Here is a 123,957-nt window from a genome sequence, read left to right as displayed (position 1 = left end):
TCCCCATATCGGAGGGCCTCTTCCCGACAAATCTGGGGGGTGGTTTTTGGGGTCTGTGGGTGGGGGCTTATCGCCCCCCCTATGTGAATGAGTAAGGGGTATCCCTACCCATTCACCTCTACCCATTCACCCAAAAAAGTGTCAAAGATAAAAACAGTACACAGGTTTCTGACAAAGTAATTTATTACATTTTTTACCCCAGGTCTCATATTTAAGAGGTCCTGTCATGCTTTTTTTCTATTACAATGGATGTTTACATTCCTTGTAATGGGAATAAAAGTGACCAAAAATAAAAAAAATGTAAAGACAGTGTCAAAATAAAAAATAAAAAGTAAAGTAAATAAGATTTTTCTTTAAAACGCTCCGTCCCAACAAGCTTGCTCACAGAAGCGAATGCATATGTGAGTGGTGCCACATATGAAAATGGTGTTCAAACCACGCATGTGAGGTATCGCCGCAATCGCAGCCACAAGAGCAATAATTCTAGCTCTAGACCTCCTCAGTAAGGCCGCGTACACACGGGCGGACTATCCGTCCAACTAAGTCCGTCAGACAATCCGACAGACAGTCCGTCCTACTTTTGAATGAACGGACTTGACCACACACGACGAACAGACAGTCCGCTGAAAGCTTGCGCGATGACGTGTACAGCACGTACGACGGGACTAGAAATTCGACGTCCAATACACTGCAATGCAACCTTCGGCCGTGTAAATCCTTTCTGAGCATGCGCCATACTTAGTCCAACTAGCCTACTCACGAGCGGACTGTCTGCTGAAACCAAGTTTGGGCGGACAATATTACGGAAATTCCGAAAGACTTAGTCCGCCAGACTGTCCGCTGAAGCCCACACACGAGCGGATTGTCCGCTGAAACACGTTTCAGCGGACCAAGTCCGTCAGACAGTCCGCCCGTGTGTACGCGGCCTTACTCAAAACTGGTAACCTGTAGAACTTTTTAAACATTGCCTATGGAGGACACACATGTAGGTCAGCAAGTGGTTAACCACCCCAATACAGGGCACATACACCCCCTTCCTGCCCAGGCCATTTTTCAGCTTTCAGCGCTGTCATAGTTTGATTGACAATTGCACGGTCATGCTACACTGTAACCATGTGAAATTGTTATAATTTTCTTCACACAAATAGAGCTTTCTTTTGGTGGTATTTAATCACCATCTTACAGATTACAGTACTTTATAAAAAAATTACACACCCCCTTTGTCCCTAGTGGTCTGTGCAGTGCCCCGCATGCACTTTTATATTATAAATACTGTTTTTTATGGCTGGAATTTGGAGATTGTCCATAGCAACCAAAAACTGTCCCTTTTTCAGTGTTTTAGGATTTGATTACATTATTTAATAATTTGTATTATTATTTATTATATTATAAACTTTATCATACTTGGGATGTCTGCTAGACTCTGGTTTGAACAGATTTAAGAGAGTTATTCCTAAGAATTACAGGACTACAATATAAAAACGCCAAATTTCCATGCAAAATAATTGTACCGCTTTCAGCACCTAAAACCAGAACGAATCATACCGCCAGGGAGGTTAATAACATAAACAAAAAATATTTTACACACACTTTAAATACAGTAAAAAATTATACTTTGCAGTGGCAGCCAACATATTTTGCCACAGTTTTGAAATTGTGGGATACAAAATTTCATAAAAATATTCTTAGTTTGAAGGCACCTGGCACCAGTAAAAAAATTGCTCCCATGGATTGGAGTATTTATAAAAGATCACTTTTTTAATATGTAAAAAAAAAGGAAAGAACAAGCTTGTAAAATATGAAAGCAAAGATTATTATTATAATAAACTGCAATAATAGCTCAACTAAATACGCCATACTTTATATTTCATAGTTTCATAGTTTCATAGTTAGTAAGGTTGAATAAAGACACCAGTCCAACCTGAGTGAGTGTCTACAATTGTCCCTATCCCTGTACATTAAACACTCACATTGGTCCCTACCCTCAATCCAAGATCCCCATTCATATACTAGGGCCAATTTTGGACAGAAGCCAATTAACCTACCTGCATGTCTTTGGAATTGTGGGAGGAAACCGGAATACCCGGAGGAAACCCACGCAGGCACAGGGAGAACATGCAAACTCCAGGCAGGTAGTGTCATGGTTGGGATACGAACCAGTGACCCTTCTTACTGCTAGGTGAGAGTGCTAACCACTACACCACTGTGCCGCCCTCGCACATATTTTCAAGCAAAACAAACGTTTGTTAACTACAGGTCTATCTCAACCGATTTTCAAAGTAGTTATGGACAATGTATTTTTATGTCAACAGGTATACATAGATAACACACCTGTGCAGACTGTGAAGAGCCATCCCATAAATACGCAGTGGACAATCCAGGCAGGTACCATTTTTTGAAGTTCTCATTAAATGGTTCTCACAAAAATTGGATTTTTGGATTTTCTTGGTAAAAATAAATCTCCTTTACGCCTTCTTCCGAGTTAATTAAAAGTTTGAAGATGTAGTTAATCATCCACACACTTCACACCAATTCTCGTCAGAATCAATTATCTGGTATGGTCTTTTTTCCATTATGCTGAGGCATCGATTTGGTATATAGGTTATCTATGGATGTTATGTGTCCTTCATCCCTTCTTCTGCAGTATTGCACAAGGTCTTCCTCTTTTCAAATTAGCTGCATCCCTTTCTTGTTTCTGTATGCATTAGCTTTCTTCTATATAAACCTGTCATGCAGTAAACTCCTCTTTGTGATGTCACCCTCAAATGTTAGAGAACAGACAAGGCCCCTGACTCCTCCTAGTTCCATTTAGAATAATCTAATAATCTAATTCATAGTTAAGCTATTCTGCAAAATACCAATCATAATACTTTAATCATAAGTACTCTTACAATTTTTTTCTTTTAAAATATGTCCCCCCCCCCCCCCCCATTATGCACGTAAAGCAAAAAAAGGCAACATTTTTACCAAAAAAAAAAAAAAAAACAGGCTTACAGGGCTAAACATAAAATTGCCTATCTTGAAATGCATTAAGCATTAATCAATTTAAAAGAGCTTTAAATCCATCTTAAACTTTGTATGCCATGACATAGTAAATCTTACATGTACTGTATGTGTTTAGTGTACCATATTTTATTTTATAGTTTGTTTCACTTATTTTTTAAATAGAAAAAAATAAATAAATAGGTGCAGACTGCGAACTAAAGATCATAATACCTATGTTTTAATACATTTCCATATTTATCATTATATTTTTACATGATGTACTTTTGTCCAAAACAACAGCAAATGTGAATACATTCTTTGAAATAGGTAGTTACAAATAAATTAGAATACTGTGCATTTCATAAACAATTAAGGATTGCATACGCTATGTAATCCATAACAAAATCTTATACAATACATGCACACATTCTGTTACACCATAGTAAGCCATGTATACATATATTTCTTTTTGAAAATGTATGTTTTTCATTTTTCACTCATATACACACACCAAAGTTTCATTATACAGTGAAAAAAATAGGTACATTGATATAGTGAGTTATCAATATAATCAAGGTATGACAATGTAATACAGCTGTAATCATATATAGCCTTGATACTTCGTGAAGCTTTCATATTTGTATTTTAATTTGAAAATAATTTGTAATGTGCAGGTCTTTTCTATCTACCTAACTACCTATCTATCTTATATACAAATCAGCAGGGGAACAATTAAGAAGTTTAAAAAAAAAATTGGTGGTGTTTTTGATAGTGTAAAGCCTTGTACACACGGTCAGAAAATTGTACAAGAAATACCGCTTTCCCAGCGATTGTACAATAATCTGATCGTTAGTACACAGCTTTTGAAAACCAACCAGGACAGGTTGTGTAAAATTATCCAAAGGGACAAGCACAAAAATAGTTTTTGCACGATACCAGATTGTACAATTTTCGTTTAAGTGGTACACTTTTCATCCAGAAATACAATACAAATACAATACAGTACATTACATCACAACATTTGTATTCTGTCATACGAGAATTTTCATAACTTTAGTAACCTCTTCATTTTTTGATATCGGGACTAGCATTAAAAAAAAAAGAAAGAAAATGGACGATCATTCGTCCGATAATCTCATGGTATGTACCAGGCTTAGGATTGGGCAGCACTATGGATATATGTTTCTAAAGCCCCATACACACTATCAGTTTTTCTGCTGACTTTTTCCTTCAGATTTACCAAAACCATATAATATGAGGTTAAACCTTAGGAGTTTCAATTTGTATGCAATCAGGCAGGCCCTTCTACTACATGGTTTTGGTAAATCTGAAGGAAAAACTCAGAAGAAAAACTGATAGTGTGTATGGGGCTTTATTGTTGTCTGTATCCTGATTTGGGTCACAGAGGGCAAAAAAAAAGAAATATTATACCCTATAAAAATGTTTTTTTATAGCTGTCTGTGTTCATTTCCACTGTAGCTCCAAAGACATGCAGGTAGGTTAATTGGCTTCTGTCCAAAATTGACCCCAGTATATGAATGGGGACCTTAGATTTTGGGCTCCTTGAGGGTAGGGACTGATGTAAGTGTGCAATGTACAGGGATAGGGACAATTGTAGACACTCGCTCAGGTTGAACTGGATGGACTGGTGTCTTTATTCAACCTTACTAACTATGTAACTATGTAACTCTTCTCCGGGTGGTACCAGACACCAAAACAGGAACTAAAAAGAACTTCCTCCAACAGGGATTCAACAATACGGATAAGAAAATCTGTTTGGGTTTGATTTGCGAACAGTTTCCCTAATCTTGTTCAAAGTTCACAACGTTTATAGTGAATTTCTTTGAAGCCTACAGAGCAGTGATGGCAAACCTTGGCACCCCAGATGTTTTGGAACTACATTTTCCACGATGCTCATACACTCTGAAGTGTAGTTGAGCATCATGGGAAATGTAGTTCCAAAACATCCGGGGTGCCAAGGTTCCCCATCACTATAGAGTGAGCGGATATTGTTATTCAATTTTTAGCCATTTGTAGGGCTAATAAGCAAGTTCCTGTCTGATAAAAAAGCACAAGAAGCTGGGAACTGCCATTGGGAACACATGTCAATGGAAAAAAAATCATAAAAATACAAATAAAACAGTATCTCTCCCTAAACAGAATTATCAGTTCTCCCTAAAAGGTCCAACACAAGACTATAAGCATGCAAGACTTTCATAGGGAGGGGACTGGGTTATCTATTTTTTCAAATTATAAACTCTTTTGCTTCAGCTGACTGGGCAGAAGGCACGGTATTATTTTTTTTGGTGGGGAATCTGTAAAGTTATCCTGCAGTCTTTAAAAATTCGCAATTCGCAATCTTAGCAAATCCATGATAGTGGAAAATCCAAACGTAATTTTGAAAAAAAAAAAATACAGACAGTGGTTCTGTTTTTGTTTTTTGTTTTTTTATCCAAAACTTAGAAAAAATTTGGTAGAATTCTGCAGTGCAGTCGCTGTAGATCCAAGAGGGACATGCAAGGAAAATAAAAAACAGCATTTTAGCTTGCACATGATTGGATGATAAAATCAGCAGAGCTTCCACTCATTTCAGATCTACCCCTCAGATTTAGAGCGACTGCACTTCCAAGTGCCCTTGCAGTGCAAAGTGGATTTGCCATTTGTAAATAACCCCCATTGTGTAGATTTTGACCCCCATTGTGTAGATTTTGTTGCACTTTGGGGGTTATTTACGAAAGGCAAATCCACTTTGCACTACAAGTGCAAAGTGCACTTGAAATTTCACTGGAAGTGCACTTGGAAGTGCAGTCGCTGTAAATCTGAGGGGTAGATCTGAAATGAGGGGAAGCTCTGCTGATTTTATTATCCAATCATGCACAAGCTAAAATGATGGTTTTTATTTTCCTTACATGTCCCCCTCGGATCTACAGCAACTTGTAGTGCAAAGTGGATTTGCCTTACATAAATAACCACTATATACATTTTCTAAATTAGTAGGTACATTCGTTTTGTGGGTAGCAGGAAAAATTGCCTTTTCAAAGACATCCTAACAAAAACTAACATTGGAGAGCACCTGACCCCATACTTTTGTTGCATCTTAAAAAAGGATAATATAAATACTCTGATTAAAATTAATAATGGTTTGGGGACAGTTTTTATTTTAATATTTGTTTTTAATGTTGTTACAACTGGTTCTAATACTCCAAACATTTCCAAATTGTCATCACAAAGTTTTATCTATATGTGGACTTTAGGCTGAGGTGAGTCTTTATTGAAACCTGTTAATGAAAATGTCTGAAAGCAGAACTTGATGGCGTTTTTTTATGCCACCAATGGGATGCTTACAGAAAAATGATCTGCCGAGATATTATATTTGAGATATTAAAAATGTTGATTCTCTGCTAAACACAATTTAGTTGACTAATTTAACTAATAAAATAATTTGAAAAAGTAATGCAGTGTCCATGTTTAAAACCGAGATGTTTCCTTTTCATGAAACATCTGCAAAAATCAAGATATTTTGGCAAATTTTCACAATTTTGGTAGAATGCTTTAAAATAAATAGGGAAGGTAAAACTAAGGTGGTTTTGGTGCTATAATAAGGGTACAATGGACTTTAAAAGGTTTCTAAAAGTTAGAGAAGTTCCTTTCAATGGTCTTGTATAAAAACTTTTAGCCTCAAGGTCTTACTTTTTTTACAAAAAGGAAAAAAAGGTAAAACAAAAAAGCATAGTCAAAATTGGTAATTATGTAAAGAAATCAATTTAGCTGAAAGTACCATGCTCGCCCCTACCCATAAATCAAAATATATACATAGATGTACTACTCTGACTTCCATGGTCTAAACCAATGGTTCTCAACCCTGTCCTCAAGTAAACCCCAACAGGCCATGTTTGCAGGTTTCCCTTTATCATGCACAGGTATTTTAAATCAATGGCTTGGTATTTTGGACAGCTTTTTTATCTAAAGCCCCATACACACTATCAGATTTTCTGCTGATTTTTTCCTTCAGATTTACCAAAACCATATAATATGAGGTCAAACCTTAGGAGTTTCAATGTGTTTGCAATCAGGGAGGCCCTTGCACTACATGGTTTTGGTAAATCTGAAGGAAAAAATCAGCAGAAAATCTGATAGTGTGTATGGGGCTTAAGAGAAATTCTCAAAACATGGCCTGTTGGGGGTATTTCAGGACAGGGTTGAGAACCACTGGTCTAAACTACTGTATGTTTTAGAAACTTTGCTATGTGTACTCCTTATTGAAAAACTAGTTTTAGTCCTCGTTTTAATACAAGCTTATCAGGCGTAAAACCTTCTCCATGGATCCAATAAAATTCAAATACCATGCCAGCGCGCCCAGATACATCCGATAGAAAAACCACATACCAGTAATAATATGAGATACATTCGAAAAAGTAATTTGTCAATAATGTAGCTAATTTGAAGCCACTCCTGGATAACGTATTGTGGGTCACTTTTTTTCAGATGTTCTCGAATGGATCCAACTTCTTTTAGTATGTTAAGAAGCAATTCTGAATCCTGTCCCACGTGCAGATGCCTGGTGTCATCCAATACATTTTCATTATTGTAAATTGTCAGTTTCTCTGCAGACAAAAAGACAAGATTTTCCACAAAACATATTTAATAATGACATAGTATTTACTTAGCAACTGTAAAATGTATAATGTCTACTCAAGACTAAAGCTGGCCATACGCTGTTTGAATTTTGGCCGATTCCTGTTGAATCAGCTGAAATTCCAGCTGTGGGTGGCCCTGCCAGTGCCACCCAGCTTGACAAATTATTCAATAGAAAAATTGAAGTAGGGGGGTGAAATGTTTAGGCTGGGTTCACACTATTGCGAATTGGATGTGGGTTTCACCGCATCCAATATGCATGTCAGGAGATTTTGGCTCGATATCTGGGGAGCCGGTTCACACATCTCTACAGCAGTGAATTGCACAGGAGCCCTGTATGTCTTTTGGTCCATTTCAGGTCCGAATTCAGCAAAAACAATTTGGGCTGAAATCTGACCTGATATGGTGAATGGAGACGCACCTGACTCCTGCTGTGACCCGTTGCGTTCTATAATGTGAACCCAGCCGGCTTTACACCAACTGCATCCTTTTCAGATGCAGTAACTATTATGCCGCTTACAAACGACCAGACTTTTTGACGGACTTGGTCTGGCGGACTGGACAATTCGATCGTTTGTGGGCTCCAGGGGACTTTTTCTTCCCAAAAGTCAGGCGGACCTAGAAATAAAACGTGCTTCAAATCTGTCCGTCAGACTCGAGTCCGGTCGAAAAATCCGGTCATCTGTGTGCTAGTCTGATGGACTAAAACCGACGTTACAGGCAGCTATTGGCTACTGGCTATGAACTTCCTTATTCTATGTCATCTCGTTCGAATCCGTCTGACTTTTGGAGTGATCGTGTGTGGCCAAGTCCATTCATTTTAAAAGTCCGGCGGATCTGAGCTGCAAATTCCATTGGATTGTCCGCCAGACCAAGTCCGTCGAAAAAAGTCTGGTCGTGTGTACGCGGCATTAGGGTATTCATTCAGCCACAGGTGTCATGGCTGCCTAAATACAATAGCTAGCAGCAGATTCCATCATTCAAGTTATTTAGCATGGATAGAGGAATCTGCATTCAGCCTGCATGTATGGCTAGCCTATGATGTAAGTAGGCACAGAGGAAAGATCACTAGAAACAAACTGTAAAGTTAATTGAAATTAAATTTTTACATTCTAAACAAACTGCATTAAACTGCAAGCGCCTCCCCCCCCCCCCCCCGAGCCAATGGAAGTGCCTGGCAGTCACGATCACCACAGGGCTCCCGCAATCGCCGCTGACACACGGAGAACTGGGATCCGTGTGTGTAAACACACCGTTTCCGGTTCTCTGAGGGGAGAACAGACAGATCGTCTGTTCATACAGAGCATGAACAGTGATCTGTCATCTCCTCTGCCCAGTCCCCTTCCCCCATCAGTTAGAACATGTACTAGGGAACACATTAACCCCTTGATCGCCCCCTAGTGTTAACCGCTTCACTGCCAGTGACATTTTTACAGTAATCAATGCATTTTTATAGCATTATAGCAGGAATTAATGCTAATGGCCCCAAAAATGTGTCAAAATTGTCCGACGTGTCTGCCATAATGTCGCAGTCCCAATAAAAATAGCAGATTACCTCCATTACTAGTAAAAAAATATATAATAAAAAGGCCATAACACTATCCCCTATTTTGTAGACGCTATAACTTTTGCGCAAACCAATCAATATACACTTATTGTGATTTTTATTACCAAAAATATGTAGAAGAATACATATTCGTCTAAACTAGGAAAAAAATAGTTTTTTTTATATATTTGGGGGGGGGGGGGGATATTTATTATAGCAGAAAGTAAAAAAATTATGAGTTTTTTTTAAAACTGTCGCTCTTTTTTTGTTCTTTTATAGCGCAAAAAAATAAAAACCACAAGGTGATCAAATACCACCAAAAGAAAGCTCTATTTGTGGGGAAAAAAGGACGTCAATTTTGTTTGAGTGCCACGTCGCTTGACCGTGCAATTGTCAGTTAAACCAATGCAGTGCCGAATCGCAAAAAGTACTCTGGTCAGAAAGGGGGTAAAATCTTATGCCTCGCACACACGATCAAACAATCCAGTGGAAAAGTCCGGCGGACACAAGTCCGCCAGACAATCCGCCCATGTGTAGGCTCCAGTGGACTTTTTTTACCCAAAAGTCCGGCGGACTAAGAAAGTATTTTTGCACTCGCATTTCGGCAGACAGTACGGCCGTGTGTGTGCCAGTCCTCTGTACTTTTGAAATGAATGTACTTTTCTCGCCCGGAGAAAAGTCCGCTAATTTTGAGCGCGTCTCCAGGTAGCCGGGACCAGCGAAGAAGGCGTTGCTGGCCCCGTCACCTGGTATGGACTTAAAGGGGAATCCCTACGCTGAAAAATCAGCGTGGGGCTCCCCCCCAGGTCCATATCAGACCCTTATCCGAGCACGCTACCCGGCCAGCCAGGAAAGGGGGTGGGGATGAGCATGCGGCCCCCCTCCTGAGCTGTACCAGGCCGTGTGCCCTCAACATGGGGGGGTGCCTTGGGGAAGGGGGGGCCGCGCGGCCAAACCACCCCAAAGCACCTTGTCCCCATGTTGATGAGGACAAGGGCCTCTTCCCGACAACCCTGGCCATTGGTTGTCAGGTCTGCAGGCGGGGGGCTTATCGGAATCCGTGAGCCCCCTTTAATAAGGGGGCCCCCGGATCCCGGTCCCCCACCCTATGTGAATTTTCTGCCCGCCCACCCCCCCCCCCCAGGAAAGGCTTGACCAACTAATAAAAATATGCATTTCACCGAAATTTTTAACAAAATGGGCCACTTAAGCGACATAGTAACTTGTCGCAGGTCACAATGAAATAAAATCCACACAATTATGAGGATCCACCTTCAGAACCCCTGTTTGGATGCCACTAGATGTAATCCACCCAGCTAAAGGCTCCTCTTCCCGTGCCTGTGTGTTAGGAAAGAAAGAGAAGAGCGGTGAGCCAGCCGCAATAGCAGCTTGTGTACGAGAGCCGCTGCCATTATTGAGGACATGCAATCATTTAGTAGAGTGGTGGGCATCCCAAGGGGGCTGTGCTATATCAGTTATCACCAGGCTGTCACGCCATTAATGATGGGGAACTATTCAGAGTGGTTTCATGTGACCTGACCACTATGTCACCTTATTATCCGCATTACTTCTATATTTGGCAAGCAGTGTAGGTTTTAAGGCCATGAAGGGAAATGTTCACTTCAATGCACACTTCAACAAAAGTCTGCTCAGCTGTCAGGAGTGAAAGCAAAACCCATTACGAGCTACAAGTTTCTTGAATCAAAGCGTACAAAAGTCTATGGTCTGCCCATTTCACAGTGCTGACTGGCCCAGAATAGAGTGGGTATAAGTCCCATGTTCCTCCATACCCAGAAGTACTTGGTATTTCCATTGATTCCCAGCACTGAATGAGGTGGCAGGGAAATGAAGGAAAGGCAAATATAGCCTGCAGTGGATAAGGGAAATTAAGCAAACCTGTTGCTTTGTTTTTGGATTTTTTAATTGAGAGCTGGAGGAGGGACTTGCTGGTTAAAAAGTGTTCATATATTTTAATTCCCCCTCCCTTAAAGCCTTACCAGTGCTTTTCTCTGTTTGTTCAGTTGACGATGAACTCTCTTCCTCGGGTGTAGTAAACTGTACCCATTCTTTCAAGCAAACCAGGGGAGCCACTACTACCAAGATAAATTTCTTTAGCCACTTAGGAACCTCTGGGTGTAGGCTCTCCTTGTGGATTATTCGAACTAGCAGTATGCTCTCCATCAAACTGACAACAAGCATTATCATGCACAGCACAAAGTACACACCTATACAAATAGAAAAAAAAAATCATTATAGCTGCTCACCACTGTAATATACTGTATTTTAATTTTGGCACATGGGGGAAAACTATTCTGAACCCCACACTAATTCCAGCCCCCCCCCCCCCCCCCCCTGGTCAGCTAAATACTCTGGATCAAACTATTGATATATTAGTCTTCAGTAATAATAACTCAGAATATTATTAGTTGCAAGAAAATCATCTGGTCCCTTTTTTTTAATTCCCTGATTGTTTTTGCCCTAACTTACCTTGGGCACTGCTTAGCCACTTTTACTGTAAGGAACCTTTTCCTAAACTAAAGCTAAATATTTTCTATTCTACATGCAACTGATTTCCTCTTGTAGCTGGGATAGAAAAAAAAGGTACCGTATTTGTCGGCATATAACATGCACCTTTTCCCCTTAAAATCAGGGGGAAATCATGGGTGCGTGTTATACGCCGATCCCACCGATCTCCACTTGTGAGCGGAGCTGAGCAATCGCCGACGAGATACACATAGCCGAGTGTACTCGGCTAGGCTTGACTCCACTCACAGTCATGGCCAGTCCCACCATTGGACCTGTGTTATGCCGATCATAGGGCAGGGGTGGGCGTGACTGTGAGCGGAGCCGAGAGGAGCCGAGTGTATCTCGGTGGCGATCGCTCTGCTCTGCCCAGTCCCTGCGATCTCGGTGGCGATTGCTCCGCTCGGCCAAGTCCCTGCAATCTCGGCGGTGCCAATTTTAAATCCATCCAGTAACAATGACAAGGCTGCAATAGACACTGGGGCAAGGCTGCACTGGGGCAAGGCTGCACTGACAAGGCTGCAATGGACACTGGGGCAAGGCTCCACTGGGGCAAGGTTGCACTGACAAGGCTGCAATGGACACTGGGTCAAGGCTGCACTGGGGCAAGGCTGGACTGACAAGGCTGCAATGGACACTGGGGCAAGGCTGGAATGACAAGGCTGCAATGGACACTGGGGCAAGGCTGCACTGGGGCAAGGCTGGACTGACAAGACTGCAATGGACACTGGGTCAAGGCTGCACTGGGGCAAGGCTGGACTGACAAGACTGCAATGGACACTGGGTCAAGGCTGCACTGGGGCAAGGCTGGACTGATAAGGCTGCAATGGACACTGGGGCAAGGCTGCACTGACAAGGCTGCAATGACAACACTGACAAGGCTGCAATGGACACTGGGCAAGGCTGCACTGACAAGGCTGCACTGACACTGATAAGGCTGCATTGATGGGCATTTAAATGTAAGTTTTTTTTTCCTTAAACTTCCTTCCTAAAAGTTTTTTTCTTTACAATTCCCTCCTAAACTTAGGGTGCGTGTTATACGCCGGTGCGTGTTATACGCCGATAAATATGGTAATTTTCAAAAGTAATATGTAAGAAAGTTTGGTTTCACCTACCTATAACAGGCATCCCAGTTGCTGGTAATTGTTCTGAAACGACGATAAGGAAAACTGAGTAGCCTAGAAGTAGAGTAACCTTGAAAGAAACTCTCTCCCCACCCTCAGGAGGAAGGTAAAATCCAACAATATCCATGATCATGAGCAACATACTTGGAAAAATCAGATTAACGATGTAGAACAGAGGCCTCCTTCTGATAATAATCTATTAAAAAAATCAGAGGATATATGGATATTAAAATCATTTGTTTGATGATGGATTACTTGTAAGGCCATGCAATATTAACTAAAGCTCAACTCCAGGTAGATATGAACCAGCACTATTTAATGCATTTATGTATTCTATCAAATGAATTAAATGTACGCTATTTTAACATACAACTTGACTTCGATTGAGTACCAGGTTCTTTCAAACTCAGCACAGCAGCACTCAGACTGGGGGAGGGAGGGGCTGTACTAGAATCCCACGAGACCTTGCTGCATGCAAAGGAGTACCGATTTACACTGATGCAATACAGGAAACACACAGGAATTGCTGCGATTCCCACATGGCACCAGCATAGCAATCGCACTGTATTCATGCGATCTGCTGCGGGTGTCAATTAAAAGTTGATGACACCCTAAAAGCAGGTAGAATGCAGTACATTTGCTAGAATCAGATCACATGAGTATGAACAAATACCTGCACTTTTTTTGTATGGATGCAGTGTAAATTTTAGCCACACAAAATGATGGGCTCAAATTGCACAGCACAGAATCGCATGTGATTTGCACAGAAATGTGGTGCAATTCCTATGCGAATCACATGCAATGTGCCGCGTAGTATTAGTGTGAGCCTAAGCGGAATCATGCTAATGAAAGAAGAGAGGATGGTGACCTATCTGTGTTTTGCTAATACTTTGCTGTCCAATCAGCAAGCTGGGGGCGGGAAGGTAAGACCATTGTTTTCTTTTATCTACCAGAGAAAGTCAATCTACTTACTGTACTGTCTGGCTAAGTTGTATGAATCACAAATGTGGCTGAACAGAGTTACAGATCCTTTGGCACATGAGAACAGATCATATATGTGTGTATATCAACATTGCATTCAACTGTATGCATAGAATTCAACTTTAAAGTAGAAGTAAAGGCAACAGCTATACTATACTATAATAAAAAAATACTATATACTTACAAAATAGAGGACTTCTCCATAGCTTAAACCATTATCTTTGTGATGTATGTGTTTGGGAATAACATCCCTAACATCCCACTCCCCCTCATTCTTAAGGTTGTCTGGGAAATATGCTGATCCAATCTTCAAAAAGGCAAAATCAATATCCTCAACTAGAAAAGAGAAACACACAATACATAAATCTACAAATAATACTTTTTGTAATAAAAAATAATGTTACAGTGGGGAAAATAATTATTTGATCCCCTGCAGATTTTGTAAGATTTCCCACTTATAAAGAAATGAAGGGTCTATAATTTTTTTATCATTTTATCATAGGTGTATTTTAAGTGATAGAGACAGAAAATCAAGCAAAAATCTAGAAAAAACACATAAAACAAATGCTATACATTAAGTTGCAGTTCAGTGAGTAAAATTAGTATTTGATCCCCAAGCAAAACATGACTTAGTATTTGCTGGAGAAACCCTTGTTGGCAAGCACAGAGGTCAGATGTTTTTTGTAGTTGGTGACCAGGTTTTCACACATCTCAGGGGGGATTTTGGTCCACTCTTCTTTACAGATCTTCTCTAAATCCTTCAGGTTTCTTGGCTGTCGCTTGGCAACTTGAAGTTTCAGCTCCCTCCATAAATTTCTATAGGATTAAGGTATGGAGACTGACTAAGCCACTCCATGACCTTAATGTGCTTCTTCTTGAGCCACTCCTTTGTTGCCTTGGTGGTATGTTTTGGGTCATTATCATGCTGGAAGACCTATTCACAACCCACCTTCAGTGTTTTGACTGAGGGAAGAAGCATGGTCCCATTCATTGACCCCTCAATGCGGCAAAGTCGGCCTTTACTTTTAGCAGAGAGACAATCCCAAAGCATAATGTTTCCACCTCTGTGTTTGACTGTAGTAATGGTGTTCTTAGGGTCATAGTCAGCATTTTTCTTCCTCCAAACACAGCGGGTCGAGTTAATGCCAAGCTAAATTTTTGTCTCACCTGACCACAGCATTTTCTCCCAATCCTTCAATTAATTATTTAGATGTTCATTGGCATGAATGTACATGTGCTTTCTTGAGGAAGGGGACTCGCTGTGTTTGGAGGAGGAAAAATTCTGACTACGACCCCAAGAACACCATCCCTACAGTCAAGCACTATAAGGGGGAAACATTATACTTTGGGCTGTTTCTCTGCTAAATGTACAGACCGACTTTGCCACATTGAGGGGCCAATGGAAGGGGCTACGTATTGTCAATTCTTGAATTTTAACCTTCTCTCAGCCGAAACACTGAAGGTGAGTCACAGATGGGTCTTTCAATGACCCAAACATAATCCTATAGAAAATTTAAGGAGGGAGTTGAAACTTCGAGTTGCCAAGCAACAGGCAAGAATCCTTAAGGATTTAGAGAAGATCTGTAAAAGAGAGTGGACCAAAATCCCTCCTGAGATGTGTACAAACCTGGTCACCAACTACAAGAAACATCTGACCTCTGTACTTACCAACAAGGGTTTCTCCACCACGTACTAAATCATGTTTTTCTTGTGGATCAAATAATTATTTTACTCACTGAACTGAAACTCAATTTATAACATTTGTATCATGTGTTTTTTCTGGATTTTTGGTTGATTATCTGTCTGTATAATGTAAAATACACCTGTGATAAAAAAATTTTTAGACCCCTCATTTCTTTTTAAGTCTGCAAACTTACAAAATCTGCAGGATCAAATAATTATGTTCCCCACTGTAGACCGTGGGTACACACAGTAAGGGAATATCCAACAAGTAAACATGAAGTTCAGGACACTAACAGGTAAATGAAAGAGCATAAATAATCTAAGGCTTTATTAATTATTCATCACTCCCCCTCCCCCATTATTGACAGTATCACCTGCATTAACACTTTAACAACTTGACCTCTGATAGGTTTTAACCCCTTCATGACCAGGGCATTTTTTGATATTCAGCACTTTCCTACTTTTAGCCCCTGTACACACGGTCGGAGATTTCGACAACCAAATCCGTCGGATCTTGTCCGAAACTGTTGCATACACACGGTCGGACTAAGTTGTCGAAAAATCCGATCTTTCAGAACGTGATGACGTAATTTCGTTACGATGGGACTACGTTCAGGCTAGTAGCTAATAGCTTTGATGTAGGAAATTGATCTGAGCATGCGTGGCACTTGGTCCGATCAAAATTCTCTACACATGATCGGAGTATGTCCGATCGAACCAGTTGGTTGGGAAATATTTCCAACATGTTGGAAAATTGGGTCCGACGGAATCAGTCCGATGCATACCACACACAGTCGGATTATCCGACAACACGGTCCGATAGGACACATTCCGACGGATTCTCCGACCGTGTGTACAAGGGCTAACTGGCAATGCCACATTGTACAGAGATAAAAAAAGTTATTGTTTTTTTTGCACACACAGAGCTTTCTTTTGGTTGAATTTAATTTCCACTGGGTTTTTTAGTTTGTTTTGCTTTTAACCACTTGAGATCCGCGCTATAGTCAAATGACGGCTACAGCGCGGATCTCAATTTCCGGGACTACGTCTATTGACGTCGTCCCCTTTAAGAGTTCCCTGCGCGCTCCCGGGAGCACGCATCGGGGAAAATCTGTGTAAATCGCTGTAAACGGCCAATCACAGCGGCCGTTTACAGCGCGATCGCCTCCTCCAATGGGTGATGATCTCAAATGTAAACAAATGAGATCATCACCCATTGCCGAATGTGTCTCCTCACACAGCGATAGCGTGTGAGGAGACAGCGAACAGTGAGTGAGCGTTCTCTGTGCCAGTCATACATAAAACGTGCCAGTCATACTAATAAACCCTGCCAGTGCCCAGATCTACCCTGCCAGTGCCCAGATATACCCTGCCAGTGCCCAGATATACCCCACCTGTGCCCACCTGTGCCCACCTGTGCCCACCTGTGCACCGCCAGTGCCCACCTGTGCACCGCCAGTGCTCCATCTGTGCACCACCAGTGCCCGCCAGTGCCCGCCAGTGCCCATCTGTGCACCGCCAGTGCCCGCCAGTGCCCGCCAGTGCCAATCGGTGCCCATCTGTACCAATCGGTGCCCATCTGTGCCTCAGCAGTGCCCATCTGTGCCGCCTAAGCAGTGCCCATCTGTGCCGCCTCAGCAGTGCCCATCTGTGCCGCCTCAGCAGTGCCCATCTGTGCCCATCTGCTGCCTTATCAGTGCACATCCGTGCAATAAATCAGTGCACATCTGTGCCGACCTATCAGTGCCCATCTGCCGACCTATCAGTGCCCATCTGCCGACTCAGCAGTGCCCATCTGCCGACTCAACAGTGCCCATCTGTGCCGACTCAGCAGTGCCCATCTGTGCCGACTCAGCAGTGCCCATCTGTCGCCTCAGCAGTGCTCATCTGCCGCCTCAGCAGTGCCCATCTGCCGCCTCATCAGTGCACATCCCTGCAATAAATCAGTGCACATCTGTGCCGACCCATCAGTGCCCATCTGCCGCCTCAGCAGTGCCCATCTGTGCCGCCTCAGCAGTGCCCATCTGCTGCCTCAGCAGTGCCCATCTGCCGCCTCAGCAGTGACCATCTGCCGCCTCATCAGTGCACATCCGTGCAATAAATCTGCACATCTGTGCAATAAATCAGTGCACATCTGTGCCGACCCATCAGTGCCCATTTGTGCCACCTCAAAAGCGCCCATCTGTGCCACCTCAAAAGCGCCCATCTGTGCCACCTCATCAGTGCCCATCAGTGCTACCATGGCTAAACGTGTCTTTTCCGCTGAGGAGGCGTACCAAATTATTTCCACGGCCGACGAGAGCAACGGGGAGCTCTCCTCTTCAGATTCCTTTTCGGATTCGGATTCTGAAGCCGACGTAAATTATGAGCCAGTCCTCAGCAGTGAAACACTGACTGATGAATCCGAGGAGGAAGATATCCGGCCCATCAAGCGAAGGCGTTCTAGTGAGGCAGTGCCGTCCACCAGCACCGCAGTGCCGTCCACCAGCACCGCAGTGCCGTCCACCAGCACCGCAGTGCCCCAGCAAGAAAGGCCAAGTACCAGTGGGGTGTCATCTCAGCCCCAAAGGGTTAGGAGCCATGCTGGCCTTCCCTATGCCCTTCAGAACCCCTTGTGGCTTCCTCCTAATTCAGGAGAGGCCAATGTTCCCCCTTTCACCACCCAGCCAGGAGTCCAGGTGGACACGGAGAATTTTAGCCCTATCGATTTTTTTAATTTAATTTTTACGGAGGACATGTTGGCGTCAATTGTGGCCCAGTGCAACCTGTATGCACAACAATTTATTTTTCAAAATCCGACCTCCTATTATGCCCGTCCCTACGAATGGAGAGACCTAACGGTGGAGGAGTTCAAGCTTTTTTTACGCCTCACATTTAATATGGGACTTAACAAAAAAAATCAATTACGTACCTACTGGTCAACCCACCCCCTCCACCACTCACCGCTCTTCTCCGTGGTAATGCCCAGAACCAGATATCAGATGATCCTGAGGTTCTTACATTTCAGTGACAATTCCCAGTGCCTTCCACGAAATGATCCAAATTATGACCGCCTTTACAAAATTCGACCAATACTAAATTATTTTTCATAAATATTCCCCAAATTGTTTACCCCGGACCAACACATATGTGTGGATGAGTCCCTTATTAAATTTAGTGGCAGGCTTAGAATGAAGCAATTTATGCCCAGCAAAAGGGCCCGCTATGGGGTGAAGGTCTACAAATTATGTGACCGAGCCACAGGGTACACATATTCCTTCAAGGTGTACGAAGGGAAGGACACCCAGCTACAGCCCCCTAATTGTCCGAACTATTTGGGATCCAGCGGAAAAATTGTTTGGGACCTCATATACCCCCTACTGGATAAAGGCTACCACCTCTATGTAGATAACTTCTACACATCTCTGCCCCTGTTCCACAACCTTCACCGGAAGAAGACGCCAGCATGTGGCACTGTAAAAAAGAATCGGAAGGGCTTTCCTCAAAGTCTGGTGAACAAGAAGCTGCGGAAAGGAGAAACCGCAAGTCTAAGAAACAAGGAGGTTCTGGCAGTGAAGTGGAGGGACAGAAGGGATGTGTATATGTTGTCTTCTATCCACAACGATACCTTCGTGGAAATCCCCAGAAGGAATGGCCCCGTAAAGAAACCCCAATGCATTTCCGAGTATAATTTGTTCATGGGAGGAGTCGACTTCAACGACCAAATGATGGAACCATATCTGGTCACAAGACGGACATATCATTGGTACAAAAAAGTAACAATTTATTTTTTTCAATTGGCCATTTATAATTCATATGTCATTTACCGCAACGCCACCCAAAACCCCAAACGTTTCTTTGGCTACCAGGAGGAAGTTTTCACAGCCCTAACGTTGTTAGTCGACTCTCCGAGCGCCACTTTCCGGATAAAATCCCCCCCACACCAACAGGCAAAAGACGCCAAAAAATATGTAAGGTGTGTACCAAAGCAGGAGTCAGAAGAGACACATCTTATTATTGTGCACAATGTCCTTCCCAACCAGGCCTCTGTATAGGCGACTGTTTTTGGCGTTACCATACTTCAATAAATTTTTAGTGAAGTATGGTAAACATAATCCTCAGTTCCTGCCTTCATACACCTTCACACCCCTTATGCCACTGCCTGCTCTGTAACGGACCCTGGCTTGTTATTTGACCACTCTTATGCCTGCCGATTCTGTACATACCGCTGCCTGATCTGGAACTGACCCTGGACTGTTATTCGACCATGCTTCTGCCTAACGATTCTGTACATACCTCTGCCTGATCTGGAACTGACCTTGGACTGTTTGACCACGATATTTGCCTGCCTCTTGGACTGATCTTGTATTCTGCAACTGGACTAGTGGGATTCAACACAGGGTCTCACATATGTGAGGGGCTCCAGTATAGTTTTTCTGGAAGAAGAAAACAATTTTCTTTGTTTTCTTATTCCTAGATTAGGGTCTGGAGACTCGTAGGCTTCAAAGAGATTTGGGAGGGAGAAGCCTCTACCCCTATCCCCATTCTGTCCTGAACGAGGCTCTACTTCTGTCTGCTGCCTGTAGGACTTACTGCCATCATGCCGCACTGACCACACCACAAGGACCTGCCTACTACCAGGACCAATATTTTTGGCACTGCTGACATCTCTGCACTAACCCTGGACTGTAATATGGACAGTATCCCTGCCTGCTGCCTAAAAAACTGTGTTCGCTGTTGCTGACCAAGTCCCTGCCTGCTGCCTGGACCAGTGATATCCTCCTGTGGACAACTGCGCTTCTAAAACCACAGGTAATCTTTTCTTTACCCTTTGCTCAGCATAATGTATTTGGGGGTGTAATTCTTGGTATGTGCAGGCTATGTGTCCCTGGAACGCCGACGGTGTTTCTTGCATGTTGCGCCTCTGTATGTGGCCAGGCTGTGTAAACGTTTCACACATGTGGTATCGTTATACTCAGGAGGAGTAGTAGAATGTATTTTGGGGTGTTATTTTTGCTATGTAAATGCTATGTGTTGGAAATATCTTATAAACGGACAACTTTGTGTAAAAAAAAATGCGTTTTCATTTTTTTCCACATTTTCCAAAAACTTCTGGAAAAAAATGAACCATTGAAAAGACTCATTATGCCTCATAGATTATACGTTGGGGTGTTAGCTTTCCAAAATGGGGTCATTTTCTGGACGTTTCCAGTGCTCTGGTGTTCCAGGGCCTTCAAAACTGTAATAGGTGGTTGAGAAATGAAATGTGTAATTTATGCTCCTAGAATGCCTGAAGGTGCTACTTCAAAATTAGGCCTCTGTATTTGGTCAGGCTGTGTAAAAGTCTCACACATGTGGTATCGTTATACTCAGGAGGAGTAGTAGAACGTATTTTGGGGTGTTATTTTTGCTATGTAAATGCTATGCATTGGAAATATCTTATAAACGGACAACTTTGTGTAAAAAAAAATGCGTTTTCATTTTTTTCCACATTTTCCGAAAACTTCTGGAAAAAAATGAACCATTGAAAAGACTCATTATGCCTCATAGATTATACGTTGGGGTGTTAGCTTTCCAAAATGGGGTCATTTTCTGGACGTTTCCATTGCCCTGGTGTTCCAGGGCCTTCAAAACTGTAATAGGTGGTTGAGAAATGAAATGTGTAATTTATGCTCCTAGAATGCCTGAAGGTGCTACTTCAAAATTAGGCCTCTGTATGTGGTCAGGCTGTGTAAAAGTCTCACACATGTGGTATCGTTATACTCAGGAGGAGTAGTAGAATGTATTTTGGGGTGTTATTTTTGCTATGTAAATGCTATGCGTTGGAAATATCTTATAAACGGACAACTTTGTGTAAAAAAAAATGCGTTTTCATTTTTTTCCACATTTTCCGAAAACTTCTGGAAAAAAATGAACCATTGAAAAGACTCATTATGCCTCATAGATTATACGTTGGGGTGTTAGCTTTCCAAAATGGGGTCATTTTCTGGACGTTTCCATTGCCCTGGTGTTCCAGGGCCTTCAAAACTGTAATAGGTGGTTGAGAAATGAAATGTGTAATTTATGCTCCTAGAATGCCTGAAGGTGCTACTTCAAAATTAGGCCTCTGTATGTGGTCAGGCTGTGTAAAAGTCTCACACATGTGGTATCGTTATACTCAGAAGGAGTAGTAGAACGTATTTTGGGGTGTTATTTGTGGTATGCACATTCCGTGTGGGAGAAATAAGCTATTACAATGAAAATTTTGTGTGAAAAAAAAAAAAAAAAATCGTAATTTTGCAAAGAATTGTGGGAAAAAATGACAACTTAAAATAACTAACCATGCCTCTTACTAAATACATTGGAATGTCTACTTTCCAAAAAGGGGTCATTTGGGGGGCATTTGTACTTTTCTGGCTTGTTAGGGTCTCAAGAATGGAGATAGGCCTTAGTACATCAGATGTGATCTTTTTTTGCAAATCTTTATGATGATATATATACCATTGTAGACTCTAGAAATTTCACACAGATCATATAATATGCAAAAATTTGGGTTATTTTTACCAAAGATGTGTAGTAGTATAAATTGTGGCCAAAATTCATGAAGAAAAATGGCTAATTTGCTAAATTTTGTCACAGAAACGAAGAAAAATTCATTTTTTTTCAAAATTTTTGGTCTTTTTTCATCTATAGCGCAGAAAATAAAAAACCGAGAGGTGATCAAATACCACCAAAAGAAAGCTCTATTGGTATGAAGAAAAGGACAAAAAAATCATTTGATTACAGTGTTGCATGACTGAGTAATTGTCATTCAAAATGTGAGAGCACTGAAAGCTGAAAATTGGTCTGGGACTTAGGGGGGTTTAAGTGCCCAGTAAGCAAGTGGTTAAATAAAATAATAACAAACATTTTGGAAAAATATTATATATTATTATATATAAAATTATAAAATTTTACAAACAATTTTTTCATAAATTGAACCCAAAATGTAGTCTGCTACATTTCTTTGGTAAACATAACACAGATCAGTGTATATTATTTAGTCTGTGTGAAAGTATGGTATTTCCCCCGCTGTAGCAAATTGGAGCATGCTTTGCTGGGGTTTTTTGCCTTCCTCTGGATCAACTGTGGGTGAAGGATTGTGTATATGGGATTGTATTTTATTTATTTTTTTGGTTGAACTAAATGGACTTGTGTCTTTTTTCAACCTAACTATGTATACACTGTATATTTAAAAATGTATCAATCCTGATGTTATGACTTCCGCTCTCATTTCTTGAGGCCCTAAAATGCCAGAACAGTGCAAATAGCGCCCAAATGACCCTTATATGGAAAGTAGACAGAACACGAACCGCGATTGCGGCCAAAAGTTCACGAACCACAAAGTTTGCGGCGGACCCCATTCACTTTAATGGCAGGCGAATCTTAAAAACCTACAGGTCATATTTTCAGCCACAAAATACTAGCTGTGCACACATAGTCCCACCACATGGACACTGACATAACAAAAGTATTAAGTGAATCTGGGATCGACAACGACAAGCATTCTTTTTTTATCTGTGAAATTTTGACAATTCAGGAGCGCATGAAGGCCATGGAGGAGAGGCAAGGTCAGGGCAGGCTATGAAGGGGGTGCAGGAGATGATCAGTGCTACAGTCAGGGCAACGCAGTCCTGTGCCAGTGTCCCAGTGTGCCAAACTGTGCTTGAGCCCCTCCCTCTGCCTGGCCCTTACCCCCACCTATGCAAGGCTCCACTGCGGTGGTCCGGAGGTGCCAGTCCAGAGCTGATCCTCAGCCATGGTGCTGGCACTGCCTGCTGATTGGCTTCTCCGCTGCTATCTCCCTCACTGTCTGAAACCAGCACCACGATAGAGACTGAGCACTGACACCAGCACCATGATAGAATGCACTGACACCAGCACCGAGATAGAGAGCACTGACACCAGCACCGAGATAGAGAGCACTGACACCAACACTGAGATAGAGAGCACTGACACCACACCAGCACCATGATAGAGAGCACTGACACCAGAACCGTGATAGAGAGCATTGACACCAGCACCGAGATAGAGAGCACTGACACCAGCACCATGATAGAGAGCACTGACACCAGCACCGAGATAGAGAGCACTGACACCACACCAGCACCGTGATAGAGAACACTGAAACCAGCACCATGATATAGAGTACTGTTGGTGGTAGTGTCTTTGGGGGTGCACACAGCAGAGAGTGAAGAAGAGGGTGCAGATCGAGAGGATGAGGAGGGTGCAGAAGAGTAAGGCTGAGTGAGCCACTCAACCAAGTCTGGTGCATCCTTTGACGTAAACGCACGCACCTTCTGCAATTTGCCACTTTGGCTCAAGTCTGTTGCTCCTGCCCTACCCCTACCACCCCTGCGGAAGGGCCTGCCTCTTCCTCTGCCTGTCATTTTTTAAACAACCCTGTGACAAAAGTCTCTTGAGAAGTGCAGGATGTATGTGGAAGAAGGTATATAACACCCCGCTTCAATCTGTTGTTTTTGGGGGCCACTGGTTTATCACACCAGTTATAATACTTTTTTTTTAATTGCGTTTGTCACTCTTTGTAGTATCGCTGCAGAACCGCTCAGCAGTCACAATGCTGCACAGTGGAAATGCACTATACTATGCTTTCTATATGTGCAAGTATTTTATACATGTATTACACCCCTATATACTGCACACCAAATAGTACACCTATACCAGTCCTTAAAAGGACCTTTGTGGACCTAGTAGCTAGTGATTTGCAGACTTTCCCTCAGTCCCTACACTGTTAAAAGACAGCTGCAGAATCGGTCAGCAGTCAAGTATAATAGGCTTTCCATATTTGAAAGACAGTATATTATACGTGTACAACCTTATATACTGTACACCTATACCAGTCCATAAAAGGACCTTTGTGGACCTAACAGTAATAGTTAGTGATTAAACTGACTGTCCCTGCTCCACACAGCGTCCTGTCCCTACACTGACAAAAGACAGCTGCAGAATCGGTCAGCAGTGCACTCAGCAATCAGCAGCACAGCAGTCAGCAGCAGTGCACCAGAACCCTATATACTGTACACCTATACCAGTCCTTAAAAGGACTTTTGTGGACCTAATAGCTAGTGATTTGTGTCACTACAGTCTGTCCCTGCTCCACACAGCAACCTCTCCCTACACTGACAAAAGACAAAATGTAAAATGGCCGCCAGATCAGGTCTATTTATATGGTAAGGGGAATGTCCAATTGTCCATGTGCTGAAATGTCTCAATTGGCTGTCCTGTACCCCATGATGGATGTGTCATCATGGGTCAAAGTTCTTTCACAATGTAAACGCATATGTCCACTGCGCGAACAGCTCCAGAAGTCCGCCGGTTTGGCGAATCGCGAACACGTAAGATTTGCCGCGAACCGACCGCTGGCGAACTGCAAGGCCATCCCTATCTGTGACCACCTTCCTGTCTTTTGGGACACCAGCGACCCAATACATGTATTATGTATATGCTCTATATTGGTTTTAATTGAAATGTTTCGCTCTTTCTTCTTAGTTTCAATCGTTTTATAGTTTTTCATAGAAAATACAGAGTCATTGATACATTCTTTTACATAGTGGAATAATAAATCCATAGTAATGCAACGAATAAGAGAACAAATTTAAAATAGATAGATTTAGAAACAACTGGAGGTTAGTGGGCGCAGGTACATCAAATATAAGGGGGAAAGCCGCCCCTCTCCAGACACCCCCAATGGGTACAAGCTGTGTCATGGAAAGGGGAGCGGCACATCCAACCCACAGATCAAATGCTATTTAAACTAGCGGGGATGTTACCTTCTAAAGCCTGCTACCCACCTAACCAGGTGATATTTTATTAACGGTGGTATTAAGGAATAAAAAATAAAGAGAGAGAGAGAAAGGAAAAAGGGGATAGCAAAGAAAGAAGATGTATAGAAGGAGGAATGAGATGTCCTTCCGGAATGTTCTACCAAGATTGTTTTATCCAATTCCTACGAAGATGTTAAGGGTATGCGCATGTAATCTGCCCAAGGTTCCCAAATGGCCTCAAATTTTTTAACAGTATCTTGTAGGATACTAATCATTTTTTCCTGAGCCATGATCCAAGATATTTTTCATTTGGCCTGGTCACTGGAAACTGTGGACTGCTTCCATGCTTTTGCTATCATAATTTTAGGTCCTAGAAGGATAAAGTGAACGAGGCTCCTTTTACTTTTACAGGTTTTTTCTATTTTTAAATTCAGCAATGCTATGTGGGGGGACATAGGGACAGACAAATCCGTTGTCTTTCCGATGATTGCAAAGATCCTATTCCAGAACCCTCTTAGTTTTGGACATTCCCACCACACATGAATCATGGTGCCCGTGTGATTGCATCCTCTAAAACAAAGGGGGGAAGTTGAAGGATATAATTTTGCCAGTCTAGCGGGAACCAAGTTCCATCTAGTTAGAACTTTTAGGTCTGCCTCCATCAGAGATACGTTGCGTATACCTCGATTCGACCATGTGATCACTCTGTGCCATTCCTCCAGCTCCCATTCCTGTTTGAGCTCACTTTCCCAGGCCAACATACAGGTTGTTTTAGAGTGCTCTACAGATAGTGACTCGTATATCACGAGATCCCCCCCCCCCTCTGCTCTGTAAGCTTGCTCTTTCTTCTTATGTATTTTTGTATCAATAAACAAATTATATTTTTTTTATTTAACTTTTCATGTATTACTTATTAGTAGCACCGCAATAATCCCAATCCTCCTCTTTTTTTGATTTTCACTAAATGGGATGAGGTTCGTAATACTATAGAGCCACTCATCTCCTATTGTCTTTAACTGACAATTGCCTGGTTGTGCAAAGCTGTTCCCAAAAAAAAATTGACGTACTTTTTTTCCCACAAATAGAGCTTTCTTTTGGTGATTTTGATCACCTCTGTGGTTTTTATATTTTGCGCTATAAACAAACAAATAGCGACAATTTTGAAAAAAAAAAGACATTTTTATTTTACTTTTTGCTATAATACATATCCCACAAAAATATAAAAAAAACACATTTATTCATCAGTTTAGACCAATATATATGCAATAGGTGTATATTGATTGGTTTGCGCAAAAGTGATAGCGCCTACAAACTATGGCAGTGTTTCTCAACTCCAGTCCTTAAGGTGCCCCAACAGGTCATATTTTCAGGCTTACCAGGTGATTTGATCAGTTTCACTGCCTTAGTAATTACCACAGCTGTTTCATCCTGAAATCCTTAAAACATGACCTGTTGGGGCGCCTTGAGGACTGGAGTTGGGATAGATTTAGGGACTTTTATTGTTTTTACTAGTAATGGCGGTGATCTGCAATTTATAGTGGGACTGCGACATTGTGGCTGACATATCTGACCCCAAATTACTTTTGGGGACCAGTGACATTATTACATTGATCAGTGCTATAAAAATGCACTGATCAATGTAAAAATGACACTGGTACGGAAGGGGTTAACACTAGGGGTGATCAAGGGGTTAACTGTGTTCCCTGGATGTGTTCTAACTTTAGGGGGGATGGGCTCACTGGGACATGACAGAGATCACTGTTCCTGATCACGGGGATCTGCTTGTTTACATAGGCAGTTCCCTGTTCTGCCTCTCTATACAATGATCACGGGTTGCCGGCAGACATCGAGTCCGCCCGACCAGTGCGCATGCTCCCGCAGCATGCAGTGGGAGCCCCCGTACAGGTATGGTGATTCACGCACCGCTGCCAACCTGCCACAGTATATCTGCGTGAGCTGGTCGGCAAGTGGTTAAAATACATAGGTGGCACCATTTACCTGTACATATAACGGAGTATTTAGTTGTTTGGTGTTTATGTTACTTGCTTTGATAAAGGTGGGCTGTGACACACGGAAACATTGGTGAATGAAACCTTGGATCATTTATGCACTTTCAAAAGCCTGTAGATGCCCCAAACTTCATGTTTACTTGATACTGTATATATACAGATAGATAGATAGATAGATAGATAGATAGATAGATAGATAGATAGATAGATAGATAGATAGATAGATAGATAGATAGATAGAAACAAAATTTTAATTGCAACACTCATGAGCTGAACTGAAAGATCTACATTTTTTTCTATGTGCACAAAGGCCTATTTCTCTCAAATATTGTTCACAAATCTGTCTAAATCTGTGTTAGTGAGCACTTCTCCTTTGCCGAAATAATTCATCCACCTCACAGGTGGGGCATATCAAGATGCTGATTAGAAGCATGTTTATTGCACAAGTGGGCCTTAGGCTGGCCACAAAAAAAGGCCACTCTAAAATGTGCAGTTTTATCACACAGCACAATGCCACAGATGGCATGCTGACTGCAGGAATGTCCACCAGAGCTGTTGCCTGTGAATCAAAAGTTAATTTCTCTACCATAAGCTGTCTCCAAAGGCATTTCAGAGAATTTGGCAGTACATCCAACCAGCTTCACAACCACAGACCACGTGTAACCACACCAGCCCAGGACCTCCACATGCAGCATTTTCACCTCCAAGATCATCTGAGACCAGCCACCCGGACAGCTGCTGCAACTTTTGGCTTGCTTAATCAAAGAATTTCTGCACAAACTGTAAGAAACCATCTCAGGGAAGCTCATCTGCATGCTCATCGTCCTCATTGGGGTCTCGACCTGAATGCAGTTCGTCGGCGTGACCGCCTTGAGTGGGCAAATGCTCACATTCGATGGCATCTGGCACTTTGGAGAGGTGTTCTCTTCACGGATGAATTCCGGTTTTCACTGTACAGAGCAGATGGCAGACAGCTTGTATGGCGTCGTGTGGGTGAGTGGTTTGCTGATGTCAATGTTGTGGATCGAGTGGCCAATGGTGGCGTTGGAGTTATGATATGGGCAGGCGTATGCTATGGACAACGAACACAGGTGCATTTTATTGATGGCATTTTGAATGCACAGAGATACCATGACAAGATCCTGAGGCCCATTGTTGTGCCATTCATCCACAACCATCATATTGCAGTATGATAATGCACGACCCATGTTGCAAGGATCTGTACACAATTCCTGGAAGCTGAAGACATCCCAGTTCTTGCATGGCCAGCATACTCACCGGACATGTCACCCATTGAGCATGTTTGGGATGCTCTGGATCGGCGTATACAACAGCGTGTTCCAGTTATTGCCAATATCCAGCAACTTCGCACAGCCATTGAAGAGGAATAGGCCAACATTCCACAGGCCGCAATCAACAACCTGATCAACTCTATGTGAAGGAGATGTGATGCACTGCGTGAGAAAAATGGTGGACAAAACCCCAAATACAATAAAACTGCACATTTTAGAGTGGTCTTTTATTGTGGCCAGCCTAAGGCACACTTGTGCAATAATCATGCTGTCTAATCAGCATCTTGATGTGCCAAACCTGTGAGGGGGATGGATTATCTCGGCAAAGGAGAGGTGCTCACTAACACAGATTTAGACAGATTTGAGAACAATATTTGAGAGAAATAGGCCTTTTGTGTACATAGAAAAAGTAGTAGATCTTTACGTTCAGCTCATGATAAATAGGAGCAAACACAAAAGTGTTGTGTTTATAATTTTGCTCGGTGTATATATATATATATATATATATATATATATATATATGTATATATATATATATATATATATATATATATATATATATATATATATATATGTATGTGTGTGTGTGTGTGTATATGTGTGTTTTTGTTAATAGAAAGTTGGTAAATCAATTAGTGATCAAAATTCTGCATCCCAGTTTAAAGATCCGAATTGTCCCTTGCAAACAACTAATAATTAGAAACGTTTAGTAAAGAGGGAACTGCTGCATATACCCTCCCTGGCATGTAGTGCAGGATCTTGCAGTTAAGACCCACCCCCCATACATTCCTATTGGCCCATCACTTTGATGACCAGTCTTATTGGTCAACAGGAATGTGTAGGAGATGGGAAGGCACAGGCAAGCTTTGACACTTTGACATCAGAGAGTGCCAAAGTTCTGTTTGCTGGAAAGGCTTGGGATTCTTCAATGAGGGAAAGCTGCTACAGATATGTTCACACACCTCCAGGTGCCTACACTTTATACCAACAGAAGATTGTGTTTTTTTATGAAAGCAGCAGCTTTATTTTATTTTTTATGGTTGATTCTGTTTAAATTTACACAGCAGGATAATGTAGCGCAGAGGAAAACAAGAGCAAGAATGGAATTTGGAAAGCAACCGTTAGTTGCTTTACTCAGTTTACAAGTTACCATAAGGATGGACTGGCATGTTCAACAGCAAGGCATTGAAATCATATTGGCTGATTAAGTTCAGTAGGGTTTATTTACTAAAGGAATGGAGAGTATTTACTTAACAAAAATTATTCTTATTTCGTATATGGTGGGGATGCATTTTTTTCAATCATTCAATTTTGTGCCACGAAAAACAAAAAAAGTTTACAGATGATTTAGCATATAAAGCAATATAAGTAAGCATTTAACCCCAATGTGTATTGTTTTCTTAATGTACTGCATCACAGACATCAGTGGAGTCAATTCACTTATTTTTTTTTTTAAATAAAGTCCTTTGAGCTTTATGCATCAGAATTGCAGTCTCACCACGTTAGAATTATTGTAAATTTTAGACCACTTAGGACATCAACAACAGACATACGTGTGTAAGCCCAGCTTGAGAATGTGAGGGAGCAGTTCTGGTAATCAAACGGAAAACTGTGGATGTTGAGGACGCAAGCGGAATCTACGTGCATTGGTTTGTACTGGAAAACTCTGCCATTGTTGTGTATAGTGACATAACTGATCTCACGGGCCTTTTCCTCATTTACTCTAAAATAAAAAAAAACAATATGCAAGTCACTGGATATGTCTATAGAAAAGCAAATACATCAATAGTGATTAATTAATCAGTTTGCAAATCAGGTGAATCATCAAAGTATATTCATTGAAATTTGTTCTAAAATTCATGAAATACAATTGTCTGGATTCCTAAATAGCTTGATTGTCTGTAAATCAGGCAGAGCTGCAGGCAAACCAAAGTGTGTGAATGTGTAACTGTCCTAATGAGATCATGAGTATACATCAACAAATAATTATACCTTTTCACTTAGAAATAATTCAATATTCTAAAGGATGCACATTCGTAACTCATACATTTATATAGTGCTGAAATATTAAGTAAATGTATCAAATAAATAGTAGGCTTGTGCAATTCGTTTCATAATTCGGCCGAATTTTGCTTCTGAATGTCTGAATAAAATAATAACGAATTACAACGAATACGAAAGAAATTATAGCAGATATAACAAATGAATTTGACATGATTCGGTAATTCTTTAAAGATCTAATGAAACAAAGGGTCAGCTCAAAGTAAATCTTACAGTCCTATAAGCTAATTCATTCTGTGCTGGAGGTTGGATTACTGGCAAAGTGAGTGAGAAGGGTGTTGTATTGTATTTGAGTAGAGGAGAAGAGATATTGTCATTGTGTGTGTTAAAAGATTCAATAAACAAATGACTTTCCAAACTAAGAATTATTATCACGAATATACATACATAAATATCAAATTTCAACAAATACGAACACCACTCCCGATTACAGGGAGCTGTGATCAGTGTCCTGTCACCAGGAAGAATGGGGAAATGCTTGTTTACATCAGCATTTCCCCGTTCTTACTCTCCGTGAGATGATCGCGGGTATCCGCGGACATCGCGGACATCGAGTCTGCGGGAACCCCAATTACACTCACGTAGCTCGCGGCGGGTGCGCCCACGCGCCCACAATGCCGCGTCTTTAAGGGAAACGCACAGGTACATTAATATGTCTCTATGTGCCCTTCTGCCGGCGTATATTGGCGTGAGCCGGTCGGCAAGGGGCTAACTAATTTTTCAAAATATCCGTAAATTCGAAAATGAGAAAATTCTGAAATTTTTTAATTCTGAAACTCCAAAATTCGAAAATCCAAAAATCTGAAATACAGGGAGTCCCCAAGTTACGATCATCCGACTTGCAAATGACTCCTAATTATAACGGCAGGTGGCGCCGGCGGGTACATCGGAATACATCGGAAATAAATCGGAAAATGACTTTGGAAAACCTCGGAAAACGACGTGGGAAAACAGAGGAAAACATCTGAAACGCCATTCTGCACATGCAGGTCCGGATTATGAATCCGACTTCAGAACAAACAGGCAGTCCCTAACCACTTCGTAACTCGGAGACTGCCTGTAATAACTAACTATAAAATTATAGGTATTGGAATTTCCTTTCAAATTTGGCTGCTAGTGAAGGTAACAAAATAAATTTATCCGAAGTTATGAATTATCTGAAATAATGAATACTGTATCTAAACAAATGGAATGTAACAAATAATAAATAACAATAATTATAATAATACCTTATTATTATTTATTATTAATTTGTTCCATTCTATTGGTTTACATGCGGTATTCGTTATTTCAGATAATTCGTAACTTCGGATAAATTCGTATTAATTCGTTCACTAACAGCCAAATTTGAAAGGAAATTCCAATACCCATAACTTAATAGTTAGTTAATATTTCAAATTTTCTGATTTTCTTTCTCATTTTTGGATTTTCGAATTTATGAATTTAAGAAATTACAAAATTTCGAATTTACGAATTGCGATCATAACGAATGACCTGAAAAAAAAAAAAAAATGGAATGAAAACAAACAAATTTTTCGGCAGTGCAAATGTTTAATCTGGAATTCTCTTCCACAAGCAATGGTATCAGTCACATGTATGTAGACTATGTATGTAGACTAGAGAAGGGTTAAATCCCTTGCCTTTTTTTTTTTCTGCTGTCTTTGTACTATTGGGAAAAGATTCTTTCACTTCCTCTCCTAGAAATTAACAAGAAGTTAGAGGAAATCTGAACTGAAGTGGATTCCAATCTTAATCGTCCCCATAACAAGTGTCCTCATTGGTAGGGTTTCCCTTATCTCTTGCTCTAAGCCCTTGTACACACGGTCGGAAATTCCGACAGAAAATGTCCTCCGATCGGACCGTGTTGTCGGATAATCCGACCGTGTGTGGGCTCCATCGGACTTTTTCCGTCGGAATGTCCAACCAACAAAGTTTGAGAGCTGGATATAAAATTTTCCGACAACATGATCCGATGGGACTTTGTCCGATCGTTTGTAGAGAATTCCGATCAGACAAAGTGCCACGCATGCTCAGATCAAATTCCTAGAACAAAGCTATTGGCTACTAGCCTGAACGTAGTCCCATCGTAATGAAATAACGTCATCACGTTCCGAACAATCGGATTTTCCGACAACTTTGTCCGACCGTGTGTAGGCAACACAAGTTTCGGACAAAATCCATCAGAAAAAATCCATCGGATTTTGTTGTCGGAATGTCCGACCGTGTGTACAAGGGCTAAGAGGTAACATTTTGCATTTCCACTGACTTTCCTAATTTGGTGGCAATGGTCACCTCACCGGTAGCGATGGACGAACTTCCGACGGGACGTTTCGCGAACGCCGACCACGAACGCGGGCGATAGTTCGCGAACTGGAACGTTCGCGGCGGGCCCCATTGATTTCAATGGGAGGCGAACTTCGCAAACCTATAGGTCAAATTTGCAGCCACAAAATAATTATTAGCTGTGCAAACATAGTCCCACCACATGGCCAATGACATAACACATGTATGAGGTGAATCTTGGGATCGACAACTACAAGCATTCTTTTTTTATATGGGAAATTGTTGTGACAATTCAGGACTGTGGAGCGCATGAAGGCAATGGAGGAGAGGGAAGGTCAGGGACCAGGGTAGGCAAAGAAGAGGGTGCAGGAGATGATCACCAGCAGCGTGACATAGAGCAATGACACCTGCACCGTGATAGAGTCATCTGACAGCAGCACCGTGATACAGAGCACTGACATCAGCAGCGTGACATACAGCAATGACACCTGCACCGTGATAGAGTCATCTGACAGCAGCACCGTGATACAGAGAACTGACATCAGCAGCGTGACATACAGCAATGACACCTGCACCGTGATAGAGTCATCTGACAACAGCACCGTGATAGAGAGCACTGACATCAGCAGCGTGACATAAAGCACTCACACCAGCACCGTGATATTAGCACTGACATCAGCACCGTGATAGAGAGCACTGACATCAGCAGCGTGACATAAAGCACTCACACCAGCACCGTGGTATACAGCACTGACAGCAGCACCGTGATAGAGAGCACTGACATCAGCAGCGTGACATAAAGCACTCACACCAGCACCATGATATACAGCACTGACAGCAGCACCGTGACAGAGAGCACTGACATCAGCACCGTGATATACAGCACTGACAGCAGCACCGTGACAGAGAGCACTGACATCGGCACCGTGATATACAGCACTGACACCTGCACCGTAAGCAGCCCCAGGAGGAAGTCAGCATAGCACAGGGATGGTGGGAGCCAATCATAATAAGCAGCCCCAGGAGGATGTCAGCATAGCACAGGGATGGTGTGAGCCCCTCATAATAAGCAGCCCCAGGAGGATGTCAGCATAGCACAGGGATGGTGTGAGCCCCTCATAATAAGCAGCCCCAGGAGGATGTCAGCATAGCACAGGGATGGTGTGAGCCCCTCATAATAAGCAGCCCCAGGAGGATGTCAGCATAGCACAGGGATGGTGTGAGCCCCTCATAATAAGCAGCCCTAGGAGGATGTCAGCATAGCACAGGGATGGTGTGAGCCCCTCATAATAAGCAGCCCCAGGAGGATGTCAGCATAGCACAGGGATGGTGTGAGCCCCTCATAATAAGCAGCCCCAGGAGGATGTCAGCATAGCACAGGGATGGTGTGAGCCCCTCATAATAAGCAGCCCCAGTAGAAATATGACCCACCCCTGTATAGCACCCCTGCGGAAGGGCCTGCCTCTTCCTCTGCCTGTCATTTTTTAAATGACCCTGTGACAAAACTCTCAGTCCCTATACCGATGAAGGACTGCTGCAGTATAGGGCAGCGGTCAGCAGTAGTGCACCTCAACCCTATGTATTGTGGACCGATAACAGTCCTTATAGAATAGCAGACTGTACCTCACTCAACCCTATGTACTGTAGCACCCTAGACCAAGTTACCAGTCCTTATAAGGACTTTTGTGGACCAAGTAGGTTGTGTGTGAGTGATTAGCAGACTGTACGTCAGTCCCTATACCGATGAAAGACTGCTGCAGTATAGGGCAGCGGTATGCAGTAGTGCACCTCAACCCTATGTATTGTGGACCGATACCAGTCCTTATAGAATAGCAGACTGTACCTTGCTCAACCCTATGTACTGTAGCACCCTAGACAGACCAAGTTACCAGTCCTGATAAAGAGCTTTGTGGACCAAGTAGGTTGTGTGTGAGTGATTAGCAGACTGTACGTCAGTCCCTATACCAATGAAGGACTGCTGCAGTATAGGGCAGCGGTCAGCAGTAGTGCACCTCAACCCTATGTATTGTGGACCGATAACAGTCCTTATAGAATAGCAGACTGTACCTCACTCAACCCTATGTACTGTAGCACCCTAGACCAAGTTAGCAGTCCTTATAAGGACTTTTGTGGACCAAGTAGGTTGTGTGTGAGTGATTAGCAGACTGTACGTCAGTCCCTATACCGATGAAGGACTGCTGCAGTATAGGGAAGCGGTCAGCAGTAGTGCACCTCAACCCTATGTATTGTGGACCGATACCAGTCCTTATAGAATAGCAGACTGTACCTCACTCAACCCTATGTACTGTAGCACCCTAGACAGACCAAGTTACCAGTCCTGATAAAGAGCTTTGTGGAACAAGTGAGTTGTGAATGATTAGCAGACTGCAGCAGAAGGGCAGCAGTCAAGTATAATATTCTTTCTATATTTGGAAGAAAGAATATTATACGTGTACAAGCCTATTACCATACCACTGATACCAGTCCTGAAAAGAACCTTTGTGGAACTAATAGTAACAGCTACTGTTTAAACTGACCCTCACTGCCTGACACACTGCTTCCTGCCTGTCCCTATATAAACTGGCAAAACAGAGGCTGCTGGAACAATAACTGGTTACTGGAATAGCACTTTTGTGGACCTGATAGTAACAGCTAATGATGATGACTAATCTGGCTGTCCCTACAGCAGCAGCACACAGCGCCCTGTCCCTTTCTCTAAACTGACAAAAGACACTCAGGCTGCTGCAACAATCAGTAGCACAGCAAACCTATATACACCTAACACCTATACCAGTCCTGAAAAGAACTTTTGTGTACCAAATAGCTAGCGATTTATCTCTCCCTGCTCCACACAGCAACCTTTCCCTATAGTGACAGAAGAAAGAATGTAAAATGGCCGCCGGATCGGGTGTATTTATAGGTTAGGGGGAATGTCCAAGTGTCCATGTGCTGTAATGTCTCAATTGGCTGTCCTGTACCCCATGATGGATGTGTCATCAGGTCAAAGTTCTTTTACACAGTAAAAACACGGAAGTCCGCCGGGCGAACGGCGCCAATAGTCCGCCGAACGGGCGGACCGCGAACAGCCGAAATTCGCCGCGAAACAACCACCGGGCGAACTGTTCGGCCATCACTACTCACCGGTACAAATAGAGTCATGAATCAGACAGCAATAAAAACTTAACAGAGAGTTTAATCCTCCTCCGCTCTATCCAAACCCGACAAAAGTTTTTTGCCTAGAAATACACTTTAAACAAAAAATATATACTTACGATTCAGTAACTGTAGTATCTGGCTGCCAGACGTGGTGTGCAGGAATGGAAATTTTAGTCACATTGTCAAATTGCATAGGATCCCATGAGAGGAATTCATCCACCCAGCTCTAGCAGGCATAAACGGAGACATTGTAAAATAAAGTGATGTAAACTATAATCTTATTTCTTATATGTATGCAGAAGTAAATTGATTAGAATGATGTTCAAAATAACTGCATTGCTTCTGTTTACAAAAATGTAAGCTCAAAATGCATTATCCCCATAACTCTTCACAAGACTTTCTATTTAGAGAATGTGTTCTGAGATCTCCGATCCCTTAACATATGCTATATTGCCAAAAGTATTGGGGCACCTGCCTTTGCACGCACGTGAACTTTAAGGGCATCCCAGTCTTTATCTATAGGGTTCAATATTGAGTTGGCCCACCCTTTGCAGCTATAACCGCTTCAACTCTTCTGGGAAGGCCGTCCACAAGGTTTAGGAGTGTGTCTATGGGAATGTTTGCACTTTCTTGTGAGGTCAGGCACTCATGTTTCACAAGAAGACCTGGCTCACAGTCTCCGCTCCAATTTATCCCAAAGATGTTCTATTGGGTTGAAGTCAGGACTCTGTGCAGGCCAGTCAAGTTACTCCACCCCAAACTCCCTCATTCATGTCTTTATGGACCTTGCTTTGTGCACTGGTGCGCAGTCATCTTGGAACAGGAAGGGGCTCTCCCCAAACTGTTCCCACAAAGTTAGGAGCATGAAATTGTCCAAAATGTCTTGGTATGCTGATGCCTTAAAAGTTACCTTCACTGGAACTAAGAGACCAAGCCCAACCCCTGAAAAACAACTCCACACCATAATCCCCCCTTCACCAAACTTTACACTTGGCACAATGCAGGCAGGCAAATACCATTCTCCTGGCAATCCAAGCCCAGACACATCCATTGGATTGCCAGACAGAGTGTGATTGGTCACTCCAGAGAACATGTCTCCACTGCTCTAGAGTCCAGTGGTGGCATGCTTTACACCACTGCATCCAACGGTTTGCATTGCACTTGGTGATGTAAGGCTTGGATGCCGCTGCTCGCCCATGTAAACCCATTCCATGAAGCTCTCTATCCACTGTTGTTGTGTTAATCTGAAGGCCACGTAAAGTTTGGAGGTCTGTAGCTATTACCTCTGCAGACAGTTGATGACTTCTGTGCACTGTGAGCTTCAGAATGTGCTGACCCTGCTCTATCTTTTTTGTGGCTGAGTTGGTGTTGTTCCCAGTTGCTTCCACTTTGTTATAATATCACTAACAGTTGACCGTGGAATATTTAGTAGCACAGGTGGCAACCTATCGTGGTACCATGCTTAAATTCACTGAGCTCCTGAGAGTGAACCATTCTTCCACAAATGTTTGTATAAGTAGTCTGCATGCCTAGCTGCTTGATTGTATACACCTGTGGCCATGGAGGTGATTGGAAAACCTGAATCCAATGATTTGGAGCAGTGTCCCAGTACTTTTGACAATATAGTGTAGCTCCACCCACTGGAATACCCTATTTAACCACTTCAATACAGGACACTTTCCTCTCTTCCTGCCCAAGCCAATTTTCAGCTCTGTTGCTGTTTAAATGACAATTGCGTGGTCATGCTATGCTGTACTCAGACAAAATTTGTATAACTTCCTTCCCACAAATAGAGCTTTCTTTTGGTGGTATTTGATCCCCTCTGCAGTTATTATTTTTTGCTAAACAAATCAAAAAACAACAAAAAATCTACTTCACTGATGGGCACTGATGAGGCTGCACTGCTGGACACTGATAAGGTGGCACTGATTGGCACGGATAGGTGGCACTGATATGCAGCACTGATGGGAACTCATAGGCAGCACAGATGGGCACTAAAAGGTGGCACTGATGGACACTTATGGGTGGCACTGATGGTCACTGATAGGCGGCACTGATGGGCATGGATGGGCACTGATAGGTGGCACTGATGGACACTGATAAGTGGCACCAATTGGCATCACTGATTAGGAGGCACTGGCAGGTATTGCTGATGGGCACTGATTGGCATCTTGTGTGGGCACACATTGGCATTATGTGAGAGCACATGATGGCCATCAGGGATGCCACCCCGTGGTCCTGGTGGCATCCCTGGTGGTCCTGGGTGGGCATCTGAGGGGGGGTTGCACTGATAAACAATCAGAGCAGACCCCCATGTCAGAGGAGCAGCCGATCAGCTCTCCTCTACTTGCGTCTGTCAGACGAGAGTGAGGAAAAGCTGATAAATGGCTCTTACTGTTTACATCGTGATCAGCCGTGATTGGACATGGCTGATCATGTGGTAAAGACTGACACGCCGCAACAACGATTGCCACGATGCACGCCCCCCAGCGGAGCGCAGTGGATTGTTATCTTAGCCACGTCATATGATGTCCAGTCAGGATATATCAACTACTTTGCCAACGTCATTTTGCTATATGGCAGGTGGCAAGTGGTTAGATATGCTACCAGACCACTGAAAGAGTTCAGAAAAAACTTTATACCCAAAACTGGCAGAAAATGGTTTTCTACAAGGGACTTACCAAAAGGCTACAACCTGACACAGAATTAGTGACCACACAGACTCAAAACTTTATCACCACACCAAGCCACTCTTTCGATGTGCAGCAGTGCACCTCCCGGAATGCCAGAAGACTGTCGCCATCACTTTGCCTGTTGATGGAACACTCCCATCTTTCTTCTTCCACTTTTCCATTTTCAATTCGACTATGGGGGGTGCCAACTGTTTGCAAGGAGCACACGAAAACCGTATAGCCAGTTCCGCTCCAGAGCAATTTTTTTCTTTGTTGCATACATGTAAAAATTGTAATTTGTGGCAATAGAATTACATAAACCCCCATAACATTATAAATTTTTTGAAAGCAGAGGCCCTGTAGAAAAAAAAGGTGATAGGTACAAATTTTTTTTTACGTGATATTTGCACAACTGTTTATTAAACGCATTTTTTTGAAAAAATATACTAAAATGAGTTTTAGTGCAAAACCACATCATATAATACCTATGTTTGGTTAAAATATAAAGGATGAGGTTGCATCGAGTAAATAGATACCTAACATTCCATTTTCAAACTTGTTAATAAACCCTTATGTGATAGTATTGGGCTGGTGACAGGTACTTCTTTTGGAGACATTAGGGGTTTAGTAGACCCCAATTTCTCCCCTGCCCTTCACACCATCTAACCAAGCACAGATCAGCTTGGTTAAATGTGTTTCCTGGCTATACTGGCCAGGAAATAGTGCATATGAAACCAGAAGTGACAACACTTCCGGTTTCATTGTTTGCATGCGAGACCGTGGCATGGATTTGCCTCAGTCTCACTGCAGTCTCTCTTCCTCCATTGGCAGATGAGCACTGGACAGCCCAGGAACCACAGGAGGATGGCGGGACAGGGAGGGAGGGACCGAGTGGACAGCTGTGTGAAAAGGATTGGCAGTTATGGAGCTGCCGCATCACTTTCCCTTTGAAGCCAGTCGCTGGTTCTACGAAACCCACACCGCCTGATGGTTGCTACTGCAACCATCAACTTGTGATCAAAGGTTCACATTTTAGACGTACTTAGTATGCCCAAACAGCTGAGCTGGATAGGGCATGTGGGCCATTTTCAGCGTTGAACACCTGGAAGAGTGGCTTGGTGCGGTGATAAAGTTTGATGTCTATTTCAAGTCATTCCTTCCATGAACTTTTGGGATGCCCCTCGCACAGCAGTACATTTTGACAAGGTAAATCTCAAAAATTCATATTTAGTAGTGAATTCTTACATGTGGGAAATTATTATTCCGAATCTAGTTGTTTTATTTATTCTACCTGAAAAAGCATCCTAAATTCTCAGAAAATTCAAAACATTCAGCTCACCATAGATCCATATTATATTTCATAAGGAAATTGTACCAAATGAGATGTTTTCTGACAAAATTAATTCTCTTGTCCTACAGAAGGAGATTGGATCACCCTATCAAATTCTCAGTCTGCAAATTTGTTTAATGCTAATTACTCAAACTGTAAGGGGCGTACTGTGAACACATTTAACTACTTGCCGACCACTCGCCACAGATTTACTGCGGCAAGGTGGCGCGGCTGCACGAAACAACGTACCTGTATGTCGCTTCATGCACTAGCCCATGTGGGTGCGTATGTGCCGATTGGCCAAAGGGGGATGCGATGCCCACCGGCCACCTGGGATTATTCCCCACAGAGGCAGAATGACGATTTGCCTATGTAAAAAAAGCAGATTGTCATTCTGACGGGAGGACATAGAGCTCTTGTGTTCCTGCTAAGCAAGAACAAGGATCTCTGTGTTGTCCCAGTCAGTCTATCCCCTACACAGTTAGAAAAGTTAGAAAAGTTAGAAAACACACCAAGGTAAGACACTTAACCCCTTGATCGCCCCTGGTGTAATCTCTTCCCTGCCAATGTCATTAGTACAGTAACAGTGCATATTTTTAGGACTGACCACTGTAATAATGTCACTGGTTCTGAAAAAAGTGTCACTTAGTGTCATATTTGTCTACCGCAATGTCGCAGTCCCGCTAAAAATCGCTGATCGCTGCCATTACTAGTATAAAAATATCCAATAGTTTGTAGACGCTATAACGTTTTTGCTCAAACCAATCGATATACATTTATTGGGATTTACCAAAAATATGTAGCAGAAGACATATTTGCCTAAATTGATGAATAAATCTGATTTATTTTTTTTATTTTGTTTTATAGCAGAAAGTAAAAAATATTGTTTTTTTTTCAAAATTGGCCCAAAATTGTTTAAAGAGCAACAAATAAAAAACGCAGAGATGATCAAATACCACCAAATAAAAGTTATATTTGTGGGGAAAAAAAAGACATCCATTTTATTTGGGTACAGTGTCACACAACCGTTTAATTATCAGTTAAAATAACGCAGTGTCGTATCGCAAAAAATGGAAGTGGGTAGAACTTTCCGGTCCTTAAAGCTTTTGTTAACCTAAAAAAAAATATAGATATATATTGATCCTGTTACCTTAAAGCATGTTATACAGCACAGTGCTTGTGCTGTGTAGTTTGGCCCCCCGTAACAACAGCCTGACATTGCACCTGCAATCCACTGTTCACAGGTGCAATGCTTTGCAGCCTCCTGTAGGAAAATAATACATTTACATTTTTTTTAACCTGCATAAATATGCCCATTTATAAATTTTTCCTAAAAAGTGAACTTTACTGTTTAGGGAATCCAATTTGCCATTTACATTTTATATTTAAAAAATATATTATAATATTTTATATTTCATTTCCCAGTTGATTTTGAGTATAATTGGTTATATGCACTGACAAGGATGGTATACAGTCATGTGAGAAAGTAAGTAGGCTCCATGGAAGGTGTCACCTTTTTTAACATATTTGACCAAGCAAACATTAGATCATAGTTCAATTGGTTCCTACAGATAAAGGTGATATATTTGAATAAAAACAGAAGGAAAATTGCCCTTTCAATCATTTATTCAACAAAAATATTAACAGTTAATAGTAACTAATAGTAAAAACAATAATAGTGAACCATGAAAAACATAAGTACATCCTTGGCCTCCCCTGTAGCAGAACTATTTCTAACAGGAATTTGCTTTTTGCATGACTGAATAATTGAAGTGAATATTCACACCATCTATTGAGTGAAGATTATTTTAGTATACCAACCTCTATATTATTATTAATTATTATTAATATATTAACAGAAGCACTATGACATTACTGATGTTTTTACATCCCCAGAAAGTTAAAGTTAAGAAGATAAATGGCCTTACCTGATTAAACCAGAGGTAAGTGGAGAGCAACTGATTTTTTTCATCCTAGTAAAATAATTATTATTGATGACAAAGATAATAACATAACACCACATTTTACAAAGCAGAAAAAAGGAAATGCAGGTAAGTTGATTAAAAGCATGTATAGTTTATTGTCCAGGTCTTTAATTCAAATCTATTTGCAATGCATATAAAATTTATAATTTTAAAATAGAACATTTCCTTTAACCTAAAAAAGGTAAAAGATAACTGTTACAAATGAGTGCTTTTTTAACTTTTCAGTTTCAATGTATTTATTGGTTTAAGCCACAATGGAAGCAAGTGTTAAGGTTGCCCTCACAGGGGCTAAGGAATGATCAGGAATTACAGAGGAATCCAAAAGAAGTACAAACATAACAATCATAGTTAAACCTTCTTGCGATTAGAATGATATTGAAGGATAATTAAGGTGAAATGGAAAGGGAAGGCAAAAAGGCCATACACCACAACCTACTCGCAGTCCTCCCAGGGGTAATCCCATTTCCGAGACCAACCCCAAAGGATGGAGTCTGTAAGAACAAGAAGAAAGAAGAACCAGAAAGAAGGTAAGAAAAGTCTAGAGAAGGAAGGAGAAAAAGGAAGGAAAAAGAACTCAGACTCAGATACGCCGCCGGAAGCAGTCAGAGAAGGCCCGAACAAGTTGGTTGGAGTAAGAGAAACTCATAGGATTCTCAGATACAGCTTCATTTACCACAAGGAGAATAGTAAGCAGAGCAGTAGAGACATCACCAACTGTAACTCACATCTTTCAACACAAATCTTTAGGGATGGGCGAACGGTTCGGTCCGAGCATAAGTTCAGGCCGAACTTTGGTTGTTCGGGTGTTCTGCAGAACACCGAACAATATGCGGTGCTCGGGGCAAATTCAAAAGCCACCGGAACACCATTAAAGTCGATGGGACATTGACAGGAAAAATCAAAAGTGTTAATTTTAAAGGCTTATATGCAAGTTATTGTCATAAAAAATGTTTGGGGACCTGGGTCCTGCCCCAGGAGACATGTATCAATGCAAAAAAGTTTTAAAAATGTCAGTTTTTTGGGGAGCAGTGATTTTAATAATGCTTAAAGTGAAATAATAAAAGTTAAATATTCCTTTAAATTTTGTACCTGGGGGGTGTCTATAGTATGCCTGTAAAGTGGAACATTTTGACGTGTTTAGAACAGTCCCTGCACAAAATTACATTTGATTTAAAAGTACTCGTGGCTATAATGAATTGTTGGTCCCAGCAATAAAGATAAAAGTAATTTAAAAAAATGCTATGGGATTCCCCCAGTCTATCACCAGGCCCTTTGGGTCTGGTATGAATATTAAGGGGAACCCTGAACCAAAATGTAAAAAATGGTGTGGGGTCCCCCCAAAAATCCATACCAGACCCTTATCAGAGAATGCAACCTGTCAGGCCGCAGGAAAAGACGGGGGACGAGAGAGCGGCCCTCCCTCCTGAACTGTACCAGGCCACATGCCCTCAACATGGGGAGGGTGATTTGGTGTAGCCCCCCAAAGCACCTCGTCCCCATGTTGATGGGGACAAGGGCCTCATCCCCACAACCCTTGCCCAGTGGTTGTGGGGGTCTGTGGGTGGGGGGCTTATCAGAATCTGGAAGTCCCCTTTAACAAGGGGACCCCCAGATCCCAGCCTTCCCCTGTGTGAAATTGTAACAGGGTACAAATGTACCCCTACCATTTAACAAAAAATGTCAAAATGGTACAAAAGACAAGACACAACTTGGGAAAAGTCCTTTATTAAAAAATAAAAAAATAAAAATGTCCCACAAAGTCCATTCATCTTCTTCTCTCGCTCTGCCGACGGACCAAAAAAGGAAAAAAAATGAAACTGCGACCCACCCGCCTCCATGGGAGGCACCCGCTGTATGAGGCATCCTCGCAGGTGACAGTTCTTTTGTAACTAAGGAGGGGGCCACGCGGTGACATTCCCAGGTGACCCTGTCCCCCTCTAATGCACGGGGGCTTCCCTATGGCTTTCCCGATCATCAGAGGGGTGTGGGGCCACCCATTTACATAACCGTGGGTCACTTGTCATGCGATTTGGAACTGTTAAATTGCATGACAGGTCGCACCAGTGTAAACGGGGGTTAGTGTCACTTAAACATATGCTTTACTGTGTGAACTTTATTCTATGTGAAACCTTCCTGCAATCTCTACCTCTGTAACACTGTACACTAAATTAACCTTTGCTTTATTGGTTGTCTGTATGAAATGATCCCTGTGTTAAACTTTTGCAATTCTCTGTAACATGATACACTTAAAAAAACTCTGCTTTACTGGCTGTCTGTATTGAATTCATTCTGTGTAACACTTTCCTACAATCATCTAGAATGTGGTAAACTGAATTAACCCACAACTCTTTAAATTTCATCTACAATATATTATATCATCTAAATTATATCTATATTAAGATAGATTTAGCTTCCTGCGTAGTTCTGATTAGAAAGCTGATGTTTTCTTTATTGCATTGGCAAGTCTTGTCCTAATATGTGAAGTTTGCTCTTTTATTCCATGTATTTTTTATCAATTCCAATTGATTAATTGATAAACACGTCTCCACCTATGTTCCCTTTGGGGAAGCAACCTTGCTAGGGGACAGTGACACTTGCCATGTCTTTTTGAACCAAAGTGTCTATTTTGACATGAATTTCATTTGACTACAAGCCAGAAACCACAGTTCCTCCAACAGATTACAAGTAAACTTTGTTTTTTCCCCATCCAACTCTTTCTTTGTAAGTCTGAATACTACTCTCTACTAGGGATGAGCCGAAAAATTCCCGGTTGTTCAGCTCATCAGAAAAGCAACATAAGAGAGACCCTAAATCCATTCCTGCAGCCAAACTAGATGAGGTCAGACTAATGTTAAATCTTGCTCTTACCTCAAGGGCGAAAAAGAGTTTACGATGGAGTGGGGCCTGATTTTACCAAATGAGAGATAAAAATGGACTTGATTCTAGCAGCTGGTCGAACTCTCAAGCTTTGTGCTAAAACATTACCAAAATATGCCTCCCAAATGGCTCTGGGACGCACAACCTTCAGAGAATTATAGGCGCCTTCCATGATTTTTATAAAATTCTATATAGCGGAGGGGTGCAGGGAGACCAACTGGTCTTGACTCCTTTTTAGACTACCTATTCCCAAACTGGAAGACCGCCGTATAGCTAGATTGGAATCTCTGATAACAGCAGAAGAAATAGCCTTGGTCATTTAAGCTTGAAATGGGCGTCTGCTCCTGGACCAGATGGGGTCTCAAACCCCTACTATAAAAAAGTTTTCACCCGTTCTATCTCCATATCTAGCATGATTCTTTAACGCTTTGAGGAAGGGAGCGACCCTGGAATGCTCACTTAACTCAGCATTTATCACAGTAATTTCAAAACCAGGGAAAGATCCAGGGGAGGTTAGCAACTATAGACCCATATCACTGATTAATAATGACCTAAAAATCTTAACCAAGCTCTTAGCAGACAGGGTTTCCTCCTTCATAAGTTTATACATCCATAAAGATGAGGTAGGGTTCATCCCGGGTAGACAAGGCCCAGATCAGATTAGACGGGCGATAGACATTATCTCACTGGTGCGATCAGGATGGGATGGGGGGACCTCAAGAAGGACTTCTTTTAGCTATAGATTTACACAAAGCCTTTGACTCTGTCTCCTGGCCTTATCTATTCAATATATTACAGTGTTGGGGATTCGGGCAACACTTCACTAACATTCTAAGAGCGTTATACTCATATCCCAATGCACAAGTACATCTTCAGGGATACTACTCAGAGCCATTTACAATCTCTAAAGGCACACGACAGGGATGCCCCCTATCCCCCCTGATGTTCGCAATAGTAATCAAAACTTTAACCATAGCACTCAGGAACCACCTGGATATACGTTGTAGCCCACAATCACACAAATGCTCACTCTTTGCAGATGATCTGCTAATTTTCATCACATCACCACTAATCTCTCTACCAAATGTCTGCCGTTTACTAGACAAATTCGGAAACATTTCGGGACTCCATGTTAATATGTCAAATTCGCAGGCCCTCAACATAAATCTACCAGACTCATTAATTTCCCGGGTAAAAAGCCACTTCGTCTTTACATGGCATGATTTTAACATTCCTTACCTAGGGGTACACATACCATCCAGGATAGACCAGATATATGCAACTAATTACCCGCCATTATGTAAAAACTTGGAATTGGATTTGCGTGAATGATCTCGACTAAATCTGTCATGGCTAGGGAGGGTCCACGCTATAAAGATGACATTGTTTCCACATATTCTTGACTTTTTTTGGTCTTTACCCATACTTATTAAGATGGATCATTTGCAATGCTTCCAGGCGAAAATTATAGCCATTGTTTGGGGATCAAAAGGGACACAGATTAGCTAAGGGGGTTCTCTTTCAAGCTCGAAACAAGTGAGGGTTGGGACTACCTAACCTACTTAGATATTACCAAGCCACCCAATTAATCCAGATTTCAATTGTCTACTACCAGATTGCAAAACCCGATTGGGTGCATATGAAAAGGGAAGCTGTATCACAATTCACACTTAATTTCCTGCTGTGGAGTAACCCAAGTAAACAAACTCTTGCTCCAACGTTATCTCATTCAATGACAATAAGGGGCAAACTCAAAATTAATCCAGAGTTGGTATCTTTGATTAGGCCGCTATCCCATACCTTCCACAATTCCCCCCAGGCGGTGGTGGCTGAACAAAGGGTTGTACAGAATCGGTCATTATTTTAATTCATCTGGACCACTTACCCTCAATCATTGTATAAATAACCTTGAAATTCCCTCAACTGAAAAATATAGACACCAACAAATCTCTCACTTTCTACACCTCATTTGGAAATCCAAACAATTACCACCCAGCATCACACCATATGAACAATGGTACGGACAGCTTACGGAGCAGAGGGGAGGGATCAGGTGATATACGAGTCACTATCAGTAGAACACACTAAAACAAGCTATATGTTGACCTGGAAAAGGGATCTCAAACAGGAATGGGAGTTGGACGAATGGCACAGAGTAATAACATGGCCAAACTAAGGTATACTCAACGTATCTCTGATAGAGGCAGACCTAAAAGTTATATCTTGATGGTACATGGTTCCAACTAGACTCACAAAATTATATCCTTCAACTTCCCCCTTATGCTTCAGAGGATGCACACACATAGGCACCATGTTACATGTGTGGTGGGAATGCCCAAAATTAAGAGGGTTCTGGGACAGGATATTTGCAATCGTCAGAAAGACTACGGGCCTGTTCATTCCTCAATCTCCCCACATAGCTTTGCTGAACTTCCCAATATAAATACTTCTAAAAGTAAAAGGAGCCTTGTTCACTTTATCCTCTTAGGAGCTAAAATAACGATAGCGAAAGCATGAAAACAGCCCACGGTATCCAGTAACCAGGCCAAACAAAAATTATCATGGATCATGGCCCAGGAACAAATGGTCAGTATCCTCCAGATAAGATAAGATACAGTCAAGAAATTTTAGGCCACTTGGGAACCATGGGCAGATTACATGAACATACCCCAAACACCCTTGTAGGACTTGGATAGAACTGGCTAGGTTGAACATTCCAGATGGATATCCAATTCTTTTTCTCATATATCTCCTTCCTTACCTGTTCTCTTCTTCTTTCTTTCTTTCTCTTCCCATTTTTCCTCCTTTATACCATCTCTTCTAACTATTACCTTATACATAGTTACATAGTTAGTCAGGTTGAAAAAAGACATCCAGTTCAACCTTAAAAATAATAAATAAATAAAATACAAAATATCGTACAATCCAATATACCCAATTTTATATGCACATTTGATCCAGAGGAAGGCAAAAAAACCCCAGCAGAGCATGATCCAATTTGCTACAGCAGGGGGAAAAATTCCTTCCTGATCCCCCAAGAGGCAATCGGATTTTCCCTGGATCAACTTTACCTATAAATGTTAGTACCCAGTTATATTACGTACATTTAGGAAAGTATCCAGGCCTTTCTTAAAGCAATCTACTGAGTGGGCCAGACTCACCCCTGGCGGGAGTCTATTCCACGTTTTCACAGCTCTTACTGTGAAGAAACCTTTCTGTATTTGGAGATGAAATCTCTTTTCCTCTAGACGTAAAGAGTGCCCCCGTGTCCTCTGTGTTGACCGTAAAGAGAATAACTCAACATCAAGTTCACTATATGGACCCCTTATATATTTGAACATGTTGATCATATCCCCCCTTATTCTCCTCTTCTCAAGAATGAATAAATTTAGTTCCTCTAATCTTTCCTCATAGCTGAGCTCCTCCATGCCTCTTGTCAGTTTGGTTGCCCTTCTCTGCACTTTCTCCAGTTCCCCAATATCCTTTTTGAGAACCGGTGCCCAAAACTGAACTGCGTATTGCAGATGAGGTCTTACTAATGATTTGAACAGGGGCAAAATTATATCTCTGGAGTCCATACCGCTCTTAATACAAGAAAGGATTTTGCTCGCTTTGGAAACCGCAGCTTGGAAGTGCATGCTATTATTGAGCTTATGATCTACCAAAACCCCCAGATCCTTCTCCACTACGGATTCCCCAAGTTGTACTCCCCCTAGCATGTATGATGCATGCATATTCTTAGCTCCCAATCCACTTAGTCGCCCAATTAGATAGAGCATTGAAGTCGGCTTGTAAATTGGAGACATCCTATAAAGACGTTATTCCACTGCATAGCTTGGTGTGATCTGCAAAGACAGAAATTTTACATTTGATCCCAGACCCTATATCATTTATAAAGGTATTAAAAAGTAAGGGTCCCAGCACGGAACCTTGGGGGACACCACTGATAACCTTAGACCCTTCAGAGTTAGAATCAATAACCACTACTCTCTGAATTCTGTCTTTTAGCCATTTTTCTATACATTTACAAACCGATATTTCCAAGCCTGTAGACTTTACCTTACACATGAGCCGTGTGTGTGGAACTGTGTTGAACGCTTTTGCAAAATCCAAGTATACCATGTGCACCGCCACCCCTCTGTCCAAGGTTTTACTTACCTCCTCATAAAAAGAAATCAGGTTTGTCTGACAACTTCTGTCTTTCGTGAATCCATGCTGTCTGTTGCTTAAAATGTTGTTTTTTCCAGCAAGAACTCATCTATGTGGTCTTATATTAAATGCTCCAGTATCTTCCTGACTATAGAATTAAACTAACAGGTCTATAGTTACTTGGTAAAGACTTTGATCTCTTTTTAAATATAGGCACCACATGCGCCCTGCGCCAATCCAGTGGTACTATTCCTGTCATTAATGAGTCCCTAAAAATTAGATACAATGGCTTTGAAATTACAGAGATCTTTTAGGACCCGTGAGTGGATGCCATCAGGTCCAGGTGCTTTATCCACCTTTATTCTGTCTAAATATTTCTGGACCATATCACTTTTGAGCCCCAGTGGATAGCCAACTATAGAAGAAAACATTCCCACCAGTTTAATCTAGAATTGAATCTGTAGGATAGGTGTGCCACCCCCCTCTCCATGACACAGCTTGTACCCATTTAGGGTGTCCGGGGGTGGGTGAACCTTCCCCTCCTTATGTTTTGGAAGTTGTTGATCCTGTGCACACTAACCAAAAGAGTCTCTGTCTATCACTTTGATAAACGGTATGTTATATGTTGCCTTACTATGGATTTACTGTTCCACTGTATAACAGAATGCACCAATGTTTCTTTACTCTTTCTGAAAAAAATCAATAAAAAACTATTGAAAGTAAAATAAATAAATAAATAAATAAAAAATAAATTAATTAAATATTCATTTTAACCACTTTCAGACCGGACCATTTTGCTGGTCAATGACCAGAGGTCTTTTTACAATTTGGCACTGCGCTGCTTTAACTGGTAATTGCGCGGTCATGCAATGTTGTACCCAAACAAAATTTGCGTCCTTTTTTTTCCCACAAATAGAGCTTTCTTTTAAAGGTATTTGACTGACTGTGCGATTTTTATTTTTTGCGATATAAACGTAAAAAGACCGCAAATTTTGAAAAAAAATGATATTTTCTACTTTTTGTTATTAGAAAAATCCAATAAACTAAATTTTAGTCATACATTTAGGCCAAAATGTATTCAGCCACATGTCTTTGGTAAAAAAAAAGTCAATAATTGTATATTTATTGGTTTGCGCAAAAGTTGTCACATCTACAAACTAAGGTACGTTTTCTGGAATTTACGCAGCTTTTAGTTTACGACTGCCTATCTCATTTCTTGAGGTGCTAAAATGGCAGGGCAGTACAAAACCCCCCCAAATGACCCCATTTTGGAAAGTAGACCCCCTAAGGAAATTGATAAGAGGCATGTTGAGCCCATTGAATATTTTATTTTTTTGCCTCAAGCGATTGAATAATGACAAAAAAAAATTTTTTTTTTTTTTTTACACAAAGTTGTCACTAAATGATATATTGCTCACACATGCTATGGGCATATGTGAAATGACACCCCAAAATAAATTCTGCTGCTTCTCCTGAGTACGGGGATACCACATATGTGGGACTTTTTGTGAGCCTAGCCGCGTACGGGGCCCCGAAAACCAAGCACCGCCTTCAGGCTTTCTAGGGGCGTAAATTTTTGATTTCACTTCTCACTACCTATTACAGTTTTGAAGGCCATAAAATGCCAAGATGGCACAAAACCCCCACAAATGACCCCATTTTAGAAAATAGACACCCCAAGCTATTTGCTGAGAGGCATGTTGAGTCCATGGAATATTTAATATTTTGCCACAAGTTGCGGGAAAATTACAAACTTTTTTTTTTTCACAAAGTTGTCACTAAATGATATATTGCTCACGCATGCCATGGGCATATGTGAAATGACACCCCAAAATAAATTCTGCTGCTTCTCCTGAGTATGGGGATACCACATATGTGGGACTTTTTGGGAGCCTAGCCGCGTACGGGGCCCCGAAAACCAAGCACCGCCTTCAGGCTTTCTAAGGGCGTTACAGTTTTGAAGGCCATAAAATGCCAAGATGGCACAAACCCCCCCCCAAATGACCCCATTTTGGAAAGTAGACACCCCTAAATTTAGGGGTACACTAGTGAGACTAGCTAATAAATGGCGGGTGCCCTGAAACTATAAAAAAATAACTAACCAACCAGCGTCACCTGTAACAGTTATATGGTGATCACTGGTGAAAGGGTTAACTAGGGGGCAATCAGGGGGCTTTATGCGGTAGTATATGGGGGTCCCTGGTGCTATAAAAAGCTGCGGCGAACCTAAATACCTACCTGCCTAACTAGCGTCACCTGTGACACTAATACAGCGATCAGAAAAATGATCGCTTATTAGGCTGGGTTCACACTGGAGCGATGCGGGAACGCCACAAATCCGCGGCGGGTTCCCGCATCGCATGCCTCCCGGCGGCAGTTCACACTGCCCTATGCGAACTGCTGGGAGTGTCAGTGAAATGTTAATGACACCCCCAGATCTGTTCGCATATCGCAGTGCGATCTGCAAACTCGGATCGCATGGTGTGAACACCCATGCGATCCGATTCTGCTGCGGACCAAAAAAAGGGTCCCGTGCGAGTTTGCGGCGGGTGCGGCGGGTGCGGCGGGTGCGACGCAAATTCAGCCATACTATCTGTATGGCTGAACTCGAATCGCACAGAGATCGGATGTGATTTGCACTGCAGTGCGGTGCGAATCACATCCGTTCTCATAAACCGCTGCAATGTGAACCCAGCCTTAGTGACACTGGCGATGGGGGGTGATCACGGGGTTAAACCTTTATTGGGGGGGTTAGGGGGGTACATTAGAACTAAAGGGGGCTAACCCTAACTGCCCTAACAGTTATTACAGTCACAAATGACACCAATGCAAAAAAAAAAAAAAATGCAATTGGTGTCACTGTGACTGGGGGGGCAGGGGTAATTGGGGGGGTGATCGGGGGGTGAAGGGGGGGTGTGAGTGTGCCTGGCATGTTCTACTGTGTAGTGTCGTGTTGGTGCAACTCACCGATCCTCTCTCCTCGGTGCCGGAACGAAAAATACCGACACGGAGGAGAGATTACATCACTTCCTCTGCCTGTGTTTACATTACAGGAGAGGAAGTGATGTCACGGAGCATTTCCATTCGTCGGGAGCGATCGCGAGGGGGTGGCCATGAATGAATGGCCGCCCCCTCATCCCGGATCGCTCCCGAACGAATACCGACCACCGCAGGCACCGGGGGTGGCCCGATCGGACCCCCCACCCGCGGGAAGGCAGGGACGTACAGGTACGCCCATATGCCTGCCCGTGCCATTCTGTCGACGTATATCGTTGTGCGGCGGTCGGCAAGTGGTTAATAGTCTGTAGTACACCTATAAAGTAGCGCATTTTCCTGTGTTTATAACAGTACCACAGCAAAATGAAATTTCTAAAGGAAAAAGAATAATTTAAAACTTCTCGCTGCTGTAATGTATTGTCAGGTTCCAGCAATATAGATGAAAATCATTGAAAAAAAATCATGGTTTCTCCCCCCAGTACATTTTGGTATGCTTCTGGTATCGATAGTAAGAGGAACCCCACCCCCCAAAAAGAAATGCGTGGGCCCCCTCCCAAAATCCATACCAGGTCCTTCAGGTCTGGTATGGATATTAAGGGGAACCCTGTGCCAACATTTTTTAAAAAATGGCATAGGCCCCCCAAAATGCATACCAGGCCCTTCAGGTCTGGTATGGATATTAAGGGAGACCCTGCGCCAACATTTTAAAAAATGGCGTAGGGGCCCCCCAAAATCCATACCAGACCTTTTTCCGAGCACGCAACCTGACAGGCTGCAGGAAAAGAGGGGGGATGAGAGAGTGCCTCCCCTCCTGAACCGTACCAGACCACTTGCCCTCTGATGTTATGTGATGTCACGTAATGTCAGAATGGGGCGGGGTCACCCGTTTACATCACCGGGTGGCCCCACCCTCATCTAGGGAGGCAGAATTTTTCATTTTTTTTAATCAGGTTGCCGCACGCTGTGATCGAAGATGGATGGACATAGCGGGACAGTTTTTTTTTAAATAAAGGACTTGTCCCAAATTGTCTGTTGTCATTTTTAAAATTTTTACACTTCTTGGGTGAATGTGTAGGGGTACAATGTACCCGGTACCCATTCACATGGGGGGGTGGGATCTGGTGGTCCCCTTCTTAAAGGGGCTTCGATATTCCAATAAGCCCCCCAGCCCACAGACCCCCACAACCACCAGGCAAGGGTTGTGAGGATGAGGCCCTTGTCCCCATCAACATGGGGCCAAGGTACTTTGGGGGCAACCCCAAAGCATCCTCCCTATGTTGAGGGCATGTGGCCTGGTACTGTTCAGGAGGAGGGGCGCTCTCTTGTCCCCCCTCTTTTCCTGGGGCTTGCCAGGTTGCGTGCTTGGGTAAGGGTCTGGTATGGATTTTAGGGGGAACCCACGCCATTTTTTTTAACATTTTGACACAGGGTTTCCCTTAATATTCATACCAGACCTGAAAGGCCTGGTATGGATTTTGGGGGGACCCCCACGCAATTTTTTGGGTGCGGGGTTCCCCTTAATATTCATACCAGACCCAAAGGGCCTGGTAATGGACTAGGGTGGAACCCATACCATTTTTTTCATAGATTTTTATCTATATTGCTGGGACCCGACGATACATTACAGTCGCGGGCAGTTTTAAATTACTTTTTTCCTTTAGAAATTTAATTTTTCTGTGGTATTGTTATAAACACGGGAAAAATTTGCTACTTTACAGGCATACTAAGGACACTCCCAGGCACAATATTTAAAGGAATATTTCATTTTTATTGTTTCACTTTAAGCATTATTAAAATCACTGCTCCCAAAAAAACTGCTGTTTTTAAAACTTTTTTTTTGCATTGATACATGTCCCCTGGGACAGGACATGGGACCCCAAACACTTTTTATGACATTAACTTGCATATAAGTCTTTAAAATGAGCACTTTTGATTTTTCATGTTAGTTTTGCATAGACTTTAACTTCGTTTCGCGGTTTTTGAATTTACCACGAATGCCGCATATTGTTCGCTGTTCGACTTATGTTTGACTCAACATCAGGCTCATCCCTACTCTCTACATTATGTAATATGCAATAGTGTCCCCCTCCCTCCAAACTCCCATTCCTATACCCCTTTTTTCACCCAAAACCTCATACGTATATCAACCTCACTCCAGCCCTCTCCCCTATTACTGCACTTAGCATCTCCTGCTCACATGCTTACATATCCTTCAGAATACTGGGGCATGTGCGTTCATCAAAATCTTGCTTTCATCTTACTTGTCTCACCCTCCGGCTTCTCCTAACATCTGGGGATATTTCACCCAATCCTGGCTCTCTGCTTTGCAACTTTTACCCCACGCCCAGCTCGGACTCTGGCATCTCCTTTTGGCCCCACATCCAATTACTGTAGAAATCTATCCACCTTCCCCCTCATTCAAAAATATGCTCCTTCATAGCTAAAAGCAAAAACAAGCTAATAATTCACACATTCCTTATCTGTCACCTTGACAATTGTAACTCTCTCCCCATTGACCTACCTTAAAATAGGCTAAGCCCCTTCAGTTTATCATGAATGATGCTGCCAGAGTTACCCACCGTTCCTGAAGCTCAGTCCCTGCCACCCTTCTCTACCAGACCTTTAAGTGGCTTACGTTTGACCAACATATAAAATCTAAAATATTAACAGCAACATGCAAAGCCATTGACAAATCTGCCCCCAACTGCATCACTAACCTCATCTTAAAACATCACCCAAACCTTCCTCTTTGTTCCTTCCAAAACCTCCTGCTCTGTAGCTTCCTCAGAACCTCCTCCATGGTCAGCTCCTGGACTTCTCCAGAGCCTCTTCCATCCTCTGGTACAGAGCCTTGAAAAAGTATTCATAACCCTTGACATTTCCACATTTTGTCATGTTACACCCAAAAACGTAAATTTATTTTTTATGGGATTTTTTGTCATAGACCAACACAAAGTGGCACATAATTGTGAAGTGAAAGGAAAATGATTTTTCAAATTTTTTGCAAATAAATATGTGAAATGTGTGGCGTGCATTTGTATTCAACCTCCTGAATCAATAATTTCTAGATCCCCCTTTCACTGCAATAACAGCTGCAAGTCTTTTTGGGGATGTCTCTACCAGCTTTGCACATCTAGAGAGGGACATTTTTGCCCATTCTTCTTTGCAAAATAGCTCAAGCTCTGTGAGATTGGATGGAGAGCATCTGTGAACAGCAATTTTCAAGTCTTGTCATAGATTCTCAATTTGATTTAGGTCTGGACTTTGACTGGGGCATTCTAACACATGAGTATGCTTTGATCTAAACCATTCCATTGTAGCTCTGACTGTATGGTTAGTCTCAAGTCTTTTGCAGACTCTAAGCCCTTGTACACACGGTCGGACATTCCGACAACAAAATTTTGTCCGAAACTGGTGTTGCATACACACAGTCGGACAAAGTTGTAGGAAAAATCCGAACGTTACGGAACGTGATGACGTTATTTCGTTACGACGGGACTACGTTCAGACTAGTAGCAAATAGCTTTGGTCTAGGAATTTGATTGGAGCATGCGTGGCACTTTGTCCGATCGGAATTCTCTACAAACGATCAGACAAAGTCCGATCGGATCATGTTGTCGGAAAATTTTATAGCCCAGTTCTAAAACTTTGTCGGTCGAATATTCCGACGGAAACAGTCCGATGGAGCCCACACACGATCGGATTATCCGACAACACGGTCCGATCGGACATTTTTCATTGAAATGTCCGACCGTGTGTACAAGGGCTAAGAGGTTTTCTTCTAAGATTGCACTGTATTTGGCTCTATCCATCTTCCCATCAACTCTGACCAGCTTCCCTGTCCCTGCTGAAGAAAAGCATCCCCACAACATGATGCTGCCACCACCATGTTTCACGGTGGGGACGGTGTATTTAGAGTGATGTGCAGTGTTCATTTTCTGCCACACACATAGCATTTTGCTTTTATGCCAAAAGGTTAAATGTTGGTCTCATCTGACCAGAGCACCTTCTTCCACAAGTTTACTGTGTCCCCCACACGGCTTCTTGCAAACTACAAATGGGACTTCTTATGGCTTTCTTTCAACAATGGTTTTCTTCTTGCCACTTTTCCATAAAGGCCAGATTTGTGGAGAGCACAACTAAAAGTTGTCCTGTTGACAGATTCTCCCACCTGATCTGTGGATCTCTGCAGCTTTTCTAGAGTTACCATGTGCCTCTTGGCTGCTTCTCCTTGCCTGGCATGTCAGTTTAGGTAGATGGCCATGTCTTGGTAGGTTTGCAGTTGTGCCATGCTTTTTGCATTTTTGGATGATGGATTAAACAGTGCTCTGTGAGATGTTAAAAGCTTGGGATATTGTTTTATAACTTAACCCTACTTTAAATGTCTCCACAACTTTATCCCTGACCTGTTTGGTGTGTTCCTTGGCCTTCATGATGCTGTTTGTTCACTAAGGTTCTCTAACAAACCTCTGAAGGCTTCACAGAACAGCTATATTTATACTGAGTTGAAATTGCCCACAGATGGACTCTATTTACTAATTAGGTGACTTCTGAAGGCAATTGGTTCCACTAGATTTTAGTTAGGGGTTTCGGAGTAAAGGGGGCTGAATACAAATGCACGCCACTCTTTTCAGATATTTATTTGTAAAAAAAAATTGAAAATCATTTATAATTTTCCTTTCATTTCACAATTATGTGCCACTTTGTGTTGGTCTATCACATAAAATCCCAATAAAATACATTTACATTTTTGGTTGTAACATGACAAAATGTGGAAAACTTCAAGGGGGTATGAATACTTTTTCAAGGCACTGTACTTCCTGCCTCAACTCCTATGACTATCCCCTACTTTGTCTGCCTTTACTATCTGCCTTTAAGTGCTGGTAAAACCATCGATGCTATAAATACAGAATACTTTATTAATCCCAAAGCGAAATTGGAAAAAAACTTAATAATAATAATAATATCTCTGACAGTTTTTCACAGACTTATCTCTTGTCCAAGTACCCAACAAACTATTATGCCCTCCAGGCAGTCAATAAAATTGTTTAAAGCTGGCCCTGTAAAAAAAATAAAAAAAATAAAATAAAAAAGGTCCTTAAGTGCACTGTGTTGCGACGCCAGACACAGTGCACCTATGGGAAGTGCCACGTCTGCAATCGTGTTTAGCCCGCCTTGCAGTGCTTTCTGAGGCGTGAGTAGCTTCCGCCCATTCGTAGTATATATTACTATGGCCGGGCAGTTTGATTGACATCTGAGTTGATGTCACTTCCTGTTTTCTCTCTCCAATTGTGCCCAGGAGAGAGGAAACAGGAAGTATGAGAGGACGGACCTCTCCACAGGAGACACCGCTGGAGAGGACAACACACTGCAAGGTAAGTAAGGGGGAGGGGGGTTTGATGTGAGGCTGCTGCAACTTGGTGGGACACATGCTGCTGCAACTTGGTGGGACACATGCTGTTGCAACTTGGTGGGAGTCATGATGCTGCAACTTGGTGGGACACATGCTGCTGCAACTTGGTGGGACACATGCTGCTGCAACTTGCTGGGACACATGCTGCTGCAACTTGGTGGGACACATGCTGCTGCAATTTTGTGGGATGCATTCTGCTGCAACTTGGTGGGACGCATGCTGCTGCAATTTATGGTGATACATGCTGCTGCAATTTGGTGGGACACATGCTGCTGCAACTTGGTGGGACGCATGCTGCTGCAACTTTTTGGGACGCATGCTACTGCAATTGATGGTGCCACGTGCTGCTGTAATTTGGTGGGACACATGCTGCTGCAATTTGGTGGTGACAAATGCTGTTGCAATTTGGTGGTGACACATGCTGCTGCAATTTGATGGTGACACATGCAGCTGCAATTTGGTGGTGACAAATGCTGTTGCAATTTGGTGGTGACACATGCTGCTGCAATTTGATGGTGACACATGCTGCTGCAATTGATGGTGACACATGCTGCTGCAATTGATGGTGACACAGGCTGCTGCAATTTGGTGGGACACAGGCTGCATTTGGTGGGACACAGGCTGCATGTAAGGAGGGACTCCGCTGGGGGCACCTGATGTAAGGCAGGACTCCGCTGGGGACACCTGATGGCATCTGGTGGCAGGCAACGTGGCTAGTGACACGTTCAGGGCTCCCACTGATTATGCATTATGGGGAGTTGAATGATTTCATTTTATATTACAATGTTATAATAGAAATAATGCGCTTCAATCAACCTGACACCATAACAACCATGGTCCCGGGATGATTGAAGTGCTAACACCAGGTGTTTGGAATATCTTTATCTGCTGATTGTTAAACTTTCTAGAATACACATATTTCTATTGTTGTGTAGGATCTGGGCCTGCTGTCCCTCCATCCCTCTCTCCCTCCGTCCCTCGTTCATCTCAGACACTAACCACACCACCTTAGGGCCACGCCCACTATTTAGCTGAAATAACGCCAATTTTCACCAAGTGGGAGGGGTCAAAAGGAAGGGCGGGGTCTGGCACCCTCCCATCCTAAAACTTCACCAGCCACCACTGTGTGTATGTGTTTGTGCATTTGTGTGTGTGTGTGTATGTTTGTAGGGGACAGGGATTGTCGTCTTACCTTTTAGAGAAATGATTCCCATATGTTCTAGCCTCTACATAAAATTACTTGATATAAATGTAATTGAAATGATTAAATAATACACTTATTTTCATCTTATTAATTAAATAAGGTTATTTTAGAACATCAGTTCCGGCAATGAAGGCACCATGGACAAGAAGTTTGGAGCAGGTTGCCATTGCAACAGGGACATTCTTGTTGTTGGTGCCCTTCACTATACAAAAAATTGAGGGTGCCGCTTCTAGCTATAGTAGGTCCTTGTATAATGATAACCGCAGGGTGTGCAGGCAGAGAAAGAGGTTGTCTCAGCTTCATTGAAGCCAATGAAGAAGGAAAAGAAGTCCCCAGAGCTGCACATCTCACAAAACCCTCATGTAAAGAGTGAAAGCAGCCTCAGCCTAGACTCAATCCAAAGCTATGCCCCCGACATGTTTTGCCCTGCTTACAGGGGTTAGTAATGAGAAACACATGACTAAGCCCAATGGGCAAGGCAAAGCATATTGGGGTTGGATGGAGTCTAGCCTGAGGCTGCTTTCACGCTTTACATGAGGGTTCTGTGAGATATTCGGCTCCCAGGAATTCTTCATTGGTACACTTCCCTGCCCTTTACACTCTACTCATGTCAGATACCAGACAGTTGCACTGAAAGCCAGGGTTGCCAAGAGAGAAACTCATAAACCCTGTAACTGTCCAATGAAGAACCTTAGTTGGGTGCTATATGAAAAGTAAGACAGTTTGCCCAAGCTCAAAATCCAGTGGCAAGTCAGGGCATAGAGGCAATATACAGTATGTCTGGTACAATGTCATGGAAGTCTCTGAGTCCGGCTTTGTGAAGTATGTAAATAACATTATGAAGTATGTAAAAGGGCATTATTCAATTTAGGTCAAAGCTTTACAATATCCCTTATCTGCATAGGCAGTTTTTTGGTAAAAGTGAACTAACCCTTTAAATAAAATAATAACCCCCAATACTCTTATCTAATTGTCAGTTTGTTAGGTCAGAAAACATTTGATTTATTTTAATGTTACAAAATGTACATGTTATGAAAAACACTATATTGCCATAAGTATTGGGAAACCTGCCATTACACGCACATGAATTTTAATGGCATCCCAGTCTTAGTCCATAGGGTTCAATATTGAGTTGGCCCACCCTTTGATGCTATAACAGCTTTGACTCTTCTGGGAAGGCTGTCCACAAGGTTTAGGAGTGTGTCTATGGGAATGTTTGGCCAATCTTTTAGAAGTGCACTTGTGAGGTCAGGCACTGATGTTGGAAGAGAAGGCTTGGCTCACATTCTCCACTCTAATTCATCTCAAAGGTGTTCTGTCGGGTTGAGGTCAGGAGTCTGTGCAGGCCAGTCAAGTTCCTACTCCCCAAACTTGCTTATCCTTATCTTTATGGACCTTGCTTTGTGCACTGGTCCAAATCATTTGGTGGAGGGGGATTTGTTTGGCGATTGCCAGGAGAACAGTACTTGCCTACCTTCATTGTGCCATATGTAAAGTTTAATAAAGGGGGATTATGGCGTGGGGTTGTGTTTCAGGAGTTGGGCTTGACCCCTTAGTTCCAGTGAAGGGAACTCTAAGCCCTTGTACACACGGTCGGAGAATCTGTCGGAATGTGTCCTATCGGACCGTGTCGTCAGATAATCCGACTGTGTGTGGTATGCATCAGACTGATTCCGTCCGAATCTCCGTCCGACCCAATTTTTCAACATGTTGGAAATATTTCCCGACCAACTGGGCCGGACGGACCTAATCCGATCATGTGTAGAGCATTTTCATCGGACCAAGTGCCACGCATGCTCAGATCAAATTCCTACATCAAAGCTATTGGCTACTAGCCTGAATGTAGTCCCAACATAACGAAATTACGTCACCGCATTCTTGGCAACCACTAAATCAGACAACTTGGCCCCACCGTGTGTATGCAACAGTTTCGGACACAATCCATCGGACTAAATCCGACTGACAAAATCCAACGGATTTGGTTGCCAAAATCTCCGACCGTGTGTACGTGGGCTTAGCCCTTGTACACACGGTCGGAGATTCAGATGGAATTTGTCCTATCGGACCGTTTTGTCGGATATTCCGACTGTGTGTGGTCTCCATCGGACTGTTTCCGTCGGAATATCCGACAGACCAACTTTTCCAACTTGCCGGTAAAATTTTCCGACAAAATGCTCCGATCGGACATACTCCGATCATGTGTAGCCTACTCCGACGGACAAAGTGTCACGCATGCTCAGATCAAATTCCTAGGCCAAAGCTATTGGCTACTAGCCTGAACGTAGTTCCGTCGTAACGAAATAACGTCATCACGTTATGTACAATTGGATTTTCCGACAACTTTGTCCGACTGTGTGTATGCAACAGTTTCGGACAAAATCCGCCAGACAAAATCCAACGGATTTGGTTGTCAGAATGTCCGATCGTGTGTACAAGGGCGTCAGCATACCAAGACATTTTGGACAATTTCATGCTGCCAAATTAGTGGGAACAGTTTGGGGATGGCCCCTTCCTGTTCCAACATGAGTGCACCCCAGTGCACAAAGCAAGGTCCAAAAAGACATGGATGAGTGAGTTTATGGTGGGGGAACTTGAATGATCTGACATCAAACTGATAGAACACCTTTGGGATAAATTAGAGTGCAGACTGCAAGCCAGGCCTTCTCATCCAACATCAGTGCCTGCTCTCACAAATGCGCTTCATGAAGAATGGTAAAATATTCCCATAGACACACTCCTAAACCTTGTGGACAGCCTTTCCAGAAGAGTTGAGGCTGTTATAGCTGCAAAGGGTGGGCCAACTGAATATTGAACCCTACGGACTTTTTCAGGCGCTTTAGCGTTAAAAAAAGTCCCTATAAAGTGCCTGAAAGAAGCCTCATCTGCAATCCTAATGTGAAAGCCCGAGTGCTTTCACACTGAGGCGCTGCGCTGGCAAGGTGTCAAAAAAGTCCTACAAGCAGCTTCTTTGCAGCGCTTTAGGAGCAGTGTATTCACCCCTTGAAATCAATGGGAAGTGCCTGCAAAACGCCTTGGCAGCGGCTCTTTGTGGGTGCTTTTAACCCTTCGTTTGGCCACTAGCGGGGGTTAAAGTGCTTGTAAACCCTTACAAACCACTTTGACCTACAGGTAAGCCTAGATTAAGGCTTACCTGTAGGTCCAAGAAATATCTCCTAAACCTACACAGTTTAGGAGATATTTACAAAAAGACAGGCACCGCTGTCTACAGCGAATGCACCATAAACAGCGGCACGCAAGCGCACTGAGTATACCGCTGCAAAAAGCAATATGCCGTTAGTGGCGGCTCCGGTGCGCATGCACGGGAGTGACGTCATCGCTGCTCCGGCACTGTGAGTGGCCGGAGCAGCGATTACCCAGAAGAAGATGGATGCTCCAGACTACAGGGGACAGCGGTGACATCGCTGGCTCCTGTGTCAGGTAAGTGACACATAATGGACTACTATGCGATGAATAGTAGTCCATTATGCTTTACCTTTGCAGGGAGACAAAGAGGAAGTAAGCCCATCAGGGTTTACTTCCTCTTTAAAAGCACCCTGCCAGCGCCTGAAAAATGCTGGTAAAGCGCCGCTAGTTGAAGTGCCGCTTTACCAGCTTTTTTTTGGCACTGGCAGTGTGAAACGGCTCTTAAAGCACTTGGGCTTTCACATTGCGATTGAAGATTAGGCTTCTTTCAGGTGCTTTTTTTTTTTAACGCTAAAGCACCTGAAAAACGCCCCAGTGTGAAAGGGATCTAAGCCATTAAAGTAAAGCCGCGTACACACGGGCGGACTGTCTGGCCTACTTAGTCCGCCGAAACACATTTCAGCGGACAGTCCGCTTGTGTGTGGGCTTCAGCAGACTTTTTCAGCGTGCAGTCTGGCGGACTAAGTATTTCGGAATGTTGGAAATACTGTCCGCTGGACTCGCATTTCGGCGGACAATCCGCCCGTGTGTGTGCCAGTCCGCCGTACTTTTGAAATGAGCAGACTTTTCCCGCCCGGAGAAAAGTCCGCTCATTTCGAGCGGGTATCCAGGTAGGCGGGGCCCACGACGGAGACGTCGCTGGCCCCGCCGCCTGGTATGGACTTAAAGGGGAACCCCAACGCCGAAAAAAAATCGGCGTGGGGGTCCCCCCAAGTCCACAACAGACCCTTGTCCGAGCACGCTACCCGGCCGGCCAGGAAAGGGGGCGAGCGAGCGCCCTCCCTCCTGAGCCGTACCAGGCCGCGTGCCCTCAACATGGGGGGGTGCCTTGGGGAAGGGGGGGCCGCGCGGCCCCCCCACCCCAAAGCACCTTGTCCCCATGTTGATGAGGACAAGGGCCTCTTCCCGACAACCCTGGCCGTTGGTTGTCGGGGTCTGCGGGCAGGGGGCTTATCGGAATCTGGGAGCCCCCTTTAATAAGGGGGCCCCCGGATACCGGCCCCCCACCCTATGTGAATGAGTATGGGGTACAATGTACCCCTACCCATTCACCTGTGAAAAAAAGTACAAAAAAAACACAACACAGGGTTAAAATATTTTATTGCACAGCTCCGGGGGTCTTCCGTCTTTGGGGGTCTTCTCGCCGGACTCCTCCGCTATCTTCTTGTAGCTCTTTTGCTAGCGGAGGAGTCCGGCTTTCTTCCTCGCCGCCGGCCTCTTCTCCCGACTTCGGGGGTCTTGTCCCCCTCTTCGGTTCTTCTGCCGGGCCACCGCGCCTTCTTATAGCTCTTTTACAGGCGGTGGCCCGGTCTTCTGTCGCCGCCGTTGCCGCCGTCGTCGCCGCCTTCCGTTCTTCTTCTTCTTCTTCTTCTTCTTCTTCTTCTCCAGGAGATGTTGCCTCGACGATCTCTCCGGCCGGAATGCCAGGGACGCGCTCCGCTGCCACTTATATAGGGACAATGGGGCGGTGTCACATGGCTTTATGTCACATGGGTTGGTCACATGGGTTGATGTCACATGGGGACTATGACATCGTAAGGGGGCGGGGTCACCATGTGACCAACCCATGTGACATAAAGCCATGTGACACCGCCCCATTGTCCCTATATAAGTGGCAGCGGAGCGCGTCCCTGGCATTCCGGCCGGAGAGATCGTCGAGGCAACATCTCCTGGAGAAGAAGAATAAGAAGAAGAAGAACGGAAGGCGGCGGCGACGGCGGCGACGGCGGCGACAGAAGACCGGGCCACCGCCTGTAAAAGAGCTATAAGAAGGCGCGGTGGCCCGGCAGAAGAACCGAAGAGGGGGACAAGACCCCCGAAGTCGGGAGAAGAGGCTGGCGGCGAGGAAGAAAGCCGGACTCCTCCGCTAGCAAAAGAGCTACAAGAAGATAGCGGAGGAGTCCGGCGAGAAGACCCCCGAAGACGGAAGACCCCCGGAGCTGTGCAATAAAATATTTTAACCCTGTGTTGTGTTTTTTTTGTATTTTTTTTCACAGGTCAATGGGTAGGGGGGCCGGGTGGGGGGCCGGTATCCGGGGGCCCCCTTATTAAAGGGGGCTCCCGGATTCCGATAAGCCCCCCGCCCGCAGACCCCGACAACCAACGGCCAGGGTTGTCGGGAAGAGGCCCTTGTCCTCATCAACATGGGGACAAGGTGCTTTGGGGTGGGGGGGCCGCGCGGCCCCCCCTTCCCCAAGGCACCCCCCCATGTTGAGGGCACGCGGCCTGGTACGGCTTAGGAGGGGGGGCGCACGCTCGCCCCCCTTTCCTGGCCGGCCGGGTAGCGTGCTCAGACAAGGGTCTGTTGTGGACTTGGGGGGGACCCCCACGCCGATTTTTTTCGGCGTTGGGGTTCCCCTTTAAGTCCATACCAGGCGGCGGGGTCAGCGACGTCTCCTTCGCGGGCCCCGCCTACCTGGAGACGCGCTCGAAATGAGCGGACTTTCCTCCGCGTGTGTGGGCGAGTCCGTTCATTTCAAAAGTAGTGCGGATAGTATGGCGGACTTAGTCCGCCGTATTAGTCCGCTCAAAAAGTGCCGTGTGTGGGCAAGTCCGTTCATTCGAAAGTATGACGGACTGTCCGTCGGATTGTCTGACGGACTAAGTTGGCCAGACAGTCCGCCACGTGTGTACGCGGCTTTAATTTGCGTGTAATGGCAGGTGTCCCAATACTTATGACAATATAGTGTATGTGTGTATTATGAACTATGAATTATGAATTATGAATTATGTACATTTATGAATAGTGTTGTAATTGCATTGACCATATTCAGTGTTTCCTAGACATGTATAAAACTGATAGTCTTTTGACGTTTGAAATGAAACACAAATTGAACTTGAGCAATGCAAACTGTTGTCATTATTTGTGTAATCAGCTTCAGTTTTCTTTATTTCATATCGAATTCAAAGTTAGTCAGTTATGAACTTTTGAACTGGAAGGAATGTTTGTGGTTTAATTTGGTGGCTTTTCCTGTGCACAATTTTTTCAAATGAGTTTCCTCTCATTTTAAATACATTTTGATATGTTATGTTAAGGTAGCAGCTTTTTCTAAGCATGCTCAGAACATTTAAATACCTATGGCTTAGTTCCTCTCTAGTGGTTGGCTCTTTATTTCCTTGTATCATACCGAAAAGGACATATTTGCAAGTAAAAGCATAAGGAAAATACGAGAATAGGAAAGTACAATTAATTAATGGAAAATATTTTCTTACCACATTCAAGAGGACATACAAAGTGACATCTAACTCCACCGTGGTTTTTTTCTTCCAATTTAGCACAGGCCTCACGGCCTTGTTGTATCCATCCATCAAATAATTAACAAGCTTTCCATAAGTTGCGTTGTTCATTTTTATCTTCTCTTTGGAGGTTTCTTGGCCTTTTATAAAGGCAATCATTATCATTATCATATTATAGCAAACAAAATAAACTATTTGCAGTCTAAGGGGTTGATTTACTAAGGACTAATAGGCTGAGGAATTGTCAGCCTAGCTTACTGAATAGGCTGGAAATTTCGTTGGCAAAGAATACCCAATCACAAGAAAGGACAAAAAACTTTTTTTTTTTCCTTGCGCATGATTAAATGATAAAAGTCAGCAAAGCTTCACCTTATTCACTAACTTAAAGGGGTTGTAAAGGTTTTTTTTTTTTTTTCTAAATAGGTTCCTTTAAGTTAGTGCATTGCTGGTTCACTTACCTTTTCCTTCCATTTCCCATCTAAATGTTTTTTTTTCTTTGTCTGAATTTCTCACTTCCTGTTTCTCCTTAGTAAACTTCACACCATCATCCGAGCGGTGTTTATATATCTATCTATTTAACTATCTATGTATCTATTCTACATATCTTATATATCTTATCTATCTCAGTATCCAGAGCAGGTTTTTTTTTTTTTTGGAAGAGGCCCAATGTTTGCCAACAAACTGCTTTATTTTTTATTTTAGGTATAGTATTTATAGGTAAATAAAATTCCTTGGAACTAACATTAAGCACTAACACTCTCAGAGGCTTTAAATTGATTTGTTTCCCCCTATCATTGGCTATTTGCAAATTTCAGAAATTTCCATTCTTCAGATGCTTTGCCTATTTTATACAGTTCTCCTGATTTGATTTTCAATATATCTACCAGAGTTCTGCGTATGTGTATTTGTTGTCGTATTTTCTGAAGTTATTTATACGCAGGGATTCATTCTCTAAATTAGGCTGTTTGCTTGTAAGCCCTTGTACACACGGTCGGACATTCTGACGGAAAATGTCCGATCGGACCGTGTCGTCGGATAATCCGACTGTGTGTGGGCTCCATCTGACTTTTTCCGTTGGAATGTCCGACCAACAAAATTTGAGAGCTGAATATACAATTTTCTGACAACATGATCCGATCGGACTTTGTCCGATTGTTTGTAGAGAATTCCGATCGGACAAAGTACCACGCATGCTCAGATCAAATTCCTAGACCAAAGCTATTGGCTACTGGCCTGAACGTAGTCCCGTCATAACGAAATAACGTCATCACGTTACAAATGATCAGATTTTCCGACAACTTTGTCCGACAGTGTGTATGCAACACCAGTTTTGGACAAAATCCGTCGGACAAAATCCGACGGATTTTGTTGTCGGAATGTCCGACCGTGTGTACAAGGGCTAAGGGAATTTTCTCTTAAAAGGGTTGTAAAGGCTAGTTTTTTATTTTCTAAATAGGTTCCTTTAAGCTAGTGCATTGTTGGTTCACTTACCTTTTCCTTTGATTTCCTTTCTAAATGTTTTTTTTCTTTATCTGAATTTCTCACTTCCTGTTTCTCCTCAGTAAACTTCACACCATCATCCGAGCGGTGTTTAGTCAGCCAGAACAGCTTACTGAGGAGGAACAGGAAGTGAGAAATTCAGACAAACAAAACAAAGAAAAAAAACATTTAGAAGGGAAATCGAAGGAAAAGGTAAGTGAACCAACAATGCACTAACTTAAAGGAACCTATTTCGAAAATAAAAAAAGAACCTTTACAACCCTTTTGAGAGAAAATTCCCTTACAAGCAAACAGCCTAATTTAGAGAATTAATCCCTATGTATAAATAACTTCAGCAAACACGACAACCAAATACACATACGCAGAACTCTGGTAGATATATTGAAAATCAAATCAGGAGAACTGTAAAAAAATATGCAAAGCATCTGAAGAATGGTAATTTCTGAAATTTGCAAATAGCCAATGATAGGGGGAAACAAATCAATTTAAAGAATAACAAAAGAAAATAAAACCGTTCTGAGACCCTAAAAAAAGGGGGGGAATTTCTTTCCTACTTATCAAGCAAGAAAAAATGTCAAGCAAGAAAAAAATATTTTTCAAATAAATATCCAAGAAATTAATCTTAAAAATAAATACAAATAATCAAAAAAAATTAAAGGCTCTGAGAGTTTTAGTGCTTAATGTTAGTTCCAAGGAATTTTATTTACCTATAAATACTATACCTAAAATAAAAAATATAGCAGTTTGTTGGAAAACATTGGGCCTCTTTCAAAAAAAAAAAAAAAACAAAAAAAAAAAACCTGCTCTGGATACTGAAATATATATGATATATAGGATAGATAGATCGATCGATCGATCGATGGATAGATGGATAGATGGATAGATGGATAGATGGATAGATGGATAGATCGATAGATCGATAGATAGATAGATAGGTCAGATAAACAAAGATGGACATTCCAAATGCTCAGGCCAATATATTTTAACCAGTTTGTCTCTCCCACACAAATGTGCAATTACATTATATATTCACATACATATTTAAAAGTTACTTACCCCTGCAGGCTATGAAAAGACATATAGTAAAAAGAGTGGGGTACATCCAGGCCATTCTCGTTTGTGGTCCTGCTGATGCCAGTCACCAGCAAATTCAAATAATTTTGCTATACGTTTGGGTGATTGATGTAATTTTTTTTAGTTGTTCTTCTGGATCCTAGGTCTGTTATTTCAGAATCGATCCCTTTACTCTCTCCTGAAAACCTTAATAACCCTTCATTACAACGATTGTTATAAATATATTCTGTTCTTTAAAATCCATTAAATAAATTTTTTTTTTTTTTTGTTCTCTTAATTTGTGTTTTCTCTTCTTTACCTGCTCACTTTTCTTTGCCCGTTCACATCTTATTCCTTTCCCCTTTGCTAATTGTTTTGTGTCCGGTCCTTTCATATATATACCTCAACCACAGACATAATTTCTCTCTTCTGAAAAATGTTGCCCTGTAATGACTCAACCCCTCCCTACTCATCATTGGCACCTTTAGGTTCACTTGATTGTAATAATCACTCAGAGTGGTTTTCAATTAGCTGAAATTTAAAAGCATCTTCCGCCAATCTACAAATGTAAGTACTTTGTGATGTAAATGCAGTAATGGCTTGTAGTAATGAAAAACAAAAAATAGGTCTGAAGAATTTTGCATTTTGTTTTCCTAGGATACAAAACAGGACAAATATGATACAAAGAAAACTCTCATATTCTGTTCTTTCACTACCTGTTAAAAAAAAAAAAAAAAAAATATTTTTTTTTAAATTTATTCTTTAATGAAGAAAGTTCAGAAGTTCTTATTACTGTCTATGATCCTGTTTCATAGATAGCCCCTTACTTATGACAGTAGTTACCAAACCAGGGCATGTGAAAAAAAAAGAAATGTTACAGTACATATTTGTCAGTTTTTGTTGAGCGATACATTTAGCCCCACTGAGGCATATAAAAAAAATGATTTATTTTGTTTGTGTGCACTAAAACTCATTAAAGTGTATTTTTTTCCAAGAAAATTTCTGTTTTAAAAACCACTGTGCAATTATTATATCACATATAAAATTACAATACCCACCATTTTATTCTTTCTATTTAAAAATAAATATATAATGTTTGGGTTTTTTATAACAATGTAAAAGTGAAATGTCAGAATTGGCCTGGGGGTCAAGTGGTTAATCCTTATGCTGCTAGCCTTTGCAAGTAGATCGGAAAGTATATTATATTTGCATGTTTAAACTTTTCTTTACATTTCTTCAATTGCTTCAAGGTTTCTGGCCTAGGCCAAAATGATGTCATACATCCCAGGAGTCGTCATGGGCATTTTTCATCTGGAGAAGCGGAGGAGGGGGTTTTCTTAGCTAAGCACAGACTCCTATCTGCATGCCCGAGCTTAGGGCAAATAGATTGCAGGAAGTAAATGATACATGAATGATCTGCCCTTACTCAAGATGACTGTTTCTAGAAAAGTTGGGGGGGGAGGGGGGTTCGAAGTTATTTCTCAACAAAGTAAATCATGGAGACATGGCTGGGCCAGTTTGTTTTGAATATTAAAATTAGTTTAAGGCCTCATTCAGACGAGGCGGATCTGCTTGCACGGAGTCCGTCTCTGTCCGCCGGCTCAGCGGGAGATCTCTCCGTTGATCTCCGCTGAGCCGGCGGGTGACAGGTCCCTCTCTGCTCACTGAGCGGGGAGGGGCTTGTCGAGCACCGCTGGATTCTATGGAGAGATCGGATGAAAACGGACAGCATGTCCGTTTTCATTAGATCTCACCTGATCCGATCCGCCAGCGACGGATCCGGACGTAGGGACATCCATCTGCTTTTAGCAGATCGGGCCGGGTCAGATGTCAGAGCGGACATGTCACCGCTGATATCCGTCGCTCCATAGACCAGCATGGTCCGACAGTGTGAAAGGGGCCTAATAGCATTTTTGCTTTGTCCTGCTCAGGTATATAGCTACTTTAATACAATAACATGCTGTGCTCTGTTTTGCAAATAAATGCTTTCTTTCTCTGATATAATTGCCCTCCCTTCTCTGTCTGATAGATGGCAGGATTTACTTATCGTTGGTTGTATGGCCCTGGAAACTCACATATAAGAACTCTTGATGTCATTCCCTACCTTCACATATGCAATCCACTCTCTGTCACACTCATAAAATGCTTTGCCATTAAATGTTTTAAAAAAAGATCTTTAAGTGAATTTAACTTTTGCACCAGGCACTTCTCTGTAAATTTACCATCTGACGAATACTCCATTTGTCATCATCAGAGAGGTACCATCCCAGGATCAGATCAAGGATTTTTAACTTCGACACTATAGTTGTAAGGCAGTGGCCCTTTAAAAGTGAAAAATCCTGAAGGGGAGGCATATTCCTGTTATAAGCATGCGAAAAAGCCCACTGCATTGTTCTGACAAAGCTTGCCGAGTTGAGTGAAATGCATTGACATCTCGGTGTCCTACAGCCTTGGCTCTCTTGCCACACACATGTAGCCTTTTCCCCCCACTTCACCCTACATAGCACGGAACTGGTCAGGCATCACGGCACCACGGAGGTTTACTATACAGCCCCACTGCACAGTCCCAGTATAATAGAGCTCCAAGCAATATATATCTGGATGAGGTTCATTTCAATGGTATAATTGGGAGACCATGTGAGCCTATTGGTGGTAACAATTCATGGTCATGTACGGACCATTGGAACAAACTGCATGATGGGTGAGACCTATCCATGGAACAGTTTGTCCCACTTTATATATTTACACTGTGTTTTGATTATATAGACCAGTGATTCTCAACTAGGGTTCCTCCAAAGGTTGCTAGGGGTTCCTTCAGCATTGGGCCATTTCTGCCTCTTGGATAAGTTCCCACTGACACCATTGATCTTTTTGGCTCTCTGTAAGGAGGTAATTCTTCCCAATGACCACAAGTGTAAGGACCATTCTTCCCAATGACCACAAGTGTAAGGACCATTCTTCCCAATGACCACAAGTGTAAGGACCATTCTTTCCGATGACCACAAGTGTAAGGACCAATCTTCCCACTGACCATCACACTAATGTATCATGAGTTGTAGATTTCTATTTGTTAGCAGGGGTTCCTCGAGACTAGAGAACTATTTCAAGGGTTCCTTAGTGTTGTAAAGGTTGAGAAAGGCTGATATAGACTCTCACATCAATATATTGCTGCAGCTGCACTCATCAGAGATAATTTCTCTCCACCTATATGCTCTTTCACTGACAGTCTCTATGTCTGCACCATCTCTATTTGGGATCTGTCTGCATACATCCACATGAATAACTATTAGACAGTTCATCTCAACACTTTCCATACTGTTGGTTCACTGTGGCTGTTCCTCCAGAGTGGCATTTCTGGCTCTGAGTTTGTGACATTTTTGTTTCATCAGTTGATTCAAGAGATCCTTGAACTTCATGCTCCCCAGTACTTAGTATTACCAGATGCCTATTCCCAGATTGTCAGACATCTAGTCCCCCCACCCCCGTGTTTGTGAGAAGTGAAGGTCTGTGTGCAAGTTAGCTCGGGATGTTTTTATTCATATTGTGACAATGTTTCCATAATGTTTTTACACTTTTGGTGAAGGTTTTGTTCATTTTGACTCAATAGCCAGCTGTAACATTTACATGTGTCTTTTTTGCATCAATTAAAGTTTTTTGTACTCATACCGCAGTGTGTTCCATTTGAAGCTTCTATTCAAACCTTTGGTTTGTATTTTCTGTTTGCATGTTTCCCATGGCTTCAGGAACTCCATTTTTATTTAAGCTGAGTTGATAGGGTACTTTTTATACTATCAGTCAGCGTGGATTATATGATAATATCAAATATATCATTTTTTCCCCCCACAGTTTCTCTTTTATTAAATTTTTTGGTCAGATCAAGGCCCACCTACACTATATATTCATCACAGATCTTCTTTGCAGTATTTCCGTCAGAATCAAATTTCATGTCTATTGGCCCAGCGCAATCACACACACACAAGGAATAATCAAACTCCTAGCAGACTCTCCATGGGCTCTTCTGGATTATCTAGGTCTTCTGTCCTAGGGGTTGGTACACCTTCTTGCTTCTCGGTCACTGATTTTAACAACTTGGCTGTTGAAGCTCAGGTTCTGAGGGACCAGATTTGGTCATCTCTATGCTCCTTAAGGCTAGGAATTAAGCTTCTCACAAAATCTGTCATCATGTTTGGATGGCATACTTTTCTTGGTGCAAGGCTAGAACTTAGGTGCAAGGCTCGGACAAATCCTGGCTTTTCTTCTGTCTGCTGAGTTTGACCTTGAGTACCATCAAGAGTCAGGTTTTTGATTTTTTTTCCCCAAACACTGCATGCCTCTTATTCCTTAGTAAATTTGTATAGGATGTAGCTCACTCAATCTGCCAACTGAAAATTAAGATTTTTTTTCAGACGAACGTAAATGCAGAGGATATGATCAAAAACATAAAAAAAATTATATAATGAAAAACTGTAGTGTACTTTGATTGTATCACTGAATAAAAAGTAATAATAATAAATTTAAGCCTTGTTCTCATTTCCGTTAGCAGAAAAGTTGCTTTAATTTCAGTAGTTAATGCACATATAATTGTTCTATCATCATAAATGATTTTATCTTCTGTACCAGTACAATGGTGGCATATATTACAGCCAATATTTTGTTTTTGTCAAAGTACAATACGTACCTGGAAGGATTCCTGAACTCTACTCTTTCATACATAACGAAAGCGGAAATGAATATGCCTAGTCCATTGCCATATGAATGTACTGACTGTTACTTAAAGAGGAAGTAAACCCAGATGAGTTTACTTCCTCTTTCATTCCCTGCAAAGGTAAAGCATAATGGACTACTATGCATTGCATAGTAGCCCATTATGTGTCACTTACCTGACACAGGAGCCAGCGAAGTCACCGCTGTCCCCTGTAGTCCGCCGCATCCATCTTCTCGGTGAGTCTCGCAGCTCCGCCGCTGTCATTCGGCGAAGCCGTGATGATGTCACTCCCGCGCATGCGCACGGGAGCCGAGATGCGCGGCATTGCGCGGCATCTTCGTTATCGAGCATGCCACGCTCAGTGTGGTGCCCGTCTTCGGGCAAATATCTCCTAAACCGTATAGGTTTGGGAGATATTTCTTGGACCTACAGGTAAGCCTTAATCTAGGCTTACCTGTAGGTCAAAGTGGTTTGTAAGGGTTTACAACCACTTTAAAGCAGTGAATACTCTTGCACAGTGGTAGTATTTTAGGGCACTGATTCATGAAGAATGTTCAAGATTTCAAGATGAAATGTTGGAAAGCTAACCCACTATTCTTTATTACATATGACAATATTTGTCTTAGCTTGGAAAGTAATCCAAAAGTCACAACTTCAGTATTATTGATGTAGTGTGCACAGCAGTACCTTGCAGCTTCATGTAGTCTACAAGACCAATTAGTCCTAAATTTAAGTAACAAACATGAAAGGACTACTATAATATAAGGGTATCCAGTGTACAGGCTTTCTGTGCACTAGTTACTCTAATTTCTACTGGCTGAAAATTAAAAACCTAAGGAAGCTTCCTGTAAGGTATTAAGACTTTCCAAATCAGGGCAAGAATAACTTGTTGACCTGGTTGTTCACAGATATTCACACATATTCACAGATATTCTCCAGAGAGACATAATGTTTCTGATGGTTAGCTTAGTGGAAAAAATAAATTATACATGTGCTTCAAAATGTGATATGTAAGGCAGTTGCAGTTGGGTGAGAAACACTTCAATCCTTCTTTTCTTTCTTTCTTTTTTTTCTTTGATGGTTTTCATGATATATTTGACAGCGATACAATAAAAGAATAACTATTCAGCGTAGACAACAACCTCAATAAGTTAATATGCAGGCTGAACACTAAGGTCAATACACAGCACCTCAACAGTAATTAAAATTCAAAGCAGTGCAGCGCAAATAACTAAATCATAAACAGCTAAAAAAGTCCATGTATGAGCAATTTATGGTAAAATCAATGCCACAGTGGTGATGTGCATCCAAATCGATCATGCAAGTGTCAGAGTGAGTCCAGCCCATCCACCAAAGACATAAGCAGCCGCTCAACTCAATACTAATGACCAAAAGGTCTTGATAAGCCTTCCCACACAGTGGGGATATCAGTCCTCCAATGTCAGTCAATGGCACAGCAAATGATCTCACCATGAAATATGTATATAAATCAAATAAAATAGAACAGAATCTAGTGCTCTCTGTTTGACTCAATTTATTTAAGAAAAGGTAAAAGCACTTACAAATAGAGCGCTTCTCTCAAGTGCATGGATAAATCATTCTGGTATATACATGAAAACCAATAAGATGGCCGTGGGTGACACATGAAAACCAGTAAGATAGCCACGGGTGGAGCTACGTATGACCTCACCCGCAGCCATCTTATTGGTTTTCATGTGTATGCCAGATCAATTTATCCATGCACCTGGGACAAGTACTCTATTTGTAAGTGCCTTTACATTTTCTTAAATAAATTGAGTCAAACAGAGAGCACTAGATTCCGTTCTATTTTATTTCTTTTATATACATATTTCGAGGTGAGATCATCTGCTGTGCCAATGACGGAGACATTGATGGACATTGGAGGACAGATATCCCCACAGTGTGGGAAGCCTTATGCAGACCTTTTGGCTATTAGTATGAGGTGTGCTTGATTTGGACACACATCACCACGGTTGACATTGATTTTACCTTACCATGAATTGTTCATACATGGACTTTTTTTAGCTGTTTATGTTTTAATTATTTGCACTTTAATTTGACACTGATAGTTTGATTTTTTTTCCCCACTGTTAATAAAGTTTAGGATTTTTTTTGGACACAGCACCATACATGTTTTGTGTAATGGTGTGATCTCATTACCTGCAGGCAGTTGCTTCAGCTAAATAACCTCCTTGCAGCGCTTCCATACAGTTGCTGGATACTGTCCTGAGCACCTGTCTTCCGGCACTATGTTAAAGAGATGTTAAAGAAGTTGTAAACCATTGTGTTTTTTCACCTTAACCCCCCTGACGGTCTTCCCGAGTCTGGCTCGGGGTGGAATTTTTATACCAAAAGCGGTAACCCCGAGCCAGACTCGGGACTGCATCGCTGGATCCAGGAGGACGCTTACTTACCTTCTCCCTCGGATCCAGCGTTGTCTCCCCGCTGTACGAGCGAGCCGTGTCTCGCTCGATCTATCACATCGCCGATCTCCGTTCCCTGCGAGCGTTGCGACGCACGGAGACGGAGATCTGCGCCAAATTCAAAAAGTGAAACACTCACTATACATACAGTATAATGTAATCTTACAGATTACATTGCTGTATGTAAATATTTCACATCCCCTTTGTCCCTAGTGGTCTGCCCAGTGTCCTGCATGCATTTTTATATTATAAAAACTGTTCTTTATGCCTGGAAACTGGAGATTGTCCATAGCAACCAAAAGTGTCCCTTTACATCAAAAATTATTTCAGACCAGCTAGAAAACAGCGATAATAGATTGGAATCACTCGCAGAATTGAGGGATAGTGATTTGTGGGGAGATCTGTCATCAAATACTGAAAAGTAATGACAGCGACAATTCTGCAACTGAGCAAATTTCAGTGTTTTTGATTTGATTACATTATTAAATAATTTTTATTATTGTTATATTATTATTTGGTACAATTATTTATAATTATTTATTATATTATAATTTATGATTTCATTTTTCAAACTTTATTATACCCGGGATGTCTGCTAGACTCTGGTTTGGACAGATTTAAGAGAGTTATTCCTAAGAATTACAGGCTTACAATATAAAACGCCAAATTTTCATGCAAAATAATTGTACCACTTTTAGCACCTAAAATCCGAAATAATCGTACCGCCAGGGAGGTTAATGTATCCTATGCATTAAGGTGAAAAAACACCTATCACTGACCAGCCCCCCAGCCCCCCCATTTTACTTACCTGAACCCTCGAACTTGACCCACAGGAATGCGCTTTCTCTGCCCAAGGGGTCTTGGCGCTTGATTGGATAGATTGATAGCAGCGCAGCCCTTGGCTCCCGCTGCTGTCAATTAAATTCAATGACGTGAGTGCCAGGGGGCAGGGCCGAGTCCTGCATTCGGCCTCTATGGACGCTGAATACTGGACTCGGGAGCGCACCGGCAGGTAAATCCCTTGGGGAAGAGCTTCTCTAAGGGGGTTATCAGACGTAGGGAGGAGCTGCGAGAGCCGCCGGGGACCCCAGAAGAGCAAGTTCTGGGCCACCCTGTGCAAAACGAGCTGTACAGTGGAGGTAAGTATGATATGTTTGTTATTTTTAATTACATTTTTAATTACCTTTACAATCACTTTAATTGCTGCCATCTGTGTCCCAGAAAGTGAGCGGAAATCTCTCCAATATGAGCGAAACACGAGGGCATTGTCCCTTGATTCCCCATTGGAAGATTTCCCCTTTATTGCTGGTCTGGTGACAACTGAAAAATTAGGATTTACCTTTACTTTCTGTCCCGGTGACAATGGCCACCAGGAAAAGGAAACAGTGAGTGAATCCCTTTAGCAGAGATACAGACAGAGGTAAAAAGGTGAGTTTATTATTTGTTGAGTACTCTTTTGTCACAATCTGATAGGTAGCAGCCTAGGACCAGAACAAGGTCCACCCACACTATTCCTTCATTATGGGATCGCCTTTAAATGAAGATGTACTCTATTGTGTATCCACAAGAACCAAGCCTCACTTCTAATGCTCCAGTGCTATCACACACACATCACTATTTTTTTTATAAGTTTATAAAGCATTTATTGGTAAATCAGAAAAATGAAAAGAACAAAATATAAACACAATTTATGACATTTCATCCCGCTGATAGCCCCATAGATAACTAAGGAGCAGGGTGTGTTAGGTCTACTTAACACTGTGTTTAGGACCATCTAACACCACTCTCTCCTCTATAACAGGGGGAGATGATTTGCAGTCCATGCAAATAGCAGAGAACAATGCTAACTGATAATTGTCCAGAGGCAGAGAGTACAGGACATTATCATCCCACAAGATTTCTGTCTGAATGAACAGCTAATTATTTTCACTTGTCAAAGAGATATAATGAAATGTTTTCAACTGTATATTTAACAGACCAAAGGGGAGCAAATAGGATAAACTTATTGTTGGAGATTTCAAATAAAAAATGTCTGCTCTCGTACACATTTTTTCAGAGGCTGTTGGCAATAATGGACACTATTTGTGAATTCCAGAAAAAAATATCCTGTAAATGTAATTGCACACCAAAACTATTATAAACCTCCAATAATCGAGTGCACCTTGTACAACAATCAATCCAAAATAATCATATACACATATAATAAAATAGATAAAATGAAAGGCTAAATGCAGTGAACATAAAAGCAAGAATAAATTTAATGTGAATGATCATCAAATAAAGTTCTTCAAAATCCCATCACCTAACGTTAAATTTAATTGATCAATCATAACCACCAATCTGAATAGGATGTGAAATACAATTATAGGAATTCTTCCAGTGAAAGACCCAAAGCATGATTGGTCAATTACATTTCAAGTTAGATGACAGGACTTTAAAGAACTTTATTGGATGATCATTCATACCAGAGTTATTCTCATTTTTATAGTCCCTGCATTTGAATTTCCATGTTATTTATTTCATTATATGCCTGTATGAATATTGTCAATTCATTACTGTACAAAATGCACTAGATCATTTTAGGTATATTGTTAGCCCTTGTACACACGGTCGGACATTCCGACAACCAAATACGTCGGATTTTGTCCGACGGATTTTGTCCGACAGATTTTGTCCGAAACTGTTGCATACACACGGTCGGACAAAGTTGTCAGAAGATCCTATCGTACTTAACGTGGTGACGTTATTTCATTAGGACGGGACTACGTTCAGGCTAGTAGCCAATAGCTTTGATCTAGGAATTTGATCTGAGCATGCGTGGCACTTTGTCCGATCGGAATTCTCTACACATGATCGGACAAAGTCCGATTGGATCATATTGTCGGAAAATTTTATAGCCCAGCTGGAAAACTTGGTCCGTCGGATACTCAGACAGAAACAGTGCGATGGAGCCCACACACTGTCGGATTATCCGACAACACGGTCCTATCGGACATTGTCCATCGGAATGTCCAACCACGTGTACAAGGGCTTAGAGATTACGGTACATACCCGTTAATAATATAGAACTAAAATACTGACCTGGTAAATTATTAGTGTAAGTAACTGCTATAGATGGTTCTTGGCTAAGAAATCAAGGTCAATCGAGAAATTATAATTAGGTGTATTTATCAAGCTAAAAAACCTCAGCAAGCATGCAGAATTAATATTTAACTGATCCACCTATAGTAAACTAAAATCCTATTGTTATGGCTTACTGCAACATGCATCTATGTCTCCTTTGTGCAGCCATATTGTAAAGGCAGTAAGTGGTTTACTTATATCAAGGTCCAGAGACACTACTACTTATTAGGCTGGGTTCACACTGCTGCGATGCGGGAACGCTGCGAATCTACTGCGGGTTCCCGCATCGCATGCCTCCCGGCGGCAGTTCACACTGCCCTATGCAAACTGCTGGGAGTGTCAGTGAAACGCTAATGACACCCCCAGATCAGTGCGCATATCGCAGTGCGATCTGCAAACTCGGACAGGAATCGGATCGCATGGTGTGAATACCCATGCGATTCGATTCTGCTGCGGACCAAAAAAAGGGTCCTGTGCGAGTTTGGGGCGGATGTGATGCGAATTCAGCCATACTATCTGTATGGCTGAACTCGCATCGCACAGAGATCGTATGTGATTTGCACTGCAGTGCGGTGCGAATCAAATCCGATCTCATCACCGCAGCAGTGTGAACCTAGCCTTAAAGAGAAAATAAGCAGCACTCCAAATAATTAAATATATAACATTCAGTTATGAAAAGTCATAAAAAAGTGTTCATGTGCAAAATAGAACTCAATCCTAATAATGTAACACCAAAAAAACTTGGCCCATCCTCCAAAGACCTGTTGATGACCAAATGCATCAGGGAGTAGCCTGCCAGTGACAACATCGTGCACGCCCGACCGCTACCCAGCAGTAGTATTCAAAGCTGACAGTCTGCTGCTCTTTTATTATACAAAACAATCGCTGTCTATGTTTGTATGAAGGTAATTGTAGCCTTTTTTTTTTTTTTAAATAAACTCTTTTACATCATGATGGGCTTCACTATGGGAGTTTTCCTAATTTTTTTATTGTGAGTCTCCTCTATATGATCTGTGGCCCATATGACTGTTACCCTCCTGGATAAACTTACTGCTGCTTGTTTGATCATTATAGTTTGTGGTCCTGGACATATGGTAAGAAGCCCGTGTGTGAGGGTGTTGCTGGTGATAAATGCTTTCACTCTGCATGGATCATTCCTTCATTGGATTGTTTTGCACTGATGGACTGTTTATGATTTTTTTTGGTGTTAAATTATTAAGATTGAGCTCTATTTTGCACATGGACACTTTTTTTTGTACAACTGAATGTTATATATTGTTGCATTATTTGAAGCGCCACCTATTTTATTGGTATTCAACTGGTATCACGGTTTGTTAAGTGGCTGCTATTTTTCTTTATTTACACTGAGCGCGGATTTTACGCTATTTTACTATTACTTATTGTTTTGAATTTATTTTAAAACATAAGGCTCTATTGGTTCTTTTGGTAATGGCAATTTTTTGGAGTCCAGATTGTTGTTCAGCAAATGAGTATGTGGGAGCTCAATTCCATAATGGGGATGATATTGACATAGCCCCAAAAATATTTAAACAGAATAAAGGTGAATAAAGCATCTGGACCATATGACATACACCCATTAGGGCTGGGGAAAAAATTGATTTGAATCTTGAATCAAGTTGAGAGGTCAAATCGATTGAAATTTTCAGCAAATCTAGATTTTTTTTTTTCACCAGGACCGGCGCTAACACCGCGCTGGTCCTGAGAAGCTGCGGGCAGGAGTTTTAACCTCCCTGGCGGTGATCCCGAGTCTGGCTCGGGTTGGGATTTCAGTATCATAAGCGGTAACCCCGAGCCAGACTCGGAATCGCATCGCTGGATACAGGGAGGACACAGGGAGAGGTTACTTACCTTGTCCCCTGGATCCAGCGATGTCCTCCACGCTGTGTGATCGAGCTGTCCTCTGCTCGATTCACACAGTACCCGAGTGCCGCAGAGCTCCGTTCCCTGCGACGTTATGGCGCACGGGAGTGGAGATCGGCGCCAAATTCAAAAAAGTAAAAACACACAAAACACACACAGCACTGTACTCTTACAGATTCCAGTACTGTATAAAAAAATTACACAACCCCTTTGTCCCTAGTGGTCTGTCCAGTGCCCTGCATGCACTTTTATATTATAAATACAGTTTTTTCTGCCTGGAATTTGGAGATTGTCCATAGCAACCAAAAAGTGTCTCTTTATGTCAAAAGTGATTTTAGACCAACTAGAAAACAGCAATAATAAATTATAATCACTTGCAGAATTGAGCGATAGCGATTTGTGGGGAGATTCGTCATCAAACACTAAATCTAATGACAGCGACAATTCTGCAAATGAGCAAATTTCTGTGTTTTTGGATTTGATTACATTATTGAATAATTTTTATTATTATTTATTATATTATAAACTTTATCATACCCGGGATGTCTGCTAGACTCTGGTTTGAAGTGATTTAAGAGAGTTATTCCTAAGAATTACAGGACTACAATATAAACCGCCAAATTTCCATGCAAAATAATTGTACTGCTTTCAGCACCTAAAACCAGAAATAATCATACCACCAGGGAGGTTAAGGCGAGGCCACGGCTTTGGCCTAGTCTATGAGGCTGAAAGCCGTGGACTAGGCCGAATCCACGGCCTAGGTCAAAAACTCCTGCCCGCAGTTCCTCAGGCCCGGCGCGGTGTCCATAAAAAAAAATGGCGGATTTTTTTTGGGGAGAAAAAGCTCTAACACCCATGGATCTGAAAGAATTGAACTCTGTATTTTCAAAGCCATTGTTTCCTCTGAGGAAGATACATCACATCCCTGTATTGACACTAGTTGGGGAGGGGACAGGACAGTGTTAGCCCTTGTACACACGATCAGAGATTCCGACGGAATGTGTCCGATCGGAGCGTTTTGTCGGATATTCCGACTGTGCGTGGTCTGCATCGGACTGTTTCTGTCGGAATATCCGTCGGACCCAATTTTCCAACTTTTTCCAACTTTACTTTGCAAATATTTTCCAACAAAATGCTCCGATCGGACATACTCCGATCATGTGTAGAGAATTCCGATCGGACAAAGTGCCACGCATGCTCAGATCAAATTCCTACATCAAAGCTATTGGCTACTAGCGTGAACGTAGTCCCATCGTAATGAAATTACGCCATCACGTTCTGAAAGATCGGATTTTCCGACAACTTTGTCCGACCGTGTGTATGCAACAGTTTTGAACAAGATCCGTCGGACAAAATCCGACGGATTTGGTTGTCGGAATCTCCGACCGTGTGTACAAGGGCTAAGAGACAGCTACGACCTTAATACGATTTCAGCATTTTTGCTTCTGATAGACTGGTGCGCTGAAGCACTAGGTCCATGTGAGTTCCCCGCATTGGGGCTTTTTGTTCAAGAAATGTTTGCTTTTAAAACAATATCACACTATCTAGCCTTCTTTCTTACTATATGTGTATGATGATACAGTGCTATTGGGCAGCCCTGGATCCCACTCCAATCAGAGAACGCGGAGGTGGTTCATATGCGTGGTTTGACCAAACTTAAATGTGCGGTCACACGCTCAGAAGTGAGCGGCTATTACCTAAGGGGGGAGCACCAGAGTGTGGACACTTCAACATGTATGGATCCCCTCAACAAAGGATCTATGTTATGTTTGGGAAGGACTTTATGAAATTTATGTTACACTTACCCATGAGATATAGGGCCAGTGTATCACAGTTTTTTGCACCATAGCACTTTATTTTCATAATTTGTCACTTTATATTACTCAGAATCCACTGTAATGAATTTATGATTTAATCCTGTCAGTTTGCATTTTGATTATCTTTTTTTTTTTTTCCGGTTAAATGTATTTATTTTCAAAAAAGAATAACAATACAGGATGAACAAAATGTATAGTCAAACAGGGTGATTCAAGATATTAGAAGCAAGTAATAGCGCGTTATAGGCTTACTCTTAAATTGTAGTCTGTTTAACAGCTCTTGAAACATATTAAGAAAATCCCTCATGTCCTGAGATCCCTTATCAAGGTTAGGATTATGTTTGTCGATGTCTTTCTCTAGTGTCCAGCCCCCGATTTCAGAGGGGTCTTAGCTTATATCGGTATCATTCTGGACATCCAGAGATGTATGGATTATTGTCTGCGTATTGGGGGGGTCTTTCCTTAGTGTCCAGAGTAAGGGGCGAGTGTAGACTGTGTAGCTCCAGTTAGGAAATGGCATATGTTCTGGGCCTGGAATAACCGAGTCCGTCTGAGCGGTATAGAAGTATGGGCGAACTGTGGGGGGAGGGGGCCGAGAGGTGGAGGGGGGAGGGGAGGGGAGGGAGAAGGTTGGGAGGGGTGGGAGAACATGGGGGGGTTGGGCATGGTGGGATTTGGGTAGAGTATGCGAATCAGTGGTCTAAAAAAGGGGGGGATCTCTCTGAACTCCACCGCAATTCCACAGAGGGTGAGCCAGTTGCCCGCCCCTGGTGTGGTGTCGCCACCATACAGCTCAAGGTGTCGCTAGAGGATATTTCCATATTCCTTTAGCTAGTATTTTCCCCGCCTACCCTTTAGGTGGGGGCCAAGAGAGCCTGAGTGTGGTACTGGGCCTGAGGATGAAAACGTCAGGACTTCCTTAGTCATTTGGGGGGTCGGGGCAATCTATCCTCATGATGACTCTGTACCTTTCTGAAGAGCTAAACTGCATCCATTTGTCCCACGTCCGTGCATATCTATGGGGGGTATCTCTAGCAATCTGGATTAGCTCTTCCATTTTGGCTATCTTTCCCACTCTAGCGAGCCATTCAGATATGGAGGGGGCAGATTATCTTAATCATGTCAGTTTGAAGTATATGATTTTGTATTTATACACTACAGTAATATATGGCACTATTGTCAATTTATTATCCACTGCTGCATAGGCAGTGCTTATATCATTTACGATTTATCTGATTTTGCATGTAAGTATTCTATACACTATAAAAGTATATTGCTCTATTGTCACTTTATTCATCCACTGCTGTGTAAACAGTGTTTATATCATTTAGATAGCACAGCAAACCTTTTTAGACATATATGCACTACACACACATGTGTATATGGGACATGATTATTGCCAGCAGATGTCTGTATAGTTTTATTTACAAGTGGTAGCTTGCAGGATTTTCTCTAATTTTGATAGATGAGTTCTTGCTAGAAAAAAATATATATATATTTTTTTAAAATACTTTTTATTGAGTTTTGTGTGAAAAGAAATTACAAAATAAAGCCTCTGGGCATACCCCGACTTAAACAACACACAATGTTACAGTCCTATGAGTTCTAATATATCTATTGTAACAACTTAAACCACTCGTGCTATCAATTTGAAGGGATATTGGGGACAATAATGGATCATGTATTTTAGGTGACCACTCCAGAGAGAGGTGCTGAGGCTGGGGGAAATGCATCTAGGTGTGCCATCAAATATCAGCAAAATTATGGTAGGTCTTTAGCGCTACAAGACATTTGGATAGAGTAAACAAACAAAGGGAAGAAAAAAATATATATATTTTAAGCAATAGCCAGCACATATTCATGAAAGACAGAATTTGCGAAACAAATCTGATTTCTTTCTATGAGGAAGTAAGCAAAAACATAGACAAAGGAGTGGCTGTAGAGGTAGTATACTTGGATTTTGCTAAATTGTTTGACACAGTTCTCCAACGCAAGGCCAAAGTGTAGGGTAAGATCTACTAGGTTGAAATAAATCAATTTGTAAATGGATAGAAAAATGACTAAAGGCTCTATTCAGAGAGTAGTAATTAATGATTTATTCTCTGAATGGTCTATAAGTGGTGTACCCCCAGGTTGCGACCCTTACTTGTTAATATATTTACAGTGGGGAAAATTGTTATTTGATCCCCTGCAGATTTTGTAAGTTTGCCCACTTACAAAAAAATGCAGGGTCTATCATTTTTATCATAGGTGTATTTGAAATGATATGGACAGAATATCAACCAAAAATCAAGAAAAAAAAACACAGCATACAAATGTTATAAATTGAGTTGCAGTTCAGTGAGTAAAATAAGTATTTTATCCCCAAGCAAAACATGACTTAGTACTTAGTGGAGAAACCCTTGTTGGCAAGCAGTGAGGTAAGACGTTTCTTGTAGTTGGTGACCAGGTTTGCACACATCTCAGGAGGGATTTCGGTCCACTCTTCCTTACAGATGTTCTTTAACCAGTTTCCGACTGGCACACGCCGATGTACGTTGGCAGAATGGCACGGGCAGGCATATTGGCGTACAGGTACCTCCATTTTTATATGCTGCCCTGCCATCGCTTGCGTGCCGCCGCCCGGCACGTTCACATGCCGGTCGGGACCCCCGTGAGTCCGGTCGCTGGTCCCGCGGACTCGATCGCCACGGGCATACCCGCGATCGTCTCATGGGGAGACTGAATGGGGAGATGCCATTGTAAACAGCATCTCCCCGTTTCTTCCCTAGCAACAAGTGACGCTGATCTCTGCTCCATGTGATTGGAGCAGAGATCAGTGTTCACTAACACAAAGCCCAGCCCCCCACAGTTAGTAACACACCCCTAGGAACACAACCCCTGCACTGCCACCCCCTGGTTAACCCTTTCACTGAAAGTGTCATTTACACAGGAATCAATGCATTTGTATAGAACTGATTGCTGTATAAGTGACAATGGTCCCAAAAATGTCCGATGTGTCCGCCACGTCACAGTCACAATAATAATAATAATGACCTTAGTGTGCTTCTTCTTGAGACACTCCTTTGTTGCCTTGGCGGTATGTTTTGGGTCATTGTCATGCTGGAAGACCCTTCCAACGACCCATCTTCAGAGTGTTCTTGCTGAGGGAAGAAGGGTCTCATCCAAGATTTTACAATACATGGTCCATTGGCCCCTCAAAGTTGGCTTGTGCCTTTAGCAGAGAAACAGCATCAAAGCATCATGTTTTCACCTTTGATTGTAGGGATGGTGTTCTTAGAGTCATCATCAGCATTTTTCTTCCTCCAAACAGGGCAAGTTTTGGTCTCATCTGATCACAGCACTTTCTCCCAATACATCTCTAAATCATTTAGATGTTTATTGGCATGACTGTACATGTGCCTTCTTCAGGAGGGGGCCATGTTTAGAGGAATAAAAATGCTGACTATGACCCTAAGAACACCAATCCCTACAGTCAAGCACGGAGGAGGAAACATTATGCTTTGCCACCGTTTCTCTGCTAAAGGTACAGACTGCCTTTGCTGCATTAAGGGGCCAATGGATGGGGCCATGTATTGTAAAATCTTGGATGATAACCTTCTTCCCTTAGCCAGAACACTGGAGATGAGTCATGGATGGGTCTTTCAGCATGACAATGACCCAAAACGTACTGCCAAGGTAACAAAGGAGTGGCTCAAGAAGACGCACATTAAGGTCATGGAGTGGTCTCTAGACCTTAATCTTATAGAAAATTTATGGAGGTGAAACTTCGAGTCGCCAAGTGACAGCCAAGAAACCTTAAGGATTTAGAGAAGATCTGTAAACAAGAGTGGACCAAAATCCCTCCTGAGATGTGTGCAAACCTGGTCACTAACTATAAGAAACCAGCAAGTTTCCAGCAAGGGTTTCTCCACCAAGTACTAAGTCATGTTTTGCTTAGGGATCAAATACTTATTTGACTTAACTGCAACTCAATTTTTAACATTTGTATAATGTGTTTTTCTCTGGATTTTTGGTTGATATTCTGTTGCTATCATTTAAAATACACCTATGATAGAAGTTATAGACCCTTCATTTCTTTGTAATTGGACAAACTTACAAAATCTGCAGGGGATCAAATAATTATTTTCCCCACTGGATAAATTATATAGAGTCTGGAATTAAAAGTACAATTTCCATCTTTGCAGATGATACCAAGCTATGCAGTGGAATAACATCCTTACAGGATGTCTCCAACTTACAAGCCAACCTTAATGCTCTGTTTAATTGAGCAACTATGTGTCAAATTAGGTTTAATGTTGATAGATGTAAGGTTATGGACATTGGGGGCTAAGAATATGCATGCATCATACATACTAGGAGGAGTAAAACTGGGGAAATCCATAGTGGAGAAGGATCTGGGTGTTCTTGTAGATCATAGGCTTAGTAGTAATATGCAATGCCAATCTGCAGTTTCCAAAGTGAGCAAAATCCTTTCTTGTATAAAAAAAGGTATGGACTGGAGAGAGAGATATAAATCATTAGTAAGGCCTCATCTGGAATATGCTGTTTAGTTTTGGGCTCCAATTCACAAAAAGGATATTGGGGAACTGGAGAAAGTGCAGAAAAGGGCAACCAAACTTATAAGAGGCATGGCGGAGCACAACTATGCGTAAAGTTAGCTGAACTGAATTTATTCGCTCTTGAGCAGAGGAGATTAAAAGGGATATGATCAACATGTACAGTATAAATACATAAGTAGTCCATATAGTGAACTTAGTGTACAGTTATTCATGTTAAGGTCATCACAGAACACAAGGGGGCACTCTTTACACCTAGAGGAAAAGAGATTTAGGGGGTTATTTACTAAAACTGGAGAGTGAAAAATCTGGAGCAACTCTGCATAGAAACGAATCCCCTTTCAGGTTTTATTGCCAAAACCGAAGAAGCTGAGGTTAGAATCTGATTGGCTACCATACACAGCTGCACCAGATTCTCAGTGCACCAGTTTTAGTAAATCAACCCCTTAACTTCCAAATATAAAAAGGATTCTTCACAGTAAGCCCTTGTACACACGGTCGGAGATTCCGACAACCAAATCTTACAACAGATCTTATCCGAAACTGTTGTATACACACGGTCGGACAAAGTTGTCAGAAAATCCGATCTTTCAGAACGTGATGACGTAATTTCCTTACGACGGGACTACGTTCAGGCTAGTAGCCAATAGCTTTTAATGTAGGAATTTGATCTGAGCATGCGTGGCACTTTGTCCGATCGGAATTCTCTACACATGATCGGAGTATGTCCGATCGGAGAATTTTGTCGGAAAATATTTCCGGCAAGTTGGAAAATTTGGTCCGACGGATATTCTGACGGAATCAGTCCGATGCATACCACACACAGTCGGAATATCCGACAAAACGCTCCGATCGGACACATTCTGTCGGAATCTCCGACCGTGTGTACAAGGGCTTAGAGCTGTGAAAATGTGAAACTAAACTCCCTCAAGAGCTGGTTCTGGTCAGCTCAGTAGATTGTTTTAAAAAAGGTCTGGGCACTTTCCTAAATCCACAAAATATAACTGGATGCTAAAGTTGTTCTGGGGAATATCTGATTGCCTCTTAGGGGATCAGGAGGGAATTTTTTTCCCCCGCTGTAACAAATTGCGTCATGCTTTATTGTTTTTTTTTTTTTTGCCTTCCTCTGGATCAACTGTGGGTATAGGATTGTGTATATGGGGGTTTTCAATTTGTGTTTGTGTGTGTGTGTTTTGTTATGGGTTTTTTTTCTCTGTGGGTTGAAGTTAATGCACTTGGAGCTCTTCAATAAATTGCACTTTATAGTGATAATGAATTTGTTTATTTTGCCACTATGATTTCTAGAAAGATAATTTCTGTGTCTAATGAATACCGAAAAAAAGATTTTTTGAGTTGTCAACTAACAAAATAAAATAAGACTGTTGACTTACCTGAATGTATTAAAAAGAGCATCAAGCAATGAACATAGTCCCTTCATTGTTACCAAATATTCCTGAAGATATCAGAAAACAATTGGATATCAAAGACCAATACTGACCAATAATGTATTTAAGAATCAATCCTCTAAAATTATTGGAAAAATTATCTTTACTGTTCTAAGATGATTTCAATCTTCTCTGTGTCTGGGAGTCATCTAAAAGAAGTCTGTTATCTTTTTAACTTCCGTTTGTTTGTACAAACCCGTTCGATCTTCTTTTATATATTATTATTATTATACAAAGTAAGTACTTTTACGTACCATTAACAAATTACAACTAAAAGCATATTTAATAAAAACTTTATAAAAAGGTTGCTTTTTTAAAGTCTAATTACTTATATAAGCATTTAAACACATAAACTCTCAGTAAGTAACTGTGTTTTAGGCCAAATTAAGAGAAGTAGACTGGAGGGAAGAACGATCAATGTCTGTGGAGAGATGTTGTTGAGTCTTTGAAACCCCCATTCAAAAAACCCACCAACCCACCAATCTTCCGATTAAATACGAGCAGTCTACGTACAGTACGTGTGTGCGATGTTTCTTTTTACACTTTATACATGGCCCATGATCAACATTGGGACCCCCCACTGCCAAAAAGGCCTAACATACCTGAAAGCAGGGCTCAAGTCCTGCGGGAACGCATGGGAACGGAGTTCCTGTACTTTTTCCATAACAGGAACTCAGTTCCCGTTAGCAGCCGCGTCCTGCAAGACTTTGAAGTATGTGAGCCGTGTCGCACACCAGGGGTGGACTGACCATTCAGGCATTGCCAGTAGAGGGCCCCGTGACAGCTTCCTCTTTGATCTACCTGTCAATCACAGCTAGCTGATGGTAGATCAGGTCCCTGCTGCTAAGAGATTGTATTTAGCCAGATCTCTTGTGATGCGATCCTCCCCGCCGGCATCTCCTGATTTTCTGTCTCCTCATCCTCAACCCCTCCCCCCCCAGTCTCCTGCATACTTGCTCTGTGTGTCCCGCTGAATCCCCCCTCTCCTCTATCTTCAGTGCCATATTATGAGAGAACCCAGAGGAGGAGCACAGCTATTCTGCTCACAGGACATGCAGGGAAAGAGGTGAGCTGAGGGAGGAATATCAGTTTGGGGTGGTAAGCTGAGCACAATACCTGGCAAAGTTTAATGCCAGGAGGGAAGTTTATGTGGAAATATGTGAAGGGTTGGAATAGCAGCGAGTGTATGTTGGAGCCCTGCAGAGTTTGCAGACCCCCAAGCTAACATACATCTCCTAAGCAGGAACACATCACTATCTCCCCAAGCATTCTGTCCAGATAATGTGCAGTTCATTTATGACCTTTCCATTTAACCCTCTGTTATCCAAACTCTGGTCAATGAAAAGTGTAAACTCACCACATAAACACTCTATATACAAAATAAAATTCCCCAATAAAGATCAGAACACAATGTTCACATTTGCATGGAAGCACAATTGAATGAATGCTGATTATTCAGAGAATTACTGTATTTATGTTTATTGACAATTGTTTTTTTTTTTTTTTTCATGTACTAACAGTTAAGCTTCATACACACAATACGAAAATTGGATGAAAAATACCACTTTTGAAGTGTTCGATCTGAGTGCTTCACTGGCGATCTGTGTTAGAATTCACACTCCCCGATTCACCAACTCCGAGGTGAAGAATAGGGGAGTGAAGAATCTGGGGGGATCTGAGGAGGAAAGAGGGAGATTTTTAAGTTCCTTATACCTCGTTCAGAGATATACACGGTAATCATGTCCCCCTGTCATATGTAAGAGCCTATCATTTTTTGTTGTTGTTTTTGGTGGGCAAGTGGATCTTGGGTGGGAGTTCCCACACTTTTTTCCCCAGGACTTGACCCTTGCCTGAAAGTAATAATCCTTTATTTCCTAAAGTAGACAATAGTTGAATACTATCCTGCCTGTCAATATTTACTACTTCTTTGAAAATGAAAAATAGTGCCCACTTAACATTTACCCTTGCAGTAGTGGGCTGTAGCATTGGATGAAAAGTATTCTTCTTGCATTTGTGCAGGTGTGATTTTTTAACAGCCACCCTACCCATATATTGCTTCACAGGTGGCCTGAGAGCAATCTTCTGTAGTGCTTTCTATAATGTATTTTGGGGGGGGGGGGGACAGTCAGATATTTGCTTACAAACACAAGATTGGTTAAAAATATATATTGTACTCACAAAGGTGTTATAAAGACAAACTTCTCATTTTCATAAGGAACATCTGATCGTCAAACAAATGCATTCATCTGTCTGTTATTTTTTAATTTGAAAACCAACCTCTAGTGTACTTTTCTAACGTGTTTCAAGGCAGCGCCTCTTCGTCAGAGCCAACTCACCAATACTAGGAGACTCCTTTTTCCTGGACTTTTTTTTCCCATAATCTTAAAGCGGAGGTCCACCCTAAAGTGGACCTTCCGCTCATTGGAATCCTCCCCCCCTCCGGCGCTACAATTGGCACCTTTCAGGGGGGAGGGGGGTGCAGGTACCTGTACAGTACAGGTATCTGCACCCACTTCCAGGATAGCTCTCTGCGGAAAGGGGCGTAGATTTTTGTTTGAACAACAATTTTATTATAAAAGTCTAATCTTATGCCTTCTCCTACTTTTTGTCTTATCTAGAATGCCCTAAAACCATGTTTTAGGGCATCCTACCTAACCTTTATTAGGTTTTGCATTGCAGTTCTTCTGCAACTATCATATGTTCACATGTTCTGTGACAGTTAAAGTGACACTAAACAATATCATTATTATCCAAAAATAATCCATTCACTACTGAATGTCCCTGTAATCTATTTTTCATTATATTGTATTTTTCCGTGTTTTTCTGCCTCCTTGTAACATCCTCTATGAGCTCTTAAACCTCTTGTTTTTCCCTTTCACTTCTGTTTGTATAATATAAGCAGTGCTTGTTAGTTGTGATCATGTGCACTGGTCTATCACACTAAAAATCCCATAGTCGTTAGTCTATCTCAGGAGCAACCAAGAGAGGGTGGCTACATTCCTACATAGTTACATAGTTACATAGTTAGTCAGGTTGAAAAAAGACAAAAGTCCATCCAGTTCAACCAAAAAAAAAAAAATATAATAAATATCATACCAACCCATATACCCAAATCTATACCCACAGTTAATCCAGAGGAAGGCAAAAAACCCCAGCAGAGCATGATCCAATTTGCTAAAGCAGGGGAAAAAATTCCTTCCTGATCCCCCGAGAGGCAATCGGATTTTCCCCGGATCAACTTTACCTATAAATTTTAGTACCCAATTATATTACATACACTTAGGAAATAATCCAGGCCTTTCTTAAAGCAATCCACTGAGCTGGCCATAACCACCTCTGCAGGGAGTCTATTCCACATTTTCACAGCTCTTACTGTGAAGAAACCTTTCCGTATTTGGAGATGAAATCTCTTCTCCTCTAGACGTAAAGAGTGCCCCCTTGTCCTCTTTGTTGACTGTAAAGTGAATAACTCGACACCAAGTTCCCTATATGGACCCCTTATATATTTGTACATGTTGATCAAATCCCCCCCTTAATCTCCTCTTATCAAGAGTGAATAAATTCAGTTCCTCTAATCTCTCCTCATAGGTGAGTTCTCCCATGCCTCTTATCAGTTTGGTTGCCCTTCTCTGCACTTTCTCCAGTTTCCCGATATCCTTTTTGAGAACTGGTGCCCAAAACTGAATGGCATATTCCAGATGAGGTCTTACTAATGATTTGAACAGGGGCAAAATGATATCTCTCTCTCTGGAGTAGATACCTCTCTTAATACAGGAAAGGACTTTGCTCGCTTTGGAAACCGCAGCTTGGCATTGCATGCTATTATTGAGTTTATGATCTACCAAAACCCCCAGATCCCTCTCCACTAAGGATTCCCCCAGTTGTACTCCCCCTAGCATGTATGATGCATGCATATTCTTAGCCCCCAAGTGCATAACTTTACATTTCTCAACATTAAACCTCATCGGCCACATAGTCGCCCAATTAGACAGAGCATTGAGGTCGGCTTGTAAATTGGTGACATCATGTAAGGACGTTATTGCACTGCATAGCTTGGTGTCATCTGCAAAGACAATGTTACTTTTGATCCCAGACCCAATATCATTTATAAAGATATTAAAAAGCAAGGGTCCCAGCACTGAACCTTGGGGTACACCACTGATAATCTTAGACCATTCAGAGTAAGAATCATTAACCACTACTCTCTGAATTCTGTCTTTTAGCCAGTTTTCTATCCATCTACAAACTGATGTTTCCAAACCTGTAGACTTTACCTTACACATGAGCCGTGTGTGCGGAACTGTATCGAACGCTTTTGCAAAATCCAAATATATCACGTCCACCGCCACCCCTCTGTCCAAGGTTTTACTTACCACCTCATAAAAAGAAATCAGGTTTGTCTGACAACTTCTGTCTTTCATGAATCCATGCTGTCTGTTGCTCAAAATATTTTTTTCCTGCAAGAACTCGTCTATGTGGTCTTTTATTAATCCCTCCAGTATCTTCCCAACTATAGAAGTTAAACTAACGGGTCTATAATTACTTGGTAAAGACTTTGTTCCCTTTTTAAATATAGGCACCACATTGGCCCTGCGCCAATCCAGTGGTACTATTCCTGTCATTAATGAGTCCCTAAAAATTAGATACAATGGCTTTGAAATTACAGAGCTCAATTATTTTAGGATCCGTAGGTGGATGCCATCAGGTCCAGGTGCTTTATCCACCTTTATTCTGTCCAAATATTTCTGGACCATATCACTTATGAGCCATTGTGGATTTGGGGCTGCGTCAATACCACCCCCATTATGGACATGAGCTCCCCCATGCTCCTTTGTATACACAGAGCTGAAGAAAGTATTTAATAAGTTAGCCTTCTCTTTGTCCCCAGTCACCCACTCCAGATTATTTTGCAAAGGGCCTACATGCTCAGACTTAACCTTTTTACTATTAATATATTTGAAGAATTTTTTGGGGTTTGTCCTACTGTCTTTTGCAATCTGTCTTTCATTTTGAATTTTTGCATCCTTGATTTCCTTTTTACATATTCTGTTATATTCCTTGTAACATTTAAATGACACTAGCGTTCCTTCATTTTTATATTTTTTGAAAGCTCTTTTTTTTATAGTTTATAGCTTTTTTAACTTTGGCCGTGAGCCACATCGGCTTTATTTTTAACCTTTTAAACTTATTGCCCATGGGAATATACTTTGCCGTGAGATCACAAACAAGCTTTTTGAAGAATTCCCATTTCTGTTCTGTGCCCATTGGTGCCAATATTCTCTCCCAGTCTAGGTCCTGGAGAGCAGCCCTCATCCTTGGAAAATTTGCTCTCTTGAAATTAAGTGTTTTTATCTTTCCTGTATGTGATTTTTGCTTACAGCTAACATCAAATGAAATCATGTTATGGTCACTGCTACCCAGATGTTCCTTTATCTGAACATTAGTAATACGTTCTGCATGGTTTGAGATTACCAGGTCCAACAGAGCATCATTCCTAGTTGGGGCCTCAATAAACTGTACCATAAAATTGTCCTGTAATAGGTTTACAAATTTTTGCCCTTTAACTGTCCCAGCAGTGCCATTACGCCAGTCAATTTCTGGGTAGTTAAAATCCCCCATTATTATCACTGTCCCAGCCCTTGCAGCCCTTTCTATCTGTGCAAGGAGCTGAGTCTCCACCTCCTCATTAACATTGGGTGGTCTATAACAAACTCCAATGATTAACTTTGAACTATGCACATCTGTATGCAGTTCCACCCATAATGCCTCAGACTCATCACACTCTCCGTCCACCAGGTCCTCTTTCTCACTCGCTTTGAGATCATTTCTCACATACAGACAGATCCCTCCACCTTTCCTTTTTACTCTGTCTTTCCGAAAGAGTGCATAGCCAGGAATATTAATAGCCCAGTCATGTGAGGAATGAAGCCAAGTTTCAGCAATACCGATTACATCATAGCTCTCCTGATGCACCAGAGCTTCCAACTCGCCTATTTTGCTTGGCAGACTTCTGGCATTGGCGAACAAACATTTTAATGTATTAATATATTTTGACCGGTCACATACTATCCTCTTGGGTGTTCCAAGATTACAACTAGGACTTGCTACTATATTTACCTTGGGTTTATGTGCTTTGGTTACCCTACCACTAATGCCCCTAATATTACCCTCTGGAATATGCTCCACGCTGACTATCTCTTTCTCTGAACCCTCCCCCCATCACCTAGTTTAAAAAACCCTCTAACTTTTTGGCCATCCTTAATCCCAGCTGATCTGCACCCTCCTCATTTAGGTGCAGTCCGTCCCTTCTATAGTACCGGTTATCGACTGAGAAGTCATCCCAATCCTCCAGGAACCCAAACCCCTCCTTACTACACCAGTTTTGAGCCACTTGTTTACTTCCCTAATCTCTCTCTTCCTTTCTGGTGTGGCTCGATGTACTGGTAGTATTCCTGAGAATACTACCTTGGAGGTCCTTTTCCTCAACTTAGCTCCCAAGTCCCTAAAATCATTCTTTAGGACACTCCATCTGCCTCTGACTTTGTCATTGGTGCCAACGTGCACCATGACAGCTGGGTCTTCCCCAGCCCCTCCCAGTAATCTGTCTACCAGATCTGTGATGTGCCGAACCCGAGCGCCCGGCAGACAACATACAGTTTGGCACTTCAGGTTGTTGTTACAGATTGGCCTCTCTGTCCTCCTAAGAATTGAGTCCCCTACCACCAGAATCTGTCTTTCATTTCCCTTCGCTCCCCCCCCCCCCACTCTCACTGGAGGAGTTCTTCTCCTGGCAGCTAGGAGAATCCCTCAGCTCCAGCAGTGCTGGTCCCTGACTGGGATCACCAATGTCACTCAATGGAGCGTACTTATTGGGATGCTCCAGCCCTGGATCGGCCTCCCTGGCACTTGCCCCTCTACCCTTCCTGACTGTCACCCATCTACTCTCTGCTAGTGCCTGCACCTCCTTGTCTCCACCCACCTCTGTGCTGGCCCCTGCCGGCACCTGCCGTGTACGTTCCTGGTTCTCATTTAGGGTGGAGGGGCCTCTCAGTGCTGACAGTTGCTTCCCCAGTTTCAGAACCTAGGCTTCCAGGAAAACAATGTGCTTACATTTTGCACATCAGTATTCACCCTCGATCAGATGATCAAGGAACGCATACATGCCGCAAGATGTACACCGAGTCGCCTCTCCACACCCGCCAGTCATCGTACCTATTAATTTAATGAGGATTAGAGATTATACCCAGTCCAAATTACCTAACAACTAGCTTCCTGACCCTAATACTCAAAAAGACAGTACACAGGTACTCACAGACCAGCGTGCACCCACAATATACAAGTACTAACGATATATACACACACACACACACACACTACTCAGACACACAGGCACTCACCCTACACAGCTACTATGACCCCTGTTATAACCTCCTGTTTTAAACTCTGGTTTTTAACTCACCACTTGGACCAGTTTCACTAACTCTGGTTTTTAACTCACCACTTGGACCAGTTCCACTAACTCTGGTTTTTAACTCACCACTTGGACCAGTTCCACTAACTCTGGTTTTTAACTCACCACTTGGACCAGTTCTACTAACTCTGGTTTTTAACTCACCACTTGGACCAGTTCCACTTAGACAGAGTTCTCACAGACTCAAGATGAGCAGGCTCAAATGAGTTCTACCCAAACTTATATAGACCTCAAGCACCTGTGCCCAATTAAACCCTCCCCTTAATTAGTAGGCTGAAGGAAAGGAAAAAAAAACACTATTTAAAAAGTGTCAGAAAAGGGTATTAAAAAGCTACAAGAAAAAGCCCCAAAAGAACCTAAAAATGCAACCCAGCAGTCACCAGCAGTCAAAAAGCAAAACTTATTGACACTCCACTCAAGGCTCCACTGTTCAGCTTGCAACCAGCAGTTTGGCAATTTCACATGAGTTCTACCCAAACTTATATAGACCTCAAGCACCTGTGCCCAATTAAACCCTCCCCTTAACCACTTGCTTACAGGGCACTTAAACACCTTCCTGCCCAGACCAATTTTCAGCTTTCGGTGCTCTCACAATTTGAATGACAATTACTCAGTCATGCAACACTGTACCCAAATGAATTTTTTGTCCTTTTTTTCCCACAAATAGAGCTTTCTTTTGGTGGTATTTGATCACCTCTGGGGTTTTTATTTTTTGCGCTATAAATGAAAAAAGACCGAAAATTTTGAAAAAAAACGCATATTTCTTTGTTTCTGTGACAGAATTATGCAAATTATTAATTTTTCTTCATAAATTTTGGTCACAATTTATACTGCTACATGTCTTTGGTAAAAATAACCCAAATTAGTGGATATTATTTGGTCTTTGTGAAAGTTAGAGAGTCTACAAGCTGTGGTGCGAATCGCACAAAATTGATCACATCTGATGTACTGGTGGCCTATCTCGCTTCTTGTGACCCGAACAAGTCAGGAAAGTACAAATACCCCCCAAATGACCCCTTTTTGGAAAGTAGACATTCTAAGGTATTTAGTAAGAGGTATAGTGAGCTTTTTGATGTTGTCATTTTTTTCCCACAATTCTTTGCAAAATTAAGATTTTTCATTTTTTTTTTTTCTCCACAAAATTGTCATTGTAATAGGTTATTTCTCTCACGTGGCATGTGTATACCACAAATGACACCCCCCAAAAAATTCTGCTACTCCTCCTGAGTATTACAATACCACATGTGTGGGACTTTTTCACAGCCTGACCACATAGAGAGGCCCAACATGCAGGTAGCGCCATCATGTGTTCTAGGAACATAAGTTACACATCTAACTTGTTGACTATTTATTACACTTTTGAAGCACCAGGACAATGACACGTGACACTGATGACAGATGGCACTGATACGTGGCAATGATGACAGGTGGCACTGATGACAGATGGCACTAATATGTGGCACTGATGACAGATGGCACTAATATGTGGCACTGATGACGCGTGGCACTTATACGTGGCACTGATGACAGATGGCACTAATACATGGCACCGATGACGCGTGACACTGATGACAGATGGCACTGATAAGTGGCATTGATGACACGTGACACTGACAACAGATGGCACGTGACACTGACAGGTGGCACTGATGACAAATGGCACTGATACGTGGCACTGATGACAGATGGCACTATGTGGCACTGATGACACGTGGCACTGACGGCAGGTGGCACTGACGGCAGGTGGCACTGGGGGCAGGTGGCACTGGGGGCAGGTGGCACTGGGGGCAGGTGGCACTGACGGCAGGTGGCACTGGGGTGGATGGCACTGGGGGCAGGTAGCACTGGGGTGGATGGCACTGGGGGCAGGTAGCACTGGGGTGGATGGCACTGGGGGCAGGTAGCACTGGGGTGGATGGCACTAGGGGCAGGTAGCACTGGGGTGGATGGCACTAGGGGCAGGTAGCACTGGGGTGGATGGCACTGGGGGCAGGTAGCACTGGGGTGGATGGCACTGGGGGCAGGTAGCACTGGGGTGGATGGCACTGGGGCAGATAGCACTGCTGGGGGCGGATGGCACTGCTGGGGGCGGATGGCACTGCTGGGGGCGGATGGCACTTTTTATTTCATTTTTTAAATTTTTTTTTTTCCAGAATCAGAACGGCTGCCGCTGCAGCCGTTCATCTCTCCCCTCTCGCACTGTCTGTGCGAGGAAGGAGAGCGGCGCTGCGAGATGATCTCATATGTTTACATATGAGATCATCTCCCATTGGACACGCCGATCACGCTGTAAACGGCCGCTGTGATTGGCCGTTTACAGCGATCTGTGTTTGCCTGTCCCCGGGGGACACGGCGAACACAGAACTTCCGCGATGCGCGCCCGCGGCGGCGCGCATTGCGGAAGTAAACATCAGGCCGTCCAGGGACGACCGCCCGAACGAACGCGCCTGCTCTACGGCCGTAATTCGGCTATAGGGCGGGCGCGAGGAGGTTAATTAGTAGGCTGAAGGAAAGGAAAAAAAAAAACATACATTTGGACCATGGAGAACAAATGAGGAATTTGGATGAAGCTGAGAGCAATGGGAGGTAATTCTTCTGAGTTAAGAATGCATACTTGAATAGAATTTTTTTTTTAAACCAGAGTGTCACTGGTTGTAAACTTTAGGTCATAAAATCTGAACGAAACACATACTATATTGCCAAAAGTATTGGGATGTCAGTCTTTACATGCACATGAACTTTAATGGCTTCCCAGTCTTAATCCGTAGGCTTCACTATTGAGTTGGCCCACTTTTGCAGCTATAACAGCTTCAACTCTTTTGGGAAGGCTGTCCACAAGGTTTAGGAGTGTGTCTATGGGAATGTTCGACCATTCTTTTAGAAGCACATTTGTGAGGTCAGGCACTGATGTTGGGCAAGAAGGCCTGGCTCTCAGTCTCCACTCTAATTCATTCCAAAAGCATTTTATCGGTTTAAGGTCAAGTTCTCCAACCCCAAACTTACTCATCCATGTCTTTATGGGCCTTGCTTTATGCACTGGTGCACAGTCATGTTGGAATAGGAAGGGGTCATCCCCAAACTGTTCCCACAAAATTGGGAGAATGAAATTGCCCAAAATGTCTTCGTATGCTGACACCTTAAGAGTTCCCTTCACTGGAACTAAGGGGCCAAGACCAACCCCTGAAAAGCAACCCAACGCCATAATCCCCTCTCCACCCAACTTTACACTTGGCACAATGCGCTCAGGCGAGTACCGTTTTCCGGGCAACTGTCAAACCTATTCCAAGTCCATTGGATTGCCAGACACTCCAGAGAACACATCTCCACTGATCTAGAGTGAAGTGGTGGTGTGCTTTACATGACTGCTTCCAATGCTTTGTATTGCATTTGGTGATGTAAGGCTTGGATACAGCTGCTTGGCCATGAAAACCTAATCCATGAAGCTCTCTACATGCTGTTGTTGTGCTAATCTGAAGGCCACACAAAGTTTGGAGGTCTGTAGCTATTGACTCTGCAGATAGTTGTCGACTTGTGCGCTATGCGCTTCAGCATGTGCTGACCCCGCTCTGCCATTTTACGTGGCCTACCACCTTGTTTCTAAATTGCTGCTGTTCCCAGTTGCTTGCACTTTGTTATAATACCACTAACAGTTGAACGTGGAGTATTTAGTAGCAAGGACATTTCACAGGTGGACTTATTACACAGGTGGCACCCTATCGCAATACCATGCTTGAATTCCCTGAGCTCGACCCATTCTTTCACAAATGTTTGTATCAGCAGTCAACATGCCTAGGTGCTTGATTTTATACACCTGTGACAATGGAGGTTATTAGAACAATGCAATGATTTGGAGGGAGTATCAAAATACTTTTGGCAATATTGAGTTTATCTGTAGTGTTTACTTGTCTCTCTCCAAAGCTCTAAGTGTCATTTCTCCCTGGTGCTTTGTTCCTCTGTTATCAGCATGTGTCACTTCTGACAAGTTGTCCTGTCACCAGAGATAAAATGGTGACGAGGGAGGAGAGCTAAGCACACAACTTTTTCTTTTTAACAACACAGCTCTGCATCGTTCATTTGTTCCTGTGCTGTGTGTGAAGAGGGTGTGTCCCTTTCCTCCAATCAACTCTCATACATTGTAGGGGAAGTGGGTGTGGAGCTTTAACTGTAGCTCCACACCCCCTCCTCTATGTTACTGACAAGTAAACCTTATGTAGGAGGATTTGTTTGTGTATCTCTAAGGCTATTCACTTCCCTGTGTATATAAGAGGGTTTACAATCACTTTACGCAAAGTGTGATCAAAAGGTTTACTAATTGGAAAAAAAGTAATATTGTTTATTAAAATCAAGCACAGACTCCTATTTTAATAAAGGGCCAGTTCTTGCAGACAAAACGTGTTTAAAAGCAGAGGTTGCACAATACTATATATAATATTAGTGAATGGAACATACAACTGTGACTATATAGTAATGCAAAATGATGAACATAAAAACATGAATAATACTATATAAAAACAACATCAGGAGCATGTAATTGAAAACAGATACTTTTTTTTGTTTCTTGAGATACAACATGTATACAAATGAACAATTATCATGAATGAGGTTGTAAATACCATATTTTCCCCATAGCATTTCTACACATTGAATCTGATTATGAAAGGCATAAGTTCACCATTCTTAATATGTTAAATGTTAATCCTGTAATCAGGGTGTAACATATAACTAGGGATGGGCGAACAGTTTGGCCCGAGCATAAGTTCGAGCCGAACTTTGGCTGTTCGGATGTTCTGCTTTCTGATCTGTAATCAGCGCTTTTTTTTAGCACTAATCTCGCTGTATAATTTTCAATCGTCCAAAAATGTGTCAAAATTGTCGGCCATAATATCGCAGTCATGAAAAAAAAACGCAGATTGCCGCCTATACTAGTAAAAAAAAAAAAAAAAATGCCATAAATCTATCCCCTATTTTGTAGACACTATAACTTTTGCGCAAACCAATCAATATATGCTTATTGCGATTTTTATTACCAAAAATTTGTAGAAGAATACATATTGGCCAAAACTGTGCAAAATATTTGTTTTTTGTTTTTTTTTTAAATGGGGATATTTAATATAGCAAAATATTGTGTTTTTTTTTTTTCCAAAAAATATTTTTTGTTTATAGTGAAAAAAATAAAAACTGCAGAGATGATCAAATACCACCAAAAGAAAACTGCGACTGCACAATTGTAAGTTAAAATGGCGCAATGCTCTGCTCATTATGCATTTAATCCTGTGATTTGGCTTGAGGTGTCACACACTTCAGTGCTAAGAATATGTAAATGGTTGCTATACGTGTAAATGTGTACTTGTTATATCATACTATAATCTTAGAATCATTGTTGTATGTACTCCTGGTGATCTCGTTAAACACTGGACTCCTTAAGATGCAGAATATCCAACTGCAAACCACACAGAGATCGTTTTGTGACCTCTTTCCTGCCTCTTTTCATCTGTGAAGCTCTTTTCAATAGAAGTAACAGTATCTGAACTAATTTGGGCTTGTGACTTGCTTGATTGCTAAATATTATGGTATCAGAGGGGGTTACATACTTTATAAGGTGCATCAAACCTTAACCATTTGATGACCAGGTCTTTTCTGGGACGTTTTGTTTACAAGTTTAAATTTGTATTTTTTGCTAGAAAATTACTTAGAACCTCCATTATATATATATATATATATATATATATATATATATATATATATATATATATATATATATATATATATATATATATATATATATATGTATATATATTTATTTATTATAATTATTATTAAAAAAAAAATTTTTTTTTTTTAGCAGAGACCCTAGAGAATGACAATTGTAATATTTTAGGTCACATTGTATATCCACTTCAAAACCGCAGTACGTCTATTGACGGCCTGGGGTTTCGGTGGTTATATCTAAATGATGCCTGAGTCCACAGACATCATTTAGATATTGCAGTTTTCAGCCGGCGATTCCCTACACCATAAGAACGATCATAGCGGCTGTTCCGCCGCTTGATCGTTCTTACGGGCGGCAGGAGGGGACGCCCCCCCCCTCCCGCCGCCCTCCGGTGCTTCTACCGACTCACCGTTTCCATCGGTGAGTCGGTCACAGGATCCGCCGGCCCCAGGATGTGATCATAGAGATTTCCGGTGGACTAGATTGTCCCCGGAGTCTCTATGATCGTTCGGAGGCCGGGCGCGATGTTATGACGTCACGCCCGGCCTCGTTATTCAAATTAACGGCGCCAATCTGGCTAGGAAGCCAGGATCGTTTTTTTTTTTTTTTTGTTTTTATTCTGCCCAGCCTAGAGGTGAGATATGGGGTCTTATTGACCCCATATTTCACTGTAAATAGGTCCGATCGTGCCATATTCCTATTACAAGGGATGTTTACATTCCTTGTAATAGGAATAAAAGTCATCAATTTTTTTTTTTTTTTTTTTAAGTGTAAAACTAAAAAAATAAAAATAAAATTAACAATAAAAAAGAAAAAAAAAAGTTTTTAAGCGCCCCTGTCCCCGTGAGCTCGCACACAGAAGCGAACGCATACGTAAGTCCCGCCCACATATGAAAACGGTGTTCAAACCACACATGTGAGGTATCGCCGCGAACGTTGGAGCGAGAGCAATAATTCTAGCCCTAGACCTCCTCTGTAACCCAAAACATGTAACCAGTAAAAAATTTTAAAGCGTCGCCTATGGGGATTTTTAAATACCAAAGTTTGGCGCCATTCCACGAGCGCGTGCAATTTTGAAGCGTGACATGTTGGGTATCTATTTACTCGGCGTATCCTCCTCTTTCACATTATGCAAAAAAATTGGGCTAACTTTACTGATTTGTTTTTTTTTTAGCATGAAACTGTTTTTTTTTCTGAAAAAAACGCGTTCGAAAAATTGCTGCGCAAATACCGTGCGAGATAAAAAGTTGCAATGACCGCCATTGTATTCTCTAGGGTCTTTGCTAAAAAAACATATATAATTTTTGGGGGTTCTATGTAATTTTCTAGCAAAAAAATTAGGAATTTTACATGTAGGAGAGAAATGTCAGAATTGGCCTGGGCAGGAAGTGGATATATAGTCTTTCAAATGGCAACAAACAAGGGTACTTAAAAATCTCCATAGGCAACACTTGAAATTGTTTTTACAGGTTACCAGTTTAGAGTTACAGAAGAGGTCTAGTGCTAGAATTATTGCTCTCACTCTAACAATCCCGGCGACTTACGTATGCATTCACTTCTGCGTGTGAGCACAGAGAGGTGGGGGGAACTTTAAATGTTTTTTTCTTATTTATTTTACTTTTCATTTTTACACTGTCCTTTTATTTATATTTTTAATAACTTTTATTACTTTACTCTTATTAGCATTGCTGATAGAACACCTTTGGGATGAATTAGAACGGAGACTGCGAGCCAGTCCAACATGAGTGCCTGACCTCACAAATGTGCTTCTAAAAGAATGATCAAACATTCCCATAGACACACTCCTAAAACTTGTGGACATCCTCCACCAGAGTTAAAGCTGTTATAGCTGCAAAGGTTGGACCAACTCAATATTGAACCCTACGGACTAAGACTGGGATGCAATTAAAGTTCATGTGCGTGTAAAGGCAGGTGTCCCAATACTTTTGTTATTATTAGTGAAAGTTATACTGTATTTAGTTTGTAACACAGATAAAATGTTTTTTTTGAGAATATACGTTATTATTGGAGGTAAGAAACAATCAGATTGCTTGGATTTATATCTTAAACCTGGCAACTAAAGCTGACATCTAAATACATATATGAATTACATGTATAGGAGCTGCTAAAGGATTGGTATTTCTGGTCATCCAGTCCTGAATTTGTCACAGCTTTGTTTTAGAGCCCAAGCTTTTGTGATAGGACAGGAGGCTTGATTTCTGTCTGCTGCAGTTACACTTACAGGACTTATCCCTCCTCCAGCCTGTGACTGGACCGTGAAAAGAGTAGCAGCAGTCTGATAAACTTATCTTGCTGTTACTACACCTTCTCCCCTCATCATGTTCTTAATTAACACATGAGCATTGCAGCACAGGCAAAGGGCTTCTTGTGCTTTTTTTTCTTATCCCTGTATAAGGCATTACACGAGACTGAAGCCAAGTGAAAATTAAGTACTTCAACTGTTTCCATGTAAAAAAATAAATGTCGTGATATTTTGATGAATGCAGAGCCAGTCTGTCTTCTATTTCTCCTATTGAGTCTTAAAGCCTGACTCAAACCAAAACTTGTTTGGATAGAAATGGATTTAGAGTGAATACATCTGTCCAGGTTTTATCGCTGTCCATTGGGACAATATTATTCCCGGCCTAACACTGTGAAATTTTCCAGCAGACTGAGAGTGGTCGTCACGGGTTTATTCTGCAGTTAACCCTTGTATGTACAAACAGTAGCCACACCATGAAAGAACGCAACACCCAGAGATCAACAAACAGCAGCTACAGGCCTGATATTTCTCCACGCCTTTATCCAGACCCTTTGCCGACATCTGTTTTCTCAAGCGCCCTGATTTTTACCATACCTCACCAAGAATTTCACACACCACCACAGGAATAGGAAGGACTTTCTGCTGAAGGGATACCTGACACTGTGCATTCCAAGTGTAATATCAGACTAATAAGCCAACTAGAAAAAGAGTGTCCAAATCAAATCCCTTGCGATTCTGCAATGCTCCATACACCCACTCAGCATAAGACATGCTAGGCAAGAAAGAAATATTCAGAGCCCTCCCCACCTTTTTATAGACTTCTATATTGAAAGGACACTGAAGCAAGAAGTGGTCCATGGTTTCCACTTCACCCTGACATCCGCTCTTGGACAACCACAACCAGAACTTCACGTTCCCCATCACATACAGCCTACCGTGGAGAGCGAGCCCAGCCTGGTCTCTAAATTTCAAGGGAATCTGCTCAGAATTTATCAAATGTAAACACTCCCTCATAATATGACCTGGGCAATTCCTTAAGGCGCATGAAAAACAGTACCCACAATCTTCTCACCCAGGAGTCTCCTGGGGAGGGACCTGATATCTTCCGCTGTCACATGGCACGGTCTAAGAATTTTCAGGCATGGGGCAACATAAGCCAGGAGCTTACCATGCTTAACCCTTGGGCTTTTCACTGGCCCACCACTCTCCCAACAGCCCAAAAAAGGTCTGAACCAGATCTGGAAAATACCTACCAATCCAGGCAATCTCTCTGCTAGCATGTTACCAAAATTATGTTTCAAAAACATCACAGAGAAGAACACAACCGTGTTGACCATCCCTAGGCCACCTTTCTGCCTAGATAGGTAAGTCACATTCTGCTTCACAAGATTCAGCCTGTTCCCCCATAATAATTGGAAGAAACAACTATAAATCCCGGTATAGCAGGACTATGGCAAGATGCAAACAAAGTGGACATACAGAAAGGTAGGAATCAGGTAGGTCTTAATCAAGTCCATCCTTTCCCTCAAAGAGAGCCACCACCCCTTCCACCATTTCACCTTGACATCAGCATCATTCAGCCTGGCTTCCCAATTTGACTTACTGTAATCATCAGGGCAAAATTCTATGCCTAATACTTTGACTTTCTGTCCTCGGGAAGGTGTCCGGAAGTACAAAGCTCTCACCTCTCTTGCTCATCCAAAAAACATCACTTTTATCACGGTTGACCTTGGAGCCTGATGCCTTGGAATACTGCTCTATAACTGAGACTGCCTCCTGCACTTCCTCTGTCCCAGAGATAAAGACAGAAACGTCATCAGCATAGGCTACAACCCTCAAGGGTGGCTCACCACTAATGCCCACCAGCCCCCCGGACAATGGTCCGCTCTCTAGCCTTTTGATGAAGGGGTCGATTGCGAACATGTATAGCTCAGCGGACACCCCTGGCACCCCTGATCCAACCCTGAAGGGCCATCCAACACAACCGTTAACAAGCATGGAGCTCTGCCTCTCTGTATAAAGTCTTAAGTCATCCAATAAACCCATCCTGCAGGCCATACTTGTCAAGGAGAAGCCAGAGGTACTCATGATTGACACAATCAAAAGCCTTTACCTAATCCAATGCCAGCAAATGCGTTCCCCAGCCTTCAGCCCTGCAACCTTCCAGAGCCTTCCAGATAGCTGACACCACTGATAAAGTGCTCCTGCCCTGGACCGACCAGTGCAGTGCTGCTGACGAGAAAGCAATTTGTCTGCTACTGATGACAAGTGCCAGAAAATTATCTTCCCCAGAATCTTTCTATCAACATTGAGAAGGCTAATGGGGTGCCAATTCTCAATCATTGAGTGATCCTTGCCATTTGACAACAGCATCACAGCAGATTGTCTCATGGAGGGAGGGAGCGAACCCTCTTGCGGACAGTCATTAAATACCTCCACAAGATAAGGTACCAAGCTGTATTTGAAAGTCTTAGAAAATTCAGCAGTCAATCTGTCTGGCCCAGGTGTTTTCTTAATAGCCAGACCGTCTATAGCTCTGATTTCTCCCATCAAACTTGCCAGCGGAATGTTATTTCCCAGACTCGGTGTAGAATCCAGAAAACTCAACATCTTTGCCCGATCAAGGTATTTCTCCCCCAGAAGATCCACATAAAAAGACCTTGAGACCTCCATGATCCCTGACCTGGATTTCATCAAAGGGCCTGTACTATCCTTAGCCCAACAACTGCTTTGCAGTTCTGATAATGGTTGGGTGAGTGATATTTCCTGTAATCCCTTTCCAGAACCAAAGAAGCATGCTGGTCATACTGATAGTCCCTAAGGAGAAGTTTTACTTCAGAGATTTCCCCTAAATCTCCACTACTTGAGACAAGGCGATCAAGTTTTCTCCACAGCTGCTGGTAGGCAATGTACATACCAAGCTGTTTCCTTTTTCCTATGGCCTTGAAAAGCCCACTAATCCGGCTTTTGGCAAGCTCCCACTACTCCGACTTACTCCTGCAGAAATCCAGGATGGCTACCTGAGCCTGAAAAAGAGATTGTCTTACCTCCGCATCATCCAGCAGAGCAGAATTCATCCTCCAAATACCCTTTCATTTAGGTGGCATATCTGAAGCATTGAGAATAACAGACAGCATAAGGTGATCAGAGAACTCCACCATATGACACTAAGGCCGCGTACACACGCGCGGACTGTTCGCCCAACCTTGTTCGTCAAACAGTTTGACAAACAGTCCGCTCAAAATTAGCATGAACGGACTTGACCACACACGATGAACGAACAGTCCGCTGAAACCGTGCGCGATGACGTGAACGGCACGTACGACGGGACTAGAAAACTACGTCCTATACACTGCAATGCAACCTTCGGCGTGTAAATCCTTTCTGAGCATGCGCGGAACTTAGTTTGACGAACAAGCCTACACACGAGCGGACTGTCCGCTCAAACCAAGTTTCAGCGGACAGTTTTACGGAAATTCCGAAAAACTTTGTTCGTCAGACTGTCCGCTGAAACTGTCCGCTGAAGCCCACACACGAGCGGACTGTCCGCTGAAACACTGTTCAGCGGACAAAGTTGGGCGAACAGTCCGCCCGTGTGTACGCGGCCTCAGGAGCCAAAAAGGCAGAGTCCCCCTTAACAAAAAAACATCTATTCTGCTCTCACAACTGCCTCGCTTAAATGTGTACCTCATGCTGTCTGGGCAACGCTTAATATGCGCATCTTCCAGACCTGCTTCCCTGGCTATCGTATTAAGAAAGACACTATCATATCTCAGACTGTCAGTGGAGCCTTTCCTGTCTTTGGGCCTAGTGGTGGTGTTAAAATCACCTCCAAAGACAACTTGCCGAGATGTAAAAAGGAAAGGCTTAATCTTTGTAAAGAGGCATTTCCTATGTGGTCTATAAATATTTATTAAACGTAGATCATGCCCCTTAACAGAGATGTCCAGGACCATACACCTTTCAATCTCTACCTCGATAAACCGCCAACACGATAGCATGCCAGCAAAAAGTAATGCAATGCCGCTGTAAAGCTTAGAGACCAGGAGTGCCTACGCCTCCACTCCCTCTTTGCCAGGTGGACATTGGCAAGGCTATTTAGCCGGTTTTCTTGCAAAAAATAGATATCAGCATCTATCTCGCTGAGAAAAAATAAGGGCATATTACAAGCCTTTACAGATTTTATGCTGGCATCATTACCACCTTTATCGGAGTGGGAACTGCCATCAGTGATATATTGAGAGGAGCTACAAAAGTGGGACTTTACATGAAGTGCGTGAGTGCAATGAGATAAAATTTGGTGAACAATTGGGAAAATGTATTAATTGGTTCATAAAGTTAATCAATGTTATTACAATATACATTCAATATTATCAATTCCATGTAAGAAAATATTTGGTACAATCAAGTAAAAATAATGAAACATCTATACAGAGTATATATGAACACAAGAAAATTTTCCACCGTACACCAAATTATGTTAATATAAAACCATAAATATAAGGTAGTGCCTGCCTGACAAATGGCTCGGATATCCAATTGGAAAAAGTATTGATAAAATATATGGAGGATTAGTTATAATTGAAGATAAACACGACAGTTGATAGCTCTACGCGTTTTGTGGCTGAGGTACCACTCGTCAGGAGCAAGCGCGTGTCTTCTATAAAAATAAAAATAGAATAGAAATGGTCTGTTATCAGCAGACTTACGATAAAGGTGGGGTGATAAGAAAAAACCCACCGAGAGTACATTCTTACGTGAAATGGTGAAACATGGCAGTAGCTAGATGTCGGTCACCGCCAGCCCCCTAGAAGCACCATCCCCGGGAGCCGAGGCGGACAAGTCAGCGGAGGCAACCCACACGGCGCCGTCCGGCCGGCACAAGCTCACAAGGCAAATCTGCGTGTAAAGTGAAAAGTTAAGCGACCATAAAAAGCAAAAAGTGTGCTCAAAAATTGAGCTGAAGTGATTGTGTGAAGAGGAAACAGTGTGTGTGGATTGGAGAACAAAAAGTTAAATAGAGAAGTTTTTGATTTTAGGGAAAAAGAGAGAGAGTGCAAACATAAATGAAATCCCCAAGAGTGAGGGCAAAAAGTTTGCTGAATATTGGAAAAGAGGGACCAAACACCACTATAACACCATAAGTGCAGGTATGAGGGAGTGAAAAAGAAAGGTGAGGAAGGGGAAGATTTGAAATAGTGAGCACCTAATAAAGTAAATGATCCTGAAAAGAAAAGAATGTCAACATCCAGTTTAAAGAGCGTCCAGTGTGTTAGGAGCCTCGAGAGCCGGCACAGCTGAAATGACGCCCTTATAGGCGTCCCCACAAAGACCGCCCACCAACATCACGCCGCACACGGGGGGGAGGATGATTGAGGTAGGCATTTCTTAGCCTGAGCTCCCTCTCCCCTTACTGGAGACCTTGACCTCTTTAGGGAACACTCTACTTCATCCTTCTCCATCTGAGACATGGATTTAGAAGACTCCTCATACCCCTCAGATAAGGACCCAAACTTGTTTTCCAGAGGTAGATCATCTACCTCTAAAGATGAAACCGAGGAGGCAGAGGTCAGGACTACCTTATTCCTCCTTCTCCACACCTTGGTCCACTCTCCCTCCTCCTCTGAAACATTACCCTGAAAGACCTCATCTACATCATCATCAGTGGCAACTTCCCCCTTCTTCACCTTAGAACCCCCACTAGAGGTCTTACATCAGATCTGCACAAATCTGCCTCTTTGGCAACATCAGCCAATCTGGATGACTTAGTTACATTTGGATCACTGGGCACCTGAAACACTGGGGAAGAACACACAACAGAAGGAGACACCGACACAGTAGGGGGCACAGATTGGGGAGCAGACACAACAGGGGCCACACCTTCAGATTGGCAAACTGACACCTGAGGGGGCCCCACAAGACTAGCTGAAACAGCTCCACCAACCCCTTGCTGCCCCCCACATTCCTTCTCCTCCATCCTTAGCAGTTCTTCCATTCATCTCCGGATGATTATGGAGGGCTTTAGGACAAAGGCTATAGGGGTGACTTAACGTGTTACAGAGATTACAACAAATACTATTGCAGTCCTTTGCAACATGCCCTGAGCCCTGACAGAGGGAACATTTTTGCACAGAACATGAGCTTGACAAATGCCCCTTTTCACCACAGCGATGACACAGCTTTGGTTGCTCTGCAAGTAATAATCATGTCATGACCTATAAAGGCAGACAAAGGGATGTGCTTAACAACATTACCCGTGACGTGCAGTTTTACTAAAAATATCTATCCTCCTGTCCATATACGCTATCACCTACAACTTTCTTCAAGGGGGCTTGGACATTTGCATATCTCCCCAATAGGGATGAGCCGAACACCCCCCTGGTTTGGTTCGCACCAGAACCTGCGAACAGACTGAAAGTTTGCACGAACGTTAGAACCCTATTAATTACAATGGACGCGAACGTTCGAAATCTAAAGTGCTAATTATAACGGCCAATATGCATGTTATTGTCCTAAAAAGTGTTTGGGGACCCGGGTCTTGCCCCAGGGGACATGTATCAATGCAAAAAGAAGTTTTAAAAACTGATGTTTTTTCTGGAGCAGTCATTTTAATGATGCATAAAGTGAAATATTCCTTTAAATATCATACCTGGGGGGTGTCTAAAGTATGCCTGTGAAGTGGCATGTGTTTCCCATGTTTAGAACAGTCCCTGCACAAAATGACATTTGTAAAGGAAAAAAAGCCATTTGAAACTGCTTGCGGCTTTAGGCCTCATGCACACGAGAAGCAGTTAAATGCGCGTTCAGATGCAGTTGGACAGTTTTTTCAACTGCCCCTGAACTCATTCAATGTTATCCTATGTGTCCATGCACACAGTCTCGTTTTTTTCCGTTTTTATGCAGTTGCGTTTAATCTCGTTTTTCCAGAAGCAAAAAAATGCGTTCAGAAGCAAAAATTTCCACGTTTCAGACGCAAAACGCGGCAAAACGCGGTAAAACGCGGCAAAACGCCGCTACCGCGTTTAGCCGCGTTTGCGTTTATATGCGCTTTTAAAGGTGACCTTTTTTTTTACATTAAAAATCTCAAAAATGATTGCAAATGATGAAAAACCATTAGAAAAATATTTTAAACAATTGCAATTGCAAGTGGACAATCCACAACTTGTGGCAAGTGACATGGCAGGTGGCAAGTGACGTGGCAAGTGGACAATCTACAACTTGTGGCAAGTGACATGGCAGGTGGCAAGTGATGTGGCAAGTGGACAATCCACAACTTGTGGCAAGTGACGTGGCAGGTGAAGTGGCAAGTGACGTGGAAAGTGGACAATCCACAACTTGTGGCAGGTGACGTGGCAAGTGACCTGGCAGGTGACGCGGCAAGTGACCTGGCAGGTGACGTGGCAAGTGGAAAATCAACAACTTGTGGCAGGTGACTGGCATGTGACGTGGCAAGTGGACAATCCATAACGTGTGGCAGGTGACGTGGTAAGTGACGTGGCAAGTGGACAATCCACAACTTGTGGCAGGTGGCATGGCAGGTGACGTGGAAAGTGGACAATCCACATCTTGTGGCAAGTGACGTGGCAGGTGATGTGGCAAGTGACGTGGCAAGTGGACAATCCACAACTTGTGGCAGGTGACGTGGCAGGTGATGTGGCAAGTGATGTGGCAGGTGATGTGACAAGTGGACAATCCACATCTTGTGGCAAGTGACGTGGCAGGTGACGTGGCAAGTGATGTGGCAAGTGGACAATCCAAAACTTGTGGCAGGTGACGTGGCAAGTGACGTGGCAGGTGACGTGGCAAGTGACGTGGCAAGTGGACAATCCACATCTCGTGGCAAGTGACGTGGCAGGTGATGTGGCAAGTGATGTGGCAAGTGGACAATCCACAACTTGTGGCAGGTGACGTGGCAGGTGATGTGGCAAGTGATGTGGCAGGTGATGTGACAAGTGGACAATCCACATCTTGTGGCAAGTGACGTGGCAGCTGACGTGGCAAGTGACGTGGCAAGTGGACAATCCAAAACTTGTGGCAGGTGACGTGGCAAGTGATGTGGCAGGTGACGTGGCAAGTGACGTGGCAAGTGACGTGGCAAGTGGACAATCCACATCTCGTGGCAGGTGACCTGGCAGGTGATGTGGCAAGTGACGTGGCAAGTGGACAATCCACAACTTGTGGCAGGTGACGTGGCAGGTGATGTGGCAAGTGATGTGGCAGGTGATGTGACAAGTGGACAATCCACATCTTGTGGCAAGTGACGTGGCAGCTGACGTGGCAAGTGACGTGGCAAGTGGACAATCCAAAACTTGTGGCAGGTGACGTGGCAAGTGACGTGGCAGGTGACGTGGCAAGTGACGTGGCAAGTGGACAATCCACATCTCGTGGCAAGTGACGTGGCAGGTGATGTGGCAAGTGACGTGGCAAGTGGACAATCCACAACTTGTGGCAGGTGACGTGGCAGGTGATGTGGCAAGTGATGTGGCAGGTGATGTGACAAGTGGACAATCCACATCTTGTGGCAAGTGACGTGGCAGCTGACGTGGCAAGTGACGTGGCAAGTGGACAATCCAAAACTTGTGGCAGGTGACGTGGCAAGTGACGTGGCAGGTGACGTGGCAAGTGACGTGGCAAGTGGACAATCCACAGCTTGTGGCAAGTGACATGGCAGGTGGCAAGTGATGTGGCAAGTGGACAATCCACAACTTGTGACAGGTGACGTGGCAGGTGATGTGGCAAGTGGACAATCCCCAACTTGTGGCAAGTGACGTGGCAAGTGACGTGGCAAGTGGACAATCCAAAACTTGTGGCAGGTGACGTGGCAAGTGACGTGGCAGGTGATGTGGCAAGTCACGTGGCAAGTGGACAATCCACAACTTGTGGCAGGTGACGTGGCAGTTGGACAATCCACAACTTGTGGCAGATGACATGGCAAGTGATGTGGCAGGTGATGTGGCAAGTCACGTGGCAAGTGGACAATCCACAACTTGTGGCAGGTGCCGTGGCAAGTGACACGCTAAATACAAGTACACTGCAGCTCTCACAGCTGCTGCTACTCACTCTGCTCTCACAAAATTGCTGAAATAGTTAGCTTAACTAAACGCTTCTAGACGCAAACGCGGTAAAACGCGGTAAAACGCTGCTAAATCGCTGTAAAAATCGCGGCAAAACGCGCGTTTCTAAACGCCAGTTTCAACATGTGTCCAGCAGCGTTTGCATCTGCGTCTCGTGTGCATGAGTAATGTCTTGTCCTGGCAATATGGATGAAAATCTTTGAGAAAAATGGCATGGCTACCCCATCACCCCACCTATCCCAGCCCATTACCAGCCCCTTTGGATCTTGTATGGATATTAAGGGGAACCCCGCACCCAAAATATGTTATGTTAATGTTAGGCAGATGCCTGTGTTGCACAAATGAACTACACAACACCAGCAACAAGGGGGTAGATTCAGGTGTATGCTGTGCAGGAGGCACACTACACTGACTGAATATTAGGCAGATGCCTGAGTTGCACAAATCAACTACACAACACCAGCAATGAGGGGGGGTAGATTCAAGTGTATGCTGTGCAGGAGGCACACTACACTCACTGTAACAGCGCTAGGTTAGGAAGCAAATCAAAGCTGACACTGTCCCTGCCTATCCTGCTCTCTCCCTAAAACACTACACTCACTGTAACAGCGCTATCTAAAGAAGTAAAGCACAGCTGACACTGTCCCTGCCTATCCTTCTCTCTATGAACGCTGCAACACACTACACAAGGCCGCCGCGCTGGCAGCCTTATATAGTGTGGGGCGTGTACTAAACCCCCTGAGCTATATTTGGCTACAGGCATCCAACCTGTGGCCAATTATGGCTCTCCTCACTGCCAGCGCTGTGATTGGCCAAGCATGCGAGGTCACAGTGCATGCTTGGCCAATCATCACCCAGCAATGCACTGCGACTGGCGCAGTGCATTGTGGGCCGTTCGTATCACACGAATTTGATGCGAACGGCCCACAAAGTTCTGGTTTCAATGAACGGATGATGTTCGATTCGAACATGGGTTCGAATCAAACACCGGGCTCATCCCTACTCCCCAACCACACCACCAGATCCGCAGCAGGAATGGACTCATTGCATACTAGAATGGTGATGTTTTTTTTATAATGGCTGGCAAGAGACTACTTTGGATAACAAACCTGCCCATCTTGGGGACTCCTTCCACCTCTGCTCATACCTCTTGCAAAAGACATCTAATCCTTCCTTTACACCTAAGCCTTGACAAAGGAGAGATCATGCTCATAAGACCCAATTGGACTGATAAGGGCAAAAATCCCCTCCGCTTTAAAACCCATCCCCAGAATACAGTCCACCACATCTCTCCTATTTGGGGGGGCCTTCTCCAGTCCACCTCAATTGGACCATATTGCAGTGTTTAAAGGGGCTATCAGATGGTGTCAGATTGACCTGACCTTCACTCACATCACTCCTAGTGACTGCAGAATAACTGGCCCTACTCACCATCGGGACAGGTGCAGCCACCGCTGCAGCAGAGGAAATAATCTCACTCCTTGCGACATCCCGCACATCACTTTTATTTACAGACCCCTCTTTAGATAAGGTAGAAACAACATTATTGTCAGGAACAGATGGAGCAGAGACTTCGGACACAGAAATATAATTTACCAGTAACGAATGGGTTACCCACAGTGTCCTTAACAGCACTCTTCACAGCACAGTCTGCACACCATTCACTGGCTTTCTGTACACAGGTGGGAGTCTCGGCCAGAGGATGAGCTTGCTCTCCACAGCCCTCTACTGCACCATCCATAGGAACTATATCTCCATTATATTGTATAGGCAAGTCATGAACAAAAACAGCTTTTTCTGTCACCCAATGTTTCAAAGGTTCTGGGGGGACATCATTATCCTCTTCTTCATCCTCAGATGATCCAGACACGGCAAACTTGTGACCATGCAAAGGCGATTCCATTTCTGTAATGAACTTTAGCATGCCTGCTCCCTTCACAGGCTCAGATGGATCATCTTGCTCCATAGCCTCCTGCTGCTGTGACAAGGGTACAGAACTTCCTTGGCCCGATGACATATTGCCAGTCAAAACATTTGACTGCTGATCACATGCAGCCTGTGTGCGAGAGCTTTCTCTACTAATTGCCGGCATATTGATACTTGCCATGGGGTGCGAAGATTTTCCAGTGTGCTGGCCAGAAACACAGTCCAAGCCCACAGAAACTTTTTTGCATTGCACTGACCTTGGCTTCTCACACTCTGTTGATGCCTGCCCTTCACTGGACTCTATGGCCCCTCTATGCATTGCACGGAAGCGATCATACTTGCCATTTTTTCCTTGAAAGCTCCGCTGGTTTCTTTCAATGCGACCACCAGCAGACTCTGCTTTTCCACTTTGTCCTCCAAAGTCATTAACTCAGGCCGCATCTATCTTCTCTTGGAACTGTGAAGCTGGTCACTTGCATTTTTTTATGCTTGAAGTCAAACTTTAACTTAGCCAGTACTTCTTCCTCCTTGGCGATCCTCGCATTACTCGCAGAATCCTTCTTTGTGTAGGTTGCCTGGCTTTCACCTTTAGCTGGGCCATTTCCAAGGTGCTCAAACACTGGTATGGGAGGACTGGTACTCTGGCCATCTGGGGGATCCTCCCCTGGGTCCACCCCAGATTCCTGGGGGCACAGTGAGGCTGAATGGATGGGCACAGTGAGGCTGCATTGATGGGCACAGGGAGGCTGCATGGACAGGACAGTACAGCTGCATTAAAAGGCACAGTGAGGCTGCATGGACGGACACAGTGAGGCTGCATGGACGAGCACAGTGAGGCTGCATGGATGGGCACAGTGAGGCTGCATGGACGGGCACAGTGAGGCTGCATTGGTAAGCACAGTAAGGCTGCATGGATAGACACAGTGAGGCTGTATGGATGGGCACAGTGAGGCTGCATGGACGGGCACAGTGAGGCTGCATGGATGAGCACAGTGAGGCTGCATGAATGGGCACAGCGAGGCGGCATGGATGTGCACCGTGAGGCTGCATAGACATGCACAGTGAGGCTGCATGGACAGGCACAGTAAAGCTGCATTTAAGGGCACAGTGAGGCTGCGTGGATGGGCACAGTGAGGCTGAATGGATGGGCACAGTGAGGCTGCATTGATGGGCACAGTGAGGCTGTATGGACGGGACAGTAAAGCTGCATTGATGGCCACAGTGTGGCTGCATGAATGGGCACAGTGAGGCTGCATGGATGATCACAGTGAGGCTGCATGGACTTAAACAGTAAATCTGTATTCATGGGCATAGTGAGGCTGCATGGACGGGCATAGTGAGGCTGCATGGACAGGCACAGTGAGGCTACATGGATGGGCCCGGTGAGGCTGCATGGACGGCACAGTGAGGCTGCATTGGTGGGCACAGTAAGGCTGTATGGATAGACACAGTGAGGCTGTATGGACAGGCACAGTGAGGCTGCATGGACGGGCACAGTGGGGCTGCATTGATGGGCACAATGAGGCTGCATGGATGGGCACAGTGAGGCTGAATGGATGGGTACAGTGAGGCTGCATTGATGGGCACAGGGTGGCTGCATTGACAGGACAGTAAAGCTGCATTGATGGGCACAGAGAGGCTGCATGAATGGCCACAGGGAGGCTGCATTGATGGGCACAGTGAGGCTGCATTTATGGGCACAATAACGCTGAATTGATGGGCTTGGCGGGGTTGCATTGATGGGCAAAGTGGCACTGCATTGATGGGCTTAGTGAGGCTGTATTGATGATGGGCACAGTGAGGCTGCATTAATAGGCATAGTGAGGCTGCATTGATGGGCACAGTGAAGCTGCATTTGATGGGCACAGTGAGGCTGCATTGATGGGCACAGTGAGGGAGCATTGATGGGCAAAGTGAGGCGGCATTTGATGGCCACCGATGAGGCTGCATTTGATAGCCACTGATAAGGCTGCATTGATCTTTTGTATCCTCAGTCTATGACCATCTCTTGTACCATGTCTACAGTCTCTGACCACCTCTTGTATTATGTCTGCATTCTCTGACCATCTCCTGTATTATGTATCATGCTACATTCTCTTACCATCTTTAGTATCATGTCCTCAGTCTCTAACCATCTCCTGTACCATGCCCACAGCCTATAATAACATCTCCTATACCATGCCCACGGCCTCTGACATCTCCTGTATCATGCCCACAGCCTCTGACATCTCCTGTACCATGCCAACAGCCTCTGACATCTCCTGTACCATGCCCACAGCCTCTGACATCTCCTGCACCATGTCTGCAGCCTCTGACCATCTCCTGTACAATGCCCGCAGCCTCTGACATCTCCTGTACCATGCCCACAGCCTCTGACATCTCCTGTGCCATGCCCACAGCCTCTGTCATCTCCTGTGTCATGTCTGCAGCCTCTGATCATCTCCTGTACCATGCCCTCAGCTCTTGTATCATGTCCACATCCTCTGACCATCTCTTGTCTTATATTATGTCTGCAGTCTCTGAGGGAGTCTGGAGAGGAGTCAAGAGTGAAAGCGCTGCCGGGTTGGGGGTCATGGGAGAAGTCAGACATGTGTGGACTGTGGAGAGGAGACTATAGGATAAAACCAGAGCCACCAAGCTGGAGCTGACTGACTGAGCCCTGCACAGTGCACCTGAGAGGAAGTCAGTGACATCATCTCCAGGCCAGTCTGAGATGGGTTACTGATGTAAGGAGGGGAGTGAATACAATAATGTAAGGGGGCACTGATATAAAGGTTTCCCCCTATATCAGTAACCTACCCCACCCTTACCTTAGTGTATTTTTTATGCGGAAGGTCGTTTCTGGTCACCGGAGTCCCTCCCCCCCTAATTCTCAGTGTCCCCCTTGATGATTGCTCCACTTTTAACACTTTTAACTGGAATTACTAAATATATAAAGCCCTATGTGCTTTCATATCTGTCTTATCTATATATAATGCACTCTTCAAATGTGCTTTAAAATGCATGGTTTTCCCTTTTATGAATAAGAAAATAAAGACGTTATGCTGTTGGGCTGGTATAATAATGCTATGGGGCTGGTTTGACATTTTTTCCAGGGCTGGTTTTTATTCCCAGCCTAGCCCTGTTAGTGATATAAAAATGGTGGTACAATCTACAGTTTTGCTTTTTTCTGTGACCTTACCCTCTGTTTTCGCTACAATTGCAAAGTGCTGTATAATGGGAAGAAGCTGAGAATGGGTCTGGTAATACATTTCTTCTAAGTAAATAAATTAATATTTGTTGTAAAGATTACTTCATAAACCCCATGTGAATAATTTACCTAAAGGAAATGTATTAAAAGAACTAGTTCCAAAGTATTCTCTGAATACATTCATAGATGTCAATTATTATACATTTATTATTTAAGTATATAATGTTTCTGTGAAGAGAAATATAGAGAGAGAAAAGGAGGGGGAGATGTTATTTGAACATTTATTGAGTAGAACAGAATACAACATAGAGGAAACTAACTACCATAGCAGGAAAATAGAAAGTAGGCTTTTTATTTCAGCATAGTCATATTATGTTGCTTTTCATTCACAAGGAATTTTTGTTTGAGCCTAGTAAACAATATTAAGCTCTGCTGACTTCCATCATCCAATCACATGGTGCATTTTCTTGCACCTGATTGTGTATTCTTTGAATCTTTACCACATTCAGTAAGCTAAGGGAATGTTCCCTTGGAAGTGAACAGCTTATTTGCCGTTAGTATGTCAACCCCTACCTCTCTTTTGCAAACAAAAGCTAATTTTCTGCCCTACTAAAATGTTATGTAGCACTGACCCCCGAAGGAGCTTTCCTTGCAGAAATGGCGCATTCCAAAAACATTATAACCCTCTACCATGTAGATACCACGTGGTGGGCAATTCTCTTTCTTTGCAAGGGGTAACGGTAAATCCCGGATGAGCCCCCACATGTAGCACTGACCCCCGAAGGAGCTGCTGGTTTTATTGGGTTTACCGTTACCTTCTTGACCTTGCCTCCATTTAGGGGTTCCCATGGTAGATAGCCCAAAGAAATGCAGAAACTAACACTGAATCTTCTTTTGGGTTATTTATTTAGAAGATAACACAGTCTCTTAATGGAGGGTAGAGGGTTAGGAGGAAAGTTCATGTACTTTTGGAACTGAAAAAATAGAAAGTCTCTTATAGAGGAAATCCAGAGAATAAACATTTCACAGCTGGATTCTCACAACCTCCGGATAGACCTCCTTTCACTAGGCCTAGCAGCCGGTATGGTGTTTAGTAAAGTAAAGTCTCTGCCACAGACTTGGATGTAGAACACTTGAAAAAGAAAGTCTCTGCCACAGACTTGGATGTAACTGAGGGACGTAGACAAATTTAGAGAACTATCATACGGCACCAGTATCTCTCAGCAGGTCCGGCGATACTGTATGAATATAGATCCACAAAGTGTCCTTCAACTGAGCCTCCAGGCTCCTTCAGAGAAGCCAGCCTCGCACATGGCCTTCTCCGGAAGAGTCTTCACCTGGATGCTTCTCCAGTTGCTGGGCCTCTCCTCAGATGAGACAGCACCGGACCACCCTTGGATCTTATGGCCTCAAATCCATTCAGGCTATCAAGCAACCCAATCCAGGAGGGCCATGAGGGCTGGTCAGGAGGACCAGCACCAAACAGACAGAAAATATCTTCTGGACCGGAACCCCGTAGCACGTGATCGCAGTACCTTAAATACCACCCCAGGGAAACACTCCCACTGGGCTGGTTCTGAGAAAAGGATGGCACTCAATACACCCAACTAGACTGCATTCTACCACTTGCTGGCATCACGCATGTGCAACTCAGCCTAAAATCTTGGCATGCCTTAGTGTCAGGATGAATAAACTCCCAAGTTCGTGCGCAGGAGTCATGTCATCCCAGGCCAGCCAATAAAGATGGTCAAAGACATTGGACCCAGAAGAAGTCCAAGCAAGGATGTCAGTAGCTGCAACAGTGAGAAAGATCATGGCGGCCACAATGTTGGAGGGGTCTCTTTGCCAGGTAGGTTGTGCATGTTGTGCATACTTGCACATTATCACAAAAGACAGTTTACTTGTACCTGAATTTAGTCCTACTTTAATGATTTTGTGTCAATATTATTTTTATTTTTAGCTTTTAAGTTTTTAAACTTATGTTTATATATATATATATATATATATATATATATATATATATATATAGCAGGTACCTCTCCAGGCTGATTGAATCCATGAGGGATTTCAGTCCCTGTGAATCCATGAGGGATTTCAGCCCCTCTGAATGCCATTAAAACCCTGTCAGGAGGAATGACCAGGAATGAGAGACCGAGGCCTACACAGCAGAGAGCCAGATCGCCTGCCTCTGAGGGATCTGTGGAAGACAGCCCTGCTACTCTAGCAAGTGGACTGGCTTGCGCTTCAGAGCAACTGGAAGCCACCTGCACTTCAGACGATTGGGAGTGGCAGCACAGCTTGGCGGTGCCATTTTCACTAGACGGAGCCTCACAGACAGCTATTGGAATCTATTGTGGTGAGAGGGCACCTGCCCATCCAGATAGAGATTACAGTATGGCTGATGGAGTTCTTTCCTACAGACTGCCGGTGAGACTTGTAGTTCCACAGATGTGAATCTACTTCTTCACAGGTATCATACAGCTGGGCATTGGGGCCTTGTCTTTTTCTCCTGCGCTGTAAGGTCAGTACTGTATTGCATTTACATTGCAGGAGGAATCTACAAGTGGTGATATATCTTCAGTTAAGCCACCATCAGCATATCTTTCTGTTCTTCTGTTATTTCTTCTCCTTTGCCTTGTGGATTACAAATCTCTTTATGCAGGGTTGATTACGGTATTACAACCTAGGGGGAGCCATTTTATTGGGACATTCTGAAAACGTTGCACTGTGTCACTGTGTGCATATGTTGTGCTAGTTTATGCTGGTCTGTGTGCTGAGGCCTCAGGGGACGGATATCCAATACATGCGTTGAGGGTGTTGGATATTCACCTCCCTGTGTACCTGTTCACATATACCTTTTTAGGTAATGAAGGTACACATTCTGTATACTGGAAATTAAGTGATATTTTCCTGTCAGTTATAACTTGTGTGTTCATACCATTTTATTATGCCTATTCTTTATCTCAAGTAAACATTTCTGAGTGGTTCATTGATATTTTGTGAGTCTTTATTTACTACCACAGCTGGTGATGTGACGGAATCCAGGGCCTCTGTAAATATACTTCATGGTTTATCATTATTGTGTTTTCTCTCTATTGCTGGGTTCCGCACTAATATTATCAAATAGGTGTGCTAGAGGGGTTGGGCTCATTCTTGGGGTTGAGAGGCAGAGTACAGAACCAAACAGTCTTTGCATGTTTCTTCTGCCCAAAAAAGCTTTCCCCTTTCTTCTACCATGTACCTCTATAGTGCTGAAAATGTGTTATCACCTACGCTACCAACAAGTACTCTTTTGAAAAAGAGACCAATGTCTGAAGAAGCTTCAGATTCCAACACTTACTGGATTTGAAGATGTCTGAACCCCCAATGTATTCAGTGGCTCAATACATAGGCCCCTACCGCATTGCAGTTGAAGAAACCATGAAGCTTTTCTTTCATTTACAAAACTTAATTACATATGTCATTTTCATTAACGTGTTTTTTTTTTTTTTTTTTTTTACTGTTGAAAATAGATTTCCACAAACTGTGATACTGTCAGATCTCCTGGATTTATACCACATGCTCTATTCTATTAAATATTTAAGTATTCTGACTGTAAAATACCAATTTATAAAAACTGTCACATAGGTTTTTGCTTCTTAAAGTGTTATTAACCGGTTTCCGACCGGCGCACGCCGATGTACATCGGCAGAATGGCACGGGCAGGCAAATGGGCGTACAGATACGTCCAATATTTAATGCCGCCCTGCCATCGCGAGTCCGGACCGGTCGGGACACCCGTGAGTCCGGTCGCAGGTCTGGCGGACTCGATCGCCGCTGGCATACCCGCGATCATCTCACGGGGAGGCTGAACGGAGAAATGCCGTTGTAAACAGCATTTTCCCGTTCTGCCTAGCAACTAGTGATGCTGATCTCTGCTCCATGTGATTGGAGCAGAGATCGGTGTTTGCTAAATGAAAGCCCAGCCCCCCACAGTTAGTAACACACCCCTAGGAACACTTAACCCCTACACTGCCACCCACTGGTTAACCCATTCACTGCCAGTGTCATTTACACAGGAATCACTGCAGTTATATAGCAGTGATTGCTGTATAAATGACAATGGTCCCAAAAATGTGTAAAAAATGTCCGATGTGTCCGCCATAATTTCGCAGTCACAATAAAAATCACTGATCGCCGCCATTACTAGTAAAAAAAAATATGTATTAATAAAAATGCCATAAAACTATCCCCTATTTTGTAAACGCTATAACTTTTGCGCAAACCAATCAATAATCGCTTATGTAAAAGCGACCGGACTCACGGGCGTCCCGACCAGTCCTGACTCGCGATGGCAGGGCGGCATTAAAGATTGGACGTACCTGTACGCCCATTTGCCTGCCCGTGCCATTCTGCCGACGTACATAACCAAAAATATGTAGAAGAATGCATATCAGCCTAAACTGAGGGAAAACATTTTTTCTTTATATATTTTTGGGGGATATTTATTATAACAAAAAGTAAAAAATATGGAATTTTTTTCAAAATTGTCGCTCTATTTTTGTTTATAGCGCAAAAAATAAAAACCCGCAGGGGTGATCAAATACCACCAAAAGAAAGCTCTATCTGTGGGAAAAAAAGGATGCCAATTTTGTTTGGGAGCCACATCGCATGACCGCGCTATTGTCAGTTAAAGCGACGCAGTGCCGAATCGCAAAAAGTGGTCTGGTCTTTGACCAGCAAAATGGTCCCGGGCTGAAGTGGTTAAACCCTTAAATGTTATCACAAAATTTAGCTGCTGACCTCAGCACTTACCTTGTCTGCTGCTTCTACTTTGAAAGCTTGCATTTCTTTCCAACAGAGATTGTCCCAGATCATTGCCTTACCTTGCTGGTTTTTGTGTGGCTATGTTGCTTTGCATGGACTCATGGAGCCCTTCTCTAGGCACCCATTGGGCTTGTGCTCCTGCCAGGGACTACTGACAGTTGTTGCAACACTCTATGCGCCAACATGCACAAGCTTCTCCAAAGCACTGCAATTCACAATACTCTCCTACTCCCCAGAGGGAATTGATTGGCAACTCTAGGAAGTAGAACGAGCCTGTACTCCAAAGCCTAACTATTGAAGCCTTGCTTCTCCTCCAAGGCAACTTTGCAACTCATTAAGTATGGGCAGTCTTGAGCACTCTTTTTTTATGATGATGCTTGGCATGATGAACAAGTAGTCTTGAACCTTGTGGTCATGTGGCCTTCCTATGGTATCTACTGTGCGCACTCCCTGATGAAATTTAGGGATAGAAGCACTTAGTGGGAAGGAGTAAGAGTTTTTTCTAACATAAAAATGTGAGTGTTTGAGGATGTATTTGGGGGAAAAAAAGGTTAATGCACAGTTTAGCATGGTGAATATCATTATTTTAACGTAAAAAAGCAGAGAGTTGATTTTTCAATAGTGATAACTATTGATTTAGTTTTGTGCCTACTGCATACAGGAAACATGGTGCTGCTTGAGCCTCGGTTCACACTCATGCAAATATACAGTGGGTTTGATGCGTTTAGAAACGCACAAATTCTCAGGTCATGTAAAAAGCATAGTATTCCATGGCTTTGGCTCACATCTATGCGCTGCAAAGTTGGTGCAAGGAAAAAAAAAGGGTGCTGTGTGTGTTGACTGCGCGTGTGATGCAAATTACTATGGTGCAGTGCAAATTTTATCTTCATAGACTTCAATTGAACTTGCAGTAAACTTGCAGCACACAGTTCACATCTCTGCGAATTGTTTACTGTCTGCCTCCTGAAATTTGCAGTAAAATTGCAGTAAATTCGCACCTGTCCACCTCAAAACGCAAGGCAAATTCACACCTCACACAGGACAAAAAAAATGAATCAAATTTGCAGTAAATCACATCGTAGTAGTGTGAACCTAGGCTGAAGTAGTGAAAAAATTACCTTTTTTTCTGAAAAACTGGATTTCAGTGGTTAAATAACCTTTTTTAATAGCAAATCTGTACTAAGCAATATTTATGATAATTTCTTCTTATAAAAGGAACACTTTTAGGATAAAATAATCATACAATTAAATAAACAGAATTGAGCCAAATATGTATTGATACTTTTGTTTAATTTTTTATTTCCATTTCCGTTCATTTTTTTTTTTTGACAATTATTTTCTATGTTTAGCTTTTCAATAATTCCTGATTGTGCTTTCAAAAGGGTTTTTGTGCAATGTGTCAGTGGGAACTTTTGTTGTGCATACTGTCTAAAGAATAGTATGCGCCATACACAAAATGTACAGCTTTACAAATTGATAATCATTTGCATTGAGATATGCTAGTTTTGAAAGTAATTAGTATTTTCTAAAGTAATTTACTAAAAAAGAATAGTATTTTATTTTGCACGGAGAGCCATTTCACGCCACCTAGGGATAATGACTTTTATACCTTAAAGAATGGACATATTTAATAGAAAATACTG

General features: G+C 42.7%; 1 protein-coding gene across 1 annotated transcript; it reads right to left on the bottom strand.

The window, feature by feature from the left end:
• Window positions 1-6,985: 6,985 nt before the first annotated feature.
• On the bottom strand, window positions 6,986-68,307 carry LOC143934483 (5-hydroxytryptamine receptor 3A-like). The gene is made up of 9 exons (XM_077458141.1): window positions 67,904-68,307; window positions 65,324-65,487; window positions 41,991-42,035; window positions 36,177-36,286; window positions 30,114-30,283; window positions 13,979-14,130; window positions 12,805-13,009; window positions 11,164-11,391; window positions 6,986-7,589 (listed from the first exon to the last, which is right to left on the bottom strand). Exons 1-9 carry the CDS (start codon window positions 67,956-67,958, stop codon window positions 7,321-7,323), a joined length of 1,398 nt encoding a protein of 465 aa, XP_077314267.1. The 5' UTR covers window positions 67,959-68,307; the 3' UTR covers window positions 6,986-7,320.
• Between the last annotated feature and the right edge of the window lie 55,650 nt (window positions 68,308-123,957).

The sequence above is a fragment of the Lithobates pipiens genome, unplaced genomic scaffold (genome assembly GCF_037356315.1).
Source record: "Lithobates pipiens isolate NorthernLeopardFrog02 unplaced genomic scaffold, aLitPip1_a1.2 Scaffold_27, whole genome shotgun sequence".
In the NCBI taxonomy this organism is placed as follows: Eukaryota; Metazoa; Chordata; class Amphibia; order Anura; family Ranidae; genus Lithobates; species Lithobates pipiens.
The sequence above is the reverse complement of the archived record's forward strand: the minus strand, read 5'-3'. Positions and strand labels throughout refer to the sequence as shown.

Bases quoted from the DNA above. Each gene is read 5' to 3' on its own strand.
- LOC143934483 (XM_077458141.1), bottom strand. From the start codon at position 67,958: ATGGCCTGGATGTACCCCACTCTTTTTACTATATGTCTTTTCATAGCC. The intron at 42,036-65,323 runs GTAAGAAAATAT...TTATTTTACTAG, and splicing joins TGTATGTCCTCTTGAATGTG to GATGAAAAAAATCAGTTGCT. The intron at 30,284-36,176 runs GTAAGTATATAT...TTTTTATTTTAG, and splicing joins GATACTACAGTTACTGAATC to AGTAAATGAGGAAAAGGCCC.